Consider the following 144,179-nt stretch of genomic DNA (forward strand, 5'->3'; position numbering starts at 1 on the left):
TGAGTCTGGTGATAAGTGTCATGTTTCGCTCACTGAGGCTCGGTGCATCTCGCCTTGACAGAAGTCAAAACCCAAACAAAGGATCGGAGAGAACGAAGGATGAATCTTGGCTGAGGACCGCCGCCGACCCCCCCACCACCAGCAGACTTCACACTCCAACACACACGCAGAGATGGAAAAACACAAGCACCCTGATGGAGCCTCGACCGATAGATAGATAAAGAAGTTATGCATTCCAGTGTGAATAATGAACATAACTCGATGCACAAACATGCAGGGACATTGAGATCATCTGAAGTCATTTTAAAACAACAAAATCAACACTTCAGACCCCCTTCTCACATTCCACAGATTGCCATAGCTTGTCATCACGATGCAAAAATGCACATTATGTGCCACAAAATAAATTCAATACTCACTACGGATTGTTTTTATGACTCTCACAGTGTGAATAATGGCGTGTGGGTTGTAATGTGAGATGGAACAGCACTTTAATAAGTAGAGGATGTTTTTGGTGCACTAAATCAAACTGCCAGTGAAGAGGGAGTACTACAAATATCGCAACAACAGAAAAAACATTTTAAAATCTTGTCTCCCGCAAATATGTGAGTCTGCATGCACTGGCAAGCATGCACACTTCTCGGACACGTGCGTGTTTTGAGCTGAAACACACGAGCCACTTTTCAGAGCTCAGACGAGAGATTAAAGGTATTTGAGTTACCCAAAAACCTCTGGTGCATTTACGGGCGACACCCAAAGTCGGCCTCGACAACAAAGGCTGGATGTTATTTTCAATGTGGTGATTTAAAAGGGGGGAAAAAGAGAAGGTGATATTTGAACACAGGTATCATTATGAAAAATGATCCCGTGTCGACTTGCTGAAGGGGGGGCCGGGATGAGTTGGAACTGGAGGGCTGGTGTTGACTGAACAGCGCTGCTCATTCTTCTCTTTATCTCACTGGCATTCTTCTGCCTCATTTCAATAGCCATTCTTCACTGAAGAGCCCCCTTCGCTGCCGTTCACACTTCTTGTGATTTGTATTCTAAGTAGCTCACAGATCTTTTGTATTCTGGGCCGATAGAGATCTGAATCCTCACGCTGACAGTGGAGGCTGCAGATATCCTGCTGAAGCACCCCCTAGAAAAAAAAAAAAAAAGGTCTTATTTATTATGAGGAGTGAAATCTCTTTTGTTGGAATGCTGCAAAAATGATAAGCTGCGTGTACACACAGACTCCACAGATGGTGAAAGGTAAATTGCTGAAGGAGATTGATTGCCGCGCACTGATTATAGCTAAAAAGCTACAAGACGAGGCACAAATGTTGCACTGAACTGTTATAAATTATGCTCTCCTTTTCCTTTTTCTATTGAAATGAATTAAACTATTAAAAAAATCACCTGGTTTGGTAGCAAGACAAGGAGAGAAAAGCCATAACTTTTCCATCACTCACCACAACATCTGTGCCAAAGTTACAGTAGTTCACAGAGTTCACAGAATCTGGAAAATTCCACCTAAATGCTCCATTTTTCATTATTTCTGCGTTTTCCTAAAGTCTCCAAACATTCACTGAGACTTGGTCCATGAACTCGTGGGACCTTCTTCTCTGTGGGACTGTAGGCTTTGGAGAACAATGTGTATCAGAAGATCTTCACTGACTGATTTGTTTATGTCTAAACAAACTAAATAAACAAACTCTTTCTTTTCATGACTGAATAAACTGAATAAACAAACTGACGTTAAGGGACAACACAATTTCATACTGTTTCACTTACTTTATATGTGGCGGACCCTGCCACCTTTCGAGCTTGAAACAGTGTTCTGGGGATCTTATTTTACTCTGAGAACAGCTTGTTTATTCAGTATGTATGGAAAAGATAAATACACCAGAGTTCGTATTATTACCCATTACGTATTAAGTCTGAGTTTGAATCTCTTCTCCAAAACTACACAATGCCCCTTTAACAACTGAAATAACTGCTCCATTGTTGCTGGTGATTGTGTTTGACTGAATTCTGTTGAAATTTCACGAAACATTTTGCACACAGATGTATCTTTCATGTAAGGATGAGCAAAGTGATCCAATACCACGCAACTGGATCTCTTCAAAGACCCCCGCGATTCAAAACAGAGAACGCTACGTTTAAAACCTGCCGTGGGGAAATTTAAGCAAAATGTGTGGTTATTAAAAACACATATGAGCGCTTCAGAAGAAAAACTTAAAACATCCCAAAAAAACTTCAGCGGAAGTCAGTGGAAGTCCCCACTGTGGAGAGAGTGGAGCATGTGAAAAATGAAATCCTCAATGTTATTCAGCACGCAGATGAAATCCTGGAGTTCCTCCTGCAGACAGATAAAAGAGCAACTGTCTGTGTCTGAGTGACTTTGATAAGGACATCATACCAATACAGTGGCCTCTCTCTGAGCTGCAGATTCCCCCTGTTCCTCTCCTCAGGAGTCCGACTTGCAGGATTAGTCTACAACCACTTTGATAAGCCCCAACATGTGCTTATTCCTTTCATTTAAATCCAGGGACTTGTTATTATTTTGTGTGTGTGTGAAGGCGGAATTATTGCTGATTTGGTATCATATTAAAGAAATATTCACTAAGCTACTATAAGCTACTGTTTGTTTTCCGTCCGCGTTTGTCTCATTGATGTTTCGGCGTGCATTTTCAACAGATTACTTGCAAATCAAACTGTCTTCTCTTTGTTTTCTGCAGATGCTTCATTTGCTTATTATTCTTATTCCAAAAGACATTCGGGGAGAAAACACGTGGCTCGCCTCACTCTTAAAAAGTACCAGATACCACAAATCCTTCATGAAATGTCTACAGTTTCAGACTCTTTGAAAGTCACTGGAGATTATAGTCTGGAAGAACACGATCATGTTGTACAGACACAACACAAATGCCAATTGTCTCTATCCCATCTTTTAATAGAAGCAGGCTTTTTATGATTCAGCCATGACTGTGATCTTTTACACAGCTTCCTCATTTGTAGACGCACGCGATTGTATTAATTTTATTTTTTTCCCTTCCTGTTGATGTTTTGAAATGCAAACTGTGGTGAGTTTTGGGGGTTTTCGGGCCGAGGTTTTGAAATGCACCGAACCACCAACAGAGTGGTTGTAGTTGCTGAACCTCACTCTCACCTTAACTAACCTCTGGTGTTGTAAGAAGAGTTATGTTTTCGTGGCTGATGTCTCTCGAATCATGATTCCTACATACAAAAAGGCAGTTTTGTTTCCCTGAAAATGATGTTGCTGATGTTTTCCAAATGTTATGTTGTCATGAAACCCTGAAAATCCCTCTCTAACTCAAGGGGGAGACATCAGTAGAATCAATGATGCAGACTGACGCACTGAATCGATCACTGCTCTCATATATCAAAGACATGAAGTAGTATTTGCATGCCACATGGAGGATATTCAGTTTCAGACAACCCAACGGCTCCGTCTGAGTAGAGGGGCGGGCAGTTTCGTGTGGCCCGGCGCCGTCATTGCTGAAATCAGAGAGGTTTGAAAGAAGGAACATTCGAAAACACTGAGGGCTCGAGAGCCGTTTGATAGAAATCCCACATTACTGGGTGTGTGGTTCGTTCTTAGATCTGCTGGGGGTCATTTAGCAGCGCAGACATAACAGCACTTGAGAAGTGACAGGGTGTGTAAAGGTGAGGACAGATTCAGAACTCGGCTGATGAAAACTGTCATCAGAGGCAGTTATAAAGTGATTTGCGGAGAGAAATACGAGGTTGGGAGAAGACGCTGAACGAGCAATTTAAATGTCAGAGCTCCGCCGCTTCATGCAGAGTGGGGAGGGAAGTGCAAGTGCTGATGATATGTTGCAGAGAGGCTTGTATAATCCAAAAAAATGCTCTAATTTTCCAATAACTTTCCTTGACAGACATCTGTCAAGACTTAATACGATCAATTACTTTAGAGACCTCATTGAACTTCACAGAAACATTGCAGCATTCCTATATTCCTGTAGGGGTCTTTGGTGCGCTTAATAATGGATTCATAATCATTAATTACACCCATGAGAATTCAATTTATTATCATACTCAAATAAAATCCTGTTTAAATGTTCTTTTTTTAGGTTTTTATTTCCATTAGTAACACTATAGCATTCATTAAGGGTGTTTAAAGGTGCAATATGGATCATTTGCATTGAAAACACAGTTCTGATGTTATGACGTATGTTGCAGAGATATCTACTGAAGTTAGCATGCTAACCAGCTAGCCCCAGCCCGTCCTGTCCGGATCTCTACCTGCGCAGCTAGCAATGACTCGGGCGAAGCGCTGCCTCCTATTTGCTTACAGCATGAATTTGACAGATCTTACATATTGCACCTTTAATTCTTTATTGTATTGAAATAAACTCCTGTTAAAATGTTCCTATTTAAGGGTTTATTTTCATTGGAAACACTAAAGAATTCATTAAGAATGTTTCTGTCATCTTTGATCCTGAGCTGGTGTTTTTATCTATCTATTTATCTATATTTAAACATATATAAATATATATATAGAATAATCATGCCCTTTGTTTATCAGTGTTATGCTTAACAATTAAGCATAAGGGAAGCCTGATTTGATCTAGAGAAAAGCAAAAAACGAAAAAAACAGAGATGACTTTTAATCATCATAATAAATGATAATAAAATATGAACCTTATGTAACTAAGTAATTGTCAAAGTGCTCAAATGAAGATGACACACTCAACTTTCTCCCCTCAGACTGTTTTGTTGTTTGTTTAAGCCTAACTTTTGTAACAGACGGGGTTTTTGGCACACAACTGTTGGGTGGCTGCGCCCTCACCACAGGCTGAGCAGTCCGTTGGTCTTATAGGCAGGCTGTTTTTGGAGACTATAGCGCATCCTGCTGCTCTCCGCCCCCCGGGGGGAGGGGTCAACAGCACCGGCGTATTTATTGACTTGTTAGTTGGTACCTCTTCAGAGACGCATCTGTGGTCGCACTGCTCCACACGCAAACACACACACACACCGTGTCCTGACGTTACATAACCAACGAGTGTTCAACATGGGCGAGGTGAGTTTGTTTCAGAGCGCTTTTCTTAACCTGTGTGTGACACTTGGCTGTGTTTCTAACCTGAGGCTGCTAAAGGGCAATTACTGGAGATCTATTTTTCCACCTAGGTGTACAAGTCACTGCAGTCTTACTTGTTTTTTAAAATACATTCAACTATAAACATGAGCAACTTGGAGAAAAGTGGAATTTTATCTTCCACAGCTCCAGCATTAGAAACAAGGTGGTACTAGAATTTGCAGGAGAAATTGTGTTAAATACTGTAAACAACCTAGATATCAACTTTTTTCTAACTTTTCGTCTCTCTTTTCTTTCAGTTTAAGATAGACTTTGACATGTATTACGGCAACAACAGCGAGAACTTCTCAGAGGAGTCTGGAGATTATCCATTTGACTCGGAGGAGCCATGTGGCAGCGCGCTCAGCAACGACTTCAACAAGATCTTCCTCCCGACAGTTTACGGAATAATATTTGTTCTGGGGATCATTGGCAATGGATTAGTCATTGTTGTCATGGGCTACCAGAAAAAAGTCAAAACCATGACGGACAAGTACCGGCTCCATCTCTCCGTGGCTGACCTCCTGTTCGTCCTCACGCTGCCCTTCTGGGCAGTGGATGCAGCCAGCAGCTGGTACGGTGGAGGTTTCCTCTGTGTGTCCGTGCACATGATCTACACCCTCAACCTGTACAGCAGCGTGTTGATCCTCGCCTTCATCAGTCTAGACAGGTACTTGGCAGTTGTCCACGCCACCAACAGCCAGGCCAAGAGGAAGCTCCTTGCGAGCAGAGTGATCTATCTGGGTGTGTGGCTGCCTGCTGCTGTGCTGACTGTACCGGACTTGGTGTTTGCCAGGGTGCAGAGCACGGGGTCTTCAAACTTCAACCTCTTCACAGACGAGTCCATGGAGGCCACGGACGCAAGGACCATCTGCCAACGCATCTACCCACGGGACACCAGTCTCATATGGACAGTCGTTTTCCGCTTCCAGCACATCCTGGTTGGCTTCATACTACCAGGTTTGGTGATCCTCATCTGCTACTGCATCATCATCGCCAAGCTGTCGCAAGGCTCCAAGGGCCAGGTGCTGAAGAAGAAAGCCCTGAAGACCACGGTCATCCTCATCCTGTGTTTCTTCTCCTGCTGGCTGCCCTACTGTGTTGGCATCTTTTTGGACACTCTCATAATGCTGAACGTAGTCCCGTCCACATGTAAACTGCAACAAGCGGTGGAAAAGTGGATTTCGGTCACAGAGGCTCTGGCTTATTTCCACTGCTGCCTGAACCCCATCCTCTACGCTTTCCTGGGAGTTATGTTTAAGAAGTCAGCCAGGAGTGCACTGTCAGTGACCAGCAGGTCAAGTCAGAAGGCGACTCTCATGAACAAAAAGCGAGGACCCATTTCATCCGTGTCAACCGAGTCCGAGTCCTCAAGTGTTTTGTCAAGTTAACAAAACAGTCAAACTCAACACGAGTCTGTGACTTGAAACTCTCAGGAGAGAAGACTAAGCTTTAATTTCAAAGAACTACATTTTGTACAAATGTAAAAAAAAAAACAAAAGAGTGTTTATACAGTTTGATTTGTTGGCCTTGTTTACGGCAATTGTGTGTCTTGTAAGGGTTTTTGTGCGATTTTCTATGCAAGTTTTATATCTCCTCAAAGCAGATTGTGTCCTCAGGCAGTGCCTCATTTCCATTCATTCAGCTGTGCAAACAAAATCCATTTTTTTTCCCTGTTTTCATCTTTACAATTTGTGATGCTGTATCAAAGCTCAGGCGTACAATGCCCCTTTCTTTTCTATTATCAGGGATGGTAGCTGCTCTTTAAACCTGTACATAGTTTGTAGCATTTTGTGTGTTCGCACTTAAGTTGTGTGATTATCTGAACGCTGTTATTTATTGTCGTCACTCACTGGAAGTTTTGTAAAAAAGAACGAAATTGCCTGCTGCTTTTTTTTACACCTTTTTTTAAATGTGTGTGTTTTTTAACGTAAAAATAAAAAACTTCAATGCCTCTCATAACGACTGTGTGGTGTGCATTTTCACCTAACACCAGCCCCCCCTTCCCTCAGGGGGTGGGGGATGAGGTGTGTGTGTGTGTGTGAGAGTGTGTGTGTTTGTGTGTGTGTGTGTTGGTGGGAGGGAGGGGGAGGGGGAGGGGGGGTCCGAACACAAATGTCTCCACCTGATCTGACTCAAAAGCAGAAGGACTGCTGAGCAGGCCGGCCCTGTAATTGCAAGAACATCTGTGCACTTTTACATCTTGAGCAGCCACGACACAAAAGCTCAAATCTTTGGTTATAATTAGCGCCCATATGGCTCCTTAACAAAGAAAATAACATGTTAAGCTCTCCTTTGACGTCTTCTCTTTTCTTTTTGGCGTGTAAGATATACTGCCTCCATTGTGCTTGGCTTGTAAACAAGTGTTAACTTCGTTCTTTCAACAAAGGCGGTCACTGGGTCATCTCTGCAGAACAAGAACAAAAAACAATAATGGCATTCAGAACGCAGGTTATATATTCTGAACATGCAAATAGGGAATCTTTGTTGGGCACTCATGCAATATGTCATTGGCAATACATCTCCTGGAAATATATGACAAGATGAGACATAAAGATGACAACTGAACACACACTCGCATCAATCTCTCCGGGAGCTCTTACATACGAGAGATCTAATCTGGGTGGACTGGTGACAGAGTGATGTTCAAGTTGGAGACCAAAGGAAGCCGGCAACAATAGACATCAAGAAGAATGAAGTCGTCAGATGGCCTCTGTGCGATGCAGCGCCGGCATCCATTCAAGGCTCCAGTGGGGCAACATTTCCATTTCTTTACATGTAAAAAAAAAAGGTGTGAAGTGCCCTCACCAAGGCACGAGGTTAATGGAGATTTTGGGGGCCGCTGGTCCATCAGTGAAACAGCATAAAACAAAAGGTGCTTTTTCAGTTGGAAATGCTCCCACATGATTCAGAATTAGCATATGAGCTTCACTGCTTCAGCCTGCGCAGGGATCAGTCTGTGATTAACACTTCACTGTGTTCGGATAAATCTGCTTCATCTGCTTCTTTCACTGTCAGGAAGTTGTTGTTGGATTAGAAGCTTTGGGATCATATCAACCACCATGTGTACAGAAGTATACTTGGATAATATTGACCTAAATCATATGTCAGTTATCCTAAATGTACCTTTTTTAAATGCACAAATATTAAGAGTGATCACACTTAAACACTTAAACAGAGGCTGTGAGGACAAACCGATCAACAAATTGCTTCATTACACAACATGATGAATATGCTTGTAATCCCACATGACAGTTCCTGAGATTTCATCACGCTTTAATGTAATTTCTTTCATCGATTTACTGATTATTTGTCTCCCGTGGGTGCACTTTATACTATTGTATAAATATTTTATCACCATAAGAAACATTAATGGACAGTGCTTTTGTCCAACTTCTCCTCTTGAGTGCACAGATAGTTCTCATGGCCCCTTTGAGAATTAAGACTTGGGTGCAAGTAGGAGCCTCTCCATTAATAATTAAAGCTTTTGTTCTCTCTGTTTTATGAGAAAATATTCACAGCTCAACATATACACATCATATGCTGCCCCTTCTGTAACATCAACATCAGGAAGTGTTTATTTTAAATAGATATCGCCTCCCTAATTTGATAATAATCTCATGAAAGTGTAGCCATCATCCCTTGCAAAACATCAATATCATCTTCCTGTGCAGTGTTGCAGAAGTCCAACCTTTCTGACATCTTATATATTAGTTAAAACAAACTCATGTGTGCTCTAGTGAAGCGTTGCGTGTTTGTTTTATGGGTTAAAGGCCAAAGCTGTTGAAATGGACAGGAAATAGTCTCTACTGGTGATTCATTACCAGCGTTCATCTAAGTTATAAACTGCAATGTGAGACCATTGTAGGGGCTCATTCAAGGTTCACTGTTGAGATGCATTAAACTTATAAATGACAGTATAAGTGCAGAGACTATTTTAAAAGGCTATTGCAAAGTAAGGATAAAAGGAGCTCAAATACCACAGGTTCCTTTTGGGCAGTGACCTGCTCCACTAATGGCTGCATTGTTTTGGTTGGAAAGTGAGCAGCAGGAAGGCTGTTTCCTGCTCCAGGAGCTCCTGTGGCCAACAGCCTGAGAAAAGCTTTGATGACCCCCCACTGTATTCAAACTACCATCACTCACTGTGCATGGCCATTCCTGCAAAGGTCACTGAATACCTGGATGCACTAAGTGCACTCGACCACAGGCGTGAAAGTAATTTCATGGACAGTCTCTTTAAGTGTTCGTGTGGATGCGTAAAAGAAAAGGCCCACACATGGTGGTCATGTTGTAGAACCGGTGTTATTACCATGTGTTTGTGTGCATCATGTTAGGTGCTTTAAGTAATATAGCTTGTATATACTCAGTTAGAGTATAATTTCAGGTGTACAGCATAGAGCTTCAGGGTTATTCAGCATCAAATCAAGATACTTTAGACGACAGACTTCTATCTGCACAACGTGGTTGTGTACAAATGATTCTCCCTCATAGTTTTGCCATGTATCTCTGTGTTTTGTTGTCAGAGAAGCAGAAACACCCACAACATACTGTACTCTATTACTATCAGTACTGTTATTCAATTCACATGCAGTCTGGACACAAATGATTTGGATTGTCTGGAAGCTAAGTACATTTTTTCATGTTGTTTGAACTTCCCTTGTCAAAGTCATCTTCTTATCTCATCTTTTTTGAGTTCATGTCAAAATCAATTTTCTAGCAGTGAAGTATTGTATTGTGAAGTACATTTACTTAAATACTGAACCTCCAGTTACAATTTTCAGGTACTTGTACATTGTTATTCAATAACTTTAGTTACCAGTTACTTTGCATATTTCATGCTGTATCACAGCCAAAGCAGTATTTTTTTTTTTTTACAAGTTATTTATTTTATTAACAATTCAATAAAAAACAACAACAAAGAATGTTTATTTGTACATTACTTGGGTATTTCCATCTTCTTCTACTTTATACTTCCACTCCACTGCATTTTGGAGGCAAATATTATACTTTTCACACACTACATTCATTTGAAAACTTTAGGTACTTTCCTGATTGCATGTTGCATCAGAGCCAAATGAGTGTCTTTTCAAAATTAACATATTTTATCGGCAGTCAGATTAAAAAAAAAAAAAAAAAAAAACAATGATTCAGATAATCAGAAAAATGCTGAATATTGAATCTGATAATCAGCCTTGTCGGATAATCGGTCAACCCACTGTGAATAATAGACTATTTTAACACAATATCTTTACTGTCACTGTATTTTACTCTATGACTTTCGGATACTTTTCCATCCAGCAGTATGCATACATATGACCATGTTAACCCTGAAAGTTATTTCTCATTACGTGTTTACATTATTTTGTCTACCCGGTGTACAATCCTGGACTAAATAAGTCCATCGGAACCACGTTTCATCCATTCGTTTCTAGCCGGAACCCAAAGCATCCGGTATTGTGTGTTCCGTCAAAACAGGTCCTTCCTTCCCGTGCACGTCCATGCAGCGAACAGCTGATGTGGTGTTTCTCTCTGACACACAGCCGTGAAACATTTTCTCCTCGTTCTCCCAAGAATATAGCTCGACATGACTAAAGAGGAAGTCCAGGGGTAAGAGCGCTGTGAATGTTGTGCATGTCAAACCTCTCGTGTCTCAGCAGCACTTCAACTAGCATGTGCTAGCAGCAGTGGCAGCTAGCAACTAGCTAGCATTACCTGAACATGCAGCAGATTGCATCAGCTGTCAGTTGAAGTGGAGACATCATAAAGTTGTGCCCATGTGAAGGAAATGTTTAAACAGCAGCGATGTAAAGAGGAATGTTAGCACTCGTGCTAGCTAACTTGTGTGCAGTCGAGATTTGTGCTCTTTAACACCAGACTACGTTAAAGAATTGGTCAATTTATGGTGGCCTTGCATAAGTTAGTAAGGGTTATGCAAAGATATAAATACGTGAGAAGATGTTAAACTTTGTAGGTTTTTGGTAAATACAACTTTGTATGTATGAAAACATGTCTGCCTCTATACTATTTACTTATTTTCTCAAACCTGGCATGTGAATGAAATAGTGCCAAACAGTGTTTTGCATGCATTCCTTATGATTCAGATAACATCTTGTATTATATCCTCCACATACTAACTGTTTTACTACGTGTGAATCCATACCTGATCTTAAGTTTTATGTTTTAGCCAATCCCAACCTGTCAGGTCAGGCTCATACATTCCTCTGCTAACTTGTGTCAGTTTTGCCTCTGGGCCAAAAGGTGTTTACCTACATTTTAAGGTTGGAGCTTTAAACAGGAAGAAATGTTTGGAATCAAACAAGTTATTCAAGCTACTTAGACTCACTGTGCAAATATACACTGACAAGTAAACAGAAATAATGTATGATGTAATGCAATGCAATGCAATATACCGGCCTTGCAATGAGGGATGCAACATAAAAAGCACAGCATTTACAAACTCTGATACAGTAGGTGGCTGTTTGCACCTTCACAATAAACACAGAGAAGAAGAAGAAGAATATTAAATATTAAATCGTCCATCTTTGTAGGTACATCTTCGCCATTTCTTACCCTCAAGTGTGCATAAACTACAGGTTAGGAACTTCTTTTTAAAATACATGTGGAATTATTGGTAATCGGCTTCAGCCAAAGGAAGGAGGTATCAGTTATTGTATGGGCTGATAAATCCTTAAGTTATTTGGGTGTTCACTCAGTATTATGGTACTAACATGCATTATAATAAAACACATTAAAACACAAATTGGGAGGAAGAAAAATATTGGAAAGGTATTTAGAATATAATGCAAACTAATGCAACAACAACACCACAAAAAGTAGCTTAAACAATTACGAGTAAATTGAATCAAACTCCGTCAACAACACTTAAAACTTCTTTGTTCCGCAAATGTAAGCTTTTACTGTGACATCATACTGAATTTTAATTTTATGAGCTTTCAATTGTGCCGTTGTACTTCGGATGACTGATAATGTTTTTTATGTGAAACTGCTTTATCCATTTATTGCCTATTATGAATACACCTGCCGGACATGATTCATCCTGACGTCTGTTGTTCAGTTAAGTTGGTTTACTGATAAGCTGTTCATGTTTAACTATGCAAATAATAATCATTTGTCTGCGATTAATTACATTTGCAGTGTAAAGAATGAACGACCGCAAGGATTGTTTGTAAAGTCATTTGACAGCAGATTGTAGATGTTTTGGGACAGCTGCTCCAGACAGCCAAACTGATCTCACCTCCCTTAGGGTAAAACAAATGGCTGATCCAGTTCAACAAGTAGTACATCTTTATTAATCTACTTCACACTCTGTTTCAGAGGACTTCAGGCTCATAACAAGGCTGTAACACAAGTCTATGTTTTCAGGTGATTGCTTTTTCCAAAGATGCTTTGGGAAGATATTTGTCTGCAGGTTATCGGAACAATGTTAGCCTTATATCTGGCTGTGCAGGAAGTATAAAACCTGGTCTGAAGTCCTCCCTCGGAAGAAACAACATTATCTGTTGTGATTTGAGTTTCTTGTTTAGGCTTTATTGCTATTTAAAGTTGGCCTTTGGTCCTTGTTATTTCCTGTGACTGAACAGAAACAGCCCCCTTGTTGCTCATGGGCTTCCTTTAGGTCTAGACACCTGGTCATTGGGCAAACCAAACAGCACTCACTCATTCACCTGCAATTTCAGCACACTTTTATAACACTGGCTGGAAGTCTGATTTGGAGAAGTGCAAAGTTCAAACTGTTTATAGTATTAAGTCTGTGAGGAGCTTTATTGCAGATTTATCTTTTACAGCTGTTTGTCTTTGACCTTACTTTCTCAGTAAGCCTCAGATGCTGCCCTAATTTTGCCCTGATGTAGGCCAAAATTAAAGGCATGATTTTTTTAAGTTAACTAAATATTAAAGTAGAATTCTTGTGTATTAAAATCAAATACAAAATATAAGCCTGTGCTCGAGTTCAATAGTCCTGTCATGTTAATTACTTAATCGACAAGGGTTGCAACGCTGAGAGATTTCCGTGGTACAGTAACCATCTCAGAATATATAACGGTGTCATGGTATACGCCTTTACACAATTATTATTCTAATATTAACAGCTATATTTATTTTTAGGTGCAATATGTAAGAATTGGCCACTGTTGAACTCATACCCCAAACAAATAGGGGCAGCAATTCAACAGATTAGCTTACTGCTGCTAACTGTATTCTGTTTATGACTATAGCTACTGTAGCTCAGTTAGCCGTGCAGCTAGCCAGGAAGTTGGTGTTTACACTGCTAGCACCTTTGGACAACTATTATATACACCTACCTGACCATGGCTGATCTCACTGTTGCCTGCTGCGTTTACTTTGATTATTGTTCTGGTTGTGTGGTTATATTTTATTTCAGTTTTTTAGGATATTTCGATACTCAACGTTCCAGTTCAATGTCTGATTGTTCTTTTTTTTCCCTATCGTATTTCATTTTCATCATATAAACAGAAAAAATTACAACTACAAACAAATTGACAAACTTACACACCCCACATTAAAAAAAAGATCAAAAACCTAAAAAAGACAAAAACCACAAAAGGCCAGACTAGACAGAGATAATAACATAAAACACATGGCGAAGAGTGCCACACCTGGATATCACATAACAGGGACTTCAGCCAAGAAGTGGCAGAATTAAGGTGTCTAAAAATTTGGCCCAAGATCCCCTCAAGGTTTTCGTAAAACCTATGCGTGTTGCTTTGGAGCCTCTCAAGATATATCCCTAAGACTAGTTCCCTCACCCATCGAGAAAAATTGCTGCGCTGGAAGCCTTTCATTCCTTTAGATTTATATACTTGAATTATTGCGTCGTTATATTATCATTGTATCAGTGGCAATTTTGAACAACAAAAGCAGTTATCCTGACAGGTCAAACTGTTCCACCGCTGCCTGTTTGTGGCTTTTTCTGAAAGTTTGCAATAGTTTTAACTTGGCGTCATTCCTCTTCATTATCTGTCCTGTATATTGCGTTGAGACCTAATTGTTTTCTCTAGATAAGAGCATCCTGTTGTGTTTTGTCTGCTGTTGCTGCTCCTAACAAACTTTACCTTAAAGGCAAATGTCACATTCTTATCAGCTCACTCATTGTGTTGTGCTGTGTAGATTGGCCGTAACATTTAGCAAATAAAGACACCTTTACTTTCAGATAAGGCTGAATGTTATCATAATCGGATGATCTGTATTCTTCACAAATTCCATAACGGATTAGAAAATACTGCTGAGACTACTGTCTTTTTTTTTTTTTAAAGCCGTTGTGTTTATCGAGCTAATCTTACTTTCTGACATCTCTGCTCTCTAAACTCCCGTCTCTCCATTTAAGCAGGCTGCTGCTGTTTTGTCTGAAATAACAATGGGATTAAAGGTAGCGAAGACTTAAAAGCTGGAGGTGGCGATGGCTCAGAATTAATTTTCCCAGGCGGTCAACAACTTCCTCGTGGGATGGAGGAGAAATAGAAGGTGGAAGTGGACTTAAATGTTTATGTTGTGTGCCTCTTCCTGTTTCAGGGCGACGGAGGAGGGGCAGCAGGGTCCGTCAAAGAAAGGCCTGAAGAAACAGCAGAAGGAAGCGGAGAAAGCTGCAAAGAAGGCTGAGAAACAGGCCAAGCTGGTCAGTGGCGTTTTTGTTTTTTTCTGTTTTGTTGTTTGACATCCGTCGCCCCCTCTTACAGCTGTTAAGGCCGTGACGTGCGCTCATGCTGGCCATTGAGGCGTCCAGGAGGGTTGGTTAGCCACGGGGGGGCAAGAGTATCCATTGTTTAAGTATTCCTGTCATTTTGGCTTTGTTTATGTCCACCCAAACAAAGTGCTATTTTCTTCTACACTGACTGCACGACACGGTATGCAGTCACATGAGCTGTATGTCAAGAGAGACATTAAACATTACACAGTAAGGCTCAGACTCACTACAGTGTTCTTGCACATCAGAAAGTCTTGTGGACAGTTGTGTCTGACACATTTTTGTCCTCTGACCTTTTATTGGGTCAGATTTTGACAGATTTATCAACACCATAACTAAAGTGGAGTATGATTTTGGTCCTTTCACACATTAAACGTCCTTGAAAAATTCCTTCATGACCTCATCTCAACAGACTCAACAAAGCCACCAACCACTAACAGTGTTTGCAAACTGAAGACTATGTTTCTTCATATTCAACAAAGCATGTGGATCAGTGCCAAAGACTGCCACATTACAAAAGGAGTGCCACATTTTTAAGTGACGGCAGAGCTGGCATCTGCGTTTCACTGCCACAGATGCCACTGGTTTTGCATGTTTTGGAGCTTTTGTACATTTTTGGAAGTACATCTGATTTCTTCTGTCCTGACACTGATGCCAAAGCCCAACTCAGGGTGTCTTGTGTTACCAAGCATACACCGGTGGTCTGTTTCTCTAAAATTAATGCAACTTTTTTTCTCTTTGCATAAAAATCATTGGGATCATTCTCATGGGAGTTTTCACGAGGATGTCACTGTCAAACAAAACATCCGAACATCCATTGTGCTTGTGCATATAGACATTGTTCTGGATATCACGTTCCAACAATGATCATTCTGTACAATTATGTTTGTGCTGTAGTTTAACCGGTAGACTGACTTTCTACGATAAAACGTTATCAGATCAGGTGCTGTATTTGCTATCCTGAGGGGAAAGGTTTCATCCTAAAGGGAGAATTGCAACATTTTATGTGACAGTCCAGTCGATGTTAATGGTTAATGTCGTCAATTAAAGCAAGAAAGCTGATTTCTGACACCAGCTCCATCAATTGAAGCGTACGATGACATAGTTGGTGTTTAGGAAGAACTACAGTGCTAGAACTCAACAAGAAAACTTGGTGTCTTAGTTTATAAACTAGCTCTATTTTCAACATCAAAATTGGCATCCCAAAATATGAGTGCAGAGAATTTCTTTGCTTTGCAATGTTGTGCATGTTAGTCTGTCAGAAGGTCCCGTGTAATGCAACCTGGTGCTCAGGGCACTGCTGGCACAGCTCAGCAAACACGACTACTCTGCTTTCTGGGTCAATAATGTGGCGGCGTCGCTTTTAGTACACATTTCTACAGCTCATCTAACCTCTTTTCTCTCTTTTCCCTCACAAACCACCAGCAACCTGCTAGCCTAACGTTAATCAGCCTCCCCATTTAACATCTGCCCTATATTTATCATGTAAAAACAAATTTTCCTTTGTTAAGTTCTCTTTAAAGTATACATTTTTCAAAATATCCTCTCACTGCGACGGCAACACATCTGGTTACACAATAATGGCGTACTACTGCTTTCACATTAAAATGTATTATTTCTGCAGCCCAATTGCTGATGTTTCCCTGATGCCCAGTTAGCTTAACATTGTCAGTGCTGGAATTGGTATCTCTGCATTCATAAATTCTCTCTCAGGCTGCCCCTTCATGCAAAATCTGCAGGGTAAGTGTTAGGGAATGTGTCTCCATTGTTAGAATCATAGTCATTTAGCTCTGCACTGGCGTATCCAAGACTAATAAGTCACCAGGTGTATTGGTGTATCGTGATTCAAGTGGCTTTTATAGGTGAACGCAGTAAAGTTCTTCCTCCAGTCAGCATGTTTCATGGAAGAAGCAGATGTGTCACTGTTTAATACGCCGGCTATTGCTGCCGATAGCCGGGCGATGTAGAAAGCATTGCCTAGGGGAAGACCTGAAAGCCGAGTTGAGTGTTTATTGAGCGTGTGTTAGCCGTGTTATTTGCGGTTGTGCACTTTTTGTGCTGACACTTGTCACTTTAGTGGCTCCGGTGCGGCTCGTCGGCTTCATGGCTATAGAAGGACTATATCCAGTTGATCATGAACTGCAATATCATCCATCATGTGACTGGATTATCATATCGAGGATGGGCGATTCCAATTCACTCCGCCGCCACCAGCCATTTCCACACACCAATATCAATTTGCATAGAAAATGGAATTGTGACTTTGCCAAGACTCGATCTCATCGCACTCTGGGAGTCATTTGCCTGGAAGTCAGTGCAGAGATAAAGAATCTGTCCACTTACGCCGTTTCTATTACAAAGCAATATCTCCTGCTGCCATTACTCATTGTCTATGATGTGTTTGAGCAATGTGTAGAAGAGCTGTGCATTCCAGGGATCTGAGGCTTGTCTCGAGGACTGAGATATGATTTATTAATTTTATTCAAATCCCTGATAGCACAAGATGAAAACACAATTTACTTGACTGCTGTAGCAAAACGTTTTAAGTTGCTCCATTTGAAGTTGAATGGTTCTGAACATTTTTTTGTGTGTGTGTGTGTTTGAATTTAATAGATGGTCCTGTTGTTGTTATTGTGTTGTTATTTCTTGGGAATTTGCAATGCCCTTTAAACCCTCCTCGTCGCCTCTGTGTGTTTCAGGCTGCCGAACAACAAAGCACAGAAGAAGATGTAAGTATCCCCTCCAGATCACAGCACTCATCCCCCAGTCCCCCTGCCTTCCTGTCTGACTTTGATTCTACCTCAGCTTTTACACCTCTGCAACAGTTTGTATGCAAATACCTGCACGCCGAACTCTGACTTATGTTCAACAGTTTCCTCCTAAGATGGTGATAAGCATCATTATCTGTTCTGTCTGTCTTTTATCTCGGGCGTAGTAGACAGACTGACGCTTATGAAGTCAAAACGGTAGAGTTGAGAACAATGGGGACTAAATGTTCATACGCTAAAAGATTCCATGTTTTTATTGTTTCAGGACTTTGCCAAGGACCGATATGGTGTGCCGGCTATGGTCCAGTCCCAACAAAAACTGGGTGAGTATGAAAGCTACTTCCCGTCCTCATTAGTCAACCAAACAGCCACTTTTGCTAAAAAATACAGAAAATAATAGATAATGGAGATTAAAGATTTGCCTATAAGTGAACATATAGAGCCATTTCATTGTCACGAGGTGATATTTGGTATTTTAAAAGTAATTAGATATAGTTCAGTTGGGTAGAATTACCATCTGGCCTGCCCTCATCTCTTCACATTGGACTGATCGATCCTCCAGATGTTTTTTTTTAAGTATATATCATTATCTGCCTGCTGTCCTTGTTGCCACTCTCTTTTCCAAACACGCAATGTCAGCGTAGTGGAAAATTTATATGCACTTCGGAAGAATATCTGTCTTTTGCAAAGTGTGAAAGTGTGAAACAAAAATCACACAATAAGATGAGGCAGTACATGCTCAGAAGACTTCCTTTGGTTTCTACCGAGCACCTTGTTTTGATATCATTTCCAGGTACCAGTGTCGAGCTCTTTTCTCTTCGTTTTTTTTTTTTTTTTAAATCTGTGCACCGTGTTATTCTCAATTTCCTGCCAGTCACTTACTGATTACCAGAAATGGAAGTTGCCACCAGAAAACAATGTCTTTCATTTCTATGTATTTGACTTTCTTTTCTCAGAGATGGTAGTTAATCTTACAGTCGAGATCAGGGTCAGGTAGCTGACATGCGCTCCCTCCCTCATCTTTTAGTTTAAGATAAGCGCTTTTTATACAGAGATTCTTCAAAACTACCGCAACGAATACTCGATATTGCACTGGCTTTGCTTTTTTTTTTTTTGCTTAACACCGAACCAAACAACCGCAGCATAATGCCGCCCCAGTGTGTGTTTTTAAATGGCATGGTAGAGGCATTATGGGTAACACAACAGTGCCTCTGACAGCGTTTGTCCTGTCCCAGCTTCTTATCCTTTTGACACAGACATCAATTCAGCTGTCACTACCACCACTTCAGGCTTAAAGGCAGAACAACACCACCATGAGAAACATTGGGAAACCCATGTTGAACATTGATATTTTGGTACAAATGGTTAAACAATCCACCTTAAAGGTCCCATATTGTGAAGAGTGAGATTCAGATGTTTAGGTTACGATGAAAAAAGTCTGGCATCCTCAAATGGAGAACGTGCAGCAACTCTCAAATTATATGTGTTGATACAAGATGACATTCTATACCAGGACTTCTCAGGTAACCTTTAGTCTGGCTGTCAAACGTTACAGACAACAAGATTTGGAAATGATAAACATCGCAAAGAAATAGTTTTTTTGGTCTCCTCTGTCGTCACGATCTCAGCAGCGATAATTGTTGTAACTAATAGTGTGCGATAACTCCCGGTTGAACAAGACAGCAGGCGGACCCGTTGAGGTCGTCCATCTGTCTGGATGCTCTTTCAGCTCCAGTGGCAGCAAACAAAGTGGGGCCTCCCTCACCTGCATGCCAAGCCCAGCCATTGGGACGGGAGGGGGGGGGTGTTTGGAGGGTTGGAGGGTGAGGGCTTTCATGTGGGTTGACGCGGAGCTCTGAGCCAAAAGGGCGGCTCTGTTTTCCCTGGCGTAGTCTGGCTGTCTCCTCCGTGTGCTCGCTGATAATAAGGCGAAAGCATGCCTCTGAGTGACACAGGTGAAACTAGAGTCAATTTGTCATATAGCCCACAGAGAATGGCTGAGTTAGACAGCTTTTCAGCAGGCCTCCTAGTGTGTCTTATTTATTAGGCACGTCTGTAATTTGAGCATTTTATTGTGTGTACGTCTTTACACGCACATGCATGCTTATTCACATTTCTTTCTGCCCTTGGGAGTGTGCAGGGGGGAGACGTGAGGAAAGAGAGGCATTAAGATCCTTTGAAGTAATATTTTTTTGTGTGTGTCAATGTGTGTGCGTGTGAGCCAGACAGGGCGTTGGTTCGGATCCAAGACCTCACTCCTGACAAAGCTGACCAGCTGATTTGGCTCCGTGCCCGAGTCCACACCAGCAGAGCCAAAGGTGAGATCACCTCACACCCCCTTCTTTGTTCACCTTTTCCAGTTTCTTTTGTGTGAAAGACACAAACGGCAGAGATGAGATGACCTCTGTGCTAATCCCTGGTGTGCTATAGCGAAATGTCGAAAACGTCTGCCCTTGGGCCAGTTCTCCACGTCACTCCTTTCTCTTCAAGTCCAAATCAAAGCAATACCAGTTCCTTTTGACTTTCTTTTAGATTTCCCATGACCTAGATGACTGACGTCTTCAGGCTGATCAACACTGAAAAGCTTAAACTACAAAAAGACAACAGGCAGCTTTTATTGTGAAAATACATACCAAACTGTACCCTTGTATAAACTGACTTCCCCCATTTCTCTACAGTGTACTCCTCAGTGGGATTGCAAAGCAGTTTTTTTTCTTTCTTCCATTCCTTCCATGTTAAACAGAGTTTGACAACCTGAGGGTGTTTTTGATATCATTGTCAGACGAGCATGTCACTGCCAAGTGGAAGCTCAGATAACCTGTGTTTGTTGGGTTCGAGCTACTGGCAGCAGTGAAGCTGCTCTGTTTGAACACAATGAACCCACTCAACTCTGCCGGGTTATTTAAACTCTGCGTGAAGCATCAAGACTTTTTGCTAGTTTGTGATTACAAATCAGATGAGGTCTGGATGATTTATTTTTCTCGCCATTTCCCTCCGAGATGACTTCCAGTGTCAAGAGCTGCTTCCCTTCCACTCTTGTCTTCGTTCTCTCTGCTCGCTGTAAGGATGTCCGTGTGAGCAGAACAACATCCTGATTTGCTCCGGGATGAGGTGCATCTGTTGGTGGGATTGTGGCGTTGCTATTATCTCCACCACCCACCCCCCTCCTTCTCACAGGCAACAAACATCAAAGTACCTGGGTGGTCCGACTGTCTACTGCCCTGGGTTTTTTTGCTGGCTAACATGTTTACACTCTTCCTAGGTGTGTGTGTTTGTTAGGAAGGTAGCAATCACCCTTTCTCCACTCAGTGCTCTTCAAAGAGAATACCCTGTTCACAAATGTTTGACACTTTACCTGCAGATGACAAGATCCTTACATCCAAGTCACACACACACTGAGCGTACACTGCCTCAGAAAGAGCGTCCGATCCTTTAAAGTGTCATGCGTGTTGAGCTTGGATAAACAAGAAGTTAACAGCCCGGCACGATGTATTGTTGTTGTTTTGTTTTCAGGGAAGCAATGCTTCTTGGTCCTGCGTCAACAGCAGTTCAACGTGCAGGCTCTGGTCGCAGTGGGAGATCGTGCCAGCAAGCAGATGGTCAAGTTTGCCGCAAAGTGAGTACCGAGACTGCTCTTCCTGTCAGAGAGGGTGCAAACAATGGTGGGAAAATCCTGGGACCTAATAGTCCGCCGATCCATTTTCACACATTCTGAGTGAGGTGGAGGGGCGGGGGAATCAATCATTTTTCACTCGACAACAAAAGCTGGCTGTTAACGGGGTGGAATACAGCAGTGTTTTAATGGAGCGGTTCCTGTCGAGATGGCAGATACAGCAGCTTGGATCAGAGGAGGAAGAAATACTTAAGAGCCAAGCATCATTAGTCATGTTAGCAGCCAAGTTTTAGCCCACTTCTGGTCGTCTATGAATGAACATGACTATTGGCGGATGTGCACCTTATTAAAAGGGTTACAAGGGGGAGGAATGATAATACTTCCACTTTTGACGTTAACAAGGGGGCTCGTACGTGGTCTATATTTGGACTTAAAACCCACATCAGAAACATTTCTGACACACGTCGTCATCATGTAATTTACTGAAACATACAGAGCATTCATATGATGTTTGGAAGCATCTTTTTCGGGCACTGCCCTTGTTTGATGAATTAAACATATTTGTAAATGGGGAAGACCTTAATTATAACGTGTTAGTTAACTGGCAACTCCTTAGATATTGCTAAATTAGCAAAGAGCAACACCCACAGCTGTAATCTGCCAGACTGAAATGGCAGATGTGACATTGTATAATACACTTAAGCAATGCAGAGATTGCAGCTGTGTCTTAAACGAGCCTCCCATTAAGTTGCAGCTATCGTCGCCTTGCAGCCTCATAGAAAATGATTAAGACTGAAGACGCAACAAGTGCAGACTGTTGCGTGCTCCCAGAGAATCTTACGAAAAACTGAAAAGAAGTCAGTTTGATTAAAACTGTTAACTAAACGGCACATGTCTGACATAACGGTGTCAGAAGTCTTGTTAATGACAGTTGCCTCATACCCACCGTTGAGGCCACTGTGGGTTGACCATTAAGGCCCTGACGCACCAAACTGACATCAAAGAACGAGCTGCGACAAAGGCTGACTGTTGCATCACCTCATGTCCTCTGTGTCTCGGCCTAAACGCTGCACTTAAACACACCGCGAAGACTGCAGCAGATTGCCAACTAGCTAGTACATTCTGCACCTGCATGTAAGGGAAATGCTTCACTGCTGATATACAAACCGTTGATATGATTAAGCAGCATTTTTTGACACCACTCTCACTAATTTAGCCACTTCTAATCGAGATTATTTCTGATAAAAAGTTGCAAATGTCTCTGGTGATTAAGAAGAAACCACACTAAATGAGTGCAATTATAGATACGGCAGCAATGGGCCCAAGGGACTTTCCCTGTCTCTTTTTCCGTGCACTGACTCACTGACTCACTCACTGACGACCCTGACAATGCCCGACAGCTTACCGGCGGCCTGATGCGTGCGGGCCTTCGGCTTTGTTCCATACAGATGTGCTAGATTGGCTTGACTTGGTTTGACTCTGCACCACAGCTCAACCGCTGCTGTTTTGCAGCAGCGCTGTTTATCGTTGCTCTGTGCAACGGTTGTTGGTAGCCAACCACTTTTCATCATGAATCTTCAGGCTGTTGTCACAATTATACTTGCCGTTGACCAGTTACTGCTCAAAAAAACAGAGACTGGATGTTAAAATGGATCTTGAAGAGAAGGAAGAAGCTACTATTTGTCTTCTGAATAATGATGAAGCCTTTCTGACATCACCAAAGAGCCAGAGACGGTCAATCTCCAACGTGACAAAACTAGACACGTTTAAACTGATAATGGAAAAGCAAATCAACAAGGCGTGGTTTGACTTGGCGTGGCCAAATGTGCCAATGGAAAAGCCATTCTTCCCTCCTCATTTGCCCTGATTAGTTAGGATTCAGCAGCAAAACAGTCTTTTTTCCAGAATTTAAAAAAAGGATATGTCATATAGCATCTACAGCAAATGACAAAATAAATATTTCTGTAATTCATGCATGCGTACAAGCAGCACATCCAGACTTAATGACCGTAAATAATGAATGATGGCGTTTATGTACACACCTGCCTGAGTTATATGTAAACAAGTCGGAGCTGCTAAATGTTTGATGAACGCCCAAGTGTGCATAAATTACCATTTTACACACATTCATTACACTCATGTTTCATAAATGAGACCCGAGGAGCCTCTTGGTGGGTTGTTGCAGTATGTCGAGTTGTTTACGGGAAACAAAATCCAGACTTACAACTATATTTTCTAATGAGGGCGAGGTCACCGCTGCTCAGACCCGAGTTTTGACCCCTGCTGAACACACTGACCCCGACTTTGTTAGCGGTGTCAGAATGCTCTGACCGGGCCGTAGTTCCTCTAAGTCACTCAGCTGAGCTGCTCCCAGTCGTCATTGAGATTCAGCTTCAGTATCTGTTCTCCTGCAGTGCTTTGTAGCTGCAGAAAGGGCACTAAACACGGGGATAGAAAGAATCGGTGATCTCAAACTGCATGTTGTCTAATATTGAAGAAAGGTTTGCTGCATGCCACAGGATATTGGGTTTAGGACATCGCTCACATTTCATTATATTTTTGTAACTGTAGGATGGTGCTGCAATGTTGTGGTTGGGCAGTTAGATTGTTGTGTAACACACTGCCACCTGACAGCCGAGCAAGTGAGAGTAATGACCCGGTTGCTAAGATAACATAGTCTTTACATCAAAACAAAAAAAAAAACAAAGTCTTGCAAGCAGTGTAACATACACGTTAATTTCTGGGCATTTCCTGCTCAGATCGGAATGAGTTTTTAATATCTAAATTTTGAAGAACAGGTGGCCCTACCACTTCCTGTGGTTTTCTGACTCACGTCTAGTTTCACACTCTTTGGTGTGATGATTGACAAGCCGGGTAAGACCCTGGATTACAACTAAATCCCCTCATAATCATGCCGAGGGCAGTGATGACATTGCTGGGGAAGTCTCCTTTCACACATTGTATGTCCAAGTGATCCTCCTCTCACTCACACAATTTAATTAAGTGATCTTCAGGCGCTACAGCTCAAGTACACCATGAGTGCCAAGTGGAAAGCGGAATGGAAGTCTGAACTCGGCTGATGTAATGACTTGGTACTGGAATAACAATGTCGGATCATTGTGTGCTGTGAAGTTTGCAGGTTTAATTTGAGACTCTATCACCTGATTCAGTCTGGGCCTTTTAAAGGATCGTTGATTTGGATGACACATGTTCGAAATAATAATAGCATGCCCTTAACTGTGTTTGAGTATATCCCTTTTCAGCAAGTGCGGCAGCTCCACCACAGCATAAAAGACGAGCTGTAAGTAGTTTAACGGGTTGACTGACCCACATTTCTCACTTTCCTCCACTGTAATGTTACCGGGATTTCTGGCTCCCCTCAGACACAATGGAAGTAAATGATTGATGACTCATGACTGCTGCTCACTTCATTTAGAAAACATATTTTTTAAAAAGACTCGGCAGCAACATTTCTCTTCGGAAACAGTTTCTTTTCCTCGCACATGATGTCAAAGCGTAGCAGTCTTCAGGATAATGCAAGGTTGAGTGAGATCTCACGTTCTGAAGACAATGTTTGACACTGGAGCCCGACTGACACTCGATTTTTGGGGCCAATGACAATTCCAATATAAGGAAGTAAATATTCCAATATCCATACATCGGCAGAGAGACACATTTTATCAGTGCTCCAAAACAGTAAGCCTATCTGGGAATTTAATAATCATAAATGATCCTAAGCTTCCTTTCTGGATTTTAATCTAAAAGAAAAAACTGAAACAGTGGTGCAATATTGGTGCATATTTGCCAACATATACACAGGTACCAATATGTCTGAAATGCCAATATCCGCATGTATTAGTGTATGTATGACTGTTTGTAGCTGACCGGATCGGTAAAAACAATCCTCCATGTGGATCTTTCGCTTTTTGAATTTGGAAAACCTTATCTAGTTAGTTCTACTTGCCTGTTACATCATTTAGTGATGCATCAGCAGCTGATGTAATGGCCATATGTGTCTTTCATGGCCAGAGTATGAGTTTAGAATTGTTTCAGTTTTGGTTCAGATAACAGAAGTTAGTCTAGCATCTCTAGTAATAGTAGAATTGGGTATTCCCAGTTGTATTTAACCCAGGTTAAACCCAATTTATGATGAGGGCCATGGCTTGTCAGCGTGTTGACCCATAAATTCCAGGGCCAAGCTTTGCTTTCACACTGAACCAACCCAGTAACACAGGCTCTCTTATTTTTTCTTTCTAAGTCATATTTTTCATCTCCATGTGATATTGTCAACTCTCAGTCTGGAGTTAATCAATCTGTTTCCCTCAGTGTGCGCTGTCTGTGTTGCCGCAAGCCTCCGGGCCATGCAGCGGAGGTTATTAATGCAGGGATTTATTTATCCAACTGATCTCCTACTAGAAGGGAAGGACTATGGCGGCAGCTGTCATGGGGCTGAAGGGACAGCAGTACCCCAGTGTTCAGTCCCTCATTACTGCTTTTTAATGAGGAGGAGTGAAGGATTGCAGCAGGTTTCCCATCTGGCCACACGCTGCACGACAGTCGGTGTTGTTTCTCATATCTCTGATGATACTGTGGGTTTCAGTGGAAGCTGGTGCATGATTTAGAAAACCTGTGGCGACACAATTAAAAATGGGTTCCCCTCACATGCTGTAGTTTACTTTCGGTAGAGTGCAGAATAGGGGAATTCTTGCCCCCGCTCTCAACTTCATAGTTTTTGTTGTAGAAGTGGGTACTTCCCAGAGCTCGTAAAAAGATGCAAGCTGCAACCCTGTTTTCTCAAGACTCTACAACAACAATGAAGACTCTTTAACTCACTCGCTTCTTTTTATTTACTTCTCCTCCTTCGTGACTGTTTTAAGATGGAAATTCAAACTATGTGATGATGCACATTAATCTGCCTTGAGGTCAGTATAACTGCAGGGTCAACTCAAGCCTTTAATATATCTCTAAAACAGTTTGATGTCATCAGACACAGAGATCTTTTTAAAAGCAAAAGGTAAAATGAGCTCCTTTTTTGAAAGATAATGTGGTGATGAGAATCATGTTATGGTCCCAAGCAATGACTGGGTAAAAGATGCGGACATAGCTTCGCAAACTGAAAAGTGAAATCAGTGCCGAAGTGCCTTAATCCTGCATTCTTCCTTATATCCAGTAGGAGGTTTCTCCATTAGTTTCACAACGTCCAACCACATAGAAGTCTATGAGAAAATGTGCTTAGTTCTCACTTGATTTATTGCCTCAGTAAACAGTTTCCTCAGGATTGTATGGTCTCGAATGCTAGATTAAAGTCTTCTTCAACACAGCATGATGTTCATTTTGTAAATTATAGTCCCATTTAGAGTAAAAAGGACGATGAGGCGGGGTATGCTTTAGGACGTGGTTTTATGATCGACATGTCACTACCATGGTAACCTGTCAATTAGGATAGACGTGCAGCAATACTAACTGTCAGATCCACCCTCTGTCCCTCCCAGCTCCACCCTCTCATACAAACGTGCTGCATTCCAATCACATACTTTCTCTTTTTATGTGTAATGCAGCTGCTGAATTGTATACTGTTTCCTGCAGTGTACATACAGTTGAGTAGGGCGGGGTATCGTGAAAAAGATTTCAGTACTGATACCTTGACTTTTATACTGGTTCCTTAACGACACTTTTCTCAATACCAATTTTAACTTTAACTTTCACATAGATCATCTGAGCCCCATCTCTGAGCATAACCTAGTGTGTTTCCTGCCTGCCTCGAGATAGCCAATCACCAGCACTATTAGATATTGGCACACCAAGCATGCTGCATGCCTACTGGCTCACTGACGCTGATGAGATTAACTCATTAGGTGCTAAAATTTGATATTGAATGACGAAAACATTTTTCAATACTCACCGGTACAGGGGCACTTGAGTCAGTGCCATAAAAGTATTGAAGCGTGATACCCAGCCCTACAATTGGGACATACCACTTCTTCATAACATTGTGTCTTGAGCTTTGACCCTGTACATTTGTCACTTTCTATAGCACGAAACAGGGAGTAAAAATAACAAGTATGCAGCCAATAAGCTGTCATCTGCCTGAGCTCTCGCAGCAGCTTAGTCAGCATGATGTATCTTTTGCTTCTCAGAGGATTGTGGGTCGGAATAACCAGATAAGTTTGCTGGCTTGCGTACTATAAAACACAACCATATGGCATACTATGATAAACTATGTATTGGGCCATACTAAATACTTATCTTGCAAGCATGGGTCTTGGGAAGAAGCCTTGGTCAGTTCTGGCTCCAAACAAAACAAGATGGTGATGACTGAAATGCCAAACTCAAGACTTCAAAATGGTTGTCCGCAAACCAATAGGTTAACTCACAGTAGCGACATCTACTCCTTATATAGTCTGTGATCTCAGTGAGTAAAATTGTGGTGTGATGGTGCATCTTTTTTGTGCCATTACATAACAGACGACCAAATGCGTCAGAAGTAGGCTGTCTGGAAACATTTTCTACCCTGCTGCAACGTGTTAACATGAGCCTAATGAAAGTTGACATGTTATAAGCAGAAAAAACGGTTCGGTTATGAACACCGCAAGCCTGTGTGGTCTCTCTACTTGGCCTTTCCCCCCCAGTTAGCAAAAGTGGTTGCAGCAGCTATATTTTTAGGATGTGGTGTAATATGTAGAAGTTAGGAAAAAAAAAAAGGGCTTCTTGCTGTCACCCCAGCCCACTAACCCCAAGTCATCCACCTATATCCCACACTTACCCCCTCCACTTCACACCATGAAAAATGAAAGCTCTCGCCTGTGAGCATCAGTCACAGTTTAATGGAAATATTGTTCTCACGCAGTTGGCCGCCCACACAGATGAGTTTGTTTTCCAAGTGTGATCTGTTTACACTCCACCCTCCCAACTGTCTCCCCCAGCATCACCAAGGAGAGCATCGTAGACGTGGAGGCGTCGGTGAGGAAAGTGGAGCAAAAGATCGAGAGCTGTTCCCAGCAGGACGTGGAGCTGCACATCGAGAGGGTGTGTATACTTTCGATGCAGTCAGCAAACAGGCACACGCACACACGCACACAGGAATGTAAACACAGACATGCACATAGCAAGATAAAACACACAAATATGTACATTTTGCCTGCGAACACACACATATGTGCCCAGACGAAGGGTAATCCATGATTCACGTCATTCAAGCAGGTGAGAACACATCTTCTCATATAGCAACTATACAGGTGTCATGAAAGTATGTAAACACCCACGCATAGTAATGTACTCTCAGCATTTAACTCTTCACTCAACACAGTACCTAATGATTAGTTACCCCAAAACATCACATTTGTGGTCCTGTTTACACCCGGCATTACCACGTTGTCATCAGATGCACACCATATGCAAATAAACCCGTTCAATATTTCTGTTTACAAACAACAAATTGTTGTTTTAACCTGGATTTAAGGAATTTACTTTTAATCAGACCACAATTGAGACATTGATAAGGTTGGAAAAACAATAGACGCTGCTGGAGTCGAATATTTCTAGGGACCGGGCCTCACTGATTACAGTACAAATAAAAACCAGCTTTATGACTTTATTCACTGATTTGGATGACAGTGGATCATGTTATTGAGAGAGTTTTCCCTCTGATGTCCTCTGGCTGCTCTGGCACAACTTATGGAGTTTCCTAATGGACAGATAGCTTTACTTGTTACTTAAAGGTCTAACTTTTAAGAAAGGTATTTTTGTTCCAAACTAGTCAGACACTGACGCTTTGGGATTGTAGGTCAGGCCGGCTGCCGTCATCAGCATCACCCTAAAGCATCAGTATTTTACAAGTTGGGAATGAGACTCAAAAATCGACTGTCTTACAAATTGGCCCTTTAAGTAATCGCTAACTGTAGCTTCCGTAAGTTTGTTAGCTCAGTAAGCCATGCAGCTAGCTCTCCTCTTAGCCTTAAAGCTTAAATAAAGCATTATTAGCTTTATTAAACCTGCTGCTATCCATTTAAACACCAATACTCTGTCTGTGCTCCAACCGCCCGGTCCGGGCAGAGTAAAGTGCAGGCACAGTCAGTTAGCTGCATGGCTTACTGAGACAACTTGCCAATGCCATCTAGTAAAGCTATCTGTCCACCAGGAAACTCCTTAAAGCCCCACCTCCAGTGTATTTTGGCCTTTTTATGATATAGCTATTGCTATCACTGCTAATATTCATGCTTTTGCTTATCCATGCTGTCGCTAAACCATGCTAGTGATGCTAGATTGACAGTCTGGTTGTGATGGTAAGGATTATGTATGAATAACCACACACCTACTCTTTGTTTATAGAAAGAACTTGACTGATAGAAAGAAAACTACCCGTAGGAGGGTTGAAATCACAGCAAGTTGAGGCGGAAGAGCCAGAGGACAGGTTTCATGTGTACTCCATCCATGAGAATCTTCTTGTTATTTCACACTTTATTATCTCGCGGTTGGCTTGCAAATGAGTACGCACATCAAATTATGCACAACCCCTCTGATGCTGTCTCTTAAAAAGATAAGACGACAAAACCCAACGTGTACGTGATTATTTGTATCACAGAAAGCCCACTCGTTTTAGCACGTTAGCAGCAGCAGTTAGTCACTCACCGTCTTTCGCTTTGACTTCTTCATTCTATCTGTGGCCTTCTGGTACTTTCCATTGTGTGAACATCTGATGGAAACATTGGTGGTTTATCACCCTCTGAATTTTAATGCTGTTTGTATCTTTCCCCCTCTCAGATTTTTGTCATCAGCCAGGCAGAGCCTCGTCTACCCCTGCAGTTGGAGGATGCTGTCAGGCCTGATGGTGAAGGGGAAGAGGTGAGGAATGGACAAATGTAGGTATGGATGAGAGGGCATGGGCCATGGATCCTCTCCACTGCTATTTCCTCCTGCTAATGTGAAGTATTGGCTGACACCCAGAGGCTGATCTTATCCAGTCTTTTCAATGAAACAATGAACTGTAGTTCACACCCATTGTAGGGTGTTTAGTGCCATTAGATGTGTGATTAAGTCCCCATTAAGGATCTATTATGTGTTGTGAAAAACCACCACCAAAAATGTAGGGACTTGGAATAGGATGAACCTCTGGTGGTACATTCTTAAGGTGAAACTTTTTACTGTCTGGTGAAAAGAGCCGGCATGTAATGTCAATCACATCTCTGTCTCAGCCAGATAGAAAAGAAAACTGACTTTGATTGAAAAGTTCTGACTGCAACTTTTACGTGTGAGAAACAGGAACTAACTCTCAGTGTGTGGGAGAGAGAGAAAGTCCACTGTCTGTGACTCATGACTTGCATGGGCAGGTTTGGTCTATACAATATACAGTGACAGCGACATGATAAACAATTAATCTTTAATTTATCTGTATACTTTGTATTAAAAGCTAAGTCGTAACATATCCCTGCATGAACTCACTCTGTCCTTCATGGAGTGAAAATATCATTAGGGAGAAAAGAGATTTGTGTTTCTGGCAGACTTGAGGATTGGGTAATTAAACCAGGTTGAATTAAACAAGTTCAAGAGCAGAATGGCTCCCGCTGATTAACATCACATTCACTGAATAACATCTCCGCATCTGCCTCGGCCCGCTCCGTGCAATCTGTGATTTCATCACACGCCGTTTATAAGAGCCGGCAGCCGGGGTTTAGGGAGCCTCCTGAATTCCAATTAAGGAGATTTGTGCATCGATGCTGAATCATTTGAGAGAATCGTGATTCATTTAAGAAGTCATTATTTTTCCCACCCACAGTTTAGGTGGTTATTAATGGTTATTAAACTTTGAGCCTTCTGTTTTTGGGTTGTGAATTGCCGGCTGAACAGCAAGTCAGTTTGATACGAATGACTGGTTGGTGATTCAGTTCAAGAAAGAATATTGTTTTTGGGATTTGAAATTCAGCATAGCAAATTTGGAAACGGTGTGTAATATCGAAACTTGTACGATCATTAAAGGTCCGGTGTTTAGGTGGCATGTAGGAGTGAGGCTGCAGAGTGCAAACGATTGAACACTGCTAAAAACAAACACACAAAAAAAAATGCCAGTCATTGTTTGGTTGTCCATTCTTGGCTATTGTAGAAACATGCCAGTGCAACACGGTGGAAGACGACCTGCTCCATCTATAGATATAAAAAATAATAATTTATTAGGTAATAAAAACACAACTATTTTTAGTTTCAGGTGATTATACACAAGAGAAAACATAATTATGAACAGTTTATTCCATTTCTGCCACTAAATCCCCCTGAATCCTACACACTGGACCTTTAAACAAGTACAGATCTGTGCAAACAGCCTCTGCAGTGTTTAGGAGTTTAGCAGGAGATCTAGCTGCAGCCTCTGAAGTTGCCAGAATAAATGCTGGGTTGTATGTTTAAGTAGTCTTCCTTGGAGCACTTGATTGCAGCTTTAAGATCTTTACATACGGCATACATTACATCGACCACCTCCGTTCCTTGGGAAACTGGAATAATGTTGCTTTGTTTGTCAAATGCTGAAATCTGTAATGTAAGATTATGATATTGTGTTCTTCAGGGGAAAAAAGACCTGATGACAGAGTTATTGAGCTCTTAAAGAATCTCCATTTGCTCAATTCAACATGTTTCAAACCTTTTTATTAACAGATTTAAGCCGTTGAGTCAACGGCATGTAGTGAATGAATTGCCTCACCTCAACAACTGTTGATATCAATATCAAAAGTCACACTAACATATCACTTTCTACATGTATTATAAGAAAATCAATATCTGGGTCCCTACATACCAGAGACAGCTGACAGTTTGTCCGTGTTTATCCAGTAAGCCAATCTCTGCAGCTGCAGCAGCAGCAGCAGCTTCCCAGGTGTTTTCTGCTGGGATTTAACATGTCAGTCACACACTTGTCGCAGCACCTGCTCTCCCGAGAGACACAGGCCTTAACAGTCCCATCTATCTGACTGTCTGCCCGTCTAACCTTTTGTCCCTCTGCATGGGGCTGTTTGGAGCAGGATGTGGCTTCGCAGGCTATTAGCTCAAACCCCAGCGGATCCTGTGAGGAAGCCTGACATCCATGACCCTGGAAGCAGTGGTTCCTTTCACGATGAAACATTTATTCTCTCATTTGTTGTCATTTTTCTATTTTCTCTATTACCTCACATTGCAGATGTGTATTGTTGCAGTTGACCCTGCAATAGTTGCACCAAGGAACAAAACATCTGTATTTTTTTTTACCTGCTGCTGTTACAGCTGTAGGATCACGGTAGTCATGCAGTTCTCAGTGTTTTTAGGACAAACAGTGGATCAATTATGGTTTACTGGCTGATAAGCTTGTCTTGGCTTTGAGAACTGACAATAGCTGATATGTGAACTTGTTTTTTATATACATAAAAGGAATAGTATTGCATGTTTCCTTTTATTTTCGTCTTTCTGAGGTTCAAAATGGCTCTAAATAAGGATTTACATGCCACTGACCCCAGACACACACCATGAAAAGAACAGAACAGGACCCGTTGTTGAATATTTCATAGTGGGTGATGTGATCATGTTTTTTGTTTGCCCTCAGGAAGGCAGAGCCACAGTAAACCAGGACACCAAGCTGGACAACAGGGTGATTGATCTCAGGGTAAGTTGCTACCAGGAAAAAAAAAAAATGTCTCGATATATCTATTCTTGCAAGTGTTCCTATTTGAGTTTTGTGCATTTTTCTGGCACCATGAAAGAAGCTGGTAATTTAGATATCAATCCTTTTTTGTTAATCTCATCTTTTACATTTTATCTTAGAACACTGAAACTGAAAACAATAAGTGGAGAAATGTAAATCAATGCCTGCCATTAAAGAAAAAGCAGATGACCTTTAAGCCACTGTGAAGTGCAACACCAACCGCTGCACCCCTAAAATGAAAAAGACATTGTCTGTGATTTAGCGGGCTGATGCTATACGTCTTTTGTGGTGTGGGAGATGTGCTAAACCTGTGCGAGCAGCAGTAGAGGACGAGCCACAAAGCGTCTCATTGTTTTGATCTGCAGTCTCCCACATGTATGAGGCGGCAGGCAGGAAGGCAGTCGCACCACAGTACAGAGCCATGTAGCTCACATGCCTCACAACAACACCTGTTTCTGTAACACTGTGCTCTTTGGGCTCATGGTCGATGGTCTGTCATCAGCTTTGCACTTAAGAGCCCAGTGAAGCTATAAAGTGGTTCCCACACTGACAGACAGACACTCCAAAAGGGAACCATAAACCACCTCCAATAATAAGTTGGTTCCTAAGGAAGTCCCTTTGTAACATGACTAGCCTCAAACATGAGGTGCTCCACACTGAAACACAATGGAAAAGGTTACTTTTAGTCATTTTAATTTAGATTGCCTTGAGCCAAATGTTCAGTCAGACATGACTAGTTAGTTAGTTGGTGTCGAGTCGAGACAAGGCATGTTCCTAACAACTATTTTTCCTGCTAAGTTGCATTGTTGGCCATGTAGATGCCAGGTATTGAAAAGCAGTCAACTGGTCCAATATCACATCTACTCTTTAACACTGGTTGACTCATTATAGAGAAACAAATGATAGAAATCGACAAAGCGGAACCAGAGTTATCAACTTTTATCAAGCTTCCTCTGGAGCCACAAAGGCTCTGTACTTCTTCTCCACATGTGCAGCAGTCCTCCCCAAGACCTGTGAACTCACTCATGTGTAAAGTTGGCGGAGTTACCCTTTAAGTTTAAACTTAGTCTAATCGAATAATCTACAAGTAAGAAAATGCTCATGAAAAAAAATCAGAATTAAGCACAAACACAACCTCCTCGGCACTCAAGTGTACCACATGTTTTGCTCTTTGAATAGGCTGTTTTTCCACCAAAGCTCTTATTTTTGACTATTTCATATGCCTAAAAGCAGTGTAAAAAGGGCTGCAGGCTTGTTTTTGCATAAAAACATTTAGGCATGAAGAAGAAAACATAACATAAATTATTCAGTGTGTTCAAACTCCTATACATCATCTTATAACCTTTCAACAGAGCCCCAAACCATGCCTGCTCTTGAAATGGTTCGACAACAGCTTTGAATTCACTTTGGGCTTGACTTGAATAGGCGTTTAAGAACAACCTTACATACAGGAATAAGAAGGGGTTAAGCTCACATGAGATGAAAAAGGCAAGAAATCATCACCCCTAAGGAACTGGAGCAAGTTCTCCCACAACACCGCTAATTACCTGTTTAACTGATGTTTAGTAATTCAGACAAAGGCGGAGAGGCTTGACACGCAACACTCAAATAACAGTGTGCAACATTTCTACAATAGAGAATCAGCTTGTTCGTGTGTTTAAAGCAATATCAACTGTGACTGATTTACTATTAAGACTAATGAAGCCCAGGAGTGAAGTTTTGGGCTTCGAAATTTGCCTGTGGTGGATCATCACCACAGGCAGGTTTCAAGCCACGACTCTGTGCCACTGAGAAGTACTTAAAGTTCAGGTCTATTTCATAATAGCTCCACCAAAGGAAGTGCCAGTTTGAGAAGCAACTAAGTGCTAACCACCCACCCACCCACTCTGACACCTACTCACTCGAGACGTGCTGCAAACAAGAGGAGGGGCTTTGAAATGTTTCAATGCGGTCTTGCAGGTTTTAGATTGGTTTCCCAGCCTCACCGTGGGGCACAACCCAAAGTGTGACACAGGACACAAATGAGTCAGTTTTACGGTTGGCATGGTTAATTTGGTTCACTGCTTTTAAAATGTTTTTTTTGTTTCAAAGCAGGAAAATTTGACATTTTTTCTCCACTTCCTCTTTTTGCGAACTATTCAGATTGGAGCTGATGGAAAAGTTTGAGCCAGACAGCCCTGAAGCATTGTCTGCAGATTAATGAGCCTGACAGTGTTCAAACATTATCATGTTCCCATTCTGCCAACTATTAGTCAGAGGAGGCCCCGTCAGGACCGGGCAGGCACTGTAGTGGGGAAAAAAGGGGAGAAATGAACCTTTTAATTAACCTGTGCGTCGTGCATTGAAAGGACCAGAGCCCGTCTTCATGAAGATGTATAATAACTGGAGTTGAAAGCCAGTAAAGCTCAATTGAAGAAATCTCGTGGTCATTTGAGATGAGTCAGGCGACGGAGCATGTGAAAGCCTCAGAGAACACTCCCTAGAATCGACCAACTGTTGCAGTTTTGGGGGGTTTTGGGGGTTTTACAGTAATCTCTTGATTTAGTTAGAGCAGCTTTTATCCCTGCCTTGGTTTCAGCATTTACATTTATAATGACAGGTTTACAGCTCCTGGGGCTGTTGCCGGGTTTGAATGCTCGTCTTTCCTCTGCCAGCAAATAAATGTTTCACCCTTCATGTCAGGAGAGGCATGAGGAGAAATTGGCAGTCTTGTTTTCACACATCTGTTCCGATTGTGTAACAAATTCAATGAATCACGCTAAGTGTGGTAATGCCTCTCTGTGTGCGGTTGTGTGTGTGTGTGTGTGTGTGTGTGTGTGTGTGTCTCTGTGCGTGCCCGCTCACAGACGACCACCAGCCAGGCCGTCTTTCGCCTGCAGTCGGGAGTGTGCCAGCTCTTCAGGGACACCCTCACTAAAAAGGGCTTTGTGGAGATCCAGACCCCGAAAATCATATCAGGTACAAACACACTCTGTGAGTTCTCAAGTGTGGCAGGATCAACGTGACACGAAAAAGCGCGTTAAATCAGTTTTGATTAGACATTTCAGTAGCTTGTATCCATGTCACCGCCCACAGGTGCCCTGTGAGTCATCATGCGACAGTTGTAGGGTTGACTTCCTGTATGAGCTGTCCATGTCCAAGCTCATGTTGTTTCTCACGCAGGCAGTTTCAGTGAGTAACTGAGAGTTACTGAACCCAGACGCAGTCTAGCACGTCTGACAAGAAGATGTTGGAAATAGTGTGATTGTTTTCCGACCTATCAGGATTTTAATCCAGCCCGTTGGGAATTCCGACGCATTGACCGACTCTCACATCAGCTCCTCTACTCTCACATTTTCACACAACGCCCTTTTAATTTGACAGGGGAGGACTCCCTTAAGCTCGCACCCTAAAGACCTCATCCCACTTCACTGAGAGCAGGGAAAACTCGAACAGAAATCTTCTCACCGAAATTCAGAAGACACCATTGTTTTGAGCTTGTCTCTCTTATGCTGGAAATTAATTCTCAACATCAGGTGTGAGAGATTCTTTGGTATTCCACATGTACACAGTTTACCTTGTGAAAACCTTTTTAAAGCCTTGAGAAAACGTTCGCCAAGCTGCATATACAGTAAGTGGATAGGAACAGGACTCAATCTGATACCATCCTATAACAGTTATTTTGGATCAGAATAGATGAGTAAAGATTCTCTGTTCTTCTCACAACACAGTCTTATACACGTATCCCCAGCCTCCCACATCCCTCCACATTTGAACTGTGGCGAAAAGTTTTAACATTCTCACTTCCTCTTTTCTTCAAGAGCCAATGACATCCACTCAGCCTGGCATGAATTCAAAATTGCCGCTCTTTTTTATTTTGGCGGCACCTGCGAATCAACACTGTGAGTTTTTTGCAGAAACCACATCTTCCTGTCTGCCAACACCCATCTTGCACGTACAGTGCAGAATGTACCGTGTTAACACCCACCCAACTTTTGACGGCACGCGAACATCAGATAAATACCCTCTGACGTCCGTGTCAAATAGGGAACCGCGTACGTGTTATGTAAGGGTGACCTATCTTATATAATTCTGTTTTTGTTTTGTTTTGAAAAACATGCCAGGGAACTATGTGTACTGTTTTTTATTGGAGAACTGTTTCAAATCAATGATTTTTATTGACTTTTGTCAGCAGTCTGAAAGTCTGTGGGACACTTCCTGTGGCCCGAAGCTGTCGAGGAAATATTCTTCTTCTCTTTAAGGATTAGGAAACGCATATTTACCTTTAACTATTTGCTGATAAGGCTGATGGCTCTTTATCAGTCATCATTAAAACACTTAATAATGCCTTATTGTCCATGACCATATTCTACAGGCACTAGGCCATTAGCTGAGAGTTTCCATTCAATAAAGTCCTACTTACTGCGTATCGATGATGAGTAAGAAAGTTGTTGTACATGAATTACAATGTCATGTCTTTATAGTGTCCTTATAGCTCTAAATTTCGTGTCACTAGTAGTTTGACTCTCTCTAACCCACACACTAGTGAATTAGTCATGAGCAAGACCTCACTTTAGATACGAGGACACATTCTGTGTTTAGAGTCAACACTACAGTTTCCTGTCTTGTTACTTAAAGTGGCAATAGTTTAGTTTTAAGTTTTCTGCTTCAGCAAATCATGAAGTAAATGTTTTTTTGCACATTGTAGTGGATATAGAATAATGAAACCATTAGCATGTAGATTGGTTCCATGTAAACCTCGCCATCATTATGCAGTTTTGTCTGCCACGGGGGCTCGAAATCTCCCGGGAAAAATGAAGGTTAACTGGCGATCCAGTCATGTTGGCAGCCTGGCATCATTTCTGTCTGCTTTCACATTTCTATCACAGGCTAGATGATTGAATTTACCACGTTTTGAAACGATCCAGTTGTCTTTGCAAAATCGGGGCTAACAATAATACCACTTGGAAACTCTAGTGGGGAAAAGTTGTCCATTGCCACTTAAGAACAGACCATATTTATGAAGTGTTATTAAGGAAGAATAACTATTCCTGTGGAACTACCACCTCATGAGGACCGTCCTGAGCCAAGCATATTAAGATTGTAATTCATGCACAGCAACTTCTGTACTTACTAGGAAGTAATCAAGGGAAAAATCTTAGTTAATGGCCGAGAATCCATTCATGCAGCAAGTATTAAATTATTAAAGCCAATTTGCTACAATTAGAGAGGCTTTATGTAACAATCAGTAGGAATTTACATGTTTTAATCACTTTTTATTGGACGTATGGGAGCGGACTCTAACATGACATGAAAAAATGAGACCTTCCTCGTCTGTCGGTTGCCTCTAGACTTTTCCGTTTTTACTTCTAGTGCGTACTACAGCTGCCCTCAAAAAGTAAATACAGTCGCATGCAGTATGCATACACTCTGGACATACTACTTCATCATGACAGTGCGCCTTGAAGTTTGATCATCTTGCTCCTATATCTGTCTCAGCCTCAGCACCAAATTAAATTTTTAGTACAAAGAACGTAATACTTACACTTAAATGTGCTTTCATCTGTCAATACCGTGTCAGCCATTCTGTCAAATGTTTACGCGCTCACGGCTGTGTTTAGGTTTGCGTGGATCAATATTTCTCCCAGCATCCTTTTTCAAACCTCTCGTCTTAGAAACTTCCACACGGGCTGAGATATTTCTGATTGGTTATGAAACAAATGCATGATCATGTGTCTTTACACTTTCACACACTTGAAAGCATTACTACACAGGGAACCTTACTCATGCAGAGTCACGGGACATGTGGCTCCACTTGCAAACCCAACTTCGCTATTTCAGTATCAACCAGCATTTCAGGCTCTGCACAGCAAAATGACCGATTCCCACCGTGTTCATGTTGCTTTCTGAACATAGTACAACAGTGTTTCCTTTGGAGTCATCTTGGTTATGCAGAAAAATATGGTTGCATTCAATAATTAAACTCATCCAGCATTTAAAGTAGACAACAGTTAGCATTTCCATATTCTTATTGTCAGAAAGAAAATGTTAGTGTAAACTGAAACATCTACTGAGGTCGTATGTATCATTGAAATAATATCCTCTGAGTTTATAAAGTGAGAAACCTCAGTTTCATACAAAGTGGACTCAGGTGTATTCGTCAAAAACCGTATCAACCCCCAGCAGTGATTGGTCATTTTGTGCCACGGGGCAGTAAGCACCTCATTTTGTATCTAAATGTTTTCCCTGTTCACTTCCAGCTGCCAGTGAAGGCGGAGCGAACGTCTTCACGGTGTCCTACTTCAAAACCAGCGCCTACCTGGCCCAGTCCCCCCAGCTCTACAAGCAGATGTGCATCTGTGCTGACTTTGACAAGGTCTTCTGTGTGGGTCCAGGTAAGCCTGCCTCCCATCGGTCTCCTCACACATTTCAGTCACTTATGGGAAATGGGTAATGGCAAAACGAGCGACTAGAGTCATGGTGGAAACTCTAGACCCTAATAACTGAGATGATGTTTTCAAAATGGCGCCAAACGCATTTAGACAGTTAAATTTTAACAGACCTCCCTCTGTTGCTTTCACTGTGGTCAGAGCAGCTGTATAGCTTAGTGTGTTAGTGACACAAAGGGGCTTGTAAATGACTTTATGGTGCTGTACTGGGTTTAAGAGACCCTGCAGCTCTTTAGGTAAGCAAACACTGCCACCATCTGATTGAAGAAATATAGTATGAAACAAAACAACGTGCAGAAATACAAAACTTTCTTTTCAATTTGCTGCTTGTATCTGATTTAAGGTGATACACGATCTTTTCACCGAGATAGAATAAAACATTTGGGAGAAGAAAGCACATTCAGTATTCCACTGACCAGGTCGAGGTCTTTGTTTGCCTCGCTGTAGCTCCACCGGAGAAATCAAAGGGCTTAAGGTCATCACTGCTTCTAAAGCAACAATGTATTCACCGCTGTTGCCTTAGTTACGGTCGTGCCCATTCAGCAACTGAGGAGAATAACCTCTCCTCGAAATTTCAGGGGGCCAGAAGTACTGTTAAAATGCTGCCTCCACAGCTATGGTGCCACCATCTGAAATCAACTAAAGAGGTCTGCTAGGGAACAACCAGGTGCAAACACAAAGCTGGTGTTAGGCACAGAGGGACATTTGCTGTGTTAGTTATGTTTGGAGTTGTTTTCTGTTTTTCTTGGTTGTTTCTGTAAATGCATGCAAGGGTCAGATGTATAAAACTGTGTAGGCTCTAGGCTAAACTTCCGTGTGCATACAAAAGCAGAAATATGCGCGTGTGGATTTAAAAACCCGAACATGTGCATGGTTGTGTTACACAAATCTCAGTCATTGTGAAATTGTGTGCGTGCCCACGTGCCTGATTTCCACTACATTCAGCCGTATGTGGATGTGGACACACCTTTAATCAGCTGTTTGCATGCATGTGGAAAGACCGCTCCACCTGTCTGAAGACCTGTAGATTAAAAAAGCAAAGAAAGAAGACTCCCGATTTCACATTAGTGAGGCCCGGAGCAGTCACTCTTATGTGCAACCATAACGCACACCTCTGGATAATTATATGTTGATTACCGTTGCTGAAGAGGTTATGTTTTTTGTCCGTTGGTTGGTTTGTCAGCAGGATTACACAAAAACTACTAAACGGATTTCCGCAATACTTCGATGGAGGATGGGTCCTAATTAACTTTCAGAGTGGATCCGGATAAAAGAGACAGATCCAGGATGTTTTCTCACCTTAGTTTTCATTGCAAGATTTCAACATTTTTATTTATTTCTCAGGGAATATTGCTTGGATCTTGATGGAAGGTGTCTGGTATCTATGAGTGGGTACAGTCTGATGCAGATCTGAATAAAAATCCAGATCTATGGGATCTAAATATGTTTTATTTTATCTTGGATTTGGCTCGAGTTAATTAAAGGGGATGGTTGGGCCATTCTAGTAATGTCATTAATTTACCATACTTATACATACAATGCGATACATATCATACTTTTGGCTTCACAATAAAGGATACCAACAGATAAACTTTTCCGCTACACCCATTTTCTTCTTTTAGACATCGATATCAAATCTGCATCATTTCAGTTTTCAGGGCAGAGGACTCCAACACCCATCGTCACTTGACCGAGTTCGTGGGTCTGGATATTGAGATGGCCTTCAGCTACCATTACCACGAAGTGATCGAGTCCATCACCGACACCATGGTGCAGATCTTCAAGGGCCTGAGAGACAAGTGAGATTAAGATTCATTCAGTCGAGTTTTGGGGACAATTCTCTTGATTTGTTATGCTCAAACTTTCTGTGAGTTAAGGTGAGCAAAAGTTGACTCATGCCACAGAGGCTCGAGTTTTGTTTTTCTGCATATCGCAAGCAGTGAATTTTGACAGAATCAATTCCAGGGTTGGAAATTCAGCGGAGGGCAAAAAGTTTAAATATTGTATTTACAAGCAAAGCCATTTCTGCTGTTTTCAGCTGTGAATATTAAACACCGTCAGCCACTGCTGTGGGCTCTGTTGAAAGTCAGTGACTTCCACTCACTCTGCCTACAAGAAAATGTTATGATGTGGCTTTATTGCCTCCTAGTGGTGTGAATCAGTGCTGCAGGTGAACAGAGCTGTTACAGCAGAACGAATGGATTGAAGACAGCGGGGGTTAACGCTCTTTACAAGCATGGAACGCTCAATTATGCTGGCTTCAAGTACAGCAGTAGTTTTTGACATTCACACTTGGATATAGATGCAGTTTCTCTCACCATTGTGAGCTGCTGAAGAGCTAAGTAAGAAGGCTGCATAAATGATAGATCTTAAAACTGATATTTCATCTTCACAGCTTGTTTGCTGACCTCAAGCAGTACAGAGGTGAGGCCTAACTGCTTGCGATACAGTCCGAGGTTGTAAATGCCCCAATTTCATCATTGATTCTGATTATTATGACATAGAAGTCTACTTCCTGTTATACTGTGCGCCAAACTACTTACGTAAACCAAAGACAATTGGCAAAGACGAGCTTCTGTGCTCTAATGAATTTAGTTGGTGTGAATAAAGAAGGGAAATTTAGGGAGATTTGGCTGATGAGGTGAAATAGCTCGAGCATTTATTAAGAAGGGTAGAAGGGGCTTTACATGGGATGGACAGTTTCATGAAAACAAAAAACACCTTTTGATAAGACAGTAATTAAATGTCTTGGGGAGGCATTGTTCCAGAGAAGGGTCACATTAGGTTTCATGCCAGACCAGGCGCAGATGACTCGTTTGACACGTCACTGTAAATGTCAGTAGTCACAAGTTGAAAACAAACAACAGACACCAAGTTCCTCTTTCTCAGCACAGTTTGACTGATGGACTTTTGTTCTCATGACCTTCCAGAGTGCCCTTCCATGACGTCAATAATGTTGCATGTGCGTTTGAGTGCACGTCGGGCAAAAATGACTTTGCCTTTTGTGGACACCTGTTTGTTGTCTCATGTTGCTTTTAAAATATATGTTGTTGGAAGTCTTTCCCAGATTCACCTCCATTGTTTCTAATTGTGATCTAGTAAGCATTGTCCCTTTTTGTAATAATTATAAAAAACTTTATCTACTTTAGTTTTGACTTCCTTTACAATAAAAAAAGCACATTTAGAAGAAAAGCTTGTGTCCAAAGATTTCGATCTGGATAGCAAGTGCATTTGTTTTGATGGGGAGTAAAAGAAAGACGCACCGCATGTTTAACAATTTCCTTTTCTTCTTCACACACAGCTGTTTTCAGGGGATGTGTGAGAAAATATATTCGTTCGTGGCTATGTGAAATTAATGACTAATTTGTCGATGGTGAAAGAGAAAACTTTGTTTTTCGTGCCGTTCCTAGCGCTCGGTTAGCCTACAGCTAACATTTGGATGTGTGAAGATAGTAATTTTGTTGAGAAAGCTGAAATTATCAGCATGCCCCGTTATGTTATGATATCGTTGGGCATTAAGTGAAATTACATAGAAAAAGCCAATCTAATGATGGTCTTGTTTGCTTATGTAGGTCAAATAGGAGGCATCAGTATTAAATTGGACTGTTTCATAAACAGTTAATATGTCCTTGTAGTGCAGTATCAGGTTTTATCTTTTCGCTATTATCAATAAAATCTGCCAATAGGTGTTTTTCACTACATCTACTCGCTCTGCTTCGTTCTGTTTATAATAACAGAGCATGTGTGCCAGAAGAGACGATGTCTGAAATTCCTATATGGTACAAAACTGTAAGAAACTGTTTCAATACTAAAATGTTACTGACCATTGTGGGCTTTGACCCTGGTCAGGTTAACTACTAAAGGCACAATTATCTGGCACTTGACTCTGTGTGGGTAGGAATCCTGAACCCTGCTGAGTTGGTTTTAATGAGTGTGTGTGTGCGTGTGTCTGCATCAGCTTCCAGACAGAGATCCAGACGGTGAATAAGCAGTTCCCCAGCGAGCCTTTCAAATTCCTGGAGCCCACTCTGAGGCTGGAGTACACCGAGGGCGTGGCCATGCTGCGCGAGGCCGGGGTGGAGATGGGTGACGAGGACGACCTCAGGTCAGAGCACATCGCACGCACTGTTTCTCACATCCCACTCATTCTGTCAGATGATTTTGTTTTTATAAAAGCAGAAATAAATGCTGATGTGAGTTCAGAGAGGAAGTGAAACACAAGCAGACTTTTGATAGTCACGTACTACTTTTGTTTGTCCTGTTCCTTTTAACTATTTACAGTACAGTTTAGAAGTGCAAAGTAATAGGTTTTGGTCAGGGATAAAACAACACGAATAGAATGAAATATCTAATAATATTAACAAACAGTGTGATGACAATATAAAGTTATCAGTCTTAAAGTTAATACCTTTTTGTTTTTTCTGTAGCACACCCAATGAAAAGCTGCTTGGCCGTCTTGTCAAGGAAAAGGTACGTTCAACTGTGTTTCATTAACTTAAAGGTCCAGGGTGGAGGATTCAGGGGAAACTATCGGGGGGAAAAAATGAAGTCAGCGACGAAAAGTTGATTTTGTAATTCTTGAAATTGCATTACTTTCACAATAAATTGCTATCTGACTGAATCGTTTGAATCATCAAGTGTAAGGGGACAGTCCTGAATGCCAGACATGTGTTTATAACACAGGATACGTAAAGACTTCTTATATGCTTAGGACCTGGAAAACCTTAAAAATGCTTGAAAAGTGCTGGTGGTGGGACAGGTGTGGGAACCTTTTGAAATATAATGATAAGAATTAGGATTTCATTAGTTTATAATCACCTTGCACTAGGAATCTGTGATAACGATGCCTTAGAATGAGCCTTTTAACTGACTGTTAAAAATTGTCAGGTGCAAATTTAAAGTCATAAAACAGCCTTTACGTGATGGGCTGCAGCATTTAAATCAGCACTCATCAGCTGTCGGCCTTCATCAGAGTGCTTCAAAAATTTAAAAGTTTTCCAATTATTAAATGACAACACCTGAGCCACAGTGAGCACCTCCAGAGCGTCTCAGGATGGAGTTAAAATGATAAAGATGACGGTTTACTTACAACTTCACAGAGCCTTCATTATCACTGCATACCACAAAAACTTTTGAGCAGCGTTGCCAAAGATAGAAACATCATTAGTGTCTTTAAAAAAAACAAAACAATTGACTTTTTGCATCGACTTTTGTCTTGTTCCTCAGTATGACACTGACTTCTACGTGCTGGATAAGTACCCACTGGCTGTTAGACCCTTCTACACCATGCCGGATCCAAACGACACTGTAAGTCTCTAATTAACTCATACACACATGCTACATAGTAATAAGTGCGCAGTAACAAATGTTATGTAAATGTTTGCAAATGAGTTTTGTGGTTGACCTCTGGTTAAACTTGCACAGGCCAGAGAGCAGCTGTCCACGAGCCAAAGACTCTCCAGCCTTCTGTCCTTTGCTCGATTGACTGGCTGATAAACGGCACAAAGGATTTTGTTGGGCAAATAAAGCTCCCTGCAGTGTGGTCATGATGAATTTAGCTGAAGTATTAATACCATTTTTATAGCATCATTAGCAGGGTCACGTAAATGCCACCATGCTGCTAATTTATGTGTCTTTTCAGTTGAGAATCTTGCCTGCATGACAAAAACTCCTTATTTGGCTGCTAGTACCAGATAAGGACAGATTCAGCTCAGCTGTTAAATACTTTTGCCATGCCATACCATGTTTTCGGCTGTATCTTGGGTTTTGCAGTCCTGCGTTGATCCAGACTGTGGCACTGTCACCCTGTAGTCCTTCTTTTAACTTTCATAACTTTATCTTTTTGTCTTTAGGTTTTGTCGGCTGGATTCTTGAACTCACAAGTGACATTTGTTTTTTCTTTCGTCTAGAAATACTCCAACTCATACGACATGTTCATGAGAGGTGAGGAGATCCTGTCTGGAGCTCAGAGAATCCACGACGCTCAGCTGCTGACCGACCGGGCCAACCATCACCAGATTGGTAAGAGTATAGAGTGAATATACAGTAAGCTATGTTAAATTGGTATTGATATCACAATTTCTGTCTCCCTCTATCGGTGACTAGTTTGAATTACAACACCAGGAAATATGTTTAATCGGTGGTTTGTGTATGTTGGTGAAAGGAAGCATAAAGTTTTTCACAACTGAACGTATTTGTTTTCATTCTTCAGATCTGGAGAAGATCAAGTCGTACATCGACTCCTTCCGGTATGGAGCTCCCCCACATGGCGGTGGAGGCATCGGTAAGGAACCCATAGCAGACTTGTTGTCTTTTACTGACCACAGTAAACTGTTTTAAAAGGGTAGCATCACACAATACTATCAAAGTAGTGGCCAACTATCAAAAATATATGCATAAAGTTGCATCCCCAGTAAAATGCTATTATGACACATAATATGGGGTGTTTATAGCACAGTTACAACTGATTTAATGTGATGAAGTTTGAAATGAGCTTGAAATGTGCCTGATGTGAATGTTTCCAGGTGTCTTCTAGGTTTTTAATTGCAAAAATAAAGATCTGTTGATTGACTTGAGTTATCGTCCCTCCCAGGCCTGGAGAGAGTCTGCATGCTGTACCTGGGTCTCCATAACGTGCGTCAGACCTCCATGTTCCCACGTGACCCCAAGCGCCTGACACCTTGAACCTTCAACCTCACAGACAAACCCAGTCATCACTGGATTAACACACAGATTTTGGTGATGGGGAACAATACTAATCCACAATCCAGAGGAAGGGAGAAGGGTAGAGGAGCTAGTGCCACCCTGTGACTCTTAACGTGCCACTTTGATTAACCAATAAGACAAGAGAATGCAATAGTAGGGTGTACTTTATTGATTGGTGTACGTAGTTGTCTTACAGCAACAAATAACAAATGCATAAAAGAGAAAGAGGAGTTGGCCAGCGGTGTAAAGCTGCAGAGACTTAATGCATCATTTAATTAACGAGTCAGTGTTTGTCTAAGTTCTTTTCTATGGAGATGTTATAAAACTACCTTAATACAGTTCTTAGTCGCTCCTTATACCAGCACTGACTAAGGACTAATGGTTGCTGTCCATAACTGTAACTCCAGGTGTTTTGTATGTAATTAGAGGACTGAAGACAAACAATAAAAAAAGAAATCAAAAACAACTTGGTCTCCTTGTTTGAATGATTTGTTGTGTCTGTAACGTTTGATAGAAGTAATCATTCACAGCGTACTCTCTAACGGGCACATGAAGCGTGCGTGATTTACTAAAATATTACTTGCTGAAACAAAAAGGCAAGATAAAATATTAAATAACTTTACAAAGGGCAACGCTTTAGTTTCCCTCCTCGTTCACAGTTGTTCTAACTTAATTCACTGCCCTCCTTCAATCCAGTGCAAGAATAAATCAAAGTGCTCAAGTGTTACTGATGTAAAAAATAAACTTATATATGGTTAAATGAACCATTAGGTTGTTCCATTACCAGCTAGCAATGTTGGAATTGACACACGTGTACATGAAGCATTATCTTTTATGAAACAAAAAGACAATATCCCGAAAGTCCAAACTATTCAGTAGCAGCTCCACTGATTTGAAGGATGAAGAGGAAGATGTGAACAATGTCTATGTAGAGGGAGAGAGCTCCGTAGACGTACTCCTCCGGGCTGATGGCCAACTCCCGATTTCCAATAAGAAGCTGGGTGTTGTATACTAAAAACTAAAACACAGAGCAAAGTTCAGTCATCAGAAGCAGAAGGAACACGTGTTTGTCTGCTTTTATTGTCTTTGAGTGGAGAATGGTGTTTCAAAGCTTCACAACATCTGGACCATATAGTCTAATATAATGCCTATTAGCACACTAGTATTATCTTATTAGCACGAAAAACAAAGTACAGGTTGATCGACAGATGATCACCAGAGGTATTATGAATCATGTTGAGGTCCCAATTTCCTTGGCAACACACCAAATACTTGTTGAGATATTTCACTCGAACCCAGAGCAAATGTAAACCTCCAGGATGGACTGGCAAAAAGTTGAGGGACCAGCAAGGTCATTAAAGGAACAGTTCACCCAGAAATGAAAATGAATTTGTTATTTTGTCCCCAGTGTGGATGGAAAGTCAGGTGAAGTTTCATAGTCCGCAAAACATTTCTGGATTTTCACAGCCAAACAGTGTTGTGGCATTCTCTAAACAACTGAAGTAGATGGGGACTTGTTTTAAAGGTGCTCCATGTAGTTTGGGGAAGAAGAGCAAGACCTTTTTTAAGCCTAAACCAAATAAACAACTTTCTTTGTTCTGTGAAATGTTTTGTGGACTACAAAACTTCACCTGATATACTACCCGCATGAGTAGATAATGACTAAACATTCATTTTTGAGTGGACTTTTGCTGGATAAGTGAGAATAGTGGGCCTACTAGTGTTGCTAGTCTGAGGATCGCCGAAGTTAGTTGGGATGCATCCTCTGGAAACAATGAATATCTACAAAATGTCACAGCAGTCAAACAAATAATTAAATAATTGGTCTAAATACTTGGACACATTGACATTGCCATGAATGAGAGAATGAACCCTCTCAATGCTGGACACTGACGCACATTTCAACCACTCTCAGACCAAAGCATCAATTAACTACAAATTATATTGGATACAATTATTGGTAGATTACTGAGCACCTTCATGTTCCCAGGGTGATAAACCCTTTTGGTTTGCACCAACATCAAGACAAACATGATGGATTAAATGCTTCAGAAATGGCTAATTGAAGGCGTGTTATTAGGTCTCATGAACAACTGTTGTGTATTTTGGGAAGTAAGGATCATTATGCCCCTAGTTATTCGACGACAACCTTGTAATAACTTTTTTATTCGAGTTAGTAGACTCACCAGAGTGTAAACGATGGCTCCAATTGCAGCGTAGAGCATATGCAGCCAAGGGACCTGTTGATTGACAAAAGAAAGGCCTTTAAATGTGAACTCAGTCGAACAGATGCACCCTACTGAGCTGCTACTCCTCACACAGAGAAACACCAGTAGAGAGAATAAATTAAAGAATTTGAGCAAGGAGTCCTCACGTATTGGAAGGAGAGCACAATGGCCGTTACAATCCCAACGATCATGAGTAAAACAGCGGCAATACAGAGAAATCCCCCGCAGGAGGTGAAGTCCACCTGTGATGAGAAACAAGTCATTAACAGGATGAAAGTGAAGTCGGTATGCTTTAAGCCACATGAAAGAGCAGTGGAGATCATTTGAAAGAGGATCAGAATAAGGTGAAATAAAAAAATAAACTGAGGATGGATGTGACAGAAAAAATGTAACTGATTCAACTCGAGTTGCATCAGACAGACACGTTGGATTCACGTCTTATCCCGAAATGTCATAAATATTTAAAGGAACGCAGTGCCCCATTGTAATGTGAGACAAAGGCGTTCTTTTACACTGACAACAAAGACATCCTCTGACAAGCCACGGGCTGCTGAGCTACAGAGAGACGCACTTTACATCTCTATCCATCTACCTTGGTTTGGAAGCAGAAGACTGTGACAGCTATACAAACTACTGCTGTTATTCCCATGGCGATGAAGATGGCTTTTGTGTCATAATAGCTGTAAAAAGACGGATATGGTGATTAAGACAAGAAAACATAAATTATCACAGGGTGTAATACACATTACATTAGCAACATGTGCTGTGTTTGTGTGGTGTCAGGGCCGTCACGATATCACGATAACTATAGAACATTTGAAAAAATAAGACAATTATAATGCACTATGTAGTTTCAGAGAAGAAATGTAAACTCAGAATTTTAATGTTTACATGTTAATGAGGTAATTACACAAACTAGTTTTTTCCATAAGTGAATAAACAAGTTGTTCTCAGAGGAAAATAAGGTTCCCAGAACACTGTTTGAAGCTAGAAAGGTGGCAGGGTCTGCCACATATAAACAAAGTAAAACAGTTTGAAAGTGTGTTGTCCTTAAAGGTCAGTTTGTTTATTCAGTTTATTCAGTCAGAAAAACAAAGAGATTGTTTATTTACTGCAGTTTGTTTAAGCATAAAAAAACTGTCAATGAAGCTCTTTCCCACCTTTAAAGTCGAGCTACTTTGTGTACTTTTGTGTAGTTTAATCTGTAAGATCATCACGATTACGTTTCCTCTGAGAACAGCTTGTTTATTAAGTTATAGACAAAATAAATATTTCTGAGTTTGTATTATTACATCATCCAAGATTCTGACTACATAGTGATCCTTTAACACGATATCAATATTTCATTTTTAAATATCACGACTCTCAATATTTGTATATCACGACGCCCCTATATATGTGTTGTATTGCCAAAACTTGAGCCAAAAAACAAACCTCGAAATTGTTCCACACATGTAAGACAAGGCGAGAGTCTGCAAGATAGAAAAAAATGTGTCATAAAAAAGTGTATTTGGACCTGGTGTTTTTCTTTCTTACTGCCTGTTGTACACTTTTAATTCTGCCGTATGGACCTGGTGCTCCATTAACAATATTGGCCTCACGCCCAGCAAACAATACTTACAAATACTCCCAGCAGCAGGAAATTCCATGGGAAGCGCCTCCTGAACACAAATTGTGATGAATATTTAAAATGTAAACAAACAGCTTATGAATATTTAAATGACACATAACATTAAATGCGGTGAAACTATTTTCTAACTTAGTCTCACAGGCCGAGGACAGGCCATGCTTACCTCGGCTCTTTGCAGCAGACGAGAATGCAGTAAACCACAAAATAAACCACACTATGGAGAGATAAATCACTAATAATTGTTACTGTATATAACATAGCTATTATTTGTTCTTTATATGTTCTTTTTATTGATTTAATTGCACTACAAATATGACATTGTTTCGATTGTGACTCACAAAGATGCCCAGTAGATGCCAGGGTATCTGATGACAAACTGCCTAACTGGGTCACTGTAAAAGCACAGACATAAGGGATCACTGAGGAGTGGACAGTTTCTCACCCTCAATCGGATACATGAAGCAGTGGGATGACATATTAGACTGGGATGATGAACAGGGACACTTACACAAATGTAAAGACAGCAACAACTGAAAAGGTGACGGCAAGCTGTGCGGCTAAAATTAAGTAAACCTGCCCACAAACACAAAAGCAAGAAAAAGAAAAGATTTCAGTGGCTGTAGATGGTATTAACAGTCATTAGCAATCTGAACAGGAAAATCACACAATAGGACATCCTTACCTTCCTAATGAAGGCGTGCCGGATAGATGTGCTCTCCCACTGGGTGCTCAGAAAATCCTCCATCTCTCCTGCAGAATTGAGAACAGCAAAGTGGTCATTTACTCTTATCTAGTCTAAATATATATTCAGCATATGATGAAATAAATTCCTGTATGTTTCCTCAGAACCTGGGTTGGTTGCAGGCACTCCAGCAGACAGAGTTGGTATTGTGGTTGGCAGCCCGGTCGGAGAAGAGCCAGGGGCTGCCCACATCCCAGCACGCGGGTAGACACCCTCCTGGCCCCAGTAGCCAGGCGGGCCAGGGCACATGCCGGGACTCGGGGTGTAAGATGGAGGTGGTGGAAGAGGGGAGCCATGTTGTGGCTGGTGGGGGTAGTTTCCATACTTAGGCACTTGCAGAGCTTCCTCGTAGGGTGGAGGATTATCAATTTTAGACGTCATGCTCTTGCCGGACCACCTTGAAGAGAAGATATGTGGTGAGCAGCTACGTTAGACTTAGAGTGTACGTGTAGCAGTGGTGTGACACGTGGAATGTAACTCAGTACATTTTCTCAAGTACTGCACCAAAGTACATGTTTGAGGTACTTGTACTTAGGAAGCAAATATTGTTACTTTAGTGGCTAGGTATTTTGCAGATTGCTGGCTGCATCAGAGCAAAAGTGCATTTTTAATTGTAATTTTATTTATTTATTTATTTATTTATTTTGGCAATCAGATTTCAAAGGGAAAAAAAACAGATTCACAGACGAACAATAACTGATCTGATAATCAGCCACGCTGATAATCACTAGACCCACAGTATACAGTATATACATACACGTGAATATATGTATAAATGAGTTTTACTACTTTACGTCGATACTTCAGCATATTTAATACCAGATACTTTTACTCAAGTACTATTTGTATTGGTGACTTTCACTTTTACCATAGTAGCCTAATATTTTAACATGATATCTTTACTTTAACTAAATTATTACTTTTAGGTCAAGCCAAACAGATACAAGCAGAGACTTAGAAGTTAAAAAAAAGAAATAAAAGAAAATCCAAAACACAAAATGTCACCATGAATAAATACAAAAAAAAATTTTAAGTACATTTTCAAAAGGCTACATGACATGAAAGCGGTTAAATACAAATGTGAAACAGCACTAAATGAAAGACATCACATAAGCTAGATACGGATTAAAAAGAATGAAAGAAAGAATAAAAGGACAGAAAGGCTGAAAAGTGTGAACATATATTACATAACCACCAACCTTGTCTGGTCAGTATGTTATAAACTGTTATCTGATTCATTATTATGTGCCTTACGTATCATTGTCTCAATATCACTAAATACAATCTTTATATTTCAGTACAAAAACTATAACACAAACAAAACCACCGTGTAACAAAGGCAACAATATCAAGTTCTGTCTTCACTGTCTGCTGCAAGTAGTTATGTCCGTGTACTTGTGACAAATAAGACACCATATAAGATAACCTCATCATACTAGAAACTTCTAGGGGAACAATGGCACAAATGAGACTCTGAATGCTCATTATAGTCTTCACTGAAAATATACTTTCAAGGACAACAACACAAACAAACATGATCAGGAGAACAAAAGAAGAAATGTGACTTACCTGGTGGCTTGAGCCTAAGATGGGAGCCCTGTGTCCTTCAGTCCTTTCTCTCCTTGGGGATTTGCAGACTTGCACCAGGGGAGGATGTCATCTCTGTAACATGATATGTTCAGTGAAACTCACACTGTCACTGTCTCAGAGAGTGTGGAGACTCCTCTTCTTTAAGCTCATATTTGAAATGATAAAAATAAGATTGGAAAAAAACAACAACAAAAAAACAAACACAGGCTTGTGTGAAACTTTGTCCTACAAACATTAGTAAGATGATAGGTTAACACTACCTCCAAGATGAGTTGGGGTTTTTTTTTTAGCAGTTATCTGACAATATGTTTTTTTTCCAAAGGCCTATAATGTTTCCTTTAAGTTGTCCGACAGCCTTCTGTGTGTTGTCTCATTTTGAGCTTCAGTCTAATATTATTCAGTTGCCCACCAGGAACGCTGGGCGTCGCTAAATTATTTAGAAGTCAACGGAAGGCAGGCTCCATTCCAATATTGACGCAAAATACAAATAATTAATCAAGGCGGGAGTCATTTGTATGGATAGAGTGGGTTATATTGGACAAGAGCCTCAAAAATATAACTCTTAAGTACGGATGTTGTTTTACAGCCTTGAAATGAACTTTGAATGGGAATAAATTCGATCTTAAAATAATGTCTCAAACCGCATGATGAAGTTACAATTAGCACCTAAAAAACGTCCACATTTTTTTGTCCGTTAAAGTTTCTGGTAATTAGGTACATGTAGGCTAGTTTTTAACACATACGAGATAAGTTTCTTGAAGCACATCACAATTTTCACAAAAACATTTCTTAACAAATAACACCGCTTTTTAATAATATATACTCATCATTTATGCATTGATTAAATCAAATTAAATTAGATTAAATAAAATTAGTACTAATTTGTTTTTTTTGTTTTTTGTAGCTCCCTCCTCGCTTCCGGGTTTGGCGTGACATGTAACACGTCATCACGTTCCGTTCAGAGGGGCTATGGCGCTTCCTGACTTGATGTTAACGCTTGTTGCCACCGCATCCTTCTTGTCTTTCTTGTATTTATGTGTTCGCTACAGACGGACAGGACAAGTGTTTTGGGGCAGATTTTTCAGTAAAATAATGGCCCGCACGGAGAAGCCGCTGTTCCGAATCGCGTGAGTACAAAATGGCCTTCCGTGATTAAAAACAAGACGATGTTGTCAACGCGGTGATTCTCGTTAGCGTAGCTTAGCAACAGCTAGCCAGTGCGGCTGTCCTCACCAAACTGCATTCAAATATGTTATAAATTGTTGTTGTTTTGTTAGTCCCCAAACGTACCTCCCCTGAAACTGTAGTCATGAACATTTCCCGAACTTATAAAAGCCACTCTTCTATTCGGCGTACAGCAAACTACACATTCTAGCTTATTTGTTTATTTTAGGAGACGTTGTTGTGACACGCAAACCAACTAATTGTAGATGTTGAAAGGGTTTGATAATTAGTTCTGCATGGTGGAGCATCTAAAAATGGCTCCACACGACCTGCTTTTCCGCGGTATTTTAACTAATGTTCCCATTAAGTATTGTTGCCGTATTTCACTTGAGTAGGCGTGACCCGCCTGTCTTTTTGAAAGATGGTGACTACAATGTGGGGTCAGCACTATCAGACCAGTGTGTCCTAGCCTTGTGAACTGTCTTTTAGGTACACACTGTACACAAGGACCAGGCTTGGCTACATGTACTACAAGAGGCAAATGAGGAAAGCCCGGGAACATTATCCTGCTGGACATTCCACAGCTCAGCCCATGGAGATCAATGGTACGTCTGGCTTTTACAGTTGACTGTCTTCAAACAGTGGTGCAATATGTAATTTGGTTATTGTGGGGAGTACTGAGTGCCATCCACAAAAACAAGAAGGCCCCATTGGTTGGGCTGAACAATGCATGGTGTTGCATGTGCTGCAGGATGTGCAAATGCTATAATTTTAAGACCTCAGGTTCAGGTTACTGTAGTTGTACCCGTCGGTGGTTTGCATTTGAAGACAAGACATCCATCTCAACACTGACAATAGACAAACATGATAAAAGTACCCCTTGCTCCATTAATCAAGACCTTAAAAAGAAAATACAATTTAAGAAAAAAATTTACAGCCATAATAGTAAATAAAGATCGCTTCTTGGTTGCTATCAGACAACCTGGGAAGATCTGTTGATCCTAATCCACTGACAGCAGTCTTTCAAAGGGTCTGATCTTGTGCTAACCAGATTTCCTTCTTGCACTTAGACTGATATTATTGGATTGAAAGCAAACACCAACTCATTCTGCCCTCGGGGAAAAAGAGATTCGACACCACCTGCATTAGGGAAAAAATGTAATCCTTACTGAGAGTGTGTGAAGAAAAATTTTATCGGATCCTGCAACCCTTGTCTTAATACGCTTGATGTTGTCTATATTGGATCTGAGTTTACAATCATTCAGTATATGTGTATAATATATATACCAAACCCCACTACAAAGAGTTGCAGAAAGAAAGACTAAATAATTCTTCTAATGAATCTTTGCAAATGTTACAACTCCCTCATCTGAGTGAGCTGCTGGAAGAAAGCTCATTTTATACCACTTTGTTCGACACCTTGGGTCTGTAAACATCATTATTATTTGTATATCTTAATACTACATGTCTTCTTCTACCATTCTAAATGAAAAGGTTTAAAATTCAGTTACTTATTCATGACTCTTTCTCTGCCCACAGGTATCAAAATAATTCCCATCTCGGTACTGTCTGACAACTACAGCTATCTTGTAATAGACACAGCCTCCAGTGTTGCAGTTGTTGTAGACCCTGCAGACCCGCAAACAGTTCAGGTAAATGCCTCTTCTGTCAGTTGTGTGTGTATGATATCCAGAAATCACTGAAAGGCCTTTTTTTGTTCTGTTCACTACATCTTAAGCTATTGATTTTCAATAGCTGTGATTGTAGTGAATGAGCTTGTTTTGTAAATGCATTCTCGGCAGCATTCATTACAAGCACGCAAGTAAAATGACTAATGCAGCTCAATGGGCTGTTGAATAAAATGCTGCTGAAGTGTTGTTTTTAAATGGTGATTGAGTGTTTTAACAGCACTTGTGATATTTCAGGCAGTCCTTGAGGAAGAGGGAGTGGCGTTAGAGGCAATCCTTTGTACACACAAGCATTGGTGAGTGATGTAGTTTCATATATTCATATTGTTTCAATGCGTGGTTGTTTTTTCAGATTTTATGTATAAAAACAAAAGGAGATGGGGCTAATTATACAAGTGTGAAAAATAACATGATCTAAATATCTAATCTAAAGGAAACATCCACACTTAAAATGACATTTGCAGGTTAGTCATGCTCTCATATTTTAAAAGTTCACCATCCAGGCTTAAATTTGAAAAGGGAATATGTAATTAAAAATGCTTAGTGTAGGTTGAAGGCCAAAACAAATACGCAGTTTTCTAACGTGTCCACAATACTGACCAGCCTCTGCTTTCTGTTCCATTTACAGGGATCACAGTGGGGGTAACAAAGGGTTGAAAAGGCTTCACAGCTCATGCAGAGTTTATGGAAATGCAGCTGATAACATTCCTGGCCTCACACAGTAAGTCCTGGCTTGTACAGTATAGCACACTGCTTCCCACAGAGTCAGTCCGACTGTATTGAGTTCTGTGTTGATCCCTCTGTCAGCACTTGTAGCAGCTGACTTCACACTAAATTATCATGGTATGTATAACTGTTCCGTTATGACTGGAGGGCTTGTGGCCCAAGAATCGAGGTCATCCGCAGGACTGGATTGTGTTTTCCAAAATGAAGAAAACTTGTTGTTTTCTTTAGGTCAGCAGGTACATTTTAATATTAAACTTGATTTTTTTAAAAAAGGTGTGTTTTATATTTTAGAGATACTGTACATATATCAGTTTTGTTTAGAATAAATCACTTTGCTCTAAGTTTAGCACTTGTGAATGTCCCTCTCCCCTTATTAACTGGCTGTTCTGGATTTACTTTTTTGGTAGGACAGTTACATCAGAGCTGCTACATTGGCTACAAATTTTCAAGTTTCCTTTGTTTTGATTCTGTAACACATCACACACGCATCAAAAACCTTAAATCTTACATTCTCCTAATAGTACTTTCTTTTCTTTTCTGTGTACCCAGCCCTCTTTCCCACAAGGACTCCGTAACGGTCGGCCGAATGCACTTTAAGGCCCTCTTCACACCCGGACACACAGTGGGCCACATGATCTACCTCCTGGATGGCCGGGCGGTCGGCACCCCCTCCAGCCTCTTCTCTGGTGACCTGGTGTTCCTCTCAGGATGTGGTGAGTTATAAGAGAGTGGGATCCAGGGAAATGATCACGTAAAATTAAGGTTCGGTATGAAAGCAAAATTTGCTTTTATGAAAAACACACAAAATACTGAACAACAGAGATTTCAGCTTCATTTGGAGATAGTGAATTTGCTGGATTGAAAGTTTTAATGAAGAAAATCCTTTCTCTGTTGTGTGTTTTGTGTTTTGGTACAGTAATCCGTCAGGTCCGGTCCCTAGCAACACACTTCTCTGGCGCCGCTCTTTTTATACAGCAAACAAATAATTAATATACACCGGAGTGCAGGATGAGTCATCAACATTTTTTAATGAATAACAAATGCAAAAATCCCATTTTAAAATACCTTTTTGCCACCGTTGGACTTGATACTGCCGTTTAAGTGACATATGGAGTAAGACATATGTGATTTAAAAAAACAGTTAAACAGCGATTTTGACTTCATGGGGACTTTGAAAGTGTGAAGTCTGGCCCTCTAAATGCAGATTCAACAACTTCTAAAACTTGATACCCTATTTTGAACTAAGAATTATATGAGTTGAGTAAAACTGGTTCTTGCTGTTTTCAGGGAGGATGTTTGAAGGCAACTCCACAACAATGCTGTCATCTCTGGACACAGTCGCCTCCTTAAGTGATGATACTCTGTTATGGCCCGGTAAGAAAATCTTCTTAGTTGTCAGAGACGAGTAGGTCAGTGTTTGTGTGATGTGGTTTCATGTCTGCACTTTGACACACATACTGCTGCACAAATGCACTTTTTAATCTTTTTTACAAACTTTTATAAAGTGTTGTATGGGGACTTCTATAGAGTGTAAGCTATATAGTGTGTTGATGTGTGTGTGGGTCCGATTTTTAATTTCGTGTCTACTGGCTATCCCTCAGGTCATGAGTATGCAGAGGACAACCTGCTGTTTGCTGCTGAGGTTGAGCCACGCAACGCTGCCAGGGAAAACAAATATCAGTGGGTGCTGCAGCAGCGAGGCCAGAAGCTGTGCACGGTGAGAATGATACATCCCCATTGTTATGCCTCTGTAGCACGCCATCCCAAAAAGGATTCATGTCGTCCAGCACCTGGGAAGAAGGGCTTATCACCCTCCTACAGTGTACGTGTCGCCACTGCCCGAGCGCTCGCTCTCCTCTCACATCCTCACTTCCAGGCTCGAGTCGAGTCACATCTCTAAAACAGTTTGTAGAGGAGCAAAGGTTCACTGTTGAGAGAAGTGGCTATCCAGAATTTAGATGAGTTTTTATCTGCCATCTGTACAGCACTTCTGCACTTTCCTGCCCAAAACTCATTAAATGATCAACTGCATTATTTTGTCTGCATACGGCTGATACGTGAACATGAACATTTCATTTTGGGATGAACTTTTAAGCTGATTTCAGAGTCGGTGTCTTTTTTAAACATTTTTAAATCCTAAACATGTGACTTAAAAATCACGTCTTTCCAGATATTACTGAGTCGTTGTATTTCTAGACTTTAGCTTTACTTGCTGATATTTGATGGCACAACTATGCACTTTGACTGGACTGCTTGGTGATAGGCCTTTTGTATAACAGACAGTTTGACTTTTAGAACGAAAAAGCACATATGTTGATAATAACATTAGTGGCTCTGTTCTATTCAATCGCCTCGGTAAGCCATGAGAGTGATTCAGCATGTTCAGTACCAGGACCCAGAAACAGAAGCAGCTGAATGGAAGTCAGCCATCATTCATTTTATTATTTACACATGTGCTTTCCCTTCAGCGACATGTGTCTGCTGTCAAGCATGCTAGAAGCTAGAGACCTCTTCAGTTATATTCAACTATAGTGGTTCATCTGGCCTGCTGTGATACTACCTCAGCCTTGGCTTTTTGACAGTTCTACCATTGCTAGATATCCATTAGCTACATTTGAATTTGCTTCGTGGGTCGATCAGAGAGCTGAAATTCCTTCTAACTCTTAAATGCATTGTTTTAGCTGCTTTTCACGTCTGTAATCCAGGGTTTGTCATCTGGATTTGAAATGATTTGCAATTTGTGGATAATGTCCAATTAAATGCATAAAATGGAAAGCTAAAAGGTGTTGTTGATTAGATGTTTTGCAACAGTTTGATTGGGGTCAGAGGTGCAGAAGTGCAAAGCTGTGCTGGTTTAAGTTTGCAGGGAATCTCTTGTACCCACGACTCTGTTCAGCAAATGAAAGAATGCCATATGAGTCACTGTGGCCGCTAGAGAGAGACTCTTGCACATCAATTTTGAGGAGGGCTGCTTTTTGAAATGCCTTTTCCTTTGCAGAGTCCCTCCACTATCGGGGACGAGAAGCAGTACAATCCTTTCCTGCGCAGCAACTCTCCAGAGCTCCATCTGGCCCTGGGCCTCCAGCAGTTCCAGGATGAAGACTGGACCCAATTCAGGGCCCGGGTACTGGAGGAGCTGCGAAAACGCAAAGACCTCTACAACAGGAGATAGTCCTGAGAACAAGAGAAGTTAGGTAATGAACAGTGGTTCAGAAGCAGTGATCTGCAGCAGTGGTACTGTATTAACGGCAAAATATTTTCACAGAGACCAGTTTTGTCAGTTTAGAGGGGCATTAAGTAATTTTTGACCTTTTATCTACCACTAGAAACATGGTCACATTGTCATTATTACATGATGCTAATTGATAAGCCTATTACCTCTCCACACACATATGTTATTCTAATTTTGTGTTTATAGACAGGACCATGCTCATTTTTTTCCTCTCTAACAAAGAGACTTAAACAATAACATAGGTTTGCATGAGTAGCATTCTGTTTTTATACTGTAGGTAGGTACAACCAGATTTCGGACTGTCGTGTGTGAAACAGGGTGGTAAAGGTTTGCACACTACATGGATAATTTAGCATGTTAGGTACTGTGTTTTAACTGCACAGCCTGGTTTGATTTTCAGGCAACACATTGTTTTGATAGCCTATGGTACTGGCTGTATTTGGTATGCTGGTTCCACTTTTACAGTGCTGCTGAAGAGTAATTAACTTCTCTATGGAAGATGTGATTTTTGACTTGAGTATTTGATAATAATGTTTGATTTTGTTATTTTCAGCAATAAGGGTACAGTTAATTTAACAAATCACAAACATTATTTGCTGTAGGTACTCTGCTTTAAATACAGCACAATGTTTGGGGAAAAAAAGGAGTTTATACGAGACTTCCATGTGAATTTTTGCTGAATCTTGGAGCCAATTTTGTTGTAATTCTGTTATAAAGAGACCAATGTGACCGGGCTACTAGCCTGTTTTTGTTTTTTCTAGGGCTGCACAATGAATCTAAATATAGTTGAAATCGCAATATGGCTAAGTGCAATATCCGAATCACAAAAAGCTGCATTTTTTTTTTTTTTGATAAAGGAAAGATGTATGACAACACGGCTTCATAATGAAGTACTGTAGTGCTGCAGAGATGCCCTGGCCTTCAAATCTCCAGATGCACGAAAACATGTTTGTTTTCTACAGATCCCAACTAATGTTACATCATGATTTTTATTTTTGTGAAAATGAAAATTATGATGCAAAAAATGATCATTCCAACTAATCATGTATCATATCGCCACCGTAATATTTGTCAAAATAATCGCTATTATTTATTTTTTTTTGGACCAAATCATGCAGCCCTAGTTATTTTACGAAGAAGCTTTATTAGAAAATTCACTCATGAAGCAACAAGAATTTATTTGAGTCCGACAGCCCTTCTTTGTGCCTCTCAGCAAATTATTTTTGCCGAGCTTATTGTCCATGTTAAGCATTGTATTGTGTTGCACTTTGTGAACAGCAGCATGTGTGAAGGATTTATTGCATTGTAATGTATGAAACATGACTGAATGGCTGTTGAAGGGACGTTTTCTTATGTTTTAGCCTGTAGAATTACTCATAACTGCCAACAGTTATAATGAAGATAATAAAATGTGCAGAGTGCTGTTGAATCAAGTAAACTGTAGCCATACACTACGAGTTCTGACTTTTGTTTGAAATGTGTGATATTTAAGATGAATTTATGATGATGGACGTAAATTTTAATTTCTTTCTAATATGAAAATGCAGTGTGACCTTGACTGGCTCTCGCTTAAAATTTTCAGAGGCAATGTTTTTATAGCCAATTTGAAATCTATGGAAAGCAAAATTGTGCATATTTTTAATATATTGGAGGATTTGTTATACTGTGACAGTACAATGGATGAGAATGATTTCAGTATAATAAACTGTCTTCTTCCCATGCACATTTGAATATTTTAGTTGTTTTCTTTGGGTATGTGTTTTGATAAAGGATGCGTAACGCAGCCTCTGTGGTGGAGATGGGCGAGGATGCAAAGAACGAAACCTTTAAACTTTGAGGAGATATGAGCGCTCCTCAGATTCCTCCGTAGCTCCTACAGAGGGGCTCGTACCAAAGCACCTTGTCCCCTGGTGATTGTTGACTAAAATGTTATTCTGTTTGTTTGATGCAGATTTGCGTCTCATTTGCATATGTTTGAGTTATGAATACCTCCACATGGGAGACTGTTTTACTTCAGGTTACGTTTTAATGAGGAAATATGAAAGTAAACTGCTTCATTAGAGCTGTGTATGTGTTATTTGTTGTCTTTACGAGCGTTCAGAACTGACAGCTGAGTTATTTTTCCCACTGCTTTAACTTCCCTCAGCTCAAATAAGAGCATAACCTACTTTATGCACATATAGAAGATTCACTATGAAAGAAAAAGGTGAGCCGAACTTTCTGTCGACAAAACGGTGCAACAAAAAGGCCAAGGATTACAAATTATAGGATGGGGACGCTACATTGTGGGTCTCTTCTATAAATCACAGGAACACTAGTAGAAGTAGAGTCAGTAATTTACTTGATATACGAAATAACCTTTGATGCACTTCATAAAGTCAGAAGCATTCTAACATTAGCTCAAAGGCTAACTCACAGGCTATCAATTCCTCCAAATAGATAACCCTTTTTTTAACGACCAGAAACTCAATCTAAGTACACTTTGCTGTCCTCCAGTCCCTGGGTATCATTTTTCCCATTTTATTTTATTACTGTAAAAACATTCGGGCCTTTCCCACCCAAGACATTTTGTGCACGTCACATTAGCAAAAGCACAGCTGTAAGTTATAAGTTTAATTATGGAACGGCTGAGTTACATTACGCTGCTTTGGGTCAGACACCTGTGCTCTTCCCACCAAGTGAAAATGTCTACCCCTTAGGCCTACGGATGCATATTTTTAAATCAAATAATAATGAAATAAAGTTTATCACTTGAAGATTGAAAATAAAAGTATTACATTCAGTGCACAATGCATTGTTTTTGTGTATTAAAAAGGCATAATAACAATGCTAAAAATTGATTATGATAATTATTTTGCTTGAAGACAAAATTCACAGAAACTACAGAAATGTAAAATAGTAATCAGTGAATAAAATGCCCATCCATCCATCCATCCATCCATCTATCCATCTATCCATCCATCCATCCATTATCTCCCGCTTATCCGGGGTCAGGTTGCGGAGCTAGCAGGCTTAGATAGATTAGATGTGTGTGTACGTGTGAATAAAATGTATACAACAACAACAACAACAACAACAACAATAATACACTAACAAATAAAGAAAACCAAAAATAGAGTATGCAGAATTTAAAAAAAGGACAGCAGGGATAAGGTGCATGTGTATGTACTATCTATACATGTATGGACATGAGGCACATATATAATTACAGAATGTAAAGGCACAACGGGTGTATTGTTGTTGTGCAAAGATAATAAGTGTAAAATACGGCAAAATAAGTGTAAAATAAAGCAATCAAAGTGATCCAAGTGTACTGATTGATTGGAGGTGCAGCAGCGATGGTGGCAGTGAGGTGCATGGTGTTTTCTTGTTAAAGTCGCCTGATCATTAAATACAGATGTAAATCAATTAAATAACACCTAATGAGAGTTCTTGTAACAACTGCGTTGCCCTAATTGTCTCCCATGAGCCAAAAAAACATGTCATAGAGGTTTGCCAGGTCTTTATAATCTCCTCCACTCTGAGCTGCGCTCCGCTCCGTGTTTTGATTCTGATCGCATGACGTCACAAGCAGGAAGTGGATGCGGAAGTGTTCGGTAAACAGCTGACAGGTGCAGGTAGCTCTCTGACAGGACTCAAATCACAGCTCTCCGATCTAAAGATGTTGAAGGCGGTTATTTTAATCGGCGGCCCCCAGAAAGGTGAGAATACGTTTAACCTTTGTCGTGTTTTTAATGTCGGCTGCGGTCCGTTAAAGCGAAGCTAGGTTGCTAACGCTAACAAAACCTGCTGGGCTTGTTTATATCACTGACGTGGCATAATGTCAACGACCGCTAGTAAACAAAGGACAAACAAGAACATTAACTTCATAGCCTGATAGTTTTAATGACTTAAACACTGAATGAAAACATGTCGCTAACACCACTGTCAGTGCAGATATCGTTAACAGCTCTCCCTACCTTGGCTTAATCAAGTACCTGTCAGACCAATTATTTCTCGGACCGAGTGAACGAACTCCACTTGAAAAATGAGTTGTTTTGGGATTACTGCTCACTTACTGTAGGAGTTAGTTATTTAATACGTTTACTCGTGGCATTTGGACTCACTCTTCAGTTCGGCATTAATTCATTCCACCGTGCAGTTCAAAAACATTGAGAATAGTAAATCCAAATGGAGATTTGACAGGGATTATCTGCTGCCTGGTGATTACTTGCGTGCTTAGTTTACCACCAGACCCCTTAATGCTTTGCTGAACACTTGCCTGCTTATCCATAAAGGCAAAGGAAGGGAAGGCAGCTTACTTCTCAGTATCATAGCACATGCTACCTTTTCTACACTACTGAAAATAAGTTAGGGATATTGGGATATGGGTGCATATATGCATTTTCATGGATATGCAATAAAAGTATTTTAGTTTTCTATTGTAGTTTCCTTATTTTACCAAATGCACCTTATTTTGTTTCTATTTTTATTGTTATTCTATTCGGCACTGATGTTTTCCTTTTACACTTCTTTCTCTATTTTTAGTGTACTGTGTTTTGTATTTTCTTCTCATGTTATTATAAGTATTCTCTAGTCAAATAATTTCCTTCAGGATTAATAAATCTGAGTATATGTTATTTCATCTTATCTTATCTTTATTTATATAGCACATTTCAAACACAGTGGCAATTAAAGGTGCTGTATTAAAGGTTTAAATTTAAAATACAAAATTGCGGGGACAGGACACACATCACATATAGAGTTTTTTTCTTTCATATAGTTTTGATGTGCACTGTAAACATGAGGAAAAAGTGATCTGCATTTGAATCTGTGTTGTAAGTAATCAGTCAATTGTTTTGCAGGCACGAGGTTCAGGCCGCTGTCATTTGAAGTCCCCAAACCCTTGTTTCCAGTTGCTGGTGTGGCCATGCTGCAGCATCACATTGAAGCATGTGCCAAGGTGAGGGTCACTGCAATACATGGCAAAAGCAAATAGCAAATATAGTGTGCTATATAAGAGGAACGCTTAAGTATATTGTTTGAATATATCACCAGAAATGTATTATAGATTCAACTTAGAGATTGTATTTTTCTGTAAAAAGTCTTTATATGTACTAATTGTGGGTGTTATTAGTGTCCAATTTAATTTCAGTTTGGTGTTAGAAGTTTTTCTGTACAAGCTGAACAGGTTGTTCCAGTTGCTGGTTGGCATTAATAATTTCTTTCCCTCTGCCTTGTGTTGCACAGAATAGCCTTTAATGAATTCAGCCCAACAATTAACGTCTTTTGTGTTACAAGGTGCCGAATATGAAGGAGATTTTGCTGATCGGCTTTTATCAGCCCAACGAAGAGCTGACCAGATTCATGTGTAATGCTCAGCAGGAGTTCAAAATTTCCATCAGGTAAAGAACAGAGTACAAACATATCTAGTTACTTGCAGACTAAACAACGACGTGTACATTTCTTGTATGTACTGCAAATATGGATGAGTATATTTAAATAAATATATTTCTACAGTACAAGAACTTATTTATTTTCTTTATTAAACACATCAGTCAGTTAATCAGATGCACCAGGTGTACAAAATGTTCTGTACTGCTCTGAAGACATTTCTTAAGAAGTCAATGTTCTCTGCAGTAGTGATGGTACCTTTCCTGCTGGTGCACTGCCACTGCTGCATAACTGTGGGTACGCTGTTCTTCTTGTTGATCTTGACTCTGCACCGCAGGTATCTGCAGGAGTATTCAGCCCTGGGCACGGGAGGGGGCATCTATCACTTCCGAGATCAGATTGTCTCCGGCAGTCCAGAGGCTTTCTTTGTTCTGAATGCTGATGTCTGCGCAGCGTTTCCTCTCACAGAGATGCTCAGCTTCCAGAAGGAACACGGAGAGCCAAACAGCTTTGTCATCCTTGGGACAACGGTGAGATTGAATTATTTAGAGTTGTTGCTGTCTAATAGAACTTGAAAAATGGAGCAAAGCATCTTTTGAAGTAAAGCTCAAAAGCGTTTATCGTGTTTTATTGTGTTTAGCTTTTGGCATGTTGAACACAATGGAGGATCTTGATCTTGATCTTGATCAGGCCTGTCCAGATAATTACTTTATGGACTTATTGTACGATATTATTTCTGTTACAATATATCTTTAAACAAAAGAAGTGATCATGACAGGCCTATGTAAAAATTTCATTTATCCTAAATTGCCTTTTTTATGTTATTAGGCAAACAGAACGCAGTCCCTGAATTACGGCTGCATTGTTGAAAACGAGGAAACAAATGAGGTATGTGACCCTTCCTGTTTTATATTCCTAAATAGTCCCTCATCGCTATTTCACCTTGAAGTCATGACCACTCCTCTTTTTCACTCAGGTCTTGCACTACGTGGAAAAGCCGAGCACGTTTGTGAGTGACATCATAAACTGCGGTATATACCTCTTTAACCCAGAAATCTTCCAGCACATCGGCAGCGTCTTCCAGAAGAATCAGCAGGACATGTTGTTGTGAGTTGAAGCTCTCTCTCCCCCGGGGGCTCTGTGTGTGGGAACGTATGTGAATACCATTTATTCCGTTTCTTTGGTTCTCTTCATTTGTCTTTTTTTATCCCTTCCCTTATCCTCCCTGCCATCATTTCTGTTTCCACACACAATCGTCAGATATCCATACGATGGGTAAGTTTGTCTTTGAGGGCTGCACGGTGTAGTTATAGAGCACTTCCTGTATGGTGTGAGCTGTAGAAAGAAAACCAGTGTGAAGGCTGAGGGTGTTTTGTGAATGTTGCCTGTGTCCTTTTTTGCCAAAATATGCGCCTCCTAATTTGCAAGCAGCTTTATTTTATCTTATTTTAGTGATTATTGTGTTCTTACCAAATGTTGTCCTTGAAACAGGACCTATTGGCGATCTATTTGCCTGCCAGAAATGAAAGGAAAAGTTCAACGCTTTAGGAAATACGCTAATTCACTTTCTGTCGGGACGTTTGATGCCACTCTCGTTAGGGCTCGACGGTATGGCCTTAGAATAATATCCCAATATTTTGGAGCTATATTTGGGATAGACAGTTTATATCTGTATATTATGAAAAACACAATTCATAAATGCTGGGAATTGGCGACAAAATCAAATATCACAAAATCTTTGACCAAATACCTCAATATTGTGACAAAACTGTAGGGATGACTGTTGGTACTTTGACAACATTTTAACACAATCTGATCTTTGATAAATAATCATCTGTAATGTAGATATAACGACCAAGTGAGTAAACGCAACTATTAGAACAAGTAGGTAAGTTCAGTTCATTTTACTGTAATGCAGCTTTTAAAACCAGGAAAAGCAACAATAACACCTTATCAAAATATAACGATTTAAAAAATCTAAGATGCTTTATAGCCTCATATCACGATAAGGATATAATATCGATACATTTCACAGCCCTAATTCAGGCAGATCTATTAGTTTAGCCTAGCTTAGCACAAAGACTGTAAACAGGGGGAAGTGGCTGCCTGCCTCGGTCCAAAGGAAACAAAATCCATCTAGCAGGATTTCTAAACCTCATTAATTAACACTTTATCTGTATAAAAACCAAAGTGTAAAAATGCCAATTCTACAGAGTATTATTTGTCAGACTATTTCTTGGTTGTCTGATAACTGCTCAGAGCCAAGAAACAGTCCGGCACATGGCCTGTTGTCACTTTTACACTTGAGCTCTTGTACGGTTTCATAAAATAAATGCTGAATAGTGAATTTTACAGCTGCTGGTAGGTGAATCTTATCACCTTTGGCAGTGCTAGCTGCTGCTAGCTGTTTCCACCTGTTTCCAGTCATTGTGCTAAGTTAAGCTAACTGCCAGCTTGCTGTAACTTGAGAGTGGCATCAATCATCTCTCTTTGCCAAAAAGGAATTTCCCAAAATATCAAACTGTTTTGTTTTAAGTCCTAGAGCAAAGACAAAATTCACAAAAAAGAAAAACATATACAGACATTGTCTAGTCTTAGGTTTAATGTTTGTCCTATTATAGCTTGCTTTCCCGAGTGCACCACTGCATCCAGAGTTTCGTAATGATCTCTTCACCTTATGAAGAGCAAGCAGAACTTCACTAACTTCCTATATTTTGATTTACTTTTATGTTGTCCCTGTTTCTTCTTTAGCTTCGTTAGCCAACACTAATTAGATAGATCGCAGTTGGTGGAACGTTGTGTTACAGTCTCAGTTTACAGAGACGCTTATGTAACGGCCTAGGATCGTATGAGTTCTTGCTCCGTTTGTTAGTTGCTACACCCCCAGCTGTGCTTTTTCCTATGAACATTCGAAACAGCTTCCTGTCTGCACTCTGGTCACTCACAGAAGCCTTCAGTAACACATGGGATCAATATTCGGATATTTTCCTTTTACATTTCTGGAGACTGGACCCTTTTTTCCCCACTTTGTTTGTTTTTAGATGTTCACTTTGGTGCATTAGAGCTAACATTCGGCACCCCAAGGACACTGGAAATATATCAAAAGGTCAAACCATGCTGTGCATATTTCACCTGCGAACATCGATAGCACTTAAATCAAGCAGGGCACCGAATCAGCAAAATTGTTGAACACATCACAGATACTTGATAGAGAAGAGAAGAGTTATACCGCAAAATCTCTCGGGGAGTACTTTGCCTCTAACCACATCCCCTCCTTTTTGGTAAAACTTCGATTATGGGTGCTATCCTTTAAAATATTCTTTTCATCAATATTTAACACTCCGTTTCATCTCGGGGCTCTCACAATACACCATGCCAGAGATCCTGATTAATATGGAACACATAGACTCTTCTACTTAAGTTTTGGATCACTACTAGGTAATCAGCGCTGGTTTCAACCCAGCACTGACACCATCAAAGTTAGTATCAGTGATGAATTTAAACTAACTGCTCTCATTTTGTTTTAGAAGCCGGATTTTAGGGCAATAAATTCATGTTTTTCTCCGGGTTTGAGAAAGACTTTTTTTGAGGGAATGGTGCCACTGGGTTGTTTCTGCACATAACTGGTAATTTGTGGGGTAAAGAGGGGGCAACAAGAACTCATCCTCAATTCTTAAAGTGTTGTTTTTGTTTTCTGGTCCAATTCCTATAAGAAAATAATAATACAACACATTCTGCATATTTAAATTGTTCATTAGGTAGTCGGGGAGAGCGGCGAAGTTGGTCACCGAAGACTTTAAAATGAGTATGTTTGGGCTCGGCTCTAATACCAGCCCGCAGATCCTGTCAGTATTCATGGCTGTAGAGGGAGCAACCTTGTCTGCAGTGTCTCATCATCGGCTTAATATTATAGTTGTAATATAAAGCATCCACTTTAAGGCCACGACTTTTGGGAAATCAACCTCATTTTTAAAGTCTCAATTTTTCAAGAAAATACGAGGGGGGAAAACACCGACAGTCATACCTTTCTCATTTTATGGCCTGTTTTTCTGTTTATATCCCAACTTCGCCTTGGTTTTCCTCTAACTGTGCGCACAAGATTGTATTTTAATAAATGACTCCCCGGTTTGTAAACTCGGTGCCATAAACTGATGATCTGTCTCTTGCAGAGAGGAGCCAACCAACGGCTGGCACCGAGCAGAGGCCATCAGGCTGGAGCAGGACATATTCACTGCCCTGGCAGGACAGGGAAAACTCTACGTATATAAAACCCTCAGCTTCTGGAGCCAGATTAAATCTGCAGGGTGAGTGCACATTTCATAAATGCTGTCACATTAGACAGGGCATAAATTTGTCTTCGCAACGTGGACAACCCCGTAGCCTGTAAAAATGTTAGAGAAGAGAGACATTGCACTGTTGTTGTGCTTATAGACAGGAAATATCACTTTTTACATTACGGGACCTATAAAAACACCATGTGGGATGCTACCTGTATTGTTTTTAAGCAAACATAAATTTACATTTGAACATTTAAAACGCTGTAATTTAACAACCAACACCATACAGTGCTGCCCTAATCCAAAAGAAAGAGTGTGATATTTATATCCTTGATATTCATACTTTTGTTGGTATTTTGTTGTTTTTCCAGGTCTGCGATTTATGCCAGTCGTCTGTACCTCAACCAGTACCACACAACTCATCCTGAAAGACTGGCCTCAAATAAAGAGGGAGGGCCAAAAATAAGTGGTGAGATTTATTTATCTTCTGTGGCTTTGTTTCCTTTCCCATATTGGAGACGAATATATTCACACTTCATTTCTTTTCCGTAGGTAACGTCTACATTCACCCTACAGCCAACATTGACCCCACAGCTGTGGTAAGCATCTTTCCCATCTGTCCTCTTGTGCTTTCCCATAAATACATACAAATGCACGTGTGCCATTAACAGAACATTCTTTTTGTAAAATACTGTATATAAAGCTAACAGGGGAAAAGTAACACGTGTATGTTTTTCCTTTCTCAATCCAGTTGGGTCCCAACGTCTCCATCGGCACTGGAGTGACTATCGGTGCTGGAGTCAGAGTTCGAGAGTCCATCATCCTCCATGGTGCAACTCTACAGGTGAGCCCCTGTGAAGCAGTTTCCTGGCTTTTTGCAATACTTCCACATACATAAGTGAACTAACTCTTAAAGATCTCCACCATATGTATCAAGGCATACCTAAAAAAAAAATTCTCTCCTGTTTGTGTGACATGTTTTTTGAAGAAAAAAAGTATAATTACGACACTGATGTCCTTAAAATGGCACATATTCCTTCGCCCTTGTTAAAAAAATCAGAATATATGAATGTGCAGTTATTTAACTGCAAAATGTCTGAAGTTGCTGCATCACACTTGTGTTGTCTGAGTACTGGACCAGGATTGGCTCCTCCAATCAGTGGCTCATTTGTGAAATCATGCTCGGAGGCCCATCTCTTAAAAATCAGATTTTAATGAGCACAGAGAAAAATGTACACTTTCAGCAACAAATTTGAAAACAGCCTCCTAGTCTCAAACTCTGCACAGACATCACTCTCCACAGTGAAGCACAAACATTCAGGCTGTAGGAACACGAAGAAATACACATTTTTGACTGGAGGGGGACATGAACTTTAAGGAAAGTCTAAGGAAGCCTTTTTTGCTTCAAATATCGACTTGACTCGCAGCAGTATAACCATCAAGTTCGGAATTAAACTGGATCTAACCCTCGGTGAGTTGAAGGGAAATTTATCTGCCCATTTACCGCTGGTGACATCTTAACATTTTATTATAAACATTATCCACTCTTCAACAGGCGTCTCTGGAATTTATCTTTAAGCTCCTCTGTCGCAGCAGAAATAAAGTTGCCTGTGCCTCTCACAAAGATGTCATTTTTAACGATTTGGAGGCTGACATAATTTAATCCCACGTCTCCAGTGATGACTGGATGCCTCCAAAATGAATTGAGACTGCGGGTGACTTATTGATTTTCATTGCATATTGCCGACAAGGACAATTTGTTTGTTGAGCTATAATTCTAAAGAAGGTCCATGGCACATTTTTAGAGTGAAGTTATAAGTAATCTAAGGAGCAGTATCTCACAGTCTACAGCAGATCTGAATACCCCTTGATTTTCAGTGACGGTACAGTTATCTGATGGACTATTGTCATGTCATTTCTTCCTGTAGGATCACTGCTGTGTTCTGAACAGCGTTGTGGGATGGGACAGCACCATTGGCAAGTGGGCGAGAGTCGAGGGGACCCCAAGTGACCCAAACCCCAACGATCCCTACGCAAAGATCGACAGCGAGACCCTCTTCAGAGATGGAAAACTCACACCCTCCATTACGATTCTCGGTGAGTGTGCTCTGACCTTGTTTTCTTCAGATGAATTGTTAAATATTCATTATATTCAGCATCAAAATACGTATATTTCTCTTCAGCAGCATTTTTCATTTAGAACTTGTTCTCAGAAATGAAAAGTTAGCGGGTAAATGAGGGTATGGCTTCAGATTTCCAAAATCGGTTGCTTGAAGAGAGAAATTATAGGTAATTTTATCAGTATTGGCCGTGGGAAGCAGGTAAGTATTAGTTATCGGTATCGGCTGAAAAAATCCATATCATGCAACCTTAATTTTTGTGGAGTTATTTGATATATTAATACAGTACATGCATTTGGTTTAACATGTATTCATAATAAGTCGCCAACATGTCTCAATAAATCTATTAGAAGCCTTACTGAATTATACAGATGTCATTATAGAGCTGCAACAGTTAGTCAATTAATCGATTAGTCACTAGAAAGAAAAACAACTAATTGATAATTGCTTAGTCATTTCAGTCATTTTTTTAGCTAAAATGTCGAACATTTGCTTGTTTGAGCTTCTTAAATGTGAGGATTTGCTGATTTTCTTCATCATTTATGATCATAAATGAAGAATGTTTGAGTTTTGGACTGCTGATGAATCAATTAATCATGAAATTTTTTTTTTTTTTAAATAAAGTTTCTGCACTGCACTTCTCAGAGATCACCTGTCAGAACAGTACACCCAGTTCCGACACAAAGAAAACTAAATTTAGCATGTAAAGTATGCTGAATTTACAAGAATGGCCAAATGATTAAGAATTCATCATAGACAGCGTTTCAAAAAGTTTATAAACTTTCTCCTAATTCAACACCTCACAAAATTGAGTGATTTTATAAGGGAGTCTGGGGAAATTCTCTGCTTCTAAGCTCCTGACTTATGTTGACTGTATTCTGTGTGGCTGCTTTGACCTATAGTATGTTGGATATAAGTTATCCTGGTCACTTACGTTAACACAAAACATGAACATCGCACACCACTTACAAGGATGTCATTATATGGACTGACTCCTCAGCACCCCAACTGTGACTGACTCCCAACATCCCTGCATCCAATACCATACGATCCCTGTTATTTGATTTTCTGTGAGTTGTATTCAGCGATGCTCTTCTTAGCCCGTTCAGCCATGCAAGAAATTGCTGTTACTTGTAGCAGATATGTAAAAGCCATCACATTCTACATGCCAGGAGTGTGAGAAATATAATGCTTTATGTCTTGTATACCGTAGTCCACTGCACAGAGTAAACACAGCTTCGCTTTTTCTCCTCAGGTTGTAACGTGACCATCCCCTCTGAAGTGATTATACTCAACTCGATTGTCCTCCCGCACAAAGACCTCAACCGTGGCTTCAAAAACCAAATTATTCTCTAGTTAATCTTCCTCACGCTTCTGTCCACTTACTGTCACCGCTGAAGGATGCAGCTGGACGCCTGCCGGCAATGCCTTTGAGTTACTGTATATAAGATGTCAAGAGTGAAGATATGGGACATTCATTAAATAGTTTTGAAAGATAGATTTTTATATATTTGTCCTCCAGCCTCTATGCATCATTGGGTGTCAGCAACATTAGAGAGAGGCTAATCACGCATGTTGATTCACCTTGGAAAGTGCTGTCATGCCAGGGGTTTATATTGGTTTTTTATTAACTTTACCGAACTGTAAAATTAGTGCAGACAGCAGTGTAATATATTTGGTTGAATGTAATAAGATTTTTTTTTAAAAAGTTTATGGACGACCTGTTTCTCAAGGGCATGTTTGACAAACAAAGACTTGTTACTTCGGCGTGAGAAGAAAAATATAAGAAAATAAAACTCTCTTGCTACTGACTGGTTAATTTCTAGAGGTGATTATTTGTGTGAAGCTCTGATTAAAACTCTTTAGCATCTTCCTTGTTGGTCTCAACAATTGACTACCACCAAAATAAATCAGCGGGCTTGAGATTTACACCGCAATCAAGTAATGTTGCCTTTTAAAATGTGAAGTTAGCAGGGGGCCTGGAGACTAGGCAACAAGCACATACTTTAATAGTGCATTCGCAATCACTGGAGGAACTTTTCCAATTTATGGATACAGCACATTAACATTTGCTTATTAGGCCCTTGAGCACTCATGATCACTTCAGCATTTTTGTTCCAATTATTGCAAAGAGTGTCTATTAAGGAGCGATGTAAATTGTGATAGTGGCGCTGCAGCATAATGCATTTTAATCAAGTCTCTTCACCGTCTACTTTACAATGAAAGGGGGAAAAAACTAGTTAATGTAAATCTTAATTCACGGTGAGGTTTCACGTGTAGGCGCCTGTGGTTTTCATTGTTGATCCAGGTGTCTAGCTGCTCAAGAAAACTGCCTCATTACAGTGTTTTTACCCTCTTGATTGGACGTTCATCACTTGCTCCTCACATGAAAGGCAATCCTAAAATTCATTAGATCAAATAGGTTTTCCAGCAAAACTTGTATTTTGTGCTCACAGTGGGGGTAAATCTAAATTCTAATATTATTTACTGAACACACCGCATGCTGGAAGTGTGTCCTTTCGGTCTTCTGCCTCTCAGTGGGAAGCACAGTCGGTGTTTAGCTCTGTGCATGTTTGCAGAAGAAGAGCAGGAAGTGGTGTAAAGTATAGAGGACAGAATAGAAGGACAGCAAAGGTGACACTTGACGAAAGCTGGATTCAGATCCCTCCCCTTTCTGTCTACACGAAGAGCATTTTAGCTTGGTGAGTCAGAAGACGTGTCAACTGCAAGAAAGTGTGTGTATTCATCTTTTTCAGTCAACATGGATTTTTCAAAGCAGAGATTCTACAGTAGTCTCCTCCTTTTAGTTTTTATGAAAGCTTGTCTTTTCTTTGTGTCTTTTAGAAAGGTGACATTAAGGGTCTCACTGATACTATTTGTCATTATTATTATAATTTGTAACTTAAAAAATACATGGATATATTTATGAAACATTTGAAAGTGACGTGGGTGTGTGAGAGTGAATGAATAAGTCCAAACATGTTCTGGGTTTTCTTTTATAACTTTTTGTGAGCTCCAACACAGCACAGTCATCTAATGCCCCAACTCCCTGCTCCCGCTTTTCTTTCTTCTCTTCACTCTTTTCTGAACCCCCTGAGTTACCAGCTGTCAGCGCCAACTCGCTGAAATACCTGATACCTGAATATCAATTTAACATTACTGTGAACACTAAATATGTGTAAACAAGATAAAAGTAATTCAATGAGAACATGTGTTTACACAATTTCGATGATATATTACATTTTATTGTCATTTTATTATTATTATTTAATTATTATTAATAATTATATATTATTATAAATAAATAAATACAGTGAAGGGATGCCTTCACTGTATTTATTTGGCAGACAATGGAATATAAAAAAGTATATGTGGAAACCTTCTTGTATTGAGTATTAATACAAAATAACAGCATCGGCAGTGCTATTTGTAATTTGGTTAATATTTCATAATCACCATCAATAAAACAGATTTTTTTACCAACATACCAACCACCTAACCATCCAACCATCCAACAAACATACCAACCAACCAACCAACATGCCAACCACCTAACCATCCAACCAACCAACCAACCACCCAACCAACATACCAACCACCTAACCATCCAACCAACCAACCAACCACCCAACCAACATACCAACCACCTAACCATCCAACCATCCAACAAACATACCAACCATCCAACCAACATACCAACCACCTAACCATCCAACCAACCAACCAACCAACATACCAACCAACCACCAAAACAACATACCAACCAACCAACCAATGAATATAACCAACCAACCAACCTCAGTGGACCACATTATAGAACTCAATTTCTGCTTGACAACATGTCAAACTGAGACACAGCTTGGACAAAAATGCCTCTGAGACATTGCAGTTCAATAAAATTTGAAAACAAAACAATCGAAAGCAAATGCAAATTGAAGTTCCCCCTTTGATACGTGTACAACAAACAGACTCAATCATCCTCCTCTGATTTACAAACTGGGGTTACTTGCACTTGTACTCTCAGGGGTGAAATTGGAGAGAACTCAAGCTGTCCCATGTGGAAATAAAGTAGGGAAACAAATGATGAATCATTCTGGTCTGTTTGACACTAGAGTATCCTCATGACCACAAAATTACACACACACATACACACACACACGCACACACACTTGTATAAAGTGCTTCAACAAAAGTGTTTGTTGACTGAATTACTTCGTAGATGTCGTATTCCCATGATATATTAGCTCCTCATTTCGAGCGTTTACACCGACAGCATCCATAATCGGACAAGCCTTTGTTGTACCAGGAGTTGTGTTTAACACAGAGCAGACAGTACAAAATAAAAGGTGTCTCTATTAGCCTTTGGAAAGTCTCCAGTGGCAGGATGCATTCCATTTCAAACAGGAATCTCTGGTGAGGACACATGTCAGAGTTATGAGTTGATCAGGGAAATTAGATGTGACAGTACAGGTAACGAGAAGGGCAAACAGGAGCACAACACCAGCCAAGGTTTTCACATCAGTGCAAATTTAGTAAACAAAAGCTGCTGGCCGTGTCAGGGTTTAGACATACACATCTGTATGGGATAGGTTAAAGCATGCACACACAGCAGGTCACTGCAGGAACATTCATTCATCATTATCATCCATATAGGAAAAGTGATGGGAAGGAAAAATTACTTACATTTGGATTGATGTTTGATATATCACAGACATTTTGAAAAGGAACTAATTTGCACTGAAAAGATGACATTTATTGAATCATTTACCATCAACTGGGCATTCATACACCTGTTTCAAAGCAAACATCTAAATATGCTCTTTTAAAAAATCAATTTTTGCAGCTCATGCTTTTCAAGTGTTTGAAAGTTTCTCCATACTGTATGGATTTTTCTGTCAGAGGCCAGGCCAGGTCAGCGGAAGTCTTTGTCTCCTAGTCCAGATCCTTTTTGCAGCCACTGACCAGCTGTCTGCTGACATCCTCATGTCAGGCCTCACTTCCAGATGCTTTGTGGCCATCGCCATGTGGGTCCGTCTTGTGCTTGTGTACAAGCATCCACATTTAAGATACTACTGTACTGCTTAGACAAGGTTATGCTTATCCTTAATCCTATTTACGCAGGTCTCTCAGGCTTCTGCATTCAGCGGCTCTAGTCGCCGCACCTCAGCTCCATCATACTTGTATTTGGGGATTTTTGGCTCCAGCAACTGAAAAGATTGCAGTTACTAGTCAACCTGAATTTCAGGCTTCAAAACACTGTCACTGTCATTGTTGTATTTGCTCTCGGACACTATCTTTATAGAGATATTATAGATTAGATAGATTATGCACAGAGATTCCAGTTATAACCACTTCTTAATTTGATTCACACATTAAATTGTCATGAGCAGACCTGCAGGACGGGTCAACCTGGGTTGAGATTCTTAATTTCCTTGCAGAAAACGGTAAAACGTCCTGTTAAGGCTGAGTTGTTCGTCTCACTCTGGCTCGTGATGGGGCGTTGAATTAATTTGGCGGTCCTCGACAGTAAACAAATGCTGCTCCAAAATTGTTTTCAAAAGCACTAAAAATCAACCGGAACATCAATGAAACACCACGAGTTGGTTTAACATCTGCAAATAAAGGGGAACTCCACGGATTTTACGCTTCAAAGTCTGTTTACAGCTGCTGCATTGATTTTTAGAAGTGTAAGATTTCTGGTGTTGTAGAGACACTATCAAAAGCACACTTGTTTTTTCCTGCCATGGTAGCTTGAATGCAGAACCATTAGTTGATAATGATGGGGTTTTTTTCTTCTTTTTTAACAGATCATAAAGTTTGGTTTGAAAAAGCAAACCGACTGAGAGGTTAAAAACATCAGAGGACAAAGCAAACGTCTGCTCATATTAAAGAAATACAGCTTCAGTGGTCATTGTTCCTCCCAGCTACTGTGTGTGTGCGTGTATGCAGGTATTTGCGTATACATGTGTGGTTCTGGCAGTGCAGGCCAGGCTGACTATGGGCGAAGGTCCAGCGATGTTTCCACCTGAGAGGACAGGTGGAGGGCTTGCGTGTCAGCACACTGAAAGGATGATGCCTACTAGAAGCCTTGAGGACTGACAAATGAACTGTCAAATAGAAGCTGACATCTCACACTGTTCAAACTCATACCGTAAAGAAAAATAGCATTTGGCTGTCATGCATCACCAGTGAATACTAATGTTTTGCTAAACTGAGCTTTAAAACATCAAAGCGTGCCAGCTCCCCGGTTCCCCGAAGAGGTGTAAGGCTGCCGTTTTTGTTCCTCGCTCAGCAGATGTGCTGTGTTCTAGAAATGAACAGTCAGACTTTTTGACTTCTGACTTTGATAAATGTGCTGTAATGCCCCCTGAAACAGAAACGCCAACAAGACATCAAACCTGTCTCAACCCCGAGGATTTTTTAAGTCGCACGGCGTCAAAAACATGACAGCACATTCTGTCAACGCTGTGCAGAAATATGTTGTTTACCATCCTTAAAATACAACCTCCACAAATTGAATGATCTGACGCAAACAAACCTGGGTTTTTTTGTGCAAACTTTTCTATATCTCTGAGCTGTCGTATGATCTGCGTTACTTTAGAGGGGTAACCCACAAATGGCCTTAATATATACAGCAATAAATACATCATAAATGAGTTGTTCAAGGCTCATTTTTTCATTTGTCATTCTACAACATAGGGTTGTAAAATAAAAATCCAAGTTGTGGTCTATTTATGCAACACAAGAAAAAAAAATGTTTTGAATGGTAGAGTGTTTAGGATGAATTGAGGGTCTCACAGCCTGAGGAAAGAAGCTGCTCTGTGGTCTGGTGGTACGGCGGCAGGTACATGAATCTTTTGCCAGATGGCAGCAGGGTGAACAGCTGGGGACGGCGTTGTGTTTTAGTTTGTGTTTAGGCCTGATGGCTTCTCGACCTCTCCTGACACATCTCCTATCTTTTGATTGCCTGATTTTATGTAATCTTATGTGTGTGCAAATTGAAAAAAATAAAACTCAAAAAATGTAATTAAATAATAAGCACTTTTAGTCGACATAACTTTGATGGTCACCAATTTCAAAACTTTTGGTAAGTATGAACCATCTACACACCAAAACATGTAAACATAATGTTTAAAAATACCAGACTGCCCCTTTAACAAGGAGCAACACAATAAAACACTTAAATACGTTTAAATTTGTTAAGCCATTATCTCATATTGTTTCATATGGATGATGTATCTTATGAAAACATCATCAACATCTAAACAACATCTGCTCATTTCAGTCACTGCAGAGCAAACTGAGTCAAGGTTTAACAGGATAAATATAGCACTCACATATCTGTTCTCAAATGTTGACAGTCTGACTAATATCGCTGTGATTCATACCTTCATAACACTAAATACCAGCTTCTTTAAAAAAAAAAAAAAATACTTACAGCTCTTGAAACATAAAGTCAGGAAGTGGCCGCACAGTTTGATTAAAACCCAACGTTCATGTTTTGTACCTCCGTTTGTGTTTGTGTGCTTTTCACTGTGTATGCTTTGGCAAGTTTAATAGCGAGGGGGCTAAGCCAAGTCAGAATCCCCACGTTGAAAACAGTCTTAGTTCCACTTCTCAGCAGACTGAACTTTCATAAACTCAGCTGCTCTCTCTGTGGTCAAATACCTCTTAGCACAGGATTTAACACAAACAATGTCTGAAACCAAGACAATTCATTAAATGTGGAGCTTTGCGACTGCATGAACATGAAATTGTGTAAACTTTTTTTAAAATTCTAATACTTTGATGAACTTGTATTGTGAGGCATTGTAGTTTGTTGGCTCTGCTCCTTTTCACACTGCTGTTTATGGGCTACTAGAAATCCGGTGGAGTTGTTCTGGGGTTTGATACTCTCCTCCACCAAAAGACTGTACAACAAATCAGATTATACTAATGACTTTAAACCAGTGGTGGGAGAGGCTTTGAGATCCTTTAATTGAGTAAAAGTTTGAGCAGAATTTACCCAAAAGTAACAAAAGTAAAAAAACTCAGTGTGTAGAAAAATCATCCCTGTTAGTGTTTTACTATTATATCTGATGTTTTTGTATTAATAAAACTGCTGCATTAATGTATATGTTCATTTTACTGCTGTACAAAGAAAATTAAGGCTGAGCTCATTTTAACTACTTACATTCTTTATATTCTACTCTATACTTTATACTCTATGAGATCATCGTATTTTCTAGCATCACTGTCCTGTGAGAACTGATAACTCTAAAAAGTCTACTTTCATAAGATTAGAAAAGAGCTGTGTTTTAGCTAAAGGAAAGCATTAACAATCTCCAAACTTGGAGATATACTTGGAGCCCTATATTACTTGAGTAAACTGCTTAATATGGTTGTGGTGTTAAAAATACCTCAGATGGTTTTTGAAGTGATAGTTATTTGTATAAAATGGTTAAGTCTAACCTTTGGTAAGATGACAACGCTTCACACATCAACACAGTGTCAGTGTTTCGGTCCTGCCTAAGCTGGTGATGTAACATACTTGTACTTGTGAAACTTTGTCTTCGTCTACTCTGCAGAGTTAAATCAACTCATAACTCAATAATTTCCTAAAGCAGACTTCCCAGCATGCATTGTTTGAGAATCGAAACTCTCCTCTCATCCTTCTGTGTCACTGAAAACTTGCTTTGTGTCTCTAATATATTTTCAGGATATGTCATGGTTATTTGTTTTTACAATGATGAAAAAATTATTAACCATGGTGAAGCCATTAATATTGAATTCAGTCTATACCCTCTCACACTCTTAGACTCAATAACGACAAATAACTGTGAGTTAGTGTGTTATCTTTGTACCGTTGTTGGATCAAAGCAGCTTCAGTAAGAGCAGCTACAGTTCTTTCTTACCTGACAAAGCTGACATAACGTTGTGAGGTAAACACTGCAGTTAAGTAGACTGAACTGTAGATGAAGTATTTTCAGATTTGGAATTCCAGTCGAAAGAAAATGGAAAGATTATGTTGACTCAACCAGAGACGTCTATGGGAATTGTGACTAAGTTATGTAAACTTAAAGATTAAAGCACAACTGAATTCATATTTAGTTATCTCAACTTGTCTTCTCAAAGTTAAAGTTAAAACAAAATATTCTCCATAATCTGGCACATTCTGAATACCTGATATAATATTCCTACAATAAAACTCTACTAGCTTCAGTTTTTGCATTAAAATTGAATCAATGCCGGAAATCAACACGCAGGCAGAGTGACAGTCTAGTTTTAAACAGCGATGAATCAAAGTAAACCAGCGGCCGATGGAGAGAGAGTCGATCATTTATGAGGCCGTGTAGACCCGGACACTTTCCCCAGGAGTTTGTGGATCAAAGAGCCAAAACAGCACTTATACTAATGTTTGACAGGTAGCTGGAGAGGCCACTCAAATGGGATGTCTGTGATGTTTTGCTTCTGTAAGTAAGGAGGCCTAATTAAGTCCAAAAGCACTTCAGAAGTCAGTATTATATACAAGCTGTTGCTGTGCATTCGATATCAGGTCTCTCTGACCCACGCTGGTCAAACAGCACTTTATGCAACTTAAAGACGGTATTGTTATTCAGCAGTTATTCCTCATCAGTTTGGAAGGTGTATCCAGTGGATTCATACAACTTAATGAAGACCTTTGTTTGTTTTTTCCATTTCTCCCTAATTGGATATTGTTTTCTTGGCCTGTCAGGCCTTCACAGACACTGTATGTGATATTGTAGCCTGGATCAAGGCCCCCCCAATTAGTTATTCATATTGTATATATGTCTATTATATTATATATCCTGCAGCATATTAATGAAGTGAAATGAAATGGTAATCCAGACTGATTACCAGGCTTGTGATGCTGAGCTATACAAACAAACTTGACTTCGCATGACTGACAAATCAGATGGGATTCCTGTCCCGGAGGACTCCTCCATTACAACTGTCAATATAAAAGATCCAGTTACAGAGTCTCTTCATCTCGTCAGAACAGTACTTCAATGTGCCAACAAATATAATGAGGCTAATGTTGAATATTTCAATTTAACATTTGATCAAATAAAAAGTGAAATGTCATCTTACTCTGGGCTTGATGAACAGCCTATTCCCAACATACACAAGTTGGTATGCTGTGGTTTTTTTTTTTCTTAGTTTGCATGTTGCGGCCATCAAATTCACAATGAATTTTACAAGTGTAAAATTACAAAAAGAAAAATAGAGTTTATCAGTTTGTGCATTAAATTAGTTTGTTTGTATTGTATTCAGTGGAAGAGAGATCGAATCACTGCATTCTGCTTTTACTTATATTTTACACAACATCCAGCCCAATCCCCACGATAAATGTTAGCCACCTGCTTTTGGTTGCTGGATCACGGATGGAGATGGTCCGACTTTCCGTGAAAACAACGTCGCTTTTGGTCACCTCAAAAACAGCTGGGAATGTCCTCAGGTGTCCTTAAAAATATCCATGTGTCACTCGAGTGAAAGTGATATGCCACGTTTGCTACGGACGTCATCCTTGCACGTATCTGTGGTTTGCAGAAACGTTACCTGCTTTTCTACAAGGCTTATATCCTATAGTCCTGTTGCAGACATCTAAATTATAATGACTTACAGTTTAACAGTTTGAACATTAGATATCAATTTCCAATTGATAATAGGCCAAACATTATCTGCAAATCATTGGATTTGCAGATAATTTTGATTGACATTTTACACAACTCCCACAATTCATTTGGAATTGGGGTGAAACCTTCCTTGAGTGAGAAGTTTCATCTTGATGTATAATGTCATCTGGCTGTCTTACCATGATATGTCTCTATGCTACAATCTATGCATCTTTTTCAAGAATCTAACCATGGATGTCTTAACTTGTTATATCTGACATTAAAGTGTAAAAAAGAACACATAAATGACTGACAACCAGTGGAAAAATAAACATTTCATTAATTAATCACAAAGGAATCATAATATTTGTTTTTTTGCGAGAGGGCAATGCATCTCTTACAGTTTACTGCTCTTGTGCAGAGTGACATCAGCTCCCCTGTGGTCTCAATTAGCCAGTGGAGACTTCTGCCCATCACTCAGACGTGCACTGTACTTGCAGTCATGGACCAGAAACCACACATCAGCTGCATCTACATCTGCTGGAAAACCAACAGGATGCTAAAGTCTAAGCCTGCCCTCAGGTTAGAAATACTCAAATCGCCCACTTGAACTTGAGCGATGCGAGCGTTCAGCTGTAAAGTTGCAGATATCAAGCAGAGATGCTCTTCATAAACGATAAAATGACACAACACTCCAGAAGATGACAGTTGATTATGCAGCTTAGCCCGGAGAAAAAAAGGCAACTTTTCCCATATTGATGATTGTTACTTATCTTCTTTTAAAAATACTTCAACAAATATTCTGGCCCTGCAGTAATGTAACTGAAGAGAAAAGGGAATAGTCAGCTTTGCGATCTGACATTCTCAACATGATGGCTGCTCAGTTTTAAAATGCTTCTTATATCTACACCTGGTTGTGGGCAGGCTTCAGTTTCATCTGTATAGAGCAGCTTTGGCCATGAGTGATTCATCAGCAGCTCTTTGTATTTCCTGAGCTCCGGCTCTGCATGAAGCTCTTAAGTGGCCTTAAAGTTTTAAACCACTTCAACTCACCCTGAGATACTGGACAAAGTGAAAAGTGAAAATCCATTAGCCATGAGAGTAGTCAAAGAGAGTAGTTAAAGTATATAGTAGTATATACATAGTATATATTGATTCTTATTTCATGTACTTAAGAATCAAAGGTCATTTTCTGGCAATAAATGTTCTTTATTATCAAAAGTGCAAGTAAAAGTCAAATTATACATGTATTTACATAATTATACACTGTCGACTGATTATCGGCCTGGCTGATTATCAGATTCGATAGTCAGCATTTTTATCTATTTTTCTATCAGAATTAGTGCTTTTAAATCTGAGTGCCAATAAAATTCATTCATTGTTATGCGTTACTTTGGACAACTAGTAATTATATCAACTAAACTTGGCCTAAAACCCAAGTTTAGTTGATATAATTACTAGTTGTCTCACTGGCTGACTGGGACAATGGCTGCTGGGAACCATGGTACATATTTCTTACACCTGCCATGAAAAAGGCCTATGAAACACAGGTAAATCCTTTTTATATACGTATACTGTGCAACCAACCTGTGGACTGTACACACGTGTCCTATTAAAGATTTTAAGCAGCACTTTGTATTTTAATTAAGAAATAGCAGTTGGGGAAAAAGTTTAATTAATGAATTAAAGTGAAATGTTATATAAAACATGGTTACATATGATCTAATAAGTTATCATAACATAAACTTATGTAATTTGTATCCTTGAGTCTACATTGAAAAAAGAAAGTTTGCTGTGTACATTGTCACAGTCTAACAGATGTGCCTGTGGGGAGGATGGATTTTTTTATGCCAGCCTAGAAGTCAGCATCACCCCGGCTCGCTCAACAAAAAGCTTATGGGATTTTGACATTAGATTTTGGATTACCGCAGAACAGAAACCCTGAGGCAAACGCAAGTTTATGATACTTACACGTTTTGTCCAGCAACATAATGCGATACAACTTTATCGTCAGATTACACTGAAATTCATTTTTTGTCCTCAGGCAGCTCCGCTCAAGAAGTTTACACACAAATGAGATGTACAGTTACACCACATTTATGATTTTTGAAGCATATATGCAAAAAAGGTAGCATTAGGAAATAAATGATAAATGAACTACATTGCGGTTTGCGCGACTTCAGCATCACCACCTCCAAGCTTCCTACACTATGCTATACACACTTAAACTGATCGATCTATGAGTTGGAAAGTTAAGAATAGTTTGCAACTAGAGTTCGCCTGTAAAGATGGATTTGTGAGTAGATGAGTCTCCGTGTTTGGTGTTTAGCACCCAAAAAACCTCTGTAGCATCATTTAGCCACCTGTAAGGAAACCCTAAATATTCCCTTCCTTCCCTTCATTCCCCTCGAAAATGCTGTTTTCGTACTCATTCCTGCAGCACTTCATACCCACCAGTCTATAGATAACTCTTATGTACTAGATTTAAGCACATAAAAAAAGCCAAAAAAATGAATAAACAGACATATTTAACTTTAGGTAGTGTGGTTAGACCCCAATCCATAGAGAGAGTAGACAAACAGGAGGTATAGTCACACAGTCGCCTCTGAGTAACCACCGACAGTTGCTGGAGAGCAGAAGGGCAAAGCAGCCATGCAGCCAAGTGAAGCCTTGATAATGTGGGGCTGGAAAGCTTCTTGATTTATGCAGTGGGGTAGATGGTCCAAATGTATCCTCCTGTATTATTTATTAGACATGCACACCATCGCTCTGCATTCTGAATGCAATTGTGGTGGGTGGACAGAACACTATGCATTGCATTGCATAATGCGGGGCTGTCACACACACATAATGGAGGCTGGCAGTGTGATTATTTGCATCATTTCCATAAGATCATAATTTTGCACTTTCTGTACATCTAAGATTAAAGCATCTGAGGAACGCCCTGCACCGGGGGGGTGTGTGTGTGCGCACAGGGGGGAGTGTTTGCTTCTGCTGTGCTGGCAGCAGCTGTCAGACAGCTCCTGCATTAAAATAGACTTATGTATATTGATGTCTTGTCAAAGTATAGTTATGTTCACTAACACATAAGCTTCCCTTCCTCTGAGTGAGCTGGTTACTTAACTAGAACGGACCACACATTGTGCAGTCAGAGTGCGTCCTGTGCTGCTGCCTACTAGTAGCAGCGGGTGTTATGTTCAAAATACGTCTAAGACAAACAAAGAAACCTCAAATACCGGTGCTTTTAACTACTCACCGTGGCTGTTACTGAATTGCAAAGTAATCTATTCCAGTAATGAACTATTCTCTGATTTTTAAAGTGTTACAACAGACTTTTGGACTAGAAAGGAAACTCCAGCTGAGAGTTGGTTTGCTCCAAACTCACAGAACAGGCAGGGGTAAGCACACCATCCAAAACCTGCCAACATTTAGCTCAAGCTGAAGTTCATTTCCCACCATTGTCTGCTGCAGCTGACTCACACAAATAAACATTAACTAGTAATGGGGGTCCTGCGGTAACTGTGTGTTTGGTGCTCTAGTTCAGAGGTGCATTATCAAACTGAGCTTAGCTGATACCACAACAATAACAGAATGTTTCCTGCTGATAGAGGCTAAACTCTGTTGAGCTTTTTCGTAAAAAAAAAAAATATATATTTGATAAATTAAATTGCCCTGTTGTTTATTTCTAGTTTCTATTTTACAGATATCCAGAGATTCACCATCCAGTCAGGCTCTACACCGGTGTCTCAGAGTGGGTCACGGGCGCAGGGCAGTGCAATTACAGGCAAGGACAAAATGTCATTTTTTATTGATGTAAACACCTGTTCTCTAAACTGGCACTCCTGTTCACCATTCACTCGTGTCAAAGATGAAGTCGAAGAGTTCATTTCTTTGTCTCCAGTAGAGGGCACTGTGGGTATTCATGAAGGCCAGATTTGTCTTGTGTGTCTGTGTGTGACCCCCCCACCCCCCTGGTGATTACAGGGTTTGAGCAAAGCTGTTGTATTTGGTTGACTTTGTGGCACTCAGTAAATAAGCTACAGGGTAGCATGAGAGGCTTCCCCCCCCCTTCTCCTTACTTCTAGTGTTCCCTCTGCTCCCATACGGACAGCAAACTCAAAAAATTAAAATACATGACATTTGTTATTGATCTAACAAACCTCTTCCTGCAGATTAGCAGGTTGCGATCCCGCTGCTAGATGCAGATGCATGCCCGAGCCTTAAGCCTAAAAGCAGGTGTTTGTTTAGTCTTTTGATATATTCATGAGGGCAGTGAGACCTGTCACCGGGGATGTTGATTCAGACATGCCAACTTAAATATATCATGACTCGTGCCACTGCGTTTTCTGAGGATATGCAGAGTGTGGCATGCAAGCACAAACATTAATGTAGAGCAAACGTGCAGAAGGATTTGTTTGAACATTTTTATAAGATTTTTAATAGAATAATAAAACTCTCCCCACTGTGATGCAAATGAGAATTGATACATCAGAGAAGAAGTATTATTTGAAATCTTGCAGGTGAGTCTCCACTCCACTACCACTTTCATCATCCTGTCTTTATAATGCTGTCGGTCTGAATGAGGAACGGGCAGAGTTATATTAATGGATCCTTTGGATCCTTTGTGTAGAGTAATTTCTGATTTATCTTTCTGCTGTACCCACCTTTTTTCCCCACACCTCACTCTTCCCCTACTGCACATGAATACACAGACACTTATTTTGTATTATTGGTGTCTCCTACAGTCTCCCCATCTGTCTTTTCCTATGCATATAATCCTACCTGATTATAGGAATAGTTTTGCTCTATAATTAAATGCTCTTGCTGAGGCTCGTTGATAATAAAAAAAAGTGTCATTCTGACGAGGACTGTCGTACAGAATCTGTTATGTACAAAACATTGTTTATAAAACACTCAAAATTATCGGCAGGCAGTAATAAGGCATTGTATTCACTTGGCACATTCGTTTAAATGAAATGGAGTTTATCTTTGTGAGACGTTATTTGTGGGTGAACTGACATTGCTGTTAATTGTCCTCGTTACTGCCGTTAAGTCTCGAGTGCACAATATTTGCCCTGGTTTACTCTGCATCTATATGAGACGGGATGGAAAGTGGATATCAGATAATTGACAGGAAAAGGAGACATCATGCTGGCGGTATTATCTTGCCTCATATTGGTAAGATAACATTAACCTTTGGTTGTTTTTCTTACATCAGGGCTGCCTCACACACAGGCTCCTTTAATTGGCTGCAGCAATACTTATTTAAGGTTTATTATGCAGCAAGTATTTTGCATAATGTTAATTATGTGGATTCACAAGGTTTCACACATTACAGTATGCTGCCTCTTATTTTCTCACTGATTCAATCTGTGCAAATGTTTGAGCTTCTTAATTGTTTGAGCCACTGAAGTAAACTTTTTAAATCAAAGTTAAATTATTATTCAGGAGCTAAATTATTTGCTAGGGTACAATTTACTCTGGTGGCACAGTGTTTTGACGGTGATAGACATTAAAGAGATTTGTCTTCACTTTTGTCAGCCTTATTATACTCTCTGAGGGGAATCACAATGGCGAATTTAGAAGAAAAATACATCCGTAAGTGTGTGTGCGCTGATGGCTGTGTTGATTCACCACAATACAAAAACGATGCTCTGTGACACATGGCCTTTGCTGTGCGAGATTCTCTCTCAAAGGAAATTCTTCAATTATCTTGTTTAAAGCTAATTGCTTCGACTGACTGGCTTGTTTCTTTATTTATTTACTTATTACACTTTATCTTAAAATTGGCATCTTCTTTTTCCTTTTAGCTGATTTGTTGAGAGGGTTTTTACATCCAATCAAACGCACATCAGAACACAGTGAATAAAGACGGGACGTGTCAACGTTCAACGCTGTAAGATGTCTTGAAAAACTGATTTCAGCTGCAGTGATTGTGATATGGTGACTCATTCTTTTCACCTGCTAGTTTTGCAACACAAAAAAAGACGGTTTGGGAGTCTGTCTGTCTCAAATTCATTTATCCAGCTGCACTTAAATCTATGGATGAGACAAAAGCCATGTCATGCACTGCTCAGAGTCCTTCATGTGTGATTGTCTGTCGATGATTTATTCAGCGTTCTTTTTTTAATATTTCAGCTGTAGCTTTTCACATACAGTCTAGCCACAACAAATGACAAGAGCAGAGAACAAAACAACCGATCACCTGCTGCGAATCTGCTGTTTAAGTGATAGAATGACTGCAGGCAAATGGTGATGAATTAAGAAATATTATGCAGAGAGTTTCTCTCTGTGGTGCTGAAAATTCAGCCGTGGTGGACTAACACAACTGAGCATATGTAGCAAAAACAGTGAGTTGAGGGCTTGTAGCTTGTCTGCCATCGTCATTTTAAAGTACAGTTCTTTAACCTGCACTGGAAAAGGGATTTCTTGCCTTGCATGGCTTATTCATGTTGGAAATTTGATGTACAAGCAAAATCAAACCACTGACAGTTAAAACAACTGCTAACCTTGATTTTAAACCCAACCAATCTGTGCTAACCCACCGCCTTTGATCAACTCCTACATAGTTTTGTTTGCTACGAGGCAGCTGTGACTCAGGGGTAGAGCCAGCGTCTTGTTATCAGAAGGTCGCTAGTTCAGTTCCCCTGGTCTGCATGTTAAAGCGTCCTTGGGCAAGATACTGAACCCCAAACTACTCCTGAAGTGCTGGTTGCCATCTTGCATGGCAGCCACCGCCATGAATTACTGTAAGGTGCTTTCGACAAAAGCGTCTGCTAAATGCAAAATATAAGGTTTGTCTGTGATTTGCTGATATTTTGGGTAAACTAACCATCTAAAATCATACATTTGTTCATACTTTCTCATCCTAAAGCTAAAGTTGCCAAAAATACCACATGTTCAGCTGGTCAGTGTGACTCAGTCGGCGGGGCTCATTTTCACCATTAAGGATCACACTTCAAGTGCCCTATTGGCTCAGAGTAAAACTCACTCATCCACCGCAATAGGAAATCTAGTTCAATCTCTGGCTGCAGTGCTGCTAACTTTGGCGGACACCTCTTCAAACACAGCGCTCTCACTGTTGTTTAAACAATAAAAGAGGCAAAGACAAGTGAAGTATCTAAAAACATTGTTGTACCCGCTGACAGTGATAGCTGTGTAACATCCAAGGCTTGTGTGTTCCTTGGTGAAAAAAACATTTCTCTTAGTTTTTGATTTGGCAACATAGCTCCAGTGTTACTGTGAAAACTAAAACAACATCTCTCCTCAGCTCATTGGCTTAAAGATAAAATGCATAAATGCCTGCATCTTCTGCATTATCATCCTTGATTTTACACAAGGTTGAAGGTGTCTTCATTTGGTTACCTGCTGCTATAATGTCCAGGAAAGTCAGACAGTAAGACAGGAAGTCGTCGAAGTACGCATACATTTCTGCCTGAGTCATGTATATATAGATATACAGCAATGGTGGTTATTTAATAATGAAGATGTTCTTAAGCTACTTGCGTCTTTTGTTTTGTTTTGATTAAGAGACGACTAGTAGAGGTTACGTACTGTGCCTTTAAAAGACATTTCTGCACCTTTCATTTTTAAAATATTCAGTCACTGTGTCATAGTTTTGGTTTGAAAACACTTGATTTCCATGGAGATCATTAATTATGATCTAATCTGATTCCAGGCCATCCACCGCAGGTTGTGTCTCTCGTAGACCAGATCCTTGGTGCCCAATGAGGTTTTTCCACTGGCATTTCAAGTCAAACAGAGCTGCGGCAATTTGTTTTTCCATTACCAGTTTTACAGCGGCCAGTTGAGCTGAGCCCCGCCGGGGATGGGCCCACATGCGCCCACCCTGCCTCCAAGTGGGCTGTGGTGACATCTCGCGACCGCTGCCACCCCACATCTTCCCCTCAAACAAGCCTGTGTTGGGACACTCAACTCATGTCTTAACCCATGGCTATTACTTGATAGTACTGCGGGGAGGAAGAGTTTTGACAGCCGCTACACGAGTGCGTCATCAGTTAATGGAACACCTTCAAGCAGGTAGCCCTGTTGTAATGGAAATGCAAATCCCTGCCGCTCTGGGCTGACGTGCCAAGTCAAAGTGAGCCACCACATGTGTATGGAAAAGCCCCACAAGTTTGTCATTGTGTTCAATATCAGCCACCATTCTCTCATTCGCTTGGACTTCACAGTTAAAATGCTGTAGTTAACCTTGTAGTTTACTTGAGAGAAGCTTTGACAAAATCCTGAGCTTGAACTGGTTCTGCAATAGCACGATGAGTCACAAGCAATGGCTTCTTTCAAGTCCGCCATATTGTTCAAGCGTACGTCGTTGTATGTATGACGTCTGTGAAACATGTTGTTGTTCCGTTGAACAGAGAACACTGACAAAAACCCTGCACTTTTCCAAGAACAGAAATTCACTTAGTAGAGTACTTTGCTAAACGCTGCAAGCCCTTGAAACATTGATTTGTGTATCTGTGTGTGTGTGTGTGTGTGTGTGTGTGTGCGTGTGCATGCGTGTGCAATTTGTTTGCAGCGCCATTACTAAGGCAGTGTGTTATAAGCCGAGGAGGTGAAAGCGTGGCACTCCCGAATCCTCTGGGAGCCATTACTGGCATCGCTGATGCAGGAAATAGATTCAATGTAGAAAATAATACCCTTGAATAATTAATTAGATGAGTTTTAAATCAACAGCAAACACACTGACTGCACAAAGCGAACAGGTAAAATTCCGAGAGTTCTTTAAGCATGCTGTTAGATGCTCGTGAAACTTAACGATAATCAATAATGAGCCGAGGGTATGTGGTTAAACTTAATGATACACTTTTAAATTCTGTAATTCATGTCCCCTACTGCTTTTGTTTCACAGCGGAGGCCATATGCATTTACCAAAATCAGCTCCATGTGCATTTAGGGGTTCAGCAAAGTTTGGAGTCGAAAGAAAGAAGCAGGTTACACGCTGATTAAAATAGTATCTCTTGCAAGCACACATAGAAAGAAAGGTTCAATATTCCATTTTATAGCAATCATGATAATGTAACCATGACCGTGATAACCAGCACGGAGGTTATTATCTAGAGAACTGTGATTAAATGATAGAATATAGTTGTACATGCTGTTTATAAGGAAAGAAGTTCAGTTTTTTTTACAGGGTCATAAAATATTACTGGTGTGTAAACACAACCTCTCTTTATTTTTCCTTTCAAACCTTTATTAAACATCTTCAAATAACAAACAGGTGCTATCACTGTTAAACACACCTCAAAGTAACAACAACAACAACAAAAATATAATATGAATCAAAATTAAATGAACTTTAATTGGGTTTTAGTCAATATATTTGAGCCCGACCAATATCATTACTACACTACAAATATTGGCCTATCACAGATATAGTTGTATAAGCACATATGTTGTCCGCTAAATGCAGATATTAAACCCTTTTTTCGATATAATACAACAAAGACGTTTGCAGTAATTATTCAATTCACTGTTAAATTTACAGTTTCAGTGCACTGATGTCGTTTGAGACAACACATTTGTTGTTAAACAGTAAAATATCCTGCCTCCGTTACATATATTTGTCACAAGTGGTTTATAACCTCATTTGTGGAGAAAAAAATGTGTGAATATCTTATGATCTTATTGGCATCGGCTCCGAAAATGCAGCATGAGTCGGATTCTACCATATATAACTCAAGTAATTCACAGACTCTCAAGGCACATTTTTAAAGACTATAAAAAGATTTTCAAGTGATTTTTTTAAAATGCCGCAAAATTTGGAGCAAACAAAAACAAAAAATCTGCATCTTTTTTAAATTTTTTTGCATAAATCACCAAACTTTACAATATGAAACTAACAAACTCAGGTATTACATTCTTTGTAACCACTCCTGCATCCTGTTCTTACAAAGCTTCGCAGTACTACAGGTGTAGAAAAGATGTAACTGAGAATCAATATCTATAAGACAATATGTATATTCATCACTATCTAGATCAAACCTTACTCTTGAGAATTCACTGTATGGATGAATCTCTTTAATTTCTCCCCTCTACCTCCCTTCACTTTTTCTGTTAAGTGACACAATTTAGCCGATTATGCCAATAATAACTTTAACCGTTATCTTTGACATTACATACATGTCATGCTTAAGTCAGCTGCCACTTTACTCACTATTAATAACCCCTCCCCAACCTCCTAGATAACAAGGTTGTTATTAGCCGTCCATCTCAATCTCAAGTTCTTTGATTCAGGTGTGGATGAAATCAAATTAAAAAGCCATGTGTTTAAATGAATAGTCCACTTCATGAACAATATCAGACGGACAGAATAGAGGAGTGCATTTAAGAGAGATGAAAATATGGATTTAAAAAGGGAATCTCTGTTGTTGCTGCAGCAGAAAAATTAATTGGTTCAGCGAGGTAAAGAATAAGCACAATCTATTTGTTTCTTGTTAGAGTTGTGACATACTGGCTGTATAATCACGGTTAACACACTGTACTTCAGTGTTTGACTCAAAGTTCTGAGGTACACCTTGACTTAATGTCAGAATGGACCTTTTTCACACCAGACATTTTGACTTGTCACGGAAAAAGAAGCACGCGTTGCTAATAACATTAACAATGGCTCTGTTCTATTCAAGTGTCCCAGTAAGTCATTACAGTGTGACAGTGCAACAGCATGAACAATGCCAGGACTCTGCAACCGAAGCAGCCATCATTCAGCCATCACTAATTGTATTATTCACACCTGCACTTTTCTTACTGTGACATGTCAAAATGTCTCCTGTATTAAATAAAAGGCCAGTGGAGTACAATGTCAAATTAAGGTTTTACTACGGTGGTCAAGAGAGCTCAACGCGCTGTAACATAAGAAACACGAGCAAAAGAAGAACACGCTCAGCAGAAAGAAGAAGAAACTGTAAACTTATTATAAACGAACTATAGTGAATTAATAAAAAAAGTACAAAGGAGTACATTTATTCAAATATAAATAACAAAATTCAGCTTTGAAACAGTCAACATCAGTCAACATTTACTTTGTTTTTATTCATTTGATCTCTAATAGTTACTAATTATTACTTGAAAGTCATATTGATAACATTTTTATGAAGATAAATCATTTCTAAAAGAGATAATACATCTAGTTTGTAGAGAGGGGCAGAATAAAGTATTTTCCTTAAAAATCATTATGATTGTGAATCATTAATTTTAAAAGTTTTGTCCGGTCCGAAATGATTGTTCTGTCTATGTCTGTGTAAGAATTCTGACAATTGGTTTCAGATTTTAACAAGGTTTGTGAAACATTAGTATAACACTGTTGGTATTACGTGGTATCTGTCTTTTGTCAGCATCAAGACTCAAAAATAATAAAAATGCTTCCGGCATACTGCACTGCCCTAACGTTAGCTACAGTAGCTAGCGTAAGCAATGTTAACATTACTTAGTGTTAGCAATGTTAGCTATAGTGCAACAAACTGGCAACCACTTGAGGTGGCAGACGATTTAAACAACAGTGGTGTTGTGACGTATTTCTACTTGTGATAAATCATTTATAAACAGTAAAGAAGTCATTTTCATTTTTTTCATTTTTTTTTTTTTACTGATTTTGATAAAGTAACATAAATGCCACACTTGAGGTTTTAAAAAGAAAACTGAACAAAAGAAAATGAACTCAATCCAGTCATTCATAGCATGGTTGATAGCATAAAATATAAGGCCTAAACATTCAAAACCATCATTTTGTTGTTGTATGTTTCACATTTCAACATCATATACAGGTCTAGTCCATGGCCTGTCCAAAACTGTATATTGGATAAATTGTATATTTGATGTGTTTTTCTCACTTACTCAAGTAGTAGTAGTGAAGAAAACACTCAGCATCCAGTATTTCAGGGTCAGTGGCTAGATACCTTCACCTCATTTTGATTTGACAACGCAGATATCTAAAATGTATTTCGACATACTGTGTGATCAGCCAATGTCTGTTGTAACACAGAAAGACATTAAGACTGTCATTTACTACAAGGTCAAGCTGAATCATGCAGCTCTCTTTGGAGCTTTTGATACTTTATTACTTCCCAGCGTTCATCTGAGTTGTTTCTTCTGAGGATAACGTTTTTCTTAAAAAAAAAAGAAAAAAAAAAGAAGTAATCTTGCAAAAACCAAGTCCCAGTGATCAGGGACAGGAAGGTCCAGTGGGGTTGGGGATTGAATGTGGAAAACAAGTGGATTGAATGACTGATTCTTTTTTTACCAGCAGAAACAGTTGTAATCTTTGTGAGGTGTCTTTGTTGAATATTGAATAGTGGGGAGGTGACGGTATGTATATTGATGAGGTATGAGAATAGTCGGTTGGACAATATCCTGTGAGGCAGTCACACCGACTACCACATCATTTGTTTAGTGTTTTATTCAGGATGAATGTGGTTAATCCATCCACACAAATACAATCCTTTAGTTTAGTTAGAAAATCACATATATATATACTATATTGCTTCATCAGAGAATGGATACCGTGTTCTGCCATCCTCTTGGGTTTTTAGTGTGACTACGATGCCAAAGGTCCACAGCAAGATTGCACACAAATAGCAATCATCCATATTTTTCTTAAACTATAAGACACTTCAAAAAAGATGCAATTCAAGAGGGCAGTATCCAAACAAATGCCACTTTCATCATGACCTGTGCTGCAGTTGTAAGACCTGCCACCTGAAGCCCTCCTCAGACCCTCCTCTCCCTCCTGACTCGGTGGTGATGGTACCTCTCTCTCACAGCAATCATAGCATTTATTCTCGATAGACAAGCTCTTTGTGCACAGTTTTTTCATGCCGGTTTTCAAAAGGTTTCTCTTTGTTTTGTAATGTGTTGGTAGAGTTTGTGCTGTCAAGTATCTGCGAATCGGGCACAATCTGTACGTGTGTGGAACCATCTTCAAAACGTAAATAGTTTGTGCGATTTACATATTTGTATTTGGGATGAAAATTAAGAATCAGTACTGTGAGACTTGGAGATTTTCACGTCCTATGTGGACATTTTACCCAAAGGTAAGGTCAGAATTATAGCCCCAAAGATGCTGGAGGCTTTGGGCTGATAAAAATTGAGAGAACACTGCATGTTTTACACAAATGAAATAAAATCAGACCTTTTTCTCATGATAAAATTGCCCCATTAGGTTTGATGGATCTTCATTCTCGGATCTTTGGATCATGGCTTTCAACCCTCATACCTAATTTAGTACGATAAGTACAGGAACTGTTCTACATTATTCCTTTAACACAGCACCTGTTTCTATAAAATCTTGATTGGCCAGTACTGGGTACCATATAATTAAAGTTTCAAGTGAAGTAAACCCAACAATTAAAATTCTGGCATTATCTACTCATCCTGATTCCAAATAGCTAAAAATAGCTAAAGGTTTTAGTGCACACCCTGTCTGAAGTGAGTGCACAAGTTCGACCTTGCCTCGAGGGTGTAAATATAGTTTTATGAAATCAATTTGGGATTCTGGGCTTCTGGAGCTGCGGCGTTTTTGCTGTAAAGCAAAATATACGATACTATTAAAGCCATAACTGCCAGAATACAACCTGCCCTGTTACCTATGGTCAGGTCACCCACTATTTTGCCATAGACAAATTTCAGTGGCAATGCTCTTGTTAATACGGGAAATGATGTACTGTTCCGATATTATAGGAAAACCCTCAGCGACCAAACACCAAAGGCAAGTGTGTATCTGATTTCATGCCTCTATGGCAGCTTGTGGTGGCATTGGACAAAAACAAGAGTGAAAGATTACTTGGTGAGTCTGACACCAAGCAAAGGATACAAAGATAAGTAGCATAGCTTGGCCTGCTTTTGAGGATTTCTGATGCATCCAATGTGCCAGTTTTCTAGATATCAAGTCAGCAGATGTTGGTGCAGTTTAATGAGTGGGGCAACTTATATCCAACATAAATGAGTCCCCTACTCAAAAAGCACAAGAGATAACTAAAAGTGGATACAAATCTAGAGGTAGCATACTTGGAAAAATGGGAAACAAGGAAGTAAATGGCTACTGTAATTTTGTACACATGAAGTACATCAATACCGTAGATGTGGACAGGGGTATAAGATGTACTTCTGTATGGCTCAATCCCCTAATTAACAACAGATTTGCTCAATAATGAGACATAAACTGTTAGGCATCCTGTATTTACAGCTATTCCTTTGTGACCTGTCACCAAGACGGTTTGAGGTATATTTCGTCTTTCCCAGGAAAGTCCACGGAAAGCAAATTCATAAATATATTTTCAGTGTGCTGCAATTTGAGCTGAGTCTTGCAGGGGGGCAACGCAATTCATCAAATCCATCATTTTATTACTGTGGACAGATGAAAATATTAATTAGCTGGGTGTTATAATTTTGTGAAACTAATTATATAGAAAGCGCATAGTTTTCCCGTCTATTTGGGATGATAAGAGGTAAAACCCTGTCTGCTTCTGCTCAGCTAGTTCAGGGTAATTTTGGAGCATTATGGAAGAAACTCAAATCGAGTGAGATTAAAAAATCATTATCACTGTTTAATGAACATCCATTGTCATCCTGTGATTTTAATATTTATACAATGTAGCAGTAATAAACAAACACTAAGAAGATTAGAGATTATTATTTTTTCTCGATTTTTCTGCCTTGTCTAACAGACCATGTCATAGTGTATGCTCATGACATTATTAATGTAAAAAATGAAGCTGCACATCATGTCCACGCACGGATTCGCTGCGTTTGCGCTTCCACTGACAGAAAAAATGAAGCAATAATCATGTTGAGCTGATATCAGGAAGGGAATGGAAACATTGCAGCAGTGGAGCTACAAATAATGTTAAGAAATAACGATGATTAAAAGTTTGAAGTGAAATGATTTATCTTGGACTTTTAACATGTTTTAAATCTTACCCGTTGGTCTGAGAGAACCCTGTCCCTGAGGCAGAATTGACATGTCATCTAGATTTTAGCAGACCGCTCAGTTGGTGTTTGTAGACAAGAGAGTTAAGTCCCTAATCTGTGATGACACTGAGTGATAGCCCGGGGCTTTATCAGGAACAATTAGAGGGAGACTGATTTTTTTTAAACTCAATTATCAACTCTGAAATGAGTGGAAGCGGAAAGCGTGTTTTCGCGAATCCAGAGTTGACATACCAAAATGAATTGGCACTAACTGCATGTGAATTATGGATTTGAGGAGGAACTTTTTTATGTTTTAATATTGCTTCTTTTAAAGAAATCTATAAAAGGTCATTTCGGAGGACACTGGGTGAATAATTTGAACAAAACAACAAGCTTTGGACGCTGATTTAATGTTAATTATTTTTATCGCATCAATGGCCCGTGAAGTAGGCAGCATCCTTTTTCTTTTTTACTCTGTTCAGTTCACTTCATTCCCTATTGCAAAAAGTTCAAGTTCAAATATATTCTTATATGTCGGAAAGGCATGGCAAAGCAATCTTCAGCTTGAAAAAGCTCTATTATGATCAACCACTCCGTGGGCAGACCATCCCAGCTCGCAGACCACAGTTTCTATTAAAATCAAAAATTAAAACATGTGTTGGCCTGTGCACCCGCCGCAAAGACGAAGGCCCCGCCGAGAGACAGAGATCTGGAAATGAAATTGTAGGCGTGAGTTAAACTTTGAAGTGTTAATTGAAGTCACTTGGGCCTGCGCTCAGCAGGTCAGTGTACAGAACGTGAAGCTAATCAAATACGAAAGATGACGAGAAGCCTCTATAGAAACATTGTATTGCAGTAGTTCTTGGTAGACCCTTTTGTGTTATTTCTGAAGAAGTTTAATAGTGGATTCAGACACACTTCAGATATTTTTTCAGCTAGGAGGTCACTGTGTTAGATTAGGTGATTAGATATATGAACTCTTGCCATGTCATGGCTGAGAGACAAGACTACAGAACGCTGACCAGTCTTAGCTTGCCATCTTTTAATCATCGCAGCTGAAGCACATTTCAGTTCCCAAAGCCCCTATATGCCTGCTGAGTTAGGCTGTTATTGGGATGAAATTATTGCGTGTGAACCTGGCATAATTGATTGTATTTTATTGTTAAATTATGTCTGGAGTGTGTTTCATGTGGAGCAGGCAGTTTTGTTGTGGGTGCACGGAGCGTGGAGGTTGATTTCTCTCTATGCTTAGTTGAGTTTGACAGAGATTACAGATAAAACAGTCTTTGTCTGGTTTTCTTACGAGTTAGACAAAAACACACTTTGTATGACACACATCACACAAGAGTGGAATAATTCCAAACACTTAGCTATGTGATTGACAATATACGCACCCAAAGACTCATCTTCTGTGTCTTCTTTGCATGCAACACAAGTTGGTTGGCGTTCCACCAGAGCACTTATCTCTCAGAGCGATAAGATGACGCAGTGCCATCTTCATGCACGAGGCTCCTCACCTGCAGGGTTGCTTGTTCCCTTTAGTCGAGACCTTTGACCAGAAACTATTAGCATGTTAATGAAGGCTGTTCAACACAGCACTGCCACTAACTGTGTCTGCTGCAGGAGTGCTGTCAGTGTTACCGCTCCCCTCTGTCGCCGACGCCCGAGTTGACAATTTAACTTTTCTGACTTGCCTCTTAACGTGGCCATAGCAACCGCAGGAACCACACTGGGGAAAACTACTACTTCTGTTACAGAGTGCTGACGCGTGAGTGCCCCGCTTTCTATGACGCCTCTTCCCCTGCGCAGCTCAAAGACATCAGTGAAATGCATCAGCCTTTGAGCGACATCGCCGTGAAAGTGTTTCCTGCATGGGCCGAGTCACCTTTTGCACTGAAGAAATGTTGACGTGCGGCAGCAGGAGTGACACAGGTTTAAATGATAATGACTAACGATGACTAACGGATATCCATTTAGCTGCGTCAGCTTCAGGCGCATGCTGCCTCGCTGTCACACTGTCATGGCTGTCATGTAATATTGAGTAGCAAAACCTGAAACGTTAAATAAAATACAAACATTCAGATACATTTTACATTTTACATCGCTTTCACTTCTTGACATTCTCTTCAGCCCTTTTATGTTCATTCATTAATAACCTGCGTGACTTGGAGCAGAGCACAGAGTTTTAGATTGCAGTAATAAATACAATGAACAATTTGCCGAGTCTGTAGCAGAGACTAGCGCTTAAAAAAACAGGGTCTGTACATATACAGTACATGTACTTGTTGTTACCTTACTTAAGTGAATTTTTCAGGTATCTGTACTTCATTCTCTACGTCACATTTTCAAAACAGGCTGTATTTGAGAGGAATTATTGATTGTTTCTATTGTGCTTCATTGCAAGCCGCCTTCCCAACGTCCCATAACTGATTTCAAGTGCATATCACGCATGGCAGACCTAGCAAGACGAGGCAAAGTAACAAGACGGAAACAGACAGAGAAGGAGAAAAAAGGCGTGTTAGTGGCTCGTATCTGCAGAGACCCTGCAGCTCTCTGCCTGGAGTTTCATGTTTTCAGAGGGATACTTTTCACTTTAATACTTTGAGTATTAAAGAGTCTGTACTTAATTACTTTGACTTGATTAAAGAAGTTGAATCAGTACTATCAGAATCTGTTTTTACACAATTATCTGTACTTGTACTTCAGCCTGTCTTGGTTGGGAACTGAAACCGAATAAGTGTTTCTGTTGTCAGTGTCCTAATTGGCTGTGATGATCTTGGTAACTTATTGGTAGTTGTATTGTGAGACAGTTGACTTTAAATCTTTTGGATCTTTTCATACACGCAAACGAAAATCTAGTAAACACTGTAGAAGGTTTGAGTATCTGATGAAGCAGTATCTCTTCAATTATCTGTTAAAAAGTCTTGTGTAAATGTTTTGTTGCACAGAGAGTTCAGGTTATATGCTCTCCTGTACATCAGCTTTCCATTTCAGCATTACAGCATTTTCTTTCGCTTCGAGTACACCTTGACTAAAACGCTTTCTCTGATAAGTCATTTAACTGCATTGTACGATAAACTGACCTAATTTGGGGACTGGTGATGCTCTTATTACCCTTGAAGGTGCCATAACACACAGACCTGTACAAACAAAAGGAGGCACGGGCTCTTCGTTGATGCATTTTTAATTCTCTACACTATTAAGCCAGAGTTATGCAGTCGTTGTTTGCCGAGAAAACAATTACAACACAAATTTGTTTTTGCTGTAGTGCTTTCAAGCTAAAACTACATTTTGAATCCTTTCAAATTTATTGCCGCTGTAGCAGAGAAATTAAACTTAATTGTCGATCAGTGAGCCTTTATCATGCCTCTTTATCAGGACCAGTGGGGACTAGTTTCATTAGAAATTTCCACTCTCTGTCTCACCAAAAGAAAGCTTTAATGCAAGCTTTCATTAACTTCCATTTTTCGTGAACTTTGCTTTTATTTTGTCATAATGGGCTTCATAGATTTGAACTTGGCGTCCTGTTTGTGTGAGATGGATAGTTGATGAAAAGTGATTTGTTATGGATAGAGATAATGCATTTCAATGGAAATGCCCTCCTTCTTTGTTTCCTGCCTTGCCCAATGTGTCATATAAAAGCCCACAGATTCCATTTTAGTCATGTTAGATGATTATGAGCTGGAAAACAACACATTCACTTTTCGGGGCCTGGGGTGAATCTGACCCAGTGTCATCCCCCTGCACCAGCCTTTCCAACAATAATCAAGAGGAAAGGAGTTTGCAGCAGTTTGCCAGAAAGACCTCTTTACATGGTCTGGTTCATGTCGTCGAAAAGGGATCCTCTGGAGTCCAGGACCGCCTCTGGACCTTTGCTTTCATTGGGTGTCTCAGCCTCTTCGTCTACCACAGCATTAGCGGGATCATGTACTACTTTGAGTTCCCTCATATCACCAAGCTCGAAGAAAAGGTGGCGTCAGAGAGAACCTTCCCTGCCTTTACATTTTGTAATGTAAATCCTCTTAGAAAGTCTGCACTCACTGCCTGTGACATAGAGCATCTGAGGGAGATCTTGCATATACCTGCAGAGCATACAGAGAACATCACAAGTCCTACGCATGAGGTGAATGAGGAAAGTTTCAAATGCCTCAATGGGACCAAAGCAGAGCAACCACGCTGCGGCCAGTTTGACTGGAAAAGGCTGTACGACCGTTCAGCTCACCGCCTGTGGGACATGGTGAAGTCTTGTCGCTTTAAGAAGGCCCACTGCACGGCTGAAGACTTTGAGTCTGTGAGTAATTTTCTCGCTTGCCTTTGAACTTAATCCTTTCAGCAGAGGTTTTGGCCTTAAGGCTCTCGCAGTTGTATGGGAGATATGAATAAACCAAGAAATATGCATATAAACCACAGTGTATTGAAGAATCAAAGACTTCCCCCTCCTGATTTTTTTTTTACCTGGTTTCAGAGTGTGATTGGTTTCATAGAAGTTGGACAATTGAGTTATATATCTAGTTCTTTTCTTCCAGTATAGAGGATGTGCACATTGCCTCATTTTGGACAAGATCACTGAGAACTATTTCATCTATGAAGACAGTTACTAGACTTCAAAGAGGAAACCTTTTTCTGTTTGATGTCCGTGTCTTACTGTAGTATTTCTGCATCAATTCATTTTATTTTTGGCGAGTGGTCTCACACCTGACTATGGGCCACATGCATTTTTACGTGTTTTTTTTTCGAGTGGTTCTTGTGTTCAGACTCAACTTTTTTTTGGAAATTGGTTTGAAAGACAAATTCACGGAGCCCTGTTTGTCACACACTCTGTGCTGAGAGATGTGTGTGATAGTTATCAAACGGGCACACGAGCCTGGGAGTGCAGGTCGCCTGTCATCTGTGGCACATCTCGCACGCAGCGACTGAAACGTCTTTCTATTATGCATTCGCATTTGCGCGTGGTTGCGCATGTAGATATAGGATAAGTGCGGTTAATTGTATATTGTGCTGGATTCACTTACGTTCATTCACTTGGCTGGGGGCAGTTTAGCATGCAGAGTTATCCAGGTTTAAAATCCGTTGTAGGTTTTTTTAGGTATAGTTAAGGAATACTGTTGAGGGGAGGAGTCATTTTTATTCAGCCCTAGAAAAGGTGTGAACGCACCACTTAAAAAAATATGCATGGGAGTTAAAATAAACAGCAGTGTGAATGCTTCAACAACCAGTTTAGTTATGAAGGCAACACTGAGTAACACGAGTGATTGATAATGCTGATATACAGTTTGTGGATATGGGTTTCAATCCATCTGTTTTAATGAGCATTTACATTTTGTGCTTAAAAAAATCTGAGGAGCTACAGAATATTTGAAAAGAAATATAGCAAAATAGTTTTAATGCTTGGCTGAAAAAGTTAGCATATCTATCAAAGCAACATGTGGAAACAGACTTAACCTTTTTCTTTATCTTAACCTTGTGACTGTGGGGCATTTTGCTGGCATGGTTTGAATCCACTAGGCTTGGGCCAGTATTAGGTAATATCGAGTATCGCGATATTTGCCTTCGTAAGTGACATTTTTCACAATATCGAATGCCGAACAGCTGTGTGATTCTTCCCCTGAAAGGGAAATGTATCTGAATTTATCACAAGATAGAATAAAATACAATACAATAACATTGTAAGAGGACCCCGACTCCCCACCTCAACAACAGTAATTTCATGTAAGGACAGGACACTATCGTGATAGAGAATTTCGGATATCACTCTAGCCCAATCCAGTGGCGTTTAACTTTGGTTAACTTTAATGCAAATACTGCCTCAACAGGCAACGGTCATTTGCTTAAATTGACGATGGCGGCCTCTTCTTAGATGACAATGCTCCCATCCGTAGGGCACGTGTCAATCATATGACAAGGCCTTCGCAGTCAGTGAATACAACACCTATGGGAGCGTTTGAACTAACGTATTAGACAGCACTCTCCACAACCATCATAAAAACACAGAATGAGGGGTTATATTTCGGAGGAAGGGTGTCCAATCCCTCCAGTTGAGTTCCAGAGACTTGTAGAATCAATGGTAAGGCACACTGAAGCTGTCATGGCGGTACATGATGGCCCGACACATTCCCAAGACACTTTATGTTGTTCCTTTAATGTGTTACCTGTCTGTGACTTTCAACAGAGTATAAGAAATCCATGGGTGAATTAAACACCTTCCCTTCAGACCAAATGAGGAAACTGAACACGTGGTGCCACTTGCTGCGCTTTCTGTCATGATCCAGTTTTTTCCTGTTTCTCGGTTTTCTCTATCAGTCAGCTTTTGTTTAATAAAGCTCACCCTTAGTTCCTGAATCCTGTGAGTGTTTCTGCATTTGGGTCCTACCCTTTTCTCATAATTGTACCACTTTCATGTAAAACTTCGGCCTTCGGTTGCTTTTGTCGATCAGGAGGAGATTTCTTTAGCTATCATGATTAGCTTGAAGCACCAGTCATAGACGAACATAACGTAAAAGTCCCTTTTTTGTCAGAAATTTGTCTGTGTGTGTAAACTCCGGAAATCAACCCTCCTTACCACAAGAGTTGGGTGGATTATTCTGTGGTATTTACAATCTCTTTCTATTTGATTAGAGATCTGAGAGCATCAAGGCAGATTAACTCTGCCCCTATGGTGTAAATAACCCCACCAATCGCTTCACGTCCATGGCAGCAACTCACAAGGCATTAAGTTGTGAAGACTTTATCGATAGCTGTTGTGTTTGGGGGGGGTTTAATTAAAACCCTGCTCACTCAGAAGGCACTGTCACTGCACTGAGATATCTTCCGCGAAAAAAAAGATCAGGTTTTTATCATCGTGTTTGTCAGAACCTCGCGTTAATATCTGTTGAATTACAATGTCGGCAAATCATATTGATGACAGCCATATCTTAGAAATATTGCATCGAGAAAAAAATGTCACATGCAATGTTCTGCAAGCAAGGAAAGTCTTACTAAAACCCTTTTCTTTCTTACTTTCCCAAATCAAAGGTAAAAAATGTGGATGATTCTTTTTTTTTACATGTTTGAACAAGACAGTCACAGCAGCAGATGGTCAAGACTAGCTTTTACATTGATGTGCTTAGGTTTGTCCCTTTAGGCTGCCCAGGTATAAGGTGGAAAACTTGAAATGATTGGTATGCTCCAGAATTCACACCTATCTGTCGCCCTGGGGCTAGAGAGAGAGCATGCTGCTTGACACTTCCCATATTCCAGTAGATGTAGGAGTTTTCTCTGACCTTGTGGTCCTCGGAGTGCGACCGACATCAGGTTTGTTAACGTAAATTACCATTCTATTCATTAAGGTGATTATATAAATAATGCATAAAAATACTTGTGTTTTCCGTTTTAAAATGCTGAAGTTGTCCTTGCATTTATACATGGCTTCAGTTTAACATTCTGATTAGGTTTAATACAGTGCCTGAAGACGGCAAACGGGGTGCAACCTTAGAAAACAAATGTGAACAGAGAAAACACAAGCATATTCAGAAAACATCAGTTTGACATCACTTGTGCAGCATTTAGGAAACGCACTGTAAATACACAACACAACCAAATACATGTACACGATCGCCCTGCAACAGCCCAAAATACTTAAGTTAGTAAAAATGTGCAAATACAGAAACAACAAAAACACACAAACCCTGAAAACACATGCTACAGACAAACGCTGCTTATTCAGTAGACACAGTGGAAGTGCACCAGGCCTCCGGGGGGAGGTGTTTGGTGAAAACAGCTTGATTTTGACACAAGACCAGACCATGGACCAGACTAGACTAAACATTTACTGTACACTTGTTGTGTTGTCACATTAAATTGCACTTAACCATCACTGTAGAAAATCATTAACAGTTTTTGAAAGAGTTTTCTATTAAAAGTGAAGCATAGTATTTATTCGAGTGACCCAGCGAGCATTGTCAGACTGAAAAAAAAAACAAAAAAAACAAAAAAACGCCAGAAACCAAATGAACTTCAATGCAGCCTTCCTCCATGATCGGCCTCTTTGGTCTCTTAGTCTCTGTCATGTTGTCTGTAGAGGCTGCTGAGCCAGGTTCCCTCACCCACTCTTATGGCTTTTATTCTGGCGTCGGTCCACGGCAGCATTCCCGCTTCCTTCCTGAAAATGTCCTCCCAGTGGCTCAAAGTGCCTGTGCTCTGAGCTCCCAGTCCAGTCCAATCCAGTCCAGTCCAGGGAGAGCCAGCTAGCTGCATGGCTAAATGAGGAAACTAGCTAACAGTTACAGTGCTTCAGCAGCAAAGCATCTGCTCATTGGGCCACTCTGCAAATCACAAAGCAGAGCATCCAGAGGACATCAGAGGGAGGCCAGAAAGCATTTCGCCATAAAATATGATCCAGTTTCTCTAACATACAGTGTGACTTACTGTTGTAAAAGACCCAAGTCACACGGTGCAAGAACAGGCATTTGGGGCACAGAGTGGGAATGACACACACCATTCTCAATATAACAAGTCAGTGCACCATCAAACTGATTTTGGAGCTGTTATTTTAATTACATAGTGTTGTTTCAAAGTCAATTTATTTAATACAGAAACATAAAGATTAGATAACTTGTAATTTAAATCAAGTTTTATTTGATTTATGTGTAGCTTTCCTTTACATTATGATCTTACGGCAGCCTGGCAGCTTAGTGCGTATCATCTATGCCATCAATTTCAGCAGCACATAGTCTATTGTGAGTATAATATCCTGCAATCCAACTGGTTTGTCTTTGACTCTTAGGTAAAATCCATGTGTCTGACTTTACCCACAGGTAAACAGAGAAGGGTAATGAATACATTTAAGATGTTGTCATGTAGGGTAAGCATCACCATTTCCTGCTCAGCAAGTATCCATGGCAACTCTAATTCTGCAGGTGGGGCCAGATCACTGAAGGTAATTGCTTCAAACCGATGCATACTTTTACCAAATTGACCTTTATCAAAACCTTGAGCCATATTAATCATCAGTTTAGTCTCCATTTAGGCTGTGGCCTGACTTTGTCGAGCCATATTGATTTATAAAGCTGTCTGCAGGGAGGCACCAGACAACAGCTTTTCACATAGGGGCTGAATGGCGCCATTTCATCCTGTATGTCAGGCTGAATAGATAAATAAATAAATTAATGGCATCATAACAGACTTCACTATAAAAGGCTCTGCAGTGTCTCTTTAAGTTAGACAGGACCCAAGGACTTCAAATGGTTGCCATTTGAGCTCAAGTTTCACATTTTCTTTCGGTGTCAGCTCAGAAGGAGGTTGAGTCATCAGGGATTTTAGAAGTAAAAGAGGAACACAATGTACCGGCTTTGTTATGGTAGACATTCACACTAACAACACAGATTTTACAGAACTATCCAATATTTAGTCTACGGAAATGCAGAAGAAGAACAGTATAATCAGAACCAAAAAATGTCAGAGCTGCTAACATTTTTATTTTCCTCCTGATTATCTTTCCACTCAAACTTGCATGACCATGAACGTCTCCATCCCCTTGCATTCATTTCAAAACAGTACGTTTATTTTGTCTGGTGGCTCGAGACTAGTTGAAAGTTCACCTTCTCGTGGTCTCTGACTCACACCATTAACGCTCTGGAAATAGATGATTTAACAACTTTTTCGCCCCGTCTCATCCATGTATTCATCCTAGTCTGTCTGCTCGTTAAACTCTTCAAATGATTCCACACTTAACACTAACTTTCCAATTGGCCTGTAACAATGTTGTTTAATTGCGCGACATGAATCACTGTGACTGCGTCCCGCTGCTCATTGGACGTTCTAATTTAGTAATTTGGGTATTTCGGGAGACGCATGTTCTCAAAAGCTCGAAACAGACCATCTAACATCCACCGCTCTTCTCTGTGTATAATTAGATCCAAATCCTGTTCTCTGATCGTTGACAACACATTATCCTCTGTGTCACTCCCACAAGCACCATTAGGGTGAGTGGCCCTGCTTCATTTGCCTGTCTTTTTTTCTGCGTCTTTAGCTGTGACCCCAAAGCTGTTTGCTAAGCAGAGGAATCGAGAAAGGATTCACTTAGATGAAATGACAGGCTAATAGCGTTTAATGAGCTGTTTTGGCATGATGTCGTCCTCCTGAGCTTGTTTGCAGAGCAAGGCTATCTGACACTACCCATCTGCAACCCCCAACTGCGTGTGTGTGTGTGTGTATGCATCTGTGGCTTTGTGTGTGTGCGTGTGTGTGTGTGTGTGTGCATTTATCTGTGTTTTTGTGTATGTGTGTAGCTGTGATCACAGGGGGACAGGCTGACACAACTAATGGAGAGAGATGTACAGCGCAGACCTGGCAGCGCACAAGAGGCTTTCAGCTCCTTAGCCTTGATTCAGAGATTCAGGAAGAGTGATGGTCTGAGAAGACCCCCAGATACACTAAAATCACCAGCAGATAAGAGCTCTAGATGTGTTTCTAAGAGGATAGACATGATTTGAGAGAGATAGGTATTAACCAAGATGAGAGGCAGACCTCCTACACATGTCCCAGCGAAAAGCCTAGAGGCCTCTAAACTTGGATATGCATACTTCTGAAGGCAACGCTGCTAGGCTTAAAGCAGTGGATCTCAAACTTTTTTTGTACTTTGTAAAACTTAAAGAAACCAGAATGTGATCATTTGCTCATTCAAATCAATGGGAAACAAAGACAATATTTTTAATGTTTTACCAGAAACATGCTCGATGTTACTAACGCATTTCAAACCAGTTGGGTCAGGGGCAACAAAAGAGTGGGAAAACTGGTAAACAGGTGACGGTATCATGATTCGGAGCATCCTCGAAAGGCTCATAAGCAAGGATAAGGCGAGGTTCACCACTTTGTGAAACGCATGATTGTGTAAAACTGTTGCGGGTAAACAGTTCATCTCCAAATGAAAGCTTTCTGTTTTTATTTACGTTATGCGCAGTGTCCCAACTTTTGGGAATTGGGGATGTAATGAAATGGATCGAAGTTGAATTTTAGTGAAATTGGTTCACGGCCCATTCGTTTATCATTTAAAACACCAGGGTTGCAAATCCAAACTGAATTTGAGTCCCTTTATGCAACATCACAGAAAAAAAGCAAAAAGAGAACAAACAGTGGAGTGTAGAGGACAAACTGAGGAGTCTCACAGCCGTTAACATGTTCTTGTACTAAGTAATCACTACTGCGTTATTATGTGACACCGACTCTGCCTTCATTTTGATCTCAGCTAGACACCTGTAAAATTTCATGAATGCATGTTTCACGGTCTGTCCCCACCTGGCAACTTGCTCTGATGTCTTAAAAATATCTACAAAGACTACTGTAATTTGAAGAGTTGTGATAACAGGCTCGCTTACCCGGTCCTATCCTGATATGGCTTTCATAAAACACAACTACCAAAGGCACTGTATAATAACTGTTGATTATAGTGTTTTCAGATGAAATGTTGCTGGAGAATGGAGTCCAAGGGTAAAGATGGGCAGAAAGAGATTCTGCATTTGACCTCGGAGGGTAAGCATGCACATTAAAAAAGTTAAAGATCCCTTCCACTAAAACACGTGTTTTTCCTGCGTCTACGTGCCTTAAATTGTCTGACCTTGACCAAAACTGATTTGTATCTGTTGAGCGTTTGTAACTAAAGAGGTGCTTTCACATTCCTGAAGGGGATTATGTCTGTGCACTTCCCTAAAATCTGAGATTAGAATGTACCCCGAGCACAAAGTCAAAAAACAATCGCTGTCTAATACACAAATACTGCTGCTGCCAATGAGCCGGTTCCTGGGCAAACTTGACTGACACATTACACGTGATATGACAATCGCAGGCAGATGGAAATATCTTTCTGCAAACTTTGATTAGACCTGTGACACTGTGAATACATTAGTGGATATTACTGTATGTTCAACAACCAGTCTCTTTTACCAGTCAGCTATGTATTCAGTGTTGTGATGTGCTTCCATTCCCCTTTTCTTAGAAGCTCTTTTTTATGTAGGAAAACCATGCTACACTAATAAACCATGTTTAAATGTGTCTAGAGGGGAATTTAAGCCACAGTAAATAGGGCAGGAGTAGCTAGACACTGGTAAAAGTCTAAAATCAAAGAAAATGGTTTGCCACAGTACAATTCAAATTGGATCTGGTAAGTTATCCCAACCCATCTGGCAGGGGATTTAAACAAACATACATGTTTTCTGCCCCATGCAGCCTCTGAGAAACTGGTTCAGTAACGGTTTTATGCTGTTTGAAGAGCATACAGGAGACAGTCAGGTTAATTTCACATTCAGTCCTGGAAAAGAGAGGAAATGGTTACAGTAAATAGTTATGCACTGAATACAAATGAATGTCTAATCTACAGTAAACATTGAGCTTGAGGTGCTGTGAAACTCACTGCGAGTACGGCACTCAACCACCACCCTGAGTGTTACAATAATGCAGCGTTGGTATTTTATATTAGCTTATCTGCTGGGGTAATTCTGTTTGTCATGCAATTAAGGAAGACTTGCATACTTAAATGTTACAGAAAGGTATGCTCCCTGCTTGAAATTAATTTCCACAACCACAGTGAACTTTGAATTTAATAAGCTATTATCACATAATCTGTATTATAGTTAAATGCAATAACCACTGCAGACGCACACTCACAAAAGGAAAGCCTAATGAGGTTTGCACGACTTATTGTCTGTCTTGCAGTCAGCTTCATTTATGGCCATGCTAAATTGATTTGGAAAATATTATTAAACCTACTGAACCGTCCTTTCTCTAATTATTACAGAGCAACCTCAACATTTATATTACTATATATACACACATATACACACACATACACACACACACACACACACATAGGGAAGCTGTTTCATTCTGCAACCCAAACTAAACCTTTTGAGCCCCTCGCTCTCATCTCTGTGCTGCTGCATGCCCAGAATGTTAAACTGCTAAAGAATACAGACTATTTCTAAGGCTTCCTCCTTCTTCCCTTGTGTTTAAACTGGAAAATCACCATAGACCCACCTTTGGTTGATGTCTAAGTGTGTGTTGAGCAGCTAAAGGGATAAAGTCCGGACAGCTTAGGCATCCTGAGCGGCTGTAGCTCAGGAGGTAGAGCGGGTCGTCTAGTAATCGGAAGGTCACTGGTTCGAATCCCGGCTCCCCCCAGTTACATGTCGAAGTATCCTTGAGCAAGATACTGAACCCCAAATTGCTCCTGATGAGCAGCTGGCGCCTTGCATGGCAGCCTCCGGCATCAGTGTATGAATGTGTGTGTGAATGGGTGAATGTGGCATGTGTTGTAAAGCGCTTTGAGCTGTCCAAGAGGACTGGAAAAGCGCTATATAAATGCAGACCATTTACCATTTACCATTTACCATTATGATATTTTTCCAGGCCATTCTCCTGTTGCAAGGCCCTTGTCAGTATGACCCCCAAAAAACGAAGAATTGTGACACTTTGATCCAAAGATTAAGCTTATTTATTTGCAGTGTAACAGGTCTGTACTGCTCTGTCAATACCTCCATATCCAAAAGTCGTAATTGAGTGTAAAGCAGGGCTGCTCAAGTCGGGCCTGTGGACCGTAGTTGGCCCGGAAAAGATTCAAAATTGGCCTGCGACATTTTTCTAGCACTTTTCTTTTTTTGTGAGGTAAAACTGCTCTTTCAATATGTATAACATTAATTATGAGTATGGTCAAGACCTGCTCCAATTAGAAAGTGTCATGGTTTGAAACCTACTTTGGTTTTGGGGTCACAGTTTGGTACTAATTGTAAAGTACAATGGGGGGAAAAAAGGCACAAAATCCTAAACTCAGCAGGCTAAGTTTCTTTTATTTGTTTCCAGCAGACAGCACTGTGAGTTACACTTCGTTCCACCTAATGTGCACCTAGCTCCATCTGAGATAGGCGGTACAGCCTGTAGTGCATTAGGCGGTAAACAGTGAACATACACTCCTCTGCATAGGTCATATTATGCAGGGCTGATAAAAAAAACAAATGTAAACGTGATGTAAATGCCAATTGCTTCCATAATGTCTTTGGCCCTGTCTGCTCTCTCATCTAGACGCTGCTTTAAAATAGCAGGGAGAAGTTGTTTGACTGTTGTTTTTTCTTTTTTTTACAGCCCCTCTCCGGTGATAGACGCTTCTGTGTGATGCCGTCTAATCTGCTTTAGCATGTTTGATCTGTTTCCGCTCACATACAACTGACAGCGTTGACACACCGTCCTCTCCTGAACCGCCACTCGCCGAAAATATTCCCACACAGCTGTTTTAAAAGAGACGGGTGTTCTGGCTGGTGTCTCATTTGAACTTGCTGTTGTGTATAGTCATGTTGTCATTTTCTTTAGTGTCTTGTTTTATTGTGTCGTCCTCTTCTGCTGTTTCATGTTGTTTAATGGCGTTTGTGAAACGACCCTAGGTGCATTACAGCCACCTACCTATCGACGCCATTAGCTGTTTAGCTCGGTTAGCTGTGCAACTAGTGGTCCAGGCTAGGAGCTCAGAGCACCAGGGGAGTGTTGTGTTGACACAGCTTGCAAAGGAGCTGTGGACTGGGATGGGCCAGAGTTAGCATGCTAATTTCAATTTTAATTATTGGACGAATGTACTGCACCTTTAATTATTTTTCATAATATGAACACGGCGAGTAAAATGACATTCGACATAGGAAGTCAGTCAGTCAAGGGAATCTGGTATCCTAGTACCATTTTGCACAACTATACAGTAGGTGTTTGCTTTTGACTCGTGGCCCACTATTAAGTTTCAGTGTCGGATGTTTGTGCACCCCTGCTGTGAGGTGTACATGTTTGAATCCATCAGATGTTAGTACTTTGTAATTATGGCCTCACCATTGATCCAGACGTGGTGTACTGCAAGCCTAGAGGGGTTGGTAGCTTGTATCAGATTTTGCTCCTGTTCGGATGTGTTCTGTATCCAGTTGTATTCTCATGCTTTAGTTGAACCAGACCTTGCGTTCCCGGTGTGTTGATAATGGCAGATAAGGCACAGGTTGGCTCAGTAATTCAAGGGGATGGACGCTAATTTACACTGAAAGACGCTGGCTGTGATTTGTTCCTCTTATCTATATGGATGGCCGTCTGCATGGTGCACACTATAACTGGCTCTGCTGCCATCATTACCGCTGCTATGGAGACAGGAGGGCGGACAAGGTCTCATCCAAATCCATCAGTGAGTCTGAGTTATTCAGCCCTGCCCTGCTCTGGACAGGCTCATACGTAGAGTTCATACCAGGGGAGGGGCGTGGGGGCTGCTAAATCATTCTACATCAGACGGCAGCTTTAGAAAATCAATGCTTCTTCGTTTTTGCGTGCAGACAGAAGTGCACGGGGTGAGGAGAGGCGGATGCAGAGTAGAGAAGGAATAGAGTCTGTCTGCGTGTAAAGGGTGGATATCATCTTAATGTTAATGAAGATGAAGGGGTCACAGAGGCAGCGGCGGTAAGCAGGAGCCAAGTGCTGATAGCCAAGGCCTCATCAGCGGGGGCTACCATGTAGAAATGGTACACACCGGCATCACAACGTGCCTCATGCTTCGTGAAGCAGTGCAGTCACAGTTACATGAGTGGGGTCACGCTGAGACAAGCCTGAACTATGACCTTGAAGCCAGAGGAAAAAAACGATACAGCCTGTTGTGAGGCTTAACACACCCACCTGTTCACATTTACTAACCAGCTCAAAGGATGAAACGGAGGCCCATGACACCGAGACTAATTCACATATTTTGTCCTGATTTTCTCTCTTGAATGTGTCCGCAAACATAGCAGGAAAATAAGAGAGGCCTATGTATGAAACGTGAGCCGAGCACACTATATGTTAGTAAATCACTTTTGACCTTAAATCAGGTGTGCATTCCCGGAAATGTGTTCCTGTAAATGTCAGATTAATCCTGCATGAGGGCAGCTTTCACCAGTCTCCTGTGCGAAGTGAAAATGAAACATCCGTCCATATGGGACCAAGTAAACACAATAAAGATGCATTAACAGAGACAAGTGTGCTCACAAACAAAGTTCTGAGCTGATATCACATCGGTGACTGGCTCCGAAACACTGTTTGTGGAAGTTTAAAAGAAGCAGTTTGATTTGAAACAAGACACCATAAAACATCTGTCACCTGTCAGGGAGCGAGGAGCCACGGGAGGGGACAGGCAGTTCCCAAACAAGTGAAATAAAGGAGTGCATCAGATCTGTAATTGGTGAGACTGGACTTGTGGTTGTGCAGTCTCAAGTGTGACAGGAGAGCGAACTGTAAGCACAGGAAAACATCACACAAATTCAGGCATCCTCTCCACTGTTGTAGGAATCTGTATCATGTCTTTTACTTGATGTGAAGTATTTGTAATCAAGTAAATCACATGTAGCCTGAAATAGCCTAATGTTTCTGTTTAGCTACGTAAAACAAATCTTAAAAAATAATCACACTATTATAATATTTTCTTATCAAACATATGCCAACTTTAAATTTTTTTATGTTGCAACTTTACGTGTCTTTATGTTCATCTTTCAATTTTATGTTGTGACAACACTGTGCTTACAGTTTGGTCTGGTTAGGTTTAGGCACAAAAACCACCTGGTTAGGGTTAGGAAAAGATCATACTTTGGCCATAAACACTGCTGGAAAATGTCCCGACGTCTTGTTCAAAATATGCAGCGGTTTCACGCTTACAGATGTTGAAAACAATCTCAAACAGCGGCCTCTCGCTCAACAGCCGTCAGCTATCACTCCACTGTCAGCCCCTCCACCTTCTGACATGAAACGTGATATGACACATATGTTGTATGTCTGTGTGTGGTTTTCAGAAATGTAAAAAATGCCAACATTTTATTATGGGGTGATTATTTGTATTTTCCAGAACCTCAGTTATACATTCTTGACTATCCCATGGCCAAGAACTCATTATAAAACTTCATTAAAAATATTTCAGTTTAATAATAACCCAAATTCACACATTGAACATTTGTGACAAGAAAGTACTTACTTTTAAAAAGGTCTTAGTGTGTGGGTAAGAGTGAAATAAAGATTAAATCTGATGTAACATAAATAAGGCTTTAAGTATTTCAGAAAGCACGACCCCTCGTAAGAGAAGCAACTGTGTGTCCAAACTAAGTAGTGTAAAACTGTTTAAAAGATTATATTATCATCTTAAAAACTACAGGAGTAATATTATCGATGCGCCATAGCTTTCACAATGAACAGTAGAACTTCCTGGAACAGAGCAATTTTGTGTGAGGTTGATGTGTTCAAAGAACAGGAGATAAGAGTGATGAAGCCCAACTGTTGGAGAAACTTTCCACCATTACCTGTTCTCTCAGTCCTCTGTGTTATTAGTACCACATCGCTCACCTCGTCTGCCACAGCTCAGCGGTAGATTTATATCCTTGGTTTGGTGCTCAGGCCTCCTCAGGTGACTGAAGGTAGAGACTACAGTCTTAGCAGTAGAGGCAGTAAGCAAGAGAAATAATGGACTGGAAATGGTTTTCTGCATCAGATCATGACTGATGGCACTTATTCACTGGAGAGACAGGCCTCTACAGTGGCTTTCATACTAATTGCTTTTGTTGTTTAGTTGAAATCTCAGAAAAAGTTGGATAGGAAAAACCCAAAAGCCATCATTCTAAATGTTCTGTATGATCCGAGGAGTGTCTCCGAGTGCATACCGCTTTAATCTAATACAAACATTTTGATCGAGAAGCTGCGGGGATACATTTAACTGCCTGTTTTGAAGCGATGGTCAGTTGACTGGAGAGTTTCACATGGAGCTACAGTAATTAAACTTACTGCATTTCTGTACATATGGAAGTAAACAGACATCCACGATGCCTACCGCTCACAGATTCCCATGGGAGCCATGTTCTCCTCACTTCAGCAGACTAACCAGATGGACAAGCAGGGCTTTCAGCAAGTCCTGGATCAAGTCACATTTGGAAGACACCATAAACAGTGTCTGTTTGAGTATTTAAACCAATAGCACAGTCAGTATCTATATCTGAGCTGTGTTCAAAGTTCTCTTTTTTATGACTTTTCTTTTTTATATATATATTTCCCAGCTTGCACTTCACATTGAGAACACATTTCTGCATTAATATCTGATATGAGAAGCTCATTTTAATGCCTCTACTGTATATAATCTATTACTAAGAGATTCTGTTGTAAAAAAAAAAAGGTAGTGAGGATATTCTGCAAAAACGGAGGGAGACAGCAACTTTATCAAAAGTGTTATTAAACATCCTGATCCCTTTTTTATTATCCCAGTACATAAAATCAAAAGAAGTCATTTCACAGCCAATTTGCATTAGAAATAGCATGCTTGCAAACTGAGTCTTTATATCGGGGGCCTACTGAACCCTGAGGGCTTGCATTTACAGTGATCGCTTTATAGTAGACATGATAATGCGTGTTACAAAGCCCTTCTCTGGTGACCTTATCACCTCACTTAGATTTCTAAGCTTTTCTGAACACAGCCCATCTGAGGAGAACTGTGTAATTATCTCAACAACTCACATCATCATTGAGTGTTTTATTCAGTAGCAGAATGGCTCGGAGGTAATGCACATTGGATCGGGTATAATTTTATTGATTTTGCACAGAATGCAGTGTACAAAATGCTTTTTTTCTCTTATTCCCTGCAAGAAACATTCTTACTTTTGCTTTCCCAATGTTGTTATACCGCAGAATAGTGCATTCATATCTCCAAATTTTCTCCTAGGTGTGTGGACATTTTGTGGCACTGTTTAGCACTTTAAGCTAATAAAGAATTGCTTTACAGTAGCCTGTTTATAATGCAGACATAAGGGTGGGGACCTACAGTAGCTGAAGCACACCTCGAAGCCCACTATGGGTAGCTTCCTGAGGTGGCTAACAAGCGTGCGGTTGCGGGAAAGGGAAGGCCACCTGGTGTGCAGGGCGGACAAGGTGTCAGGAGGGGCTCGAGCACATCTGGACTACTGAAAACTTTCAAATAGCAGATTTTAAATGTCATCCTTTCTTCACAAATCAGCTTCCTCATGGACTGAACGGGCGACCTTTTCAAAATGGACATGAATGGACTTCCCATATAGAATATATGTTATCACGGTAGCATGCCACAATTATAAATGATGATCTCGCTTGATAGTCTTCCCTGTTTGCATCGGGGACACAATTATCGGCCTCGTGACACTTATCTTATAGTCAGATGTGCCCCCTTTTAGCTCCTCTCTGTTGCTGAAGCTGAAGCTGCAGACTCTGTAGTACAGGCATATCGATGAGTCTGCCATCCATCAACAAATGAGCAGGAAAGGGAGAAGGCAATTTGTCACTCATTAACTGTGATCAAAGTTAGCGAAAAAAAACAAAAAAAAAACAGTCAATGATGATCTGACAGCAGGGGAGGACTGGCCATCTGGAGTAGTCGGATTTCCTCTGTGGGCTGGTCGACCTGCGGGTCGACAGTGAATCTGGCAACAATGATACAAACAGCAAACTGTCACATCGTGGTTTATAGACCTGCGTCAGGCTGGTGGGTGGACTTCATATACTTTATCTTTCCTCCCTGGCTACTTTGCTTCTGATTCTATTTTTAAGATTAATATCGAAACGACAAGTTGTGTCTGCAGTAAAACGCAGCATGTCAGCAAAACAACAGCAGCAGCTGCAGTCATGTCTACTGGAGCCATTCAGCCAGATTACTGCTGTGCACTCAGAGGCAGCTCTACAGTATACACAGGGGATGTATTACAGGCATGTAGCTGGCCTCTTCTGTCATGCTACAAAATCTACATTGTGTATATAGAGTGGGAGAAGGAAATAGGGAACACTGCTCTCTTACCACTTGGGAGGTTTACTCTCTCCCTCTAAGGCCTCCAATATAAAAGAATAATGTCAGTAAAGCAAATTGGTATGACACGGGCCATTAAATATGTCCGAGGACTCTGACTGATAAAATTAAACACGTTTGTTTTTAACCAAACAGTTACAACTAAATATTATAGTGAACTGGTGAATGCTGAAGAATATTCATTCTGAACAATAAATAAAAAGCATACACATGGGAATGAAATGTGGGAAAATATCAACAGAAAACAAAGCCGCATAACAGAAAAGGATGTGGGAGTTCACATGCCTGAGAGAAATAAAATAATATCAGAGCGGCGACTTTATAAAACACCAGGCTTTTACATAAACACCTGTGAAGAACGAGGGAGAAGGAACCATCTGAATGCGACAACAAAGAGTTGTTTTTGCCAAAAACACTTTTCACAGGTAAATATCAGACTATATGTGATCCCTAAAAAATACTGTTCAGCGTTTTTACAAGGTTTTAATGCTCTATTGACAAAGGCGCACGCATAGACTCGCTACTCATCGGGAAAGCCTCCGCCTGACTGAGGAGAAGAACGTGAATCAATCATGTAATAACGCTGTCAACAAGGTCAAGGGGTCATATAACAAATGAAAAAGACACGATGAAAGATACTGAGGAATATATACTGTCGATAAACAGCAATATGCATTAAGATAATAACAACATACATGCAGAAGTGAACGAGGGAGCGGAAGCCTTTGCAGCCGTATAGATTAAAATGGAGCTGTGCTGTTATCAGATGGAGGTTAAACGACAGCTGAAAAATGCAGCTGAGCCCAATCAATGTATAGTGGTTGTCCAGGTGTAGTTTTGTCAGTGGAGTAGCATCAACAACCTCACTGATGTGTTTTCATTTGTGAGTGAGCATTTCATACAATTTAAAAGGTGCAATATGTAAGAATTGGCCACATTGCATTCATACTCCCAACAAACACATCACGAGAGTAACTGCTAACTGCCGCTAACTGTATTCATTTTATACATCCATGCTTCTGTTAGCTCGTTAGCCGTGCAGCTAGCCGGACTACCTGGGGAGTATTCGCTTGTTAGCATGCTAACTTTAGTCGATATCTCTTCAGTACAACACACCGACATCAAAATTGTTGTTTCTTAGTTAGGTTTTGAATGTTTTGAACCTTTTAATGAAAACTGTCGCAAGCCGAGAAGGTTACAGTAAATCAGTTAAATCAAAACATGCTTCGTCCCTTTGCACTGGCTGTTATTAATTCTGACATTATTAGAAAGTCAATTTGCAAAAGTGCACAAAAATCCAGAAAGGAGAATAAGGGCAACCATTTTGAGTCTCAAACACTCACCACCTGTAGGGTTGCAAGGTGAATTTATAATGCTTGTGGCTTTGTCTTTGACACAATGTGGCTGTAGTCAGAATCCCAGAATAGGAGAGCAGGCACTGGATGTACTAATGTGCACAACTCGCACAGCTACTTATCTACTTGAAAAGGTTATGAGGAGTTTGAAATGGAAGCAGTGTATTTATCCCTACTTTGGCACAAGTCTGACAGCTGGGACCATAGTGGGGACACTGGGAAGTTGATTATGCTGCAGGAGTGCTTTAAGAAATCTTAACTGGCATACTTTTCTTCCCAGTAAAACTGGGTCACCATTGAAATCCATTTTAACTACAACTTGTGTACTCCATGAAGGGCCAAGCAACATCATGGATGGGTACTACAGTTGCAGCGAATGAAATTATTTAACTGATGTCGATATGTCTGAAGATGAGAGCCCACATACTGTATGATCATGTCTCTCTTCTCCTTCCCTCGCTGGCCGGCTTCCTCTTCAATCTCTCTTGAAGTCTCTCCAGAGCTGCATGACTGACATTATCAGATCCAGCTTTGCTCCGGTCCTTGACCTCTGACCTCGGTAAACTCTTCGACACATGTTTACATAAGTCAAACGTGTGGCAGTAAGGTAGACCAGACCCCAACCCCCCCCTGTCAGCCACACACCTCCCATGATCACAGCCTTATTTACAGTCATCTCCTACAGCCCTGATTGATGGCAGCCATCTCATTATCGCCACACCAGTCCAAGGCCTCCAGACATGTCCGATCGGCATATTCTCTCTCTCTCTCAGGCCGTTGCACTGCAATTAAAAGTCCTCTGGAAACTAAATCGCGAGAAAGAGAAATGTCTGATACCACAGAGCTGCTACTTTGCAGCTTTGATGTTTCAGAAAGCAGCAGAGAAAATGTAAAGAGGCAAGTGGGGAATAGGCCATAGGAGAGAGGTTAGAAGGAGGGGTGTTGTGGTATGATGTGAATGATTTATTAGTGTAGCTGGACACTTAATAATTACTTAACACACACACACATAGATCACCTTTACAGTATTTCTGTCAGGCAACGGCGCAAGAATGGAAATGATATGTGATTGATACCAGGAAGCATAGGCACAGCCCAGAGGGGGAAAGCAGTGCAAGGTCTTACTTATAAAAACATCAATCAGGGAGCACGGTCTGTGAAGCCATGGGTTGTGAAACACCAGAGGTCCCCCACCCCCACTCTTCACACTGAGAACAAGACTCGCCTCGGAGGGAAGTAGGGTTCCTTCGCCTTTAATGAAGACGCCGACGCCGTGCATGGCTGCTACATACAGGGGAAACATATCTTACAGCGCCGTCATCACGCAAGCTGTACAGAAGCAGCGTGGTGTCCGCCACGTCTAGCCACAATCAACAAAAAAAACGACATTAAAGTGAAGATTCATGCTAAAACAATAATGAAAATAAGTGATCATTGGGTTGTGGATTAGTCGGCGTACTGTGGTAATGCTCTGCACCGAAATGCATTTAATCTCAGCTGTAGGAGGGGAGACAGTTCATTAGGGCTTTTTCAAATGAGATTGGATTACAATAAATAAACCTGCAAGGAACCTCGCCTCCACTGCAGTACTAAAATTACATTTTATTCAGATAAGGCATACATACATACATACTGTACAGCAGGTAGGACAAAGAGCTCATTACTTCAGAGAACACAAGATACCCCACTGAGCTACTGGAGGGGCATAATTCAGGCTCAGATGCTGACAAACGTCGTCAAAATGAAGGATAAAAACAGCCTCACACGACTGTGGAGAAGTGGCCTCGTCAGACTAAAACGAGACGGGTCATTGTTCTAAAACTCAAGCTTGTCTGAGTTTTCTGAGGTGAGCTGTGAGAAGCGTTCTGTCCTTTGAATTTTGACAGACGAAAGTAAAAGCCTGCGTTGCATCACTGTTACTGTTGTATAAAGGCATCATACTGGCAAAACCGTTCCAGACAGGTGTGACTCTGGATGCTTTGCTGTTCAGACTTTCAGTTTTAAGAACCCCTAAACAGAGCCGTTCATGAAATATTACATCAACTCGATTACTTTGGAAGTCGTGCGCTCGCTTTGATGAGAAACAAAACACAGGCCAGGAATTATGAATCGCTGCGAGCTCGTATCGCGGCTTGTCATTCGAGAGCGGAGCTAACGTGGGCCTCAAGACATGAAACCTTTGTGTTTTGTGTTTCTCAGTACAACTGTTTACCGGGCACTATTCTCCTCATTATTTTTTTTACCCTCAGAAAGGTCATTTGTCAAGCCTCTTTTAATTGGGTTATTTTTCATTGGACAAACAGCCCTCTGGAGAGTGTTTCATTTGAAATGTTGATAAGCACCTGATTGTTTATGCCTGTCATCTGCATGATGTTGTAACACGGGGGCAGTGGTGAACTAGAGGTTTGGAAAAATATGCTAATTGGCGTTCTTATGCTCCAATGCAGATGGAATTGACATGTTTCTTCAGCAGAGACAAAGAGAAAACTTGTCAGGGCCGCATTATTGTCCACGCGTTTTATTATAAACACATAATAAGGAGCATAATTCAAACTGGGGCTTTTTTTGGCCATCTGTTTGGACATTTGTGGAGTTTTAATTGTTTGTTTTCTCTTTTGCTGTCGTGGCCATTACATCGGAGACTTTCTTGAAGGAAATGTGAAAGCACTTCGGTTTCCCCCTGCTACCTATTTGCATTGCATTATGGTGCAGGTGGGAAGGGTCTGGAACCATGCTAATGAACAACCTTGTTTTAATTAACTTCAAGTTAAAATGGCGTGAAATTGAAAATGATTATTGCCAAAGTAAACACGCCTAATTAGGATATAAGGGGTGTAAGTAAATTATTTGATAACTATTGTTTATTTGGAGCTGTGCATCACCTGGCTCGAGTTAGGAATTAATCTCCAAGGCGCAAACTGAACGCAGACTGGCAGAGAGTCTAATTTTCTGTGAGTGGTAAAGAAAATGATCAGTATGGCTGTTCAATTATTTCAAGCTCTTTTACAGTTTAGCTTACCAATATACATGTTGCTCCTAATGATTGTAACGGGTTAAGACAAGCGCAGGAGTGCCACACTGGCCTCCGCTCTGTCTGAAGTGATGACATGAGATAATCAATAATACAAGTTAATTAAATAGCATTGAGGCCGAATTATGTAATATTCCCTGGTCAGCGCCTGCACAGGGAACGACTGATAACAAAAACTGTTCATTTCAATTCAATTTAATTAAAAAAAAAATATTTGTCCCTCAAGGGGCAATTCAAAACAGCGTGCAAACTGAAGCACACACGGACAATTCATTTACACAAATTAAAAAAACTAATCTAAAAATATAAATGACATATAATATATGCCAGAAGACTTGCACACATACTGTATTTTGTCACGATTAAATACTTGAATATTAAGAAGCTTCTTCAAAATTAAGTCTCATTCTGAGCTTTTGTCTCAACACCTGCACTAAACAATACTTTCATATTTCAATCAGTGCAGCTCTGCAGAACAGGTTGAGAGGCCGGCACTGACAGGAAGATATCTGCCATTGGATGATGAATGAGCCTGTCAGATTAGGAACAATTTGATCATGTCTATTGACTCCGGGTTTAATTTCACTGATCGCATCAAGAGCAACGGTGCGTGCACAGACATATGCTCACTCATTACAACCTGGACTGGCACGTCCCTCCTCGTGATTTCCATTCTGAGTTGTAATTTGTATTGACACAATAAAGGAGAGTACTGGGCTTAAGTACGGATTCCAGAAAAGTTAGTATAAAAAAAACTGAATGCAACAGGTTGAACAACATTATTAAGGAAGTGTTCCTGAGCCCATGTAGTAAAATTTCACACACACAAGGTGGTGAACCTCGCTACATCCATGCTGCCTCTGTCTCAACTTGTTATAAATGCGTCATCAAATTCAGAATGAGCAGATATTTACAAAAATACATTAAGTTGATGTGTTAAAACCATTAAATATTTTGTCTTTGTACTGTTTTAATTGGGTTTACATAAAAAGAAGTAGCAAATTAACACATTCTGTGTTGTTTATGTTTCACACAGCGACCTAACTTTCTTTGGAGTCATGGTTGTACAATATAAAGGTACTTTAAAGGTGCCCTGTGGAGTTTTTCTTGTAAGCAAAGTTTCTGTTTATAGTCAGCATCTCTCACCAAAGCACCACATGTATCTCTGAGGTCTGAGTAATGTGTTGAATAAATTCCCGTCCTCATAAAACTGCGGCAAAGCAAAAGTCTAAAACCTGCATCGCTTACATCAGTTATTACTTCCCGCCAGTCTTCTTCTCGCTGCCTATGTTGTTACATCGATGTCTTTGTTGGTGCTTACCGCCACTGGTACATCAGTGGAATAGTGTGAAATCATTGGCAGACATGTATATCTCACCATCTGCATGCATGCACATCCTCATGCACCAGAACTATATTAAATGGGGACCCACACCTCAAAACATTGCTCAGAAACTCAGAGTACCATTAGATATTTCCATTTTAAGCTACTTCATACTTCTGCTGCACCCTCTGACAGCTTTAGTTACTTGTTATTTTTCAGATACAAAGTTTGGAAGAATTTCTAAAATAAGCTCCACCTTTACCAACATTAATATTACAGTAATTATAATCAGAAAACATAAGATATGATATTGTAGGACGACAGTAATAGGGGCCAGCTGCCTAATGTGTAATTTTTGTCCCGCTGACAGCAGAAGAAGGTGGGCCCAGATGCAAGAGACGGCAGGCCGGCACATCAGTTGCAGAACATTAATGCAAAATAAACTACAGGAGCATGATCAGACAAATACACCAGGACATCAGGAACGGGAAAACACAACAGTAAATGCGAAAAAGATTAAACTAATGACTGGACTACAATACACAGACTGAATACAAACTAACTAATGAAGTGATGAGGTGCAGGTGGAGAAAGGCGGAGAAACACAGGTGAGGGGAATGAGCGGAGGAACCAAGAGAGCAGGGACGGAGCTGAACGCTGGGAGGGCCGGGCTAATGACGGAGATGCAGTGCAGGTGTGGAGGTGTGGAAGGAGAGCAGCCTGGGGAGGATCACAGGAGGAAAACTAATCACCATGTTGATCCTGTCCAAAAAAACAACAACTGCTAAATTCATCCACGTGCATGTTGTGCTCAAACACCGTGACTCCCAGCTCAGTCTGGAAATATGTGTGAAACTCCTTTCAGTAAAAGTAGAGGGTTTGTTTTTAGTTTCTGTCAAAATACGTGAGAAAATAAATGTCCCATCAGACAAATTAATAGAACCTCGACAAAATCTGCCTCTGATTTTGTCATGTGTCATGCCAGATTTAAATGTGCTGCCAACCCCCGATTCAATGCGAGCTTCTTTTTAAAATAACTTAAAAAAATAATTAGAAATCATTTATCCAGGTCCAACTTTCTGTAAGTTTGGCAGCATAAAACCTCCAGAGAGAGATTGTAAAAAAAACACATCACAACACTATAGAAGCTTAAATAACTACTTGAATATAATAACAATAAATACAGACACAGTAGAGCTTAAATTAAGTCAAATTAAACCGTATGATACCTTAAAATGAAACTTAAAAGAAAGAAGTGGCACCATTAAATAGTGATCCTTAACAGCGGCAGTTGTTTCAGCTTGGCAGTTAGTCAAGTGGTCACTTAGTGCTGCTAGACTTTATCACAGCTTAAAACTCCTCTGAGTGGCTATAGCTCACTGTATCTGGCACACTTTGGTGCTCCAGCATTTTGAACGAGCTCTTTACCCACAGAAGAGTCGTCTCGTCACACTACACCATTTTATTCTTTATTATACAACACGCTGATAATTGGAAACAGTGGAAAATGATAAGATACTTCCAGTAATCTCATAATTGAGGCTGTGCTGTGAACATTTTATAGATCTAATGCTACAGGAAGCTGTGTACCCAGCCTTGTTTCACTGAACAGTAATTTAAATCCTTACTCTCCAGCCAACAACAATTTGCCTAATTCTATCTTATTAACTGTAATTAAAGATAAGAGGATCAATAAAAAGCAATACAACTGAACTGGCACTTTGCCGCTCTCACCAAATTCAAAGTTGTGCCGGCAGAAATGCCTGAGGTCATCCGTCTTATTCGTGTTTTTGAAGATCAGTTCAGGCAGTCTTTGAATCGCCAACATAAAACCAATCTGAAAGTACACGGCTGAATGTCACACACGCTACACTACAGCACAGATGCTCCCTGCTTGGAAAGAGGGTGTTATAATGTTGGGCCACACCTTCTCTGTAAGTGGTTGTTTTTCCTGTGTTCACATGGGCTACCTCTGCAAGCTCTCTTTTCTTTTCTGTGCACGTCAAGGGTCAGGTTTTTTATCACTTGTGTCGTGCTGGACTGACCTTTTTTTTTACACTGACACACTTCAGAGGTTTTGTTGCTTCTTCCCTGTTTCACAGTGTCAACTGAAAACCTCTGGGGCTTTCCGAAAACATCAACTTGGGCTCCAGTGACTTGTAATCAACATTTGTCATATGTTACAATTGTGGTGCCAAATATAGTGCAAAACGATCCAAACCCTTGTACATTTTTCATTGTGCCTTTTTTTATAACTTGTTGGGTAAAAACAAAACAGTAGTTTATTTCCAGAAACACCATGACGAGAAGCCAACTGCCAGAATAAATGCTGGCAATCTAAATTTCCACAAAACAAACATTTGTTGAAACAGTTCTTTAATTTGCAACTTAATGTTTCTGTAGATTCAATCTTCAATGTTATGTTTAAGCTGCTTGGTCAGGGTTAGAAAAAGATCATGTTCTGGCTTCAAATACCTGCTCTGGTCACCACATACACAGCTGGAGATGCACTGACTTCCCATTAAAAATATCCAGTTTTTGTCGCCATAAACACAGCTGGAAATTGTCTTTTATCTCATTAAAAATATCCAGTGGTGTCTCACTTACAAATGTTGAAACACAGTCCTGAACTGAGGTCACAGGCTTGGCAGCCTCCACCACTACTCCTATTGAAAGCATGGTCAGAAATGTGATAGGACTGGTAGTGAAGACATTTGAATATGATACGACTGGGCTGAAAACAGCTGTTTAGGCTGTGAATGCAAGCAGCTCATTACGACCCATATTCATGTTTATTGTTCGGCAGTGACCTCTAGCGGCTCTACTAGTTATGACAAGAGCAAAGGAGTAAGTGGGGTGACGTGGTATAAACTCTTTCACCCAGGAGAACTCTGTTTGTGTGTTAGTGTGTTAACCTGAACAAGTATAGCAACTGTAGTGTACTGTAGTGAACTGTAGTGAACTGGTCGTATATGTAATTTTGGAGAATGTCATATGAGTTTGTTTATGAAGTTATGAACGACCTCTTCTGTTGTGCAGGTATGAGGACATGTTAAAATGGCTAGTATTATTAATATTTTGTTGAAGAGAGTCCACTTTCAAAAATAGCACGCAAAAAGTTTCATCGTTTGGCAAGGTGGTGTCTCCTGCAGGGTCTGCTAACTGTTTAGATAACCAAATGATCTTGGTTATTGATTGGTTACATTTATTCCTTATCAGCACTTACAACAGTGACTGGAGAGTCCCTGCTCATCAACAGAAATAAAGGACAAAGTAGGAATAGAGGAAATAAAGCTTTCTTGTCTGAAAAGGTTACTTTCTTTTGTTAGACTTTGAGATTTTTGTTGTTATTTGCTAATAATATTTCCAGTGTGCAGATATAGATTTTCCTAGCCGTATCTCTTTGTACATCGGTAATCACATTGCCTTGCACTTGCATTGACCCTCCTGGAACATTTGTATCACCATGTGTCACTGAACATTCATTCTTACAGAGCTTTCCTTATAAATAACTATAAATACATAAATAAAAAGATGGCCTTCCCAGGGTCTGCCTGAAGTGTTTTTCTGCTCCAATTTAAAACAGTGTAATATAATATTTTAGAAATATTTGTTTCTTCAATAGATCGGGATCTGCATTTTGATGGAAATGTTTGTCACAGGGAAGGCCAAATAAATATGTATATATCAGCACTCAAAGTGTTTTTGTGTAATTTCCTCACTTCAGGATGCATTAGCACAACCTTTAAACTATGTACACGTGAAGAGCACACAAATAGGCTTTCACCATAAAGAGATGAGCAAGCTATGAAATAGACAGCACTTAAAGGACAACAGAAGGAAAATATGTTGATAGGTAAAAAGCTGGATTAGACTCCAATTTCACCTGAGATTTGCTGTGCAGAAAATATTCGTCCTGCTCCGTGTTCTCTGTTCAGTTGTTGACCTGACAGCTCGTCTGCATCATAGCTCGAAGACTGTGTTCTGCAGATCCTTTGATGCACATCCTCTTCGGTCCACTGCAATTAGTGACTTTCTTAGCAACAACAGTAGGTTGCTGTTGACTGTTTATACACTCACGCTAAAATTCGTGTGCATCTGGTCCTCACAAAATAAGCACATTACAATCCCCAGCTGCTGCAAATGCAGCAATCACAGCCAAGGCGATGGAAACATGCCACCGGGAGCAGCCCAGAGAAAAACATATCCTATCCTGTGCCCTCAAATTCAGAATAGCCGTGTATGATTTCAGAAAATACAGCTCAGGGACAGTCATTTTCTATTAGCCTCATGCAAAGCAGTTATTTCTGTTTGGAGTGGCAGTCTGGAGCAGTGTAATATGATGAAATACTATGAAGTGGCTTTTATCTGGTTACTTGGCTTTTGTCACAGTTGCAAAACAGTACACACAGTGAAAATGAATATAGAGATGGGGGTTAATGGAAAACCAGCCCAAACTCACACCCTACATTACATTTTCTTCCAAACTTTATGACCCTCAGCTCAACCTTTACCCTTCTCCAAACCCTCCAGACACCACAGCCAGCCTAGTCGTTTCAATCTTAAGTCCAATTTAAAGAATAAGTTCACCAAAAAATGTAAATTCACTCATTATCTACTAACCCTCACCCCATGCTGATGGAAAGTCGATAGTAGTTCACAGAGTTGCAGCGTTGTCCTGAACAGCTGTAGTAGCTGGGGACTTGTTTGTCCTGTATCAAAATCTCCCTTTTAGCGTGTTGAATTACAGAAAAGAAATGAATGCCGGATATCTGATCAAATTGTTGCCTTTTTAATTTACAGGCCTCTAAACCAGTGGGCATACTTTCGATATATTTATTTAATCCCAGTGAGGCTAAATGATTAAATATTAACAGAGTCTCCCCGCGCTATCCTGAGCTGCAATGATGGAAGAGAGTGTAAAAGCCTCCACTGGAGTAATGGCTAATCAGCAATCCTGTCAGCAGTGAAACAAATATAACAAAAATAACCGTCACTCATTCTCAATATGATCAACTTTCTTCCCAAAGTCAAAACTCTTGTTTTGTCAAAAGCTACAAAAGGTTTCTTACACCACTAATTATCTCTCACATGACAACAAAGTCATAATACTATAACAAACTCACCAGAAAAAACTAAAACAAGTAATTAGGTGTCTCTTAAGTGTATATGCACAGCCCACATGATTCCTTCTTCCAGGGCCACGATCTCCCACTCAGCTCCCATCACCTTCCCCTTTTCATCTCTTTCCCTGGCCCTTAAAATCCGCACATTCACCTCATTCCTAAACATTATTATTTTAGCTGTCTGGCTTCTTTAAAAAAAAAAGAAAAGTTAAAATCTTCCACACCCACTTAATACATGCACTCTAAATGGGGGGAAACATTCTCTTAGGCAATTAGCACCGAGCGATGGGCTCACATGTGAGGCTGCAGGGTTTCACGGGGTTAACCTGGGCGAAGTCGGTTCATTTTTCGCACTGCGATGCTGTTTGATAATCAGCGGATGATTTCAGAGCTCAACTCGACGAAGGGCAGATCTCTGTGGAAAATGCTCCAATTTAAACGAAAGAACAAAGTACTGGCATAAGCGGGAAGAAAAGCCACTCAAGTGTGCAGTAAATTGGGACAGAGGGAGACTTCTAATGTTTAGTTTATTTTCAGTGTCACGGAAAGGCACTCTTTAAATCTGAGAATTGATAATCCAAAAAAGTGAGCCTCGAATTAAATGGCATACTTACTTTCAAGTATGTCAAGGTTCCTTCGTTTAATGTGTGAGTGCGCGAGGTGGGAATGCTCTGTGTACTCTGCAGCCTGCCTCCTGACATACACCATTATTTGGGATTCTTAAATAGCAAAGGATAAACGCTGGAGTGGAAATATGGATTGATGTCAAACTCTTCCATAAAGCAGTTACCACAGCACAGGTAGAAACTGGTTAAGCTGTCATGTTTAGAGTCCAAGGTCCAGAGTGTGGGATTTGGAAGGATTTAGGGGCGGAAATTGAATATAACATTCATAATTTTGGTTTCCTTGGGGCATAACTACCTGAAACTAAGACTCCTCCATTACCTTAGAATGAGCCATTTGTATCTACAATGGGAGAGGTCCTCTAACAGGGAGTCCGCCATGTTGTACCACCTTGTTTTTTCTACAAAAGCCCAGAAAGGATGAACCAAACAATTGCTCTAGAGAGGACTGTTCAAGGTTTTCATGTTTTCAGCTGCCATCGAAGGTGAAAAGAGGTGGGTTCAGTTGTTTACGATCTGAAATCTCGCCCACTAAATCCTACACAAGGACACACTGGACCTTTGAGGGCAAGAAAAGCCCCTTGTAGAAATGACATCATCACTGGAAATAAGCTCATGCTTGTCTCAGTTAGCACAAAAACTTTTACCTGACTCCATAACATTACATTACGGCCATCCAGATGTTTTCACATTTAGATGAGGTCAGTATTAAATGCACTGCAAATTTTAAAAGTTGATATTACTTTAAAAAAGTCAGGAAACCAATTAAAATAGCCACTATAACACTCCATTGCAGCATCAACTGATCCCAAAGTCCCTGTAAAGTAATATTCCCAAATGAACTGATCATGTACCCTCAGTAGTCAAGCTGGCCTTGTTTAAATTGGCAAAAATGAGACATAAAGCAGTGTAACAAGTCTAAATGTTATGACTGTGACATAGTTTGGCTGTGTTCTTGCCGTAGTAAACATTTTGTTTCACAGTCTACAGTGAATTGAGGCGTAATCACAGGCTTGGAAGGGACAAAATAAAATGACAACATGCATTGTGGAGCTGAAAACTGCAATCAGTCAGATTATTGTAATTGAACTGTCACTGGACTGCATGAGTGCTACTTCTTTCTCTCGGCCAAAAATCAGTTTCTGTTTTCTGGTGAATATATTTGTCTAACCAAGTTCAGACATTTTTTTTGCTTTATTGGGCAGTGATAGTGAAGAGGTAGACAGGAAATAGGGGGGAAAGCAACATTTACAGGCTCGTACCAAACTGAACCGGCGACGGACATGTGGCCTGTAACCACATAGGTTTTTCTCTTTGCTACGTCAAGGCTATAACGTAATTAATAGGGAAGAGTGAATACACAATTATCTGCATTTGTATCTGTTTAACCAACTAAATTATCTGTATCTGTATTCGTATCTGGCATAAACAACCCAATCACCAGAATAAATGTTAGCTTACTTTCTGCAAAACCACAGTTTTGCTAGTTATAACTGAACATTTATTTATGTTGCAACTTCTCGTTTGTTTAGGTTCAGATTTCTATTACTCTCTTGTCACAGCTGTGTGCTTTATGCTCTGGTTAAGTTTTTGCACAAAAACCACTTGGTAAGTGTTATGAAAACATCATGGTTTGGCTTAAAATACTGACTGACTACCCGACTGACTACCCGTGAAAAATAGCCGGTTCTGGTCACCACAAATCTGCTAGAAAAGTTCCCAGGTGTCCAATGGTGTGACTCGAACTGTGGTCAGTCGTTTGGCAGCCTTTTTGGCTCGTAATAACGCCACCACCATCACACATATGTCATTGTGATATGCCACGTTCGGTACAAATGTCAACCTTGGATGTAACGTTAACGGCTAACATTATATCCTAGCACCTGGGCTAGACATAAACAAGAAAAGGGTAGGCCCAATCAGGTGCTTTTAAAAAAAATATTATTTAAGCCTGAAATTAATACGGGATGATCAGAAGATGCTATATTTATACTTTTTTAGAAAACTATTTACAGAATCACTTCAGACCTCATTTTTTGCTCACAATAGTGAGAGAACTATTTACGGAACAAGTTTTTTTTTTTATAAAAACTGAAATGAATAAACTTCAGTCAGCTGCCCAATGAACTACACAGGAGGTACATTATTGTTTTTAGCCGAGAACTCGCTAGACCCTCATAATGATTGAGCCTTTGACAATTATTCAATCAAACAAATTTGAAAACACAAAAAATGATAATATCCATAACGCTTTACTTTTATAATTTAATTCTTGGTTTTTGCAGAAAAGATAAAAATGCGGAAATGTGTTGGCACCATCAATTTTTTGAATGAAATCTTTCATTGGTCATTGGTCACATTTTGGATCTTCTCTTCTCCTCTATTTGTATCATACTACATAACACAGCTTGTCTATGTCAATTTTTTCACTCATCATGACATTTTGGACCCCACTCCCCCTCCCGAAACCGATTAGCACAGTACAATAGCAGCTGCTGTGTTCAAATCAATGATTCCAGAAACACAGTGAGGAAACAAATCAATTATTGTTTAAACACAAGCCTCTGATGTCCAGGAATCAATAGATGAGATGTATTACATTGCTGATGCTCTTTGGAGCCGCAAGACTCATTTTTATTTATTTTCCTTTGGACGGCAAAGTCACATGCAGTTCTTTGTCATTTGTGACCCAGTTAGAATCACTGACATTATTTTACTGCCATTATCCAATGAATTGTGCGCTTCAGAAATCAAAGTTGCATTTACTGGAAGTGAAAATCTGTCGATGCCACGTGCTGTTAGATCTCCAGGGTATGTCCACCTGCTGAATAGGCAAATTTGATCTCTTTTGTTGGTGTGTTTACAGCTCAGAGTTTGATTTAGGTCCACTCAGAGCTGTAAAAAACATATATCTCATTTCAGACACGTGTCTGAAAAGATTTTTATTGTTCCAAAATGCACTGCAGTATTGTGTTGTTATCACTGTGACAGTAATCACTGATATCTGTCAAAACGTGTCCAGAACTGTATTGAAGATATCCTCATGTCTTTGCTGCTACATCCAGCTTCTGAGCTTCTCTCTCTGTCAGCAAACCTAAAGTCATCATTTATGTTGTCTAGCATGACTACATAAGCATTGGTACACTCTTTATGCTGGGGTAAGTGGAGTTGACTCGGGATATTTTAATACTTTCAGCAGTTTATATATGGACTGTTGTTCCCTGATTTAATGGAAAATGTGGTTTCTTAAGTGCATATTGCATTTAAGCAGTTTTACGGCCAAAATGTCTGATTGCAGTTAATCACCTGTAAATTGCATGTTGTCATGCATTTTCTACATTAAAGTGTCTCACGGGAGAAATGCACTGGAGACATTCACATTACGGGTCTCATTTGGTTTTAAGACAATTTCTGACGCTATCGGCTCAGGTTGATTCAGGACCAATTTGACGAGAGACTGATTGTATGATTAAGGCATTAACAAGAATAGGATATTGATTTTTACAGCAGAATAAAAAGACTGCTGGTTTAACTATCTGATTTCTAACACAAACGCTCTTTGGTTCCATTACTGAAATCTCAACGCTTCGCCACACTGACAAATAAGTGTGATGTATAGAAAAAAAACAAAAAAAACACCTTTCCCTGTTGTCTGTAGATTTGTACATTTTGGTATGCTTGGTCTTCCAGCAGTTCCCTGAAAAATAACTGCTTTTTTAAAATTACTTTAAATACATGTTGAAGCACTGCGACATACAGCCCTGTCTCCTAGAAATTACAATTCCATACAGTATACAATTTGTAACAGCAAATGTGTTTGCAGGGAAACAACATTACCGACTGAATTACGTTTTCTGTTAACATAATGAGCAAATGATGCGAATTAACTTACCCAGCAAGTCGCAAAAAAGTCGACACTGATCGTATCAGTGAAATATTCACTGACAAAGTATTTCATTTGTTTTCTTGCAGTACACCGACCATTCAGGTGAATATTTTATGGTTATGTTCAGGTACTGGCAGCACTTGGTTGAAGTAAGGGGAAAGATCATGGTCTGTTTCAATACAGAAAAAGTCAACAGCAAAGTCAGATACTTTGTTAACATTAATCACAATCTTTCTGTTACCTTAACCGTTCGCTTCTGTTGCCTAAACTAAACCACAGACAGGAGTTGAATTCTGGTGTCATAGTCCTGCACTGTGTATGGCCACCATCCAGCCCAACCTCCTCCCTGCGACTCCAGCACGGTACATACTGTAAATGTTTCATTAATTCAAAGAAAAACTGTCTCTGAACATAATCCAGGCAGTGATTTCATTTCAGCATAATTATGAAAACACTTTAGTTGCACGGTAAGACAGGGTTGCAACATACTGAATCCTGAGATGAAAAGATTTGATTTATACTTTTTCGAGGAACTATTTACCCATTTTCCATTTATTGTGCTGTGATGCACTACAGGTTGAATGGAAAATGACGCGGATGGGAGGGAGTTACAGCACAATGTGTTTTGTCAGCTCTCACTGAAGGTCAGCTGCGTGACTGGAGGTGACTCAAAAAGAAGTTGTATGCCAGGTATGAAATTTGGAGTAACATACAGATAGTTTGGGATTTGAACTTGGAAATCAATATTGCTCTTTTAGTACTCTGGATAAGATTGACTTAAAAAACAAACTAAAACAATCAAAGTCTTCAGGTTTATCCAAATGTGGACATGTTACATCACCCATTGGTTTTGAAGCCTCAAGTTTGGCTTAGGGCTGTCGCCATCTTAGCTTTTTGGAATGACCATGTTTGGACAAAAGGATGGCACTGTGGAGAATATCCTAATGGGATCTGACCGAGAACTCAAGGACACCCCGTGTTAGCGACTTGTCAATCACAAGTTAGCCACGCCCTAAGGCATACCCTGCTTTATTGTCTAGTTTACTCTGAATGGAACCATATTTTCAAAATAAGGTTCAAGCTGTATTGAAGAAGATGCAGCACTAGCGATTAGACCATAAACAGGAAAATTAGGAAACTGTTTACTAAGGGAATACATCAAGTGAGAAGTAGGGTCATTTGCTCATAAGCTCAAATGCAGTTGGACTTGTTTTTGCAACCAGTGGAGTCACCCCCTGCTGGTCATTTGAAAAAAGGCAGGCTTGAGACACTTCAGCAGTGGTTTCACGCATTGGACCTAGAAGCTGCGTCCACATTTTAAACAGTCGATGGGTTTGTTAGACAGACAAACTAAAACAATGGTCTGAAAACAACAAATTAAAGGTTGAAGATTTGGGCTGTGACTCAAGCAACCTCCTTTAAATTTATTGAAACAGCCATCCATCAAACTACTCAGAAAAATATATATATATATATATATATATGTACTATATATATATATGTATATAACCAAAATTTAGATTGCCACCTTCTGGATTTCTGGACTGCATCTTAAATTTTGAAATATGACGACACGATGAGCTGCTCTTTGGCAGTCATTACTCCACCGTCATGCTGTCACTCAAATAAATTGCGGCAGAATTATCCATGATTGCATTTGAAATGCAAAACAAGGAAAGCATTTTAAGGCAGGAGGGCTGTTGGGATGCCAGCAGTTTGCAAGGTAATGCAAACTCCAACACAAAGGTCTAGATATTCCTAAATGTACATCTGTATTATCAAACGACAGCACACAACAGGCAGCCATCTCCTGTATACGGCTCCTCCTATTAGGGCTCCTCCAGTAGCCTCATTAATTACTTCTCTAAATCACAAGGTTTACGCAGGGGGTCCGAGGTTCATATTTGATGAATAACATGGAATGAAGGAAGACACTCTGGTGATTTTTGCTTTCAGCTCAAGTTATTTCTTGCTGTGGTTTTTCTTTACTTCAGCCAGGATGCACATGGCGTTATTTATCAGAAGTCTGCTACCTGTGATGTCTAGTTCCAAGCAGAACAGCAGGTGATGCAGTTGACACCCTGGAAACTCGGTTGAATCATGCAATGGAGCAGCTGCCCTTCAGCAATTACGGTTATGAAGCCATAAATCAGATCTTAATAGGGTAGAGAGCAGAGTGAAGCTAAAAGACATGTGCTACCTCAGTGGAATTGTCTCCTCATGTATATTGCTAGTTAATTTATTAAAAGGAATTCCTCAGACCTTTATCTTCAAAGCGCATTTTCATTTGACCAGAATTTTTTTACGGTTTTCGACATTAGAACCTAATGAACCTATATACTTGTCAGAATAACCTTAAAATATGGTAACATCTAATAGCTTAACTGGTATACGCTCATAGTATGAAACTGTGGGTTTGTATATTTGTAATGCATGAGGTATTCCTTCAAACTGATTAAAACTCACTACATAATTACACATCAAACCAGAACATTTCCTAATTTCACATGTTTTCATCAGCACACTTGCCCACACAGCATTACAGTCGAGGTCTTCATCCCCGTCGCAGCACACTTCGAAATTAAATGAGCGAAAAATATGCCGGAGAATTACAGTAATGATTTACTGTTTTATAGCCTCAGTACTGTGGCTCTACTGCATGTGCTTTTTTTTTTTACATTATGACCTGTATCATTAGAAAAATATAAATGAAGTAGGGAATGAAGTAAAACTCACAGATGGGTGTGAGGGGGTGTCTATTCATGGTTTCTAGTTTTTTGCATCTCTTTGTAGTAATTTTGTGTGTCTTTGTGGTTGTTTCGTATCTCTTTGTGGTAATTTTACGCATCTTTGTGGATGTTTTGTATCGCTTTGTAGTAATTTTGCATGTCTTGTGTGGTTATTTTGTATCTCTTTGAAGTAATTTTGTTGTAGTTTTGCATCTTTGTGTTCATTTTGCCTTTCTTTGCTGTTGTTTTGCATTCAGTATGGCTGTTTTGCATCTCCTTAATTGTGTTTTTTGGGACTAGTTTCCAGTCTCTGTGTTTTTCTGTGTCTATTTTCAAGTTGTTTTCCGTTTTGTGATTGTTTTGCGTCCCTTTGAGGTCGTTTATGTTCTCTTTGCACTTGTTTGGCCTCTCTTTGTACTCTTTTTACAGTACATCTATTTGTTGTCGTTTTTGCATCTTTCTGTAGTCACTTTACATCTCTGTACTGTTCCGTCTCTTTGTAGTTGTTTTGTATGTCATTGTGGTAGTTTTGCATGTCCTTGTAGTCATGTACTAGTTTTTGTCTTTCCTTGTGTGTGTCTCTGTATAAGTCTGTTGTCTCTTTGATTGTTTTGCATCTCTGCACTCAATTTGTGTCTCAGTTTTCATCTCTTTTTGTACTTGTGCATCTGTTTGTAGTCATTATGTGTTTCTCTGTATTCGTTGAGCATCTGTTTGTAATAGTTTCGTGTCTCTTTTTGAATTTGTTTTGTGTCATAATTGTTCTGCATGTATTTATGGTTGTTTTGCGTCTCTTTGTATTCATTTGCATCCTCGTAGTGATTTTATGTTTCCTTGTGGTCATTTAGCACGTCTGTTGTCATTTTGTGGCAATTTTCATTGACTTTACAACAATCATGTCAAACAGAGTCCCTAATCACTTGGGCCTCTTCCTGATTGGCCCGTTCAATTAACCATCATCATTCGTGGGACATCCTTCAAAGAAATTAAAATATTTTGTTGCAGACATTAAAAGTAATTGTATCTTATATCACATAATGTTTATAACATTTACAATCCACATTTAATCCACAACCGATAATAGTAACAATGAACCAGATCTATAAAACAACTCTTGCAGAAGATGTGAGGTAGGTAGAGGCCTGAGGAGGGGATGCTGGTGCTCCCAGCGCTCTAAGGGACCCGGCTGGCTACGGAAGCCCTCTGAGTGAAGGTAGGGATAAACAAAGGTTAATCCTCTCAGACAGGCAGAGGAGAACAGCTCCGGTGTGACAGGTCTCCTGTTCATCCACCAATGCCTCTGCTACCTGGAGGCAAAATCCTCACTGTCTCTCCGTAAAGGCTATTTGCTTAAACATGGATAGACACTTGCTTTCGTTGAGTGAACGGAAAGGCAGAGTGGAATTCTGACCCAGAATTCAGACATTTTTATCATTTTGTTCTCCTTAAGCACTAACCCTAACCCAAGATCTGTAAAGTCACATTTAAATCGCAAAATACTTGAAGAACTCTTGAAGAAGAGCAAATCTGTTGTTTGGAGTGCCATTCATTTTTAAAAAACAAAGTACTTTTTAAATTGTTTTGTGTTTGTTGTGATGCATGTATACTCTGTTGCTACTATGAGGGATTGTTGTCCCCAGTAATGAAATTTGGAAGGGGTCTGTGGTTCATCTCTCTCCATCTGTATCTGTCCATCTGCCATGTACAATATTTTGGATGCTACTGATTTTATTCCCACAAAATGATGTGTCCTCTGTGGCATTTTAAAAATTGCACCAAGGGGCCAGGGGTGCGCTAGTGTATGTTCACTTATCTATATTGCCAACACAGTCCTGATCTTTATATAATTGTCTGTATAAACCAATTTTAACCTGGTATTAACATGTGAATCTGAATAATCACGTCTGATCACAGGACTTTGCATTTACACATGGTATTACTATAGATTCTGGTTATTTCAGCTCTGTCAACATTGTGAGCAAACCCTCATCTGTGCATACTCTGTTTACAGAGTTGTAAAAAGTTGCATAGTGCACCTTTAATTTTTTTTGGTTTCTTTCTTTCTTGAGAGGACAGCTGAAGATATGACAGGAAAGAGGTAGAGAGGAAGACGGGATGACATGCAGCTAAGGCTGCTCTGACCTGATACTGCCTGTTATACCATTGTCAACAACATTGAACCACTAAACCTGATATTTCTGCCTTCATGACAAAGAGCCCTATCTTTAGCTGCATTATTTCAGATTGATGATGAGTTTATTTTTTTCAGTGAATGGTCTCTAAACGACAAAATGTTTTTTCACTGAAAATGCAGAGGAGCTGCTGGAGAGTTTTCTTTTTTTTTTTTTGCCTTGAGTTGTTTCTGCAGACTTCCTTACAAGCTGCATACAGTCCCGACCACCTCCTCCTAGAGGCGGGGCAGCTTGTGTGTTGCGTGAGAGGCATATTCCAGTGCAAAATCACTCGCTACTGCTTATAAAGCTTAAACGCTGTGGGAGCGCAGTAATAACTGAAGGCGACTCTGATGAGCATTTTAACATTTTGATCAACTCAGAGCATCTCCCATCTGGATTTTGGCGGTTAGATGGCAAGAGGACACAGTTAAGTGTTCTTTTAGTGAATTATCCGAATCCAAACTGTCAAAGGGAGACTTAAATGGGATTTTGAAAAGTAGAAATTATGCCCTTGTGGCTCAGTGCTTGCATATTTTTTTCACTACGCACATAGAACTGTGGCTTGTGTTTTTGGTGTTATGATGAGTCACCCACAGCTGAACACATACTGTGCTCTCCAGTCAAATGTGGTCCGGTGCTTTTCCTGCTATGTCGAGTCTTAATGTTTGTCATGAGAATCATCAATTTCGTCCTACATGGACCAGTATAAATCTTACTAAATGATGATTATTAAAATACATCTCTGAGAATAATTGGTTATCAGAGGACATCAGAGAATATGCTGGTCATTCATTTGATCAAAATGTAAAGAAGCTGTAAGATAAGCCCTTTAAAGCAGTGTATACATAGGCTGCATCGGGGGAATAGGGATGCTCTGCTCCCTCACCCCTCCAGGGTGGCAGGGGCAGGTCAAGGGCTCTGATTGTCAGTGTTTATTAATGGGCCCTGCACACAGGAGTGACAGCAGGGTGATCTCTGTGATGATGATGTCTTATTGCTTTCCATGAGCGCCTCAGGTACATACATATTTATGATGTGCTGCCACCTTGACGCCAGCTAGAAATATCTGTTTAACACCCGGCCCGGTCGGATGCTTACCAAAGCAGAGCCGGAACATAAACGAGCCTTTAGCACTAATAGCGCCCGTGCCACGTTAACCTCAACAAACCAGGGTGTGACTTTCCGACATCATTTACATTTAAGGTGGCACGAAAATGTAAGAAAAAAAAAAGAAAAAAAAATGGTTTGACATTGCGGTTTGGAGAGAAAAATTAAAATGCCATCACGTTACTCCAGAGAAGCCACGGAGACAACATCAACCAGACTATAAATCTCCTAAGCACCAATGTCAGCACTTCATGTTAATCAGATGACTTTTTGACCACCAATTGAATTAATTCTAACTAATTTGTTCGACAGATTGATTTGTGACACTACACGTGTATGTATTAAATATTAACAGGCAGCACTTCCCCAGGGACAGCTGGGATTTTAAAGGGCAACTCATACGCAGTCATTTAGTTGATTAATATGGGCCACTCATTTTGAGCAGACAGATTTGTTTTACTTACTTATTCATGTCTTCAAAGAGTACAGCTCCCCTCCATCTTATTTCCGCTGTGTGTTTTCTCTCTCTCAGCAACTTGGCTTTGTAGTCATCAGGATTCGTTCGATGAAACAGGATGGTGTCACACTGTAGTTCGGCTCTGTTTAGTGCCCAGACTGTGACATTCATTTTGTCACAAAAGCAACGGCATATTAATGAAATCAAAGTACTTTATACGAGACAGACACAACAAAGAGGCAAGAAGCAAGACAACAGTGACTTTCAGTGAACTGTTGCTCACAGGCTTCCCTGTTTAAATAACACCGTGAACATATTGTGTGGGCTTCGCTGAATGACATTTGAATTTGTGAGGATCTTTCTTATTTTAGGCTCTTTGCTGTATAGGGAAAATAGTCTGCTTCCCCTTTGCATTTACTTTGATACATGACTTTTGTCAATTAATGGATTAGTCGAGTGACAGAAAAAGTAATTGGAAACCTTGTAATAGTTGAGTAATGACTTAAGTTTTTTGTCAGTCAAAAACTTCAACCATTCTCTGTTTTGAACTTCTCCACTGAGAAGCTTTGCTGCTTTTCTGTTCCACATCATTGTAAACTGAATATCTTTGCACTTTTAATCTGAAAAAAATAACACACCCCAGACTATTATGCAATATATAGTATATTGGGATGGACAATTTTTGGGGGGATATTTTGTCGACCAATTTTTTTAAAGATTTCCTTCAGACAGGCGTACATAAAAATCCTCTCATGTGTTGCATGATAAAAAGTATCATTAAATGGCACGTCGCATGAAATATTCCAGAAGATAGAACAGCCCGTTTTCTGCCAAAGCATGTAATGCACCCAGGCAGCCGAGGTCCCAGCCCCGTGTGAAACCAATCAATAGTGACTGTTTTAAGAAAGCAGTTATTTGAAGCAAAACCATGATCTTTTCCTCAAGCTAGTCTCACTGGAGAAAGGTCTGGCTGCGCCATTTCTCATTCTGGTAGAGGGAAAAAAAGCTTCAACATCAATCTCTGGCTTGTTTGCATTTCTTTTAACTAGTCATGCTGGTCTTGGGTTATTGTTAGAGTCACTTGACAATTTCAGCGTGGAGGTTAGTAGCATGGAGGTTGTTGTTTGATATAGCAATGGGGATTTTTGAAAACAGTAACACACATAGAGGAAGGAAGAGGGGAACGTCATAGGGGATCAGTGACAGAGAGTATATCTGGTAAGTTAGACCACTTTAATCTACAGTAATTACATAGTTTCAGTGCCTTTATTTTGAAAGTGTAACCAGGCATTATATCTTTGTTATTGCTAACTATACCATGAAATAAGACTGGGCTGTTTTTAACACCGACAGGTCTATTTAACGGTTTGGTGTGATACCTGGTTGTATATATAAGTATACAAATATTTTTCATTTTCTAAGTTTAACTGCTGGACACAAGATGTCTCCTGCTTCACTGTAAAATCCATTCTCAGTGTAGGTGCATTGGCAACACAGTCGCCAGAATAAAATGTTGGCAGTTAACGTCTCTGCAATCGACTAATACGTTTACATTTATATGTCCATACCATATCGACATTTGTACAGTACGTTTCATATCACATTCACAGTACATGTTTATGACCTGACCTTCATATTGTGAGGTGGAGGGGAACATAAGACAAGTAATGTCAAGTATGTATGTATCCATTCAATGTGTCCACGGTCAGCACCTGGCATCTGGGTAGGTACCAGAGTCTTCAAGTCTCCACATCACATTATGTTGAATATTGGACCAGAATTGGCTTCTGGACTATTTGTGATGTCACGAAACAGCTCAAAACAACTGATGGAAGGAGAAGAAAAGCACATTGTTGACTGGAAGGGGGACTTTAATCAATGAATCAAGGAGATAAGCAGCACATTGAATGATAACGAAAACAGCTATGTTCAGCACTGTATGATTCTAGCATGTTGTCAGATGCTGTATGCTTGTTGTTTTTCTGGCCACTGTTTTGTTTTTGTGCGTAGGATAAATGCACCAGAGCTCATGTGGATAAATCGTTGGTCAAATAGCTCTTGAAGCAAACTGAAACCAAGAGCGGTGTCTTTGCTCTGATGGCCCACAAATCATTCGGCACTTGATCTCATGGTTTGCCATCGGTGGCACAAAGATTTGAGCTTGGCTTTTGAATCAAATGGCCTTCATCAGGCCTTCCCCTGCCTTTAAACAAACAGAAAATATCTCACCCCTGCAAATAAGTTGCAGGATTTATCCAGTGTGCAGTACGCTGTGATTTGTGATGACAGGAGTTGAATATTACGCTGATACTGTATGGCACTGTAAATCCACCGCCTCATCTCTGCTCCCGCTGTCAAATGTAGTTTGAAGTTGTATTTCAGCCATGTCCCCTCAGCACTGAGCTCACTGAATAGAGGAATAATGAGTGCTGTCTCGAGACAATGTCAGTATTATTTTAAATCTCCCAAACCTCTCTTTCTCTCCGTGTCCATTTTCTTGGAGGTTTCTCCTCTACCCCGTGCCTTCCCCCACGTTCTCCCTGCATCTCTGGCTCTGTCCCCTCAGAGCAGAGTCACACCACCCACTCTCGGAGTCGATCTGCGTGTCTAGCCTCCCCTTTCATAACCTGCACCGTTAATATCCTGTCATTTGTGAATACATGGGAAATGTGCATCCTGGAAGAAGGGTTGCAGTCGACCCATGTGATGGCGCTTTAGAGAAATTACGGGGCTCAGCGCAAAGCAAAGAGCATGCCTACAGATTGGATGCATCATGCCATCTGTTTCAATGTTATCCACTTGTCTGCAGTGTTGTCACACAGTATGTCACATATGGATGAGTAATCACAGTTACAGCATGAAGATAGGAATATTATATATTGTCTGTATGCACATTTTAAGGCCTGATCGAGTCAGGCCTATTTATCTGGAACACAAGAACCAAATAGCAACGATCTGTCTATAGGGATAAGGAGTCTATAAGAAGACCTCGGGACAGCTTCTAGCCATGTTAATGGTGACAAAAACAGATATTTTATGCCAAAACACGATCTTTTCCTTAACCTAACCGAGTGTTTTTTGTGCCTAAACCTAACCACAGTGTTGTCACAATATAAAATAGAAATCTGAGCCTAAAGAAACGTACTGTTGCAACATACTGTATCTGTGGTTTGCAGAAATGTACATTGCCTGATCTAAATTCTGAAGACGTTATTTCACCTCCAAAAAAGTCTCTGCTACAGTTAATCTCCCCACAACGGTTGAATTGTTTTTAAAGGGATAACCAAGTGATTGAGTATTGCACTTCCATAAATGTTGGTGACTCAAATGTAATGCAGTAGAGGCCAAGATATTCCAACTCTTTAAAGATTCTTATGTTATTATAACTATATTTGTTTGTTATTCAGATGGCATAAAAGTCAGGGTCAGCAGACATTGTTTTCTCCTGCTGTGTTGTTTTTGATACAAGCTGTAAGAGGTTAGAGACATTTTTAAGACTTTCAAGGTAAGGCAAAGCATGTTTATTTATATGGCAACGTTCAGACACGAGGCAATGCAAAGTGCCTTTTTCAGGGGCATAAAAATACATTAAGAGAACATTAACATTGCATTTAAAAGACAATCACCCAAAACAAGCAAAACAGTAGTTAAATATCAAAAGGGGGGCATTAATGCGAGAATCAGCCGATGAATTTCAAAGTATGTAAGTGAAAAATTCACATGGCATATACAGTATTTCTTTCCAACGCTGATGGCTTAAAAGTCAGAGGAATTTGACAAGGTTGCATTAAAAGTAGGGCAAATGCAAACAGCAAATGCCTTACTGCCACCCTTTCTCCACCACATATCAGTTTCAGAAAAGAATGCAATTTGTTAAATACATTAACACTTCAGTGGAGGATCCAATGAGGAAATTCATCATTCTGCCAGATGCTGAAGGAGCACCTGATTACTTCTCTGCTACTTGGAAAGGAGATATTATTTAATCATGCATCCGGGAAATACAGCCAAATATTCTCACTGAGGACTCATTTCTCTTTCTCTCCCTTATGACTGCTTATTCACCCTCTGTTTTATCAAATACCGGGTTAGATAAGATGATGTAGCGTTAACATTTCTTCCCTTTAAATCACCATAATTTAATATGAAATCATTTACCAGCGCCATAGTGAGCTGTACATTCCCAGCCTGAGCTTGTATCACTCACTTTGCAGGGATGCAGCCACTCCTAAATGTCACTTTTAAATGGCTATGCTGGGAGCCAAAACATAAAAGACAATAACAGATTCCTCAGAAGTGGCTTCTTGTTGAGACCCCAAAACTCCTTGTATCATTCAAATCTTAATAAATATTCAAAATGTAGGTGATGCTTGGAAAGCTGGGACTGTGGCAGTTTGTATGTTACACATTATCGGTTTTAATTTCATATTATTAGGACAGATTGGTGACTGAGAGCACTGAAAACAAAATCTAAATTTTTCTTGGCTGATCCACAACCCGAACGACGACATCATTCTCTCTCACTGTCTCTCCCTCATTGTCTCGCTAAGCACTCCCTCAAACAATCAGTAGGATCCCCCCCCGCCCCACTATACTATATCAAAGTGACTTTGAGTGATATCATTCACAGGCACAAACAAAGGTAATTTAGTTCCTGCCTTATTTTGCTTGTTTTAGTGTAACCCAAGGCTATTTAGAATGGATCTATCCAAGTCCCCTAACTTAATCTGCCATTTATAGGCTGAATGGTGGGGGGTGAGGACAGGCGTCGAGCTTTGCGATTGGACCAAAAAGTAACCAAGGAAACCATACTGCTTTAAGTGTCTTAAATTGGTTAAAACTCATTTATCCGTAATGCGAGTTGCGAGACGGGTGAGGTAAACATGATCAATCAGCAACTGTGTCAAAACTCAATTTGTTTAGACAGCGAGCTCTGTTCCTACGATTGCTGCGTTAGGCATGTGTTTTCAAGATGTTTCGAGGGGCCCGCGTGAGTACTGTATGGAAATTTGGAACATAATTAAGGAAAGCATTTCAAAGGTAGCCTCATAAATAATGCAAATTCTGTGTTAAATGTCCCTGACAGCCAATGCTGGCGCTGCAGAACGTGAACCTCGAGAAAGGGCTGAGCTGGTCTATCTGGTCATCAGGTGCCTCCCTTGGAGTGCTATAAATTGACAGAAATGGGAGACGGTGCAGAATAAATGAGAGCGCTCAAACGAGTAACGCTCCCTATTAATAAGATTCTTAATGTGACACCGTGAGACTCCTAATTGGGACATAAATAGTTAGTGAAACACAAAACATATGAGGCTTAGCCAAAACTACACACTGAGACAGTTTGTATCGTACATGTCATATTTCACATTTCAGCTGCATTGATTAACCAAATACCAATTATTGATATTGAATTAGCACCAAAGCATTAAAATCACTGATGCCCTCAGTGATTGATGTTGTTTCTACAGTGCCATCAGTGCTCCTGAGCTTCAGGACAAAAAAAAAGAACAGAAAGTGATTTGTTTGACGCCATTATCGATAATAAAACAAACCTTATGTCATTTTTACAACATATGTGGGTCATTTATTCATTATCTGTAACCGGTTATCCTTATTTACAAGTAAGAGTAAATATTTACCTGCATTTACAGATGTTTCACTAAATGCCGAATGCTGCAGATCTATTAAGATAACATCATGTAAACACCAGTTTATTAAAAATAAATAAATGAAAACGATGTTTATAATTTAATTTCCTTCATCAAGAAAAGGTTGGCACCATTTCAAATACATGTTGCCATGTAAAATGAAGGCATTTTAGCTTCACACGAATCCCGCAGTGTGTTTCTTATTGTTTTGAAGAAAGCTGGCGTTTTACATTTTTATCGAGACCACATTTCACCCATGCAGCGAGTGCTTCACAAGATGGATTAAGCAGGCTACACGTGAAGTTTCCAAAGGGCACCTGTATGTGAACACCATAATGACAGAGCAGACTTTCCAGCATTGGCAAATATCATATATCTTTGTCAATTATGACTTAGTATGAATCATGAACACGATGATTACAATTTGGCATTTTCACACCTATGTAAAAATAGCGTTCGAAGCAGTTGACTTGTTCAAATTTTCTTTTCTGAATGGCATCTTTTGAGTGTTCCTTCACTCACATAAAGCACACGGTCGAGAGATCCAGTCACTGATTACATAATTGCCTTCTGCCTTTCTTAATCAGACTCTAATTTTAT

General features: G+C 40.2%; 5 protein-coding genes across 7 annotated transcripts; 4 read left to right on the forward strand and 1 right to left on the reverse strand.

The window, feature by feature from the left end:
- The first annotated feature begins 4,965 nt into the window (after window positions 1–4,965).
- On the forward strand, window positions 4,966–7,057 carry LOC311262255 (C-X-C chemokine receptor type 4-like). The gene is made up of 2 exons (XM_084361527.1): window positions 4,966–5,047; window positions 5,362–7,057. The coding sequence occupies exons 1-2, from the start codon at window positions 5,039–5,041 to the stop codon at window positions 6,490–6,492; spliced, it is 1,140 nt and encodes a 379-aa protein (XP_084217653.1). The 5' UTR covers window positions 4,966–5,038; the 3' UTR covers window positions 6,493–7,057.
- A 3,490-nt stretch (window positions 7,058–10,547) lies between these two features.
- dars1 (aspartyl-tRNA synthetase 1) lies at window positions 10,548–46,458 on the forward strand. Its single transcript, XM_084362269.1, has 18 exons — window positions 10,548–10,708; window positions 14,651–14,753; window positions 17,522–17,551; window positions 17,856–17,913; window positions 19,816–19,908; window positions 21,104–21,206; window positions 28,127–28,229; window positions 29,964–30,044; window positions 32,761–32,820; window positions 35,706–35,817; window positions 39,099–39,233; window positions 40,939–41,086; window positions 43,246–43,392; window positions 43,715–43,757; window positions 44,514–44,594; window positions 45,197–45,308; window positions 45,499–45,570; window positions 45,880–46,458. The coding sequence occupies exons 1-18, from the start codon at window positions 10,686–10,688 to the stop codon at window positions 45,969–45,971; spliced, it is 1,596 nt and encodes a 531-aa protein (XP_084218395.1). The 5' UTR covers window positions 10,548–10,685; the 3' UTR covers window positions 45,972–46,458.
- Window positions 46,139–52,983, reverse strand: LOC311262678 (protein lifeguard 3). The gene is made up of 12 exons (XM_084362270.1): window positions 52,162–52,983; window positions 50,700–50,989; window positions 50,533–50,600; window positions 50,359–50,423; window positions 50,189–50,242; window positions 50,014–50,064; window positions 49,842–49,881; window positions 49,655–49,692; window positions 48,813–48,900; window positions 48,367–48,462; window positions 48,179–48,232; window positions 46,139–47,010 (listed from the first exon to the last, which is right to left on the reverse strand). The coding sequence occupies exons 2-12, from the start codon at window positions 50,971–50,973 to the stop codon at window positions 46,861–46,863; spliced, it is 978 nt and encodes a 325-aa protein (XP_084218396.1). The 5' UTR covers window positions 50,974–50,989; window positions 52,162–52,983; the 3' UTR covers window positions 46,139–46,860.
- A 161-nt stretch (window positions 52,984–53,144) lies between these two features.
- pnkd (PNKD metallo-beta-lactamase domain containing) lies at window positions 53,145–61,054 on the forward strand. Its single transcript, XM_084362370.1, has 9 exons — window positions 53,145–53,309; window positions 53,836–53,951; window positions 54,886–54,998; window positions 55,272–55,330; window positions 55,663–55,755; window positions 56,310–56,473; window positions 57,048–57,134; window positions 57,362–57,477; window positions 58,759–61,054. The coding sequence occupies exons 1-9, from the start codon at window positions 53,152–53,154 to the stop codon at window positions 58,930–58,932; spliced, it is 1,080 nt and encodes a 359-aa protein (XP_084218496.1). The 5' UTR covers window positions 53,145–53,151; the 3' UTR covers window positions 58,933–61,054.
- On the forward strand, window positions 58,867–72,581 carry gmppaa (GDP-mannose pyrophosphorylase Aa). 3 transcript variants are annotated; one of them, XM_084362369.1, is made up of 13 exons: window positions 58,867–58,954; window positions 63,837–63,934; window positions 64,273–64,376; window positions 64,703–64,895; window positions 65,194–65,253; window positions 65,342–65,472; window positions 65,626–65,640; window positions 68,535–68,669; window positions 69,014–69,111; window positions 69,195–69,241; window positions 69,394–69,486; window positions 70,571–70,739; window positions 72,018–72,581. In XM_084362369.1, exons 2-13 carry the CDS (start codon window positions 63,902–63,904, stop codon window positions 72,116–72,118), a joined length of 1,179 nt encoding a protein of 392 aa, XP_084218495.1. In that variant the 5' UTR covers window positions 58,867–58,954; window positions 63,837–63,901; the 3' UTR covers window positions 72,119–72,581. The 3 variants fall into 3 exon arrangements, with proteins under 3 accessions (XP_084218495.1, XP_084218493.1, XP_084218494.1); XM_084362367.1 differs by lacking the exon at window positions 58,867–58,954 and adding an exon at window positions 62,541–62,693; XM_084362368.1 differs by lacking the exons at window positions 58,867–58,954; window positions 65,626–65,640 and adding an exon at window positions 62,541–62,693.
- The last annotated feature ends 71,598 nt before the right edge of the window (window positions 72,582–144,179 follow it).

Source organism: Pagrus pagrus, assembly GCF_965226575.1.
Source record: "Pagrus pagrus genome assembly, chromosome: 9".
Taxonomy (NCBI): Eukaryota; Metazoa; Chordata; class Actinopteri; order Spariformes; family Sparidae; genus Pagrus; species Pagrus pagrus.

Bases quoted from the DNA above. Each gene is read 5' to 3' on its own strand.
- gmppaa (XM_084362367.1), top strand. From the start codon at position 62,654: ATGTTGAAGGCGGTTATTTTAATCGGCGGCCCCCAGAAAG. The intron at 64,896-65,193 runs GTGAGATTGAAT...TTATGTTATTAG, and splicing joins TTGTCATCCTTGGGACAACG to GCAAACAGAACGCAGTCCCT. The intron at 68,670-69,013 runs GTGAGTGCACAT...TTGTTTTTCCAG, and splicing joins AGCCAGATTAAATCTGCAGG to GTCTGCGATTTATGCCAGTC.
- dars1 (XM_084362269.1), top strand. From the start codon at position 10,686: ATGACTAAAGAGGAAGTCCAGGG. The intron at 30,045-32,760 runs GTGAGGAATGGA...GTTTGCCCTCAG, and splicing joins CTGATGGTGAAGGGGAAGAG to GAAGGCAGAGCCACAGTAAA. The intron at 35,818-39,098 runs GTACAAACACAC...GTTCACTTCCAG, and splicing joins GACCCCGAAAATCATATCAG to CTGCCAGTGAAGGCGGAGCG.
- pnkd (XM_084362370.1), top strand. From the start codon at position 53,152: ATGGCGCTTCCTGACTTGATGTTAACGCTTGTTGCCACCGCATCCTTC. The intron at 55,756-56,309 runs GTAAGTCCTGGC...CTGTGTACCCAG, and splicing joins AACATTCCTGGCCTCACACA to CCCTCTTTCCCACAAGGACT. The intron at 57,135-57,361 runs GTAAGAAAATCT...GCTATCCCTCAG, and splicing joins TGATACTCTGTTATGGCCCG to GTCATGAGTATGCAGAGGAC.
- LOC311262678 (XM_084362270.1), bottom strand. From the start codon at position 50,973: ATGACGTCTAAAATTGATAATCCTCCACCCTACGAGGAAGCTCTGCAA. The intron at 50,601-50,699 runs GTTCTGAGGAAA...TCAATTCTGCAG, and splicing joins AGTGCCTGCAACCAACCCAG to GAGAGATGGAGGATTTTCTG. The intron at 47,011-48,178 runs GTGAGTCTACTA...TCTGTGTTTTAG, and splicing joins GAGCCATCGTTTACACTCTG to TTTTTAGTATACAACACCCA.